Source organism: Vigna umbellata, chromosome 8 (genome assembly GCF_029865625.1).
Source record: "Vigna umbellata cultivar VRB3 chromosome 8, Vumbellata_1.0, whole genome shotgun sequence".
Taxonomy (NCBI): Eukaryota; Viridiplantae; Streptophyta; class Magnoliopsida; order Fabales; family Fabaceae; genus Vigna; species Vigna umbellata.
In genome coordinates, this window is record NC_142172.1 from 11,789,218 (window position 1) to 11,933,396 (window position 144,179).

Below are 144,179 nucleotides of genomic sequence, written 5' to 3' on the forward strand. Positions count from 1 at the left end.
TAAAAAAAATATTTTGTAAAAATCATCAACCTTATGATTTTTAATTAATTTTTATAACTAGAGAAATGAGATTAAATTAAAACTTAATATCATAACTACTATATTATGGTGTCTAATTATAATAATCTTTGAGCATTAATTGGTTTCTCGTTACTTAAAAATGGTAACTTGAAGCATAATCAATTGAATTGTGATTGTGATGTAAGAAAATTGAATTCCTTGAATGATACACGAAAACAACATTAATTGCGCCCCATCAAAATCAACCTTCTTATAAGAGAAGTAAAAACAAAAACCGATCAAAATATATATTTATACAATTGCGTCATTGCGAGGTATTTCAGCATTTCAGATAACCTTCTTATGTTTGTTTAATCATTTACGTGTACTGTCTCTATAGGAGAAAAAAGAGAGGGGAAATTAAAATCAAGGAAAATGAATTTTAACTATATAAAATTAAAGCGTAAAATATTACTTTATTTCTTAAAATTTAAATTTTAGTATGGAAGTAGTTTAAAAAGGTAATTCTACGTAGCCATATAAACGGTTATAACAGAAAATCGATATAATTAGTTATAGAAGTTAGTGTGATGATTAAATAAGTTTTTTTTCTTCTAATTTTTCACTTTTTTTTAGTATTGTGTTTTTTCCTATATTTCTTTCCTGGGTTTTAGCTCAACATTCATCCTTAAACCATTCGCTTTTCAATTATAAGTTAAAAAATTAATTTATTTTTTTTATAATTTAGAATGATTAAATATGTTTTTTGTTTTTTAAATTTTAGAAATTAAAATTTTTCTTTTGTCTTAAATTTTGATATTTAAACTTTGAAAATAAATAAATATAATTATTTTAATTTAAATGGATTAATTTTTTTTATATATGATATTTGAAGTGTTTACATTATTTTGACATATTTAAATTCAATTGTTGATCTCAAATATCATTTAAAAATTCAAAAATATTATAACAATTAGATTAAAAGATTATGTCTATTATTTTTAAATAGTTATATATGATATGAGATAACGGTTACCAAATATCAATGTTGTGCTTGGTTTGGTATTGAGTATTTTATGCATTAGAGAAAGAAGATATAGTACATGATTTATTAGTGTAATGAAAAAACCCTTGATACTTTATATGAGAGTAAAAAATGTAACAAATGTTCAGAAGTAAAGCGTTGAGGATGTATAATTTAAAGTATTATTTTAATATTATATTAATTTTAAGAATCAATTTGGCATACTATTAAACAAATTCTAAGTGAGCAATTTTTTTAGAGCTTTTTGTTAGTTATTAATCTTTTAAGAGCCAATTTTTGTGCTTAGTAATGATGAATTAAAAAAAGAGAATTCAAATTAAAATTCTAAAATATGTTTTATTCATGTGTGTGAAAACATTTTGGAAGATAGTTTCATTTTTGTAAAATTCTCTCCACTTTCTATCTAAGATTATGTTTCTCATATTTTCTATAATCAGATGCCACATTTTTAGAATATAACAAAGTTTAAGACAATTAGACGAATCAACTTGTGTTTTTGAGTAAATGTTTATTTTTCTCATATAAAGTTTTCACTTTTCTTTCATGGTTGATATGTATATGTTTTTATGCATTCAGGTGAGATTTTAGCTTAATAACTTAATCTCTACTAATATAAATGAACAGTGATATGTTTTACTCTTTATTAGGTTTCATGGAAGCTAGTTGTGACTTTTCCAACTTTGTCTGACCTTTTCATTTTTTTTTTCTTGAAGGAACATATAAGAAGAGCTAATAATTCTATTTCATTTACTAAATAGTTTGGATATAAAATTTGTAATGTCTTAAATTTCAATGATTTTGTTCGAATAAATTTTAATTTATCTTTTAAGATAAAATTTTATTTTAAAATATAATAATTTAGTTTTATTTTTCAGTTTAATTTAAATTAGTTTGATTTTATCTGGAATGACTTGTCACAATCTACAATTTGGACAGACTCGTTTTAGTTTAACATTTAATTTGAACAACTCATCTCAATTTTCAATATATGAACCAACTCATCTTAATCATTCAATCCAAACTGATTTGTCTCAACATTCGACCAAGACTGACTTAACTCTACCTTTAATTTATGATGAATAGTGTGTATTTTTTAATTGGTCAACTCGGCTCGATCATTGATCTCGACCTACTCATTTAGATAAATGATTTAGGACAACCTAATTCGATTTTAGGCTCGGGATAACTTAATTTAACCATCCACCCAAGTCAACTCGGCTAGATCATCAATCTAGGTAACTCGAATTGACCTTCGCCTTGGATTGACTCATCTTAATCATTAGTTTGGATTGAATCATCTCAACCTTTGACCTAGGCCGACTCGGCTTGATCATTGACCCAAGTCAACTCGATTGAACCCTCACTTTGGGCTGATTAGGCTCAACCCTCAATCTATGCTGAATCGACTTAGCCTTCGACCCAATTGAGCCATCTGAACCATTAATCCAAGCAGAATCGTCTCAAACCTTGGCTCTAGTCGACTCATCTCGACCTTCAACCCACTCGACCTTTAATCCAGATAAATCCAACTTGAACTTCGACCAAGGTCGACTCGACTTTCGCTTTGGACTTCCTTGTCTTAACCATCGACCTGGGCCAACCTTGTTAGACCATCGACCCAAGTTAACTCCACTCGACTCCATTTGACCTTTAGCCTGGCTAAATTGTCTCGAGCCTCGACCCTTGGCCTTGGTCGACTTGTAATAACATTCAAGTTAGGTCGACTTGTCTTGACCCTTAACACTAGTTGACTCGTCTCGACATTGGATTCGAACTTACTCGTCTCCCTGCTTGACCTTTGGTTTAGGTGAACTTGTCTTGACCTTGGTCTTGAGACGATTCATCTCAACCTCCAACATGAACAAACTCGACTTGATCTTAGGCTTGTGACTTGTCTTGACCTTTAGTCTGGTTAACATGTTTCAACTTTTGGCCTGAGTTGACCCCTCAACCTTTAGCTTGACTCCAACTTGTCTCAATCCTAAACTCGAATTGACTCATCTCAACCTTTAATTTAGTTCGATTCATCATGTCTCTAACTCTGAGTCAATCTGTCTCTACCTTTCACTCAAGTCAATTGATAAAATAATTTCTAGTTACTTCTGTAAATAGAATACTAGTACATTATAAAATTTTAAATTTTTATTTTTTCTACAATATTTAAAATTTGTTTAAAATACATTTCAAAATTACTTAAATTTCAAATTTTTTTATAATTATTTTATTCAATATTTTTTAATATGAAAAATTTAAAATTTTCAAATAAATAAATTACTTTCTAATTTATCTCATCCAAGCACTTTATTTAGTTATGTAAATTTTCATATGTATTCTTATTAGAATTTGGTTAGTTTCCATATTTTATATCATATTTAGTTAAAAGATAAGTATTATGTAGGCATTATGGATGAGGGGTTTGCAATCCCATTGGAGTGATGAAAGCCTTGAAAACATGAATTTTTGAGCAATAGATAAGGCAAATGAAATTAAAAAAAAAAGAATCATAAGAAATGAAAAGTGGGAGAAGACAAAGAAGAGTGAATTATTAAGTCACAATGATATTGTAGAGAAATTAAAAACCGTTTGAAGTTAGTTGGGCAGTGACTGGTGGATAAAGCGGGAAAAAAAAAGTAGAAAGTAAAAAGAGCGAAAGTGGTGCGTGGTGGTGATGTGAGATTTTAGATCTTAGTATTAGCGTTAGTATCAGTAATTAGTAACAGTACCATACCCTGCGACGGCATGTGACAGCTACTGCACCCACGTGCGAGAGAGAAAGAGAGAGAGTAAAAAAGTGACTGAGGTTAAACAAATAGAAGAAGGAGAAGAAGAAAATAAAGCAAAAGCTAAAAGCAACAATCAACAAACAACAGTCACACTGGTACTTTCTTCCATGACGCCGTCAGAGGGACGTCCAACACGCAAACAAGAAAAACGATCAGTTACTTAACGCCGTCATAAGGTTGGCGTTTCTCGTTTAGTGTCTATAAAAAACCGTTATGTTGGAACCTGTCCTTCTGAGTCCACTCCTTCCAATTCTCTCTCTCTCTCTCTCTCTCTCTCTTTTTTCTCTTCAACATTCTCATTCTCTCCAAAGCAACAAGAGCGAAGAGAATTCAACTTTCTGCAATGGCGGTGGTTTCTTCTTCTTCTTCTTCCATGCGGGTCTTCTTTTTTCTCCTTCTGGCGCTGTTCATTCACCTACAAGCAGCCATGGCCACCACCACTCCACAGATCTCTCACCTCAGGTCTCAACACAAACAAACACTCTGTTTCAGTGTCAGAAGCTTCTTTTCTATGTGTTCTGTGTTGGGTTGGTTTAGCTTTAGCTGCATTGTGTGGATTTCGAAACCGAAACATTCTTTCTTATTACTTTCTCACCCCCAAAAGAAACTTCCTGTGATTTGGGTTGCAACTCGTTTATATACACTCTCTGGGTTGTATTTTTAAGCAATGTGCGATCTCTGATGCGAAAACCATTGAAGTGTGATTTCCACTGCTATACAGCTTTTAACTACAAAACAGAGAAAGCTAAACACATTGCGACTTGTTTGGTTTTTGAAAAGGAAAATCCCAATTCCACTTCGTTTTTTGTGAAAACAGCGAGAAAACGAAGATCTTGCTCTGAGACATTTTTTTCTTTTCCTTTTTGTTTTGGCTATAGGAATGTTGAAGTGAAAAAACACAGGCTGCCGAGCTTGCAGAACTCGTCAATGGCGGAGAGGTTAGTGTTCTTTCTTTCCACTGTTAACTCTGGTCCTGGTTCCTTGATGAAACGCCGGTTAATCTGGACCTTGTGTTCTGAGTTATAACTTTAAGTCTCAGCCATTGGATCGAGCAAACGATCACAGCCGTTGAAAAATCGTTAATGCTTCGATCTGGATCGTTTATTCGGTTATGTTCGTTCTTCTCTGTCTGTTTGCTTTGGGGGTTCTGCAAAAGCAAAATAACTCCCCACACCACCTCATTAAAGAGTTGGTTAACCGTCAACAAACTTTTTTCCTCTTCCAAAACTACCCTCCCAAGGTGTTAAAATATTTTTTTCTCTTAAGAGTATTTTGGTCATTATCCGGAGGATAAGGTGAATAAATTTTTATCTTAACGGCTTTTATCAAGTTGTTGTTTTTCACTTTAACTTTTTACGGAGCAAATGTATTCACGGAACTCACTCAAATCTCTCACCGACAAGTGTCCCTGTTGCGTTTTTTATTCTCCTTTAATTTTATTTTAACATTGTGCTGTCAATTTGTTTTTCTAAAATAAGTGATTATTTGTTTTGAAGGAAAACAATTTGTTTCTCCTTTTGTATTTATTAAATATTTAATTTATTATAGTACACAAAGGACATTTGTTAACAGGTCACGGTTGCCGACCGCAATAAAGTATATATATATATATATATATATATATATATATATATATATTAATTTTCCTTACACCAAAAGGTGTAGTTTATTTATTGCTGCTATCTTTACATTTAGTGAATAAGTCAAAGTTTTGTTAGTAAAAGAAAAATTGATTCATTATATAAAGTTTAATGTTGTCATAAGGCTACTATAACTAACCCTACTTAGTTAAATAATATAATCATTGAATTAGTAGTTTGTTTGCTTATTTATTGTTTAAGATTGTGACTGTGTTTGTAACTGTTTCTTTCAGGGCACTGGAGGCTGAAAAATTAAATGAACAAGCTGCAGTGGCTAACCCAGAGGAAGTGGTTTCAATGGTTGAGATGTGGGTCTCTATTTCTTTCTCTCTCTCTTCATTTTCACTGTACACAGACCAACCTTGTTACAATGTCCCTTCGTAGCAAAGCACATAAGTTAAAGTAAAAGACAAAATTACATGAACCTATAATGATCTATAATGTTTTAATATGTTTTTATTAATTTATTCATTCACATGGGAGTAGGGACTATTGAGTGTAATGAGGGTAGGATAGTGGTGTGCCGTGGCATTTTGGTGGCACTCATAACTCCCCTCTTGAGAATTGAGACCTAACTATTTATCCAACTCACCCATTTTTTCAATCACTTTACTTTCCTGATTTTGCCACAGTTAAATGAATTTGAAACTTTGAAGACTAAACCTTTTCTTCTTTTTGACCCTTTTGTGGCATGTCAAGTTGGGAAATTACCTTGTCACTAACCAGAAACGTTTTCGGTCATGGTCTCTCTCTCTCTCTCTCTCTCTCTCTCTCTCTCTCTTTTTCATGGTTCAGTCACATGCACTTTCTCATGATATACCCTTCTTCACGCTCATGGTGCTTTTACATGCCATTATAAATCTAATCCCTTTGCCTACAAGCAAATTAATGAGTGTTTCCTCATAAATGTGTTGTACTTCCGGGTACAACTCTTTCTCTCCCATTAAAAACAGTTACTTCTAGCAGCTCTGACCAAAATTTTCGGTGCTTGATATTTGGATTGAGTTTTTTGCATAAAAATTTACCATGTGTTGGTTAGTGATTCCTTGCAACGTGGCCACAGTTGCATATTTGGGTAAGATCCATGTCAAGACAGAAAAGCATATTTACCATATCTTCTATTCCAGAAAAAAAAAAGACAAGAATTTTTAGCCGTTACAATTAGGAAAATTCCTTTTGTCTTCACTCGTCACATGGATAAATTATTTTTGACATCGTTGTTTCCTCCACTAGGCTCAAGGAGATTTACTAAAAGTTTGATCTTGGGTAGTGTCCAGTTGCTTTATTTTATTCCCGTTAGCTGACTCTACTCATTTAGATGAGGTCTAATTATTGTGGATCCAAAAGTCAGAGAACATTTTGTCTGCATTCACATACATGCCTCAGAGGAATTTAACACGAGCATATGCAAACAAATTGTGTTAAATTTTTAACCCATAGTCATGGTTTTAAACTGTTAATGTTTGAAGGAAACAAAATTGGAAATTACATGAGGACTGATTGCTTAGTCTAGATTGAAAGAACTTGTACAACACCTAACAAGGGTGTATGATTACAGTAATGGCATCGTGAAAGCAATGTTGTTCAATTTGTAACACCGAATGTCTTCAACTTGTATCAGATCTTGGCATTTTATTAAACTATTTATTTGTTAAGATAACATCAAATAAAGATAGTTGCTTGACAATGATGGCACTAAGAAAACAATGTTGTTGATATTACAGGAGCATCCAGAATAGTACACAGAGAAGGAATCTGGGGTTTTTCTCTTGTGGAACTGGTAACCCCATTGATGATTGCTGGCGTTGTGACCCCAACTGGCAGCGCAACAGGAAGCGTCTTGCAGATTGTGGCATTGGATTTGGCAGAAATGCCATTGGTGGTCGTGATGGAAAGTTCTATGTTGTGACTGACCCCAGGGATGATGATCCTGTGAACCCCAAACCTGGCACTCTTCGTCATGCTGTGATCCAGGACAGGCCCTTGTGGATTGTGTTCAAGAGGGACATGGTTATTCAGTTGAAGCAAGAGCTAATTATGAACAGCTTCAAGACCATTGATGGAAGAGGAGCCAATGTGCACATTGCTAATGGGGCATGTATCACAATTCAGTTTGTTACCAATGTCATCATCCATGGTCTGCATATTCATGATTGCGTACCTACCGGAAATGCCATGGTGAGGAGCTCCCCCACCCACTTTGGGTGGAGGACAATGGCTGATGGAGATGCCATCTCCATATTTAGCTCAAGCCACATTTGGGTTGACCACAACTCCTTGTCCCACTGTGCTGATGGCCTTGTGGATGCTGTCTTGGGCTCAACAGCCATTACTATTTCAAACAACCACTTCACTCACCACAATGAGGTACTTTCACTCTCGTTTCCTGTATCAAAGTGCACTTTTTCCATTGTTGAATCATGGATCAAGTTTGTATTTCTTTGCAAATTCAGGTGATTCTGCTGGGCCACAGTGACTCTTACACAAGAGACAAACTCATGCAAGTGACCATCGCATACAACCATTTCGGAGAGGGACTTATCCAGAGAATGCCACGGTAATATTTAATGTGACTTTTTGCATTGAAAACTCTTTGCTTGTTTTCCTCTTTGTGTGCTTTAAATGCAAATAAATGTAACCACAAGTTTGGTTGGTCTGGATGGGCAGACTCGCAGCGACCCTCTTTGGTGCATTAATTTTGTTTGTAAGCTTTCTTCTTCAGTTTAAGGAAATCACAATTTTTTTAGACGAATTAGTTGTGCGGGACCAGATGGTGTAGCCATTAATCAACAACTGGATAGGGCTATTTTGTCCCCTCCTGCAATGATGTATTTCAATCAGAGGTGGAATATTATATTATCTAATCTAACAAAAGACTGGTCATGAATATGCAGGTGTAGACATGGATATTTTCACGTGGTGAACAATGACTATACTCACTGGGAAATGTATGCCATTGGTGGAAGTGCTAACCCCACCATTAACAGCCAGGGAAACCGATACAATGCTCCTGTTAACCCTTTTGCAAAGGAGGTACAATAGGACAATCAATCCATGTGATGCTGTAAATTGATGACGTTTTAGTTAAGCCACTTTCACTAACTGATTGAGAAAAAAATTCTTGGTGTTGACAGGTGACTAAGAGAGTGGAAACAGCAGAAAGTCAGTGGAAGGGTTGGAATTGGAGGTCTGAGGGAGATTTGTTGCTGAATGGTGCCTTTTTCACACCATCAGGAGCCGGAGCCTCAGCCAGCTATGCCAGGGCCTCAAGCTTAGGTGCCAAATCTTCTTCCATGGTTGGTTCCATGACTTCCAATGCCGGTGCACTAGGTTGCAAAAGAGGCCGTCAGTGCTAGCATACATATCAACCACCAGCCATGTGAATGAAAGAGCAATTATTTTTCTTGTGTTTGATTCTAAGTTTTTACCATATTATAGTAGAACATCATCATATATCCATTGCTTTCCTCAGAACTCCGTCGTCATCCTGCATTCTTGGCAAGTGTACATTAATTACACATGTCAATATGGTTTATGTTACCTCATTGCCACATTGTGTGTTTTTGCTGTTGGTCAACCTTAGCTGCTCGACTTGCTCCAGCTGAAACAAACAATGCAATTGTAGGAGCAGGTGCAGAAGCGCCATCCATTGTTTCCCTTTCAATTTTTGCCTTTCCCTTTGGTCCTTCCCAGCTCATCTCATCTCGTCTCATCTCATCTCATCTCATCTCATCTCATCTCATCTCATCTCATCAAATCAACCTTACCCACCACCAATTATATGCATATTTTTCCAAATGTCAAATCATGTCTCCTTACATACTGTTCAGTCTTTTTCAGTTTTTTTTTATAGGATTTGAATGAGCCCAGATATATATATATATATGATTTTTCCTTTTTGTTATTTTTTTACTATTTGTTTTGCTGAGTTAATTATACAAGCAAAAGCATGATTGTCAAAGTTGAGTTATATGGAAACACTTTATCAATGACGATTATGGAATTGTAATAGCTGTGGTGTTGCTTTTTAACTTTTCTAGCCTTTTTTTTCCCTTGTCAATGGAAGTAATCTTTGCTTTTGTTATGCAATTATGGCTGTAAATCATTAAACATATCTTCCCGTGTTCGTTTCTCGATTCGTTCATGTGCACCCCATGATCCTCCCCTCCGTCATTATCTTTCTAATTAACATGATGACCCCCTTTACCTAAGTTGTCCCCCCTCCCCTTAATGTTAACTAGCAAATTCTAAAGATATTCCCTGCCTTTCTCATTATCATGGCTGAAATACTGAACAAGACATACCATCATTTTAAAGTATCGTTCTACATTTACCTTTGTCCTCAATTTTTCCTTTGTACACAAAGCAATGCTTGTGAAACAATTGAGGTCTCTTAAGGCCTCCAAGAAAGTAATGTTAATTGAAAAGCTAAACCTACTCTCCACAAAAGAAAAAAGGATCATCTTTTAGAATTCTCAGCAACAGTTAATTATGTGAATGATTACTTGTAATCAAATTCATTTAGCCTTAAAAATGATTAAATATTATATCAGATTTATTGAAATATCTAATGACAGTATCAAAGGTGGATAATTCTAGCAGGAGGGTAATCACTTCTCTTACAAAATGTCACTGAGAAAAGCAAGATAAACTAACTCCAAGTATTGACATGAGACTATGAACTCAAGCAATGTGAAAAGTAGTAATTTAAGAAATAGGAGGTGATTAGTGTTTGCACTAATGGGTTTGGAGAAATGTATGAGAGGAAGTTTGAGTAGAATTAAAAGGAGTATTGTTAAAATGTCTTAGTCTGTGTTGTGGGCTGTGAGAAGTGGTTGGAGGGAGGTAGTAAATGCCTGCGGAGAGAGCAATGGAGAGTGCTAAAGAGAGACAGTGATGAGTGATGAGTGGTGAATGCACATGGTTAGATTTGTAATAAAGACTATATCTCCCCTGCATGTGAGATAGGACCCATAGGCCATGTGGCTACTTCTTCCCCAAATTTAGGTTACAGGTCATATTGGTTTTCAGATACCAAACTTCTCCCTTCACTTTCCTATCCACTTTTTCTTTGCTAATCCCCCACCTATTCCACTCACAATTGCATAAACATCTATAAGGAATCAACAGTCCAATCACTAATATACAAAGAGAAACGCTTAAATTTCTTTTCTTTAATGTTTTTGAATTGAAAGTGATATTGGATATTTTATATATGGATCACTCATTTTTCAAGAAAAAGATGCACATATTTTAAGATTTTAAATTAAGGATGATATCAGATATTTTACATATAACTGATTCATGGTTTGAAACTTGTCAGACTTCTAATTATAGTATTTTGATTCTTCCAATACCACTCGAAGAACTTTACAATATGATTTTCTGTTTACACTATAAGATTTTTAATTAGATAACCCAATTGAGTTTATTAGTGGTAAAGTTTAGACTCTAAATGGAGATATTTTATGACGAATGAAGAAGATTATTTATTATAATATAGAAATTAATTTAGGTGAATTTTATTGTCATAAGGTTTTAAATTAAAAATGATGTCAAATATTTTATATATGAAACATTTGTGGTTTAAAAAAAATTTACAAATTCATTATTTTAAAGTTTTAAATTAAAGGTGATATAAGATATTTTATATATTGATTCATGGTTTGAAACTTGTCAAAATTTCAATTCTAAGTTTTTAATTCTTCTAATAACCACTTGAAGAACTTGAGACTATGATTTTCTATTTACACTGTAAGATTTTTAATTGAATGACCCCAATTGAGTTTATCAGTGATAATAAAATTTAGATTCTAAATGATGATATTTTGAGAAATGCAGAAGACTAAGACTATTTATTAGAATACATCAAATAGGAATTAACTTAGATGATTTTTATTGTCTAAAGAGTTAATACATGTAATTGTTGTGTGTGTTTTTTTGTGTTAGATGACTAGTGAATGAAATGTTATCTGATACAATGAATGGCATAGTATGATTTATATCTAAGTATTATTGGGTGTACATTTATTCATCAATAATCCCAAATTCAAATCTTCAATATTTTACTATTTTAAGAGATAGCTTTTGTTATTCATAAAGATGATGTTTTTATGGAAATATGTCGATTAGCTTCCAAAGTGAGTCACTCCAGAGTATTTAAATGTCTCATAGTTTTAAAGTTGAGAGTTATTTATAGGTATATCATTCTTCACCAACTTAACATTTTCTCATAACAAGGTAGTAAAAGGACAACTTAAATATAAATAATCCTGATCCGGTAACATAAAGAATGTTGTTTTATTAAAAATATAAGTTCGGTTTAAAATAGAAAAAGTCCATTTTATTTAATACTTTTTTACTATAAAAGTATTTTAAATTTTATTTTTTTATGGTGAGAGTTGTAGCTATGCATGTAAGTGGAGGGTGAATTTAATGGGTAGAAACATAGAAAGAAAAGTTGTCTGTTTAAAAATGTAATGGTATGTATTTAGTAAGAAAAAGTAATGTCATAAGACTTCATTTGACCCATGTTGCAAAGTTTCAATCCAATGGTAATTTTGAGGAGAAGGATAGAAAAAGGGAATAATGAATCTAAATTCGATGCACCGACAACGTTAAAGGATAGTCCTAGTCCTAGTCGTAGCCCTAATGGTCCCACAAAGAAAAAGCTTCAATCAATACTACCCTTAAGAAGGGCATTCAAAGTTCACAAGGTCAAACAAGTCACTCACGCATTCTCTAATAACCCTTTCATGTTAAGAATGTATCCCTCTCATTACTTTTTTTGTTGCCAAAACTTAGTTTTAAATTATTAACTTTTTTTAGTGTTTCTAATTTTGCTTTATTAATGTTAATATCATTATTTAAGTAATATCCTTAAAACTATATTTAATTTTTTAATGCTATTTTTGTTTCTTCAATATTCACTAGAATTGTATGGTAGTCAACTTTGAGTGAGAGTGAGGGGCTCAAGAAAATTTTACACACTTTTGAAACTATCGTAATTATTTCTTTAAGAACAAACAAAGGACCCCACCCTTTGAGATTTTATTTTACATTTCAAGAAAACAATTTTTTTTTCTACAAATGATAAGTTATGATTATTGTTGTTATTATTCCTAGAGATGGTGAATTTTTGGATCTCAAGATGTGAAAAATTGGATTTGTTAGGGTTAGTCTCTTGGCCCCAAAAGCATAATTGCAACTCTATTATGTTGCTTATCAAGCCATGATAATTACAACTTTAATTATTTTTTAAGAACCAAAACTACGTTTTTTGTTTTCAAAATTTAGAGATTGAAATGATTTTTTTTTCTCATATAAGAAACTAAACACGTATAAAAAAGGGTATCATATAGTTTAATGGTAGATTAAATGTAATAACTTTTCTTTAATGAGATTATTTTTGTTTACATAAAACAGAACTACCATACCTTCAAACTCTTTTGAATAGAATAATTATCATTAATTACTAAATCACATGAATATATAACTTTATTAATAAAAAGTCAATGTATTCATGGACAAATTTAAAATATTTCACAATAGATAATTTCATTATAAATTTTTTGTCAAAACACTAAAAAAAACCTTTGATTTTTTACTTATGTTATGTTAGGTTAGGTTTAAGTGTAACGTAATTGTGAAAACATAAATTTATGTCGATTATAAATATAAGTACATTACATATATAAATTTGCATTTATAATCTACGTTAAGTAAATTTACATTTATAACATATGTAAATTTACATATGTTACAAAAGCAACATATATGATAATTGATAATTTATCACCCTATTTATTATTTACGTATATTCAAAACAAATAAAGAAAATTAATTTGAAGGAGTGACAGTAAACAATATAAAGAAAGAAAAAGAAATTCTATGAAAATGTGTAATATTTTCATCACAGAAGAATTTGAAAAAGGCTAATAATTTCCAACGTTTCATGTCTCCACCTTTCAAGTCTTCACATTTCAAGCTTTCACCAAGAGACTGTCTTCAATCGTCAGAGAGATATTTTTACTTGTTTCTTGATAGAAATGTTAGAAATTCTTAAATGTTTGTTTTGTGTTTAGAAAACAATTTTAAAAATAAAACACAAAAAAACGATATTTTTTTCGCTTTAGAAAATTTGTTATATGAATTTATATTATTTTAATGAGTATAATTAATTATTCCAAATTTTAACATAAACGTGGTGGAATTAAGTATCATCAATTATACTTTAAAAAGTATCCTATTTTTAATTAGTAGAATTAATTATTTCAGATTTCAATATAAATATAATGGAATCAATGATTATTAATTATATTTTAATCAATGCCTTAAAACACTAGTTAACCTTCTCCTTATTATACTTAGTACCGTATTAGTAGATTATTTAGTTTTTGTAACTTCTATTGAGTTTTAGAATGTTTGATAGTATTGCTTAAGTAACTTCTTTATTTATTAATGAGAAACACTTTTGTATTTTTTTTTGTTTTTCGTTAATGTAAATGTATTTTACGGGGGCGAGTGGTAATGATATTATTTTTTTATAATATCTAAACTTAGTAAATTCTTTCATAGAGATATTTTGAAATTTATTATTAAACATGTTAATTTGTATGTGAGTCTTTTTTTATTTTTTAACTTATTATTTACCTTCAATTGAACTTGAGTATAATTAACAAATTATGATAGATTCATGAATATATTTTTTCATATATGTTTTCAAGTATTTAAATATTTGACAGTGAAATTGGAATTCATTTTTATGTTAAAATTGATATAATTTCGTTTTCAAATTCTAAAAATAAATGAATATAATATTTTTAATTTAGTTGTGTTAATTTTTTTATATGTAAAATCATGTTTGATGTTTGATGTTTGATGTTTGAGTTTCAAATTCAAATTTGTAGGAATGGACGTAATTAAGTGAAGTGCATTAATTATTAATAAATTATACTATGTCATAAACAATATATTGAACAGCTTACAATGATAATTGAATTTTATATTATTTTATAATTCAATTTTAAAAAATTGAATCTCTAAAGTTGTAGTTCACTTAAATATTTATTAACTTAAAACCAGTATGTTTCAAAACTTTTAGGTTTAATAGTCAATTTAGTCCTCACTTTGATTGAAAAATCTCAATTTAGTCCCTCGTTATAAAAGTGTTTTGAATTAGTCCTAACTTTTAAAATAGTGGGTCAGATTGGTCCTTTCTGTTAAATATAAGTTAACAAAATTAATGGATGATGATGTGACACAACTTAAAGCTAACGAGGGACCAATCTAACACATCAGCTTTAAGCTGTGTCACATCATCATCCATTAATTTCGTTAACTTATATTTAACGAAAGGGATCAATCTGACCCACTATTTTAAAAGTTAGGACTAATGTAAAACACTTTTATAACGAGGGACTAAATTGAGATTTTTCAACCAAAGTGGGGACTAAATTGGCTATTAAACCAAACTTTTACTTGTTTGAGAATCTCTAAAGTTGGAGTTTTGTTTAGCAACTACCAACTCGACTCAACTTTAGTTAGGGCTAACTTGGTTGTATTTGATTGACTCTTGGCAAGAACTGATTTGGCTAGATTCAATCGATTTTCGGTAGAGGTAAACTTGATCAGATTTGATAAGATCGATTTAAACGACTTTCTATCGTGGCCAACTCGATATAATTCAGCCAAGGTCGACTCAACCTAATTCGGCCAAGGTCGACGTTGCCTAATTAGGTTGAGATCGATTTGATTGAATTTGACCAATTTTTGTCTAGGGTTGATTAGGTCGAATTTTGGTCGATCGACTCAATCAAGTTTTGGTTGAGTTTGACAGACTTTCAATTGGCGTCGACTCGACCAAATTTCAATTGGGATTGACTTGATCGTGTTTCGATCATGGCTGTCCAGATTGAATTTCAGTCGGGTTTGTTTCAACATTTTGTCCAACTTGGCTCGTCTCAACCTTTATCTACTTGACTCGTTTCAAACTGTGGTTCATCTTGGCCCGTCTTGACCTTTAGTCCTTCCAAACCCATCTTGATCTTGAGCCTGACCTAATTCGTCTCAAGATTTGGCTGGACCTGATCCATCTTAACCTTTGGTCTGATTCATCTCTAATTTAAGTCAAGTTGACTTGTCTCAATCTTTGATTTAACTCGATCCTTCTCAACCTATTCTGGTCCAACTCATAGTTATGTTGTGTATCAAAATAAAAAACAAATTTTCATATAATTTAATGTTTGGTAGAAAAAATACAATTCAATTTAATTCTTTTAAATTAATTTTCATTTATAAAAACTAATTTTTTATTCAGTGTCTTTTAACACTAGAGTTCATTTTACCCACTTTTACAAAATATCGATTGTCATATAACAAAAAAATTAATCATCGTTATTAGTGTAAAAATCACTATATCTTTTTATTTAGAAAAAAAGCAAATATAAAAATATATCAAAATTAAAAAATATTTAATTTTGTATCTAAATTTAAAAACTATACACATATTTAATATATATTTTTTCTATTCACATTTAGCTAACTATGTTCCACTAATTTTTTTAACAGTGTTTAGATGTTGATCTCTACATTAGTGGTGGTAATGTAACTATACTTGCTCCACATTTCAGACATCATAGTAATGAAGAATGAAGAAGATCTAAGAATGTTGGTAAGAAAAAAACATTGGGAATGTGTGATGAAGCTTAAGAAACGTAACGAAAATGCAACGTAAGATCTTGAAAATAGCAATACCGACAAAACGAGCGTGTCTTTCTCGAGTTTTGCAAGGTTGGCAGTAATATCTCTGTGTCTGACTTTCGTTGTTCCATTTTTCTAAGTACACAGAGTCTGCATTCATTTTCATTGGACACTGCCCGAAACATTGATGGCTTGTTTTTGAATGAATTTGAGCGAGTATATTTTAAGAGATTTGATGATAATTTTTTTTATTGTTTATTTAAGTAAATTTAAAGATAAATGAAGTGAATTTAAAAATATTTTTTTTAATTTGTCACGTTAATATAATTTTATATTAATTTTTATAAATTTTATTTTTAAATTCATTCGCATTTATCTTCAAATTAACTCAAATAAACGACAAAAAAATTTATGTTCAAATCCTCCAAATCTCTTTAAATCTACTTCCTCAAATCCACTCAAAAGTAATTACGTATATGGACGAGTCATTTTCTTCGTAACTCTCAAGACTTTATATGGACGGAGGATATTTGCTTTTTAATCATGTTGCTCTTCGTTCAAAGTATTTCTGGATTTTACTTATAATTACTTTTCATAAAAAACTTTAAATATTTGCTTTTGTTTTGCATGCCCACATAACATATCATTTTAAAGTAAGGATTTTAAGAATAGAATAATATTTGTTGTCTTAAAATGGTTTAGTTAAGTGATAGTTAAATAAAAAATTATCCAAGTATGAGTTTTTTAAACATAATTGCATTCTATTTTTAAAAAACTCTTGTAAAAAATACCCTTTTTTTCATTTATATGTAATTTCTTAAGGTAACTTTAGTTATTATTTTCTCATTCATATCTTTATTTTTTATGACCTTTAATTAATTACGTATATGCAACTATTAGGGAAAAATGGTGGAATAAAAAATTCTACATTTATTTTACTAAAATCAATGAAATTTATTGAACTTTTTAGTTTTTCCAATAAAAGCCGTAAATAATATTTAAAGACAGAGAAAGTCTTCAAAATACAGAAAAGAAGCATGATACAAGCATTTCAGTAAGAAACAAAAGTGTAGTCAATTTGTCATGAAACACACAAGATTCAACAAAAGTGCAATTTATTCCTCAGATCTTGAACTCAATAAATGCCATGAAAACATGAGATGTATGTATTTTGCTACAGTTGATTCATGTCGGTGCCACCAAATAATTATCTTCTGATTCCACGTGCATAGTTTGACTGAAAATTTTAAAAAGTAAAAAAAAATAAAATAGCTTTAAGAATTAAAAGTTTTAAATTAAAATTTTGAGAAATAATATATATATATATATATATATATATATATATATATTTATATATATATATATATATTTAAAATATTTACAAACTATAATTTGAGTAAAACCCAAGAAAAGAAAATGGTATTTTAGAAGTGATGGTAGTTTAAAAATAGTGATACTCAATTATTTTAATATTAAATGGTTTATTTATAAATAATTTTGTTATAAACGAGTTTCATTATTTTAAAACGTATAATCTCTATAAATCATTTTTCTAGAGTTTTCTACTTTCGCTCTAAGAGTTTTAATTCTTGAGTCATTTCTTTGACGATTAGGAGGAGTCTAATCGATCACGACAATGAGGTCTACGTTTCTACCCAATCAGTTTCTTCAATATAGCAAGTAAGTTTCGGTTCCTTTTCTTCTTTTCGTTCTTAATTAAGATCACGCTTAATGATCTCTTGTCGCATGTGAGTTGTGGTGTCTTTTCCTAGTTTCCTGTCGATCAAAGGTCCTAAGGACTCTCTCTAATTTCTGTTCGGTATTTTGTAGACGTTTCTAGAGTTCCTTGAGCTCTAAGCAAGGGTTTGGTGTTTATAGAGTTTTGTTGCTTCGACGTAAGGTAAGAGAAGTTAATGTTTTATCTTAATTAAATTATGTTGTATGAATTGCTATCTAATGGTGTGTACAACTAAGGTATGTTGTTGGTTGTGTTAAAGATGATTGTTATTAAATAGTGAGTGTTTGAAAGGATAAAAGTTGGTTGAATGATGTAGTGTACCTTGCTGTTTTTGTTTGGAATTGATTAATTTCATGAATGCTTTTGTTGAAATGCTTGATGGTATCACTTTGGTTAGGAAGTTAAGGAGAAGTGATTTGGACTAAGTTATAAGTCATTTTTTTATAGTAAAAATGAAGGTTTGATAGGTGAATTTTAGAATTACCAGTCTAAGGTGAGAATTGGTAGTCAGGACATGTTATTTTGGTCATTTGAAACTTGTTAGACTTTTAATTGAGTAAAAATCTGATGTTGAATTAGTAAATCTGCAAACAGGTTATGTCCTAGTTGTTTTTGTCAATTTTAGAGGTTTTGAGTAGTGAGTTTTCAGAGTAAGTGAGTTGAGATCAAGTGGAGTGTTTGGGGTTTGCTATTGGGTCATTTGTGACTTGTTCATACCCTTAAGGTTCTTAATTATGAGCTAGAACTGGTGAAGTTTAATTTTGGTCTCTAAAGTGAGGTTTTGATAAATTTTAGATTGAAATCTTGTGGTCAATTATTTTAAAACGAGTTTAGGTTAGTTTAGATATGTTTGGGTAGGTCAATTTTAGTTTAAAATATAATCTAGGGATGTTAGAAGTTGGAAAAGATGAATAGGATAGGCCGTGAGGGGGTTGAGGGGTGCAAATTCTACAGATTTGATGTTGTAGAATTATGTAGTCTCGCTAAGCGAATGTGTGTCCGCTGAGCAAGCAAAACACTTCTAGTGGAGCAAGAGTTGTCGTTGAGTGAGAGGTGAGCAAGCAGAGCCCACTATTTCTGTTTTCGCTTGGGGCTAAGCTAGTGGGCTGACAAACACTTTTAGCTGAGTGAACAGATTTGGTAGCTGAATGAAAATATCAGATTTTCAACTAAGTTTTTATATATTTTCTTAAAGTGTGTTCAATGTATGTGATTGTATGAATGATTAGTTTATAATACTTATTGTGAAGTATGAATTGATTTATAGTATGAAATGGGAAACAAGAATGTGTGTACGATTTCAAATGGATTCAATGTAAAAGTGAAGTAATATCAATGGTTTCAAAGTTATGGAAGTTAGTTCCAAGGTGAAACTTCTTAGTGTTGTTCAAGTCTTATTAGAATGAATGCAGGTAGTTCAGTCTTGGGGGTTTATCCTGAAACTCTAATGGTCTTTCATTCTCAAGTAGAGAAGATTGACACATGTGGTGAGAGTAGTAGGAGGTTTTGGTCTTGGGTGCTTCTAGTATGATCCAAGGCGTGGAATAGACTAACCTTGTGAGTGTGGTAGGGTGAAATCCATTGGCAATGACTTTGCAAAGCAGTAGAGGTCACCATAAGTGCACAACCCGCCATAACTCATGTTAAGATGTTTGGGTTGATGTATGTTATATGTGATTCATGGTTGCTATGTTTTAAATATTATACGATTTGTTTTGTATCACTAGCTTATCCTTGCTTTTGTGTTGTTTGACTGTCTATTGTTTTCTCTTTGCAATGATGACCTTAATGGGGCGAGCTTAAAGATACCGTCTTTTCAGTTGTCTTAATGATGATAGATTTTTTTGTTCTCCAGATGAAAAATTTTTCTCATCACAAATATGTAGTTCTTGTTCTATCATCATATATGTAATGTTTATTTTAGTAGTTTTATATTATCAAAATGAGATATTAAATTTGTCTCCTTAAAAAAAAATCCATTAGTGTAATATATTATTACATGTTTTGTAGTGTAGTCATAACACAAAGAAGGAAAACAGTTATTCGTTTTTCACAATTGGAAAATTTTAGAATAAGTGTTTTTTGGACTAGTTTATTTCTGTTACACATTTTATTTTGATGTATTTATTTAATTCGTTTATTTTAATTAATTAATTCGTTTATTTTAAATTTTATACTTCAAAACTATTTATTGTAAATTTAAATAAATCATCGTATTAACTACTTACCAATTTCGTTCAACATTAATATCTAAAAAACTATTGATCATATTTACTATCATGTTTTTTTCTCAATTAAAATTAGTGTTTACCGTTAAAGTATTTTAATGAACAAAAAATGACATGGTTTAAAATAAATGTTAATTACTACACAGTTTTCAATAACATGTTAATTATTCTTTTTATTCTTAAAATTAAGCATGTTAATAGAACTGTTGTAACGATTTATTAACATCTTTATAACAGACAGTGTAAACATATGTATTTATAATAAAAATAACAAATTTATTATTATTATACTTATAAAAGTCAAAATATAATTTTTTACTATTTTATTGTAGATAGTTTCTAAATTTAAAAGAAAATCAAATTGAAAAAAAATTAATTTCAAAAACGTATGTGCAAAAACTAAAATTGATTATATATTTATTATAATTTAAAAAAATTAAATTGTTTAAAAAGTAGAATAGAAAATAAAATGAGTACAATCTAAATGATGATATTAATAACAAAACGGAGATTTTAATGGATTTTATTAATCTTTTAAATTTATAACCATACATTCAAGGAAACCATTCATAATCTAATCGATTTGGGAAGAATTCCTTAAATGAAACTCGATCTGCCATATTTAAAAATAAAGAAATTATTTAAATTGGAAAGTATCGAACATTTACTATTTATCAAACATTCTTAATTTAAATAAAAAAAATAATCTAGCCAATATTTCATCAATTGCACTTTTATTTTTTATGCTTCTTTTCACACAATCATTTATATTTTATTCTCTTCCAGCAATTTTGTTCGGATAAAAAACGTCTATAAACTTGAAAGATTGCTTTTTTGGTATACTTTTCTGTTTTTTGTGTGTGATTTTTGTCCTACGGGAGAAGTTGTACCAAAAAAAATCAAAATAGTGCCATAATTGGTACTATTAGAAAATCCCTTTGAAGTGTATAATAATCTACCAAATGATATTTCAGACGTTATTGATCTGAAAAGTATAACCAGCTTCTGCAAAATGAGATTTGACCAATGCAAGAGATTTGGAGCGGTGGGAAATTTTGTTCTTTTCTTCTTTGGGCATTTCTGCATAGCTACAAAGTGTAAATGGGAAGAATTAGGTTTTGCAAGAAACTATGAAACGTTTGAACGAAAAATGGCATGAAAGATTGAAATACGTTTGATCATAGCCTTCAGGTTCAAAAATAGGATCCCATCCAAAATCATTAGGCCCTCTCGGAGGAACAATCTTCCCCTAACCATGCACCAAAAAAGTAGTTACAGTCATACATCAACCATACTCAGATACCTAATTTGTACAATTTCTTCTCTCTCTTTCTTGCACATAATATGTCATAATAATCAAGGAAATAAACATAAAAAATGATGTATAAACTATAGTATATAGTGCATAGTGCATCAATTGTCTTGTGCCATAACTCACTTAATCAAGTCACAATTGAATTATAGCTTTTAAGTTGTTATGTTCTGAAGTATAAAAAGTTGTGTCCTAACTGTAGCTATAGCTTTTGTCCTAACGATAAGGATTTGATTCAATAATGAGACAATTGTTAAGGGAGAAATTGTTACAAGTTATATCAATTATCCTTTAATATAGGTCAGGTGAGAAAGTTACAATCGAATTATTCAATTCCTAAAACAACAATTGTTGAGGGTATACATATCATATCAACCACTTTCTATTGTTGAGTAAGTTACAGTCTAAGTGAATTGATCATCATAAGTGAAACTCGTTGAATAAGTAAGAACCATTCACTAAATAATGAAGAATGTATAGGAAAGGGGAAACCTGTGTTTTTATTCGTTGTAATGTTCATCAAACTTGGTTTTGGTAAATTATGTACTTTCAAATTGATGAATTAGTATTCAGACTCAACAAAATATGTATTTTAGTCAACTTTGTTCTAGTGGCAAAAAACATTAAATTTAAGCACCTTCAAAGGAATTAACTTCACATATTTTTAAGAGTTTGAAAGACTAATTCATCAATTTAAAAGTATATGGACTAAAATCAAGTTTAACAAAAATTATCAGATTAAAAATATATTTTTTCCTAAAGAAGTGTTGAAGAAAGTGGTGCTAGCATTTTTCAATTTGGAAAAGTAGATTATCCTAGAATTTGAATCACTTAGTAACCAGATGTAAATAAGAAGATTCATATTATTACAACCCCAATATTAAATTGGCAAAGAAAATATATGAATTTGTAATTATGTATAAAGGGATTCAAAGAGATACCGGAGTTTTTCCAGAAAATGTGATAGGTTCACTATCTGGACCTGCCGCAAAGGAAAATACACATAAGGCAAATGCTGATTTATCATCATATGCCATCAGCAAATTGTTGAGACCTGGAAAATGAACAAGAGGAATGAGTAAATCAAATTTTGTGGGATATCCTTATTCCTGAAAACATGTACTGAAAAATTGAAAACTTATCCAAAATTATGCAGTTTAGTTACAACCTTCATGGCCAATCTTCTGCAGAAACCATTTGCTGCATGATACATCAATGAAATTAGACAATATCATTATGAAGTACTGATCATGATCTAAAAAATCTCACTTGCTAAATGCTAATGACCCGAAATTGTGTAGACACTAAAGCGTAAAAGAATTCAGACGAATATTTTGTTAGGAGTATAAGAGGAGAGAAGTAAGGGCCGAACGGTAAGAGGAGAGAAGTAATGGCCGAACGGTAAGAGGAGAGAAGGGCCGAACGGTAAAAGGAGAGAAGTAAGGGCCGAACGGTAAGAGGAAAGAAGTAAGGGCCGAACGGTGATAGGAGAGAAGTAAGGGCCAAAGGGTAAGAGGAGAGAAGTAAGAGCCAAATAGTATAATATTACCGAACGGAGGCCGGAAGAGAGGAGGAGGCGAATGACCGAACGGTATTAGAGAAGTGAGTAGCCGAACAGTATAGAAAGTTGGTGGCCGAACGGTGTTAGGGAAAGTAGAAACCGAACGGTAGAATTTGAGGAGTGAGCAGAAACCGAACGGTAGAATTTGAGGAGTGAGCAGAAACCGAACGGTAGAGGCGGGAAAATATGTTAGGTTGTTAGAAGAGAGAGAGATAGTATAAATAATAAACAGAATGAGGGGAAAGGGAGGATGGAATATTTTGTTTTGGGATTAGACTGGACTTCTTGGCCAGTGGAGGAAAGAAGGCTTCCTTGGGAACATTTACTTGTATTTTCTTTTCTTCTTTCTTTACACTACAGATTGAATAAAAATACAGTATAGTTTGTGCTGTTGAGTGTGTGAGTGAGAAGAGAGTTTACGATTTAGGTTTCCTGAGTAAAGAAACCTAACATATTTCTATATTCAATATTCAATGACAATGACCTACATGGATGAGAATATTACATAAATATTAAAAGGAAATGCAAAATTGAATATTACATTCAATATTCAATGACAATGACCTACATTCTAAGGGAAGTCATTGAAGATGAGTACGAAGTTTCAACCCTATCAGATAGAAAATGCTCAAATCAAAATCCATAGAGAGGAAGCCAAGAAAATCAAAAGCAAGAACAACCCTGTTTGCCAGCAGTATCATTAATTTTGTTGACCAGAATAATGACACTGAAAACATCCAAGAGTACAATCACTTCCAATGAAAAGGATGCAAGTGCTGAACTTGACCCAGGAATTTGAGATGCAGAGAATGAAGGAATCAGAAACAATTAAGGAATAATCCAACAAGCTTCTCGGCATAGTCAATTGCAGGGGATTCATCAAGCATTACTGGCAGAATTGTTGAATGAACTACAGACACAAAAACTAAGGAGGCAACAAATATTTGTAAAAGGAGCTTGCTATGCCAACAACTACAAATGTTATGAATAGAACCAAAACAACAATACATGTGTCTTTTCACCTTGTCCACATTGCGAGAGAAATAGTCACCCATGCAACAAGTGTTATCTGAGGCCAAATATGAAATTCCACAAGTGTGGTCAAGTGGGAAATATGAAAAAGATATACAAGTCTCAACAATAACAAGAAGTTGTCAAGGTGAGAGGAACTGGGAATCTCACATCAAGTAGTATAATGTTTGGTTCTTCTCCCTTAATATTATCTTTTGAGGGTGGGTTCCCATGTACTTGGGTACTTATCAATTGGTATTATAGTAAGTTGTCAGTCTATGATCAGTGGAGGAAATGTGCGTTCGGGTAAGATGCTTTTGGGTGGGTCTAAGTGATATGTTGAAATTTAAGTTTGTGAACTAAGAAAGGATGCAAGCAATATTATTAGCTATTAATGAGGAGAAACAAACACTTAAATACTCCACCAATACTATTTGATGGGGGACTTGGGCATCCATAATACCAAAGTTCCTATAAAGCATTGGCCTTAAGAGCCAACGTCTTGACAACTTTCACACTATGACACTTTACTCGATAACACCTCACTCAAAACCCTCATGCATCAACACCCTCCACCAATCGTAGGAAGCTCTTTTCTAGACATTGATTACCAGCTCTAATACTAATTGATAAGTACCCAAGCACTTGAGGAACCCACCCTCAATAGCCAATATTAAGGAGGGAGAACTAAACACTTAAATACTCCACCAAGCATCCTATCACAAGGTTGCAAAGGATTAACTAGATTTGCAATATCATGCTTTACAACCAATAACTCCACAAAAAGGTTAACTTATAGGTAGTGGTTGTACAAACCGTGTGCTCATGATTAAGAGCTCTTCAAAGAGCTCAACACATATGTCATTTCGAAAGTAAGAATTGGAAATGGAGAACTTATTGCTATGAAAGTTATATGAACAGCTACAATTAACCGTCACCCAGGTTTGATTTTAATTTTTGATGTCCCATATGTTCATGAGATTATTCAAATTTTGTTGCTCAATTATTAGAGAAAGGTTATGTTAGATGGTAAGTTGTGTGTTTATGTTAATTGGGCTCAGCCCATTCTATATTTAGGGTTATAAATAAACTACCTTATGTGTATGCTAAACACATAGGGAGATTTCTCCTAATCTTCTCTACTATTTCATATGGTATCTAGAGCTTAGGTTTTGTTCCAGCCAGTTTCACAGTCTCCGGTACCAATCGTTGCCGCAATCGTCGCCGCCGCCGTCGGAGTTCCAGAATCGACCGACAACCATACCATTCGGATCTTCTCGGCCGGGCGACCACCGTGGTGCAAAGATCGCGGCGAACAGACCATCCACGCGCCTCCACGCGCCACCGCAACAGTCACCAGATCCGCCGCTTCCCGCAGCGCGTGCCGGCACGTCGCCGGCGAGATCCGCAGCCGACCAGGATCGTTGTGATTGCCTCCTCGTCCTCTTTCTGGATCTGTTGTCGTTGCGTCAATCGGAGCACTTTGGATTTTTATGGTTTCTTCCTCTCCATGGCTGCCCAACGTGATGATCGGAGTCGGTCTCGCCAGCCAGGTAAAGGACGTCCAAAATGTGACCACTGTGGCAAGCTAGGCCACAAAATTGATAGATGTTATGCGCTTCATGGACGTCCTCCTTGACCTATAGCAATGGCTAATTCTGATCCACCTCCCCGATCACCGTCTGCAGACTATCCTACTTCATCAAATACCATAAACAACCATGCACTCTTTCAAGAATTTCTCAGATGGTATGAGGACCGTCAGCACTCTAGTTCCACTACCCTATGTGTATGCTAAACACATAAGGGAGATTTCTCCTAATCTTCTCTACTATTTCATAGGTTATACCATTATTTGAACACAAACTTTGCATGGTTAAAGAAGTGAGCATATGTTAGGAAGTTAAAGGTATATGTAAGAAGAAATAAAAGAGGAGAGAATTAAATAGCAGGAAAAGTGGTTAGTTTGTTAGTGGAGAGAGAGAGTATAAATAAAGCTGAGTTGGCTGAGGAGGGGGATATGAGATATTACTTTTGGGTATAGACTGGATATTTGTCCAGTGGAGGAAGGGAGGCTTCCTTGGGGGTGCATACTTGTATTTTTCTATACTTTACAGGGTTAATAATACGTATACATATACATTCATTTCTGTTGATTGAGTGTTGAGGTAAGGAGAGTGTTATAGATCTGGTTTCTTGAATAAATAAACCTATCAGCATACCAGGACCTGGATCCTATGGAGGAAAAATTGCTTACGGTGGTGGTTTTGCAGTATAAAATGATAAAATATAGATGTGTTGAAAAAATGTGAGGATACAACAAACACCAATATCCCCCTTAATGAAGATTAAAGAAAAACCCTAAAAAAGAAGGTTCAAGACTATTAAAGAGGATATAGAGAAAATCAAGCTCCATATACCTAAAAATAAGGATCATGCACAATGGCAGACTAGAATCCCTAGAGTCAACACAATGAAATATACTTGGTACTTCATTAGAGAATAATGGTGGGGAGAAGTCACCAAATTACTGGACAGAAAACAGGGTTTAAGGATCTATGCTGCCCAAAGCCCAAAGGACCCAATTTCCCCCAAATCACAAGATCATTTTGTGTCACTAACGCTCTCTCAACCTACCTTCTTATTTCAAACTGTCTCACCACAAGAAGTACGGAACTATGCGCTTGATGCCCCCGTGGAAATTGGGTCCAAAAAAAGGGAGCAACGTAGTAAGTTCAGGCACCACATTCAAAAGCCCAAACCTGAACAAAGGCACGAGGACAACCATGAAGAAGAGCATGAGGAAAAACCATTCTTTCACTGGTGAAAAGAGAAGAGAGTGAGCATAACGTGGTGATTATTGAAGAGAATAATAATAATAATAAAATTAATAGTGAAGGTGTTGCGGAGCAAGAGATCAGTGGTATTGAAACAGTAAAGGTGGCGGATGTGGCCACCGAGAACCAAGGGGAGCAAAGGGGGCTTGCAGTTTGTGTTACACCTGCAGAGGGGAGAGAGCTGCTTGAAGCACTGAAAAATATTAAAGATCGCTTTCTTAGGGCCTACGATTTTGGAAAGGTGGTGACCAGAATGTTGGACATTAATAGAATCCAGGAAGAATGGAAGACATGGGAGGAGGATTTGCCACCACCCAAGCCTCCAAACCTGAAGTTGCAGGTAATAGCCAGCGGATTCCCTTCCTATGCTAAGACCATATCACAATGCCATGGGCTCAAGCTTCATTGTTCCAACCTTGAGGACAAGGTTGTTTTGGAGAGGGGTGTAATGATAGGATATAAGACAGGGGGACGTGGACCGAACGGTTAAGGGAATGGAGGGTGAAGGACCGAACAGTATGTTGGGTAGTTAGAAGGGGTTGCCTCTATAAGAAGGCCAAGGGGGTCTAGTAGAAAGTTAGTTAGTGATATTCTTTTGTATAAATAGGTCGTGGACCTTGTGAGGGGGATTAGGCCTCAGTTAGTGTTTTTTGTGTACATTGTTTTCGTATCAATACAGAAATCATTCTTTTTACGGTTGAGTTCTTGATTGTGTGTGTGTGAGAGATTGTCTGAGTTAGGTTCCATACCCAGAAACCTAACATTTTCCTACCATAGTTTCAACCTATTTTAAGAAACGATCTGCTTCTTGTACTTTTCTTCATCAGTTTCATGCTAAAAAGCTACAATATAAATGAATAAAAGTAATATGAGGGCTTGAACAAATTATGACAACAAAAGGGGGTGAAGTTCACTGAGTACAATGGTTAAGGGTGAAAATGAACTTACATGTAAGGCCCTGAAAAAGTGTAAAACAGTCAATCAAAATCAGTCAGGTTGTATAATAATGCCAGCTTTCGTTGCATAAAAAAAGCACAAAATAATATCCACCTGGAAGACCCTTCAAGGCATTGAAGCAGAGACAAGTGTCTTCAACTAACACAGGTCCATTCACCTAAGCATACACCGTAAAAAAAAAGTATAAAAACAATAAAAAGCAGAAAGACAACCTAAAATCACACAAGGCCAAGCATATTTGAGAAAAAATTATAACAAGGTACCTGAAGGGCAGCCATTCGAGCCTTCTCTTTAGAGATATCTTCAGGCTCTCCTTGCAACTCGGGCACTTGATATAAAAAGCATGGAAAAACAAACTCTAAGAAGAATTATCAGCAAGAAAGGCAACTGAACACAAAATAATTGTCCCTTTGATTCACTTCTCACGTATCAATTCTAAAAGTTGTTTTTCTAAAACAATTTCACACCACTGACCAATCAAATTCTTAGTAAAAAATGAATAATGTTTTGAAAATTGTTTTCAAAACAAGTGTTTCAAAACCAAAAAAGTAGAAGCAGTTAAAAGATGTTTTCTTTCTCATTTCTTTTTTTCTTCTCCCACTTGTATCTTGCTCTGTGTTTTCCGCACTCTGTTATACCCCTTGCTCCATCCAACACACTAGTGGTTCGAGAAACTTTCTTTAGTTGCATTTTTCAATCCTAAAAACAGCCTTTGAAATTAGAAATCAAAACACACCCTAAACGTCTCAACAAAATAGACAACATAGACAAGTAGAGGGAAAGAATAAACAACTCAAGATGAAAAAGTAATTTAAAAGGAAAAGGGGAAGAATGATTATTATTATTACAATCAATTTTGAACGACTGGAAAGGAATGGAATTCCCCAAGATGGCACGAACTTCTTCAAGCTTTTTGGCATTTCCAGTCACAAAAGTAACAGGACGTGACAGGACCAATCCTCTTGCAGCAGCCATTTCCCAAATCCCGTTTGATTTTTCTGGAATAAAATCACTAAACAGTGAGAAAATCAGAGAGACCCATTACAGAAAAAACATTTCTTTTCCAATTTTTCTAGATGGGCATGACAAAAGTGAAGTAGAACTCAAGCTTATCAATGGATACAAATGCAAAAACAATCACAAGAAAAGAAAAAAAAAACTTTTGGTAGCTTTTTGTTCTACTTTTGCAAAGCATATGGGTAATGAGTAGGCAAAGGAGGAAAAAAAAGGAGAAGTATAAGGTCAAAGAAATTGCATACTGTCGAGTCGACTTCCCACAACCGCGGCCGCACCGAAGACTGCTGCCTCAAGGCACAATTTATTTATATATATATATAAATCAAATTTATTCAATTGATTTAATTTCGTTTCTTTATTTTTTTTAGTTTTGTTGAAATAGCTTATAAATCTATGTAATCATTAAGTTTAAGTTTAAGCTAGGAAGTTGAGTACTAGATAACTTCTGATCCTACTTCTTTGTCAAAGTAGTTTAGGATAGAGCTCTTTACCTTTAGTCTTTTTATTGTATAAACATATGACACCCTCTTTAACGGTGTTATTATGAAACCAACTATAATGACTTAATTGTTTTAATTTTTAAAAAATAAAGACTCAATTGAGATAAAAAAAAAGTGGGAGACCTAATTGAGAAAAGTCACAAAAAATAAAAACTATCGGAATGATTTAACCTTTTTATTTTACTAACCCCAAGAACCTATGAGAAAATTGGGGACCTAAATTCTTACTCACTTGTTTTATGGGAACTATCAAAACCCAAAAAGTCTATATAACGGGTGACAAGATAAGGTTCATAAATTTTTAGAAAAAGAAGCAACTTATGGGGAAAACAACAAAAGAAAAATTATTGGGACTCAAGATATTAAAGGAGGAAACACTTTGACCATCATGAATGTTTTATATATAGAAAGGATTAGAGCACAACCTCTTAAGCATAAAGATTCATTTGAAATTGCATTAAAAGGAATTAAGCATAACAACATTTATTTGATTGACTTTGAGAGTGTATTTAGCCATAACATAACATGTTTAATCGCAAAGGATGAGAACCCTTGGTTATAGCAAAAAAGGGCTGCACACATTCATCATGGTTGGAGTACGTCGGATGATAATGGCAATGTTGATGTGAAAATAGTGTTGTGACTAGTATCGCGCAGCGGAAAGGGTTTATAAAGAGCATGTTACGGTAAAAAACCAAGAAGGGAGGGGTGAATTGGTTCTTTTAAAAATTGTGATTTTCTTTTAGAACTTTTATCAAACAGTTGATAAACTAAAAGTGTTCTATCACAAGAGATAGAGAAAATCACACAATGTATTTTATCCTGGTTCGAATCAAAAGATTTTACGTCCAATCGATAATCAATTATTTGCGCAAGCAACTCTTTTCTAAATTGGCTCGTGATAATCGATTATGATAATCGATTATCTGCCCAAAGATTCACTAAATACAATTAATCCTATACAATTGTTTCTACAAAATGCTTTTAATATAGATGCACCAAGAGTTTTCAATTCTTTAGCTTTTAACATCATCAAAACTTCATAGTAGCTTCAAGATAGATACCAATGCTCCTCATTGGTAACAATATCACTCTTTTTGATGATGATAAAAAATCTCTTATTTAAAAGCATTTCTAATTTCTTGCATGGATTCAGACTTACAAACACACAAACATGATAGTAATAACCGTACAAAAAGTTCAAAAATAAAGACTCCCCCTCAAATGGTTCTCCCTCTCAACAAAAGAATTGATTTAATTCAAAATAGAATAAAATTTGAAATTTCATAAAATGAAAGGCAAATACATCATGAAAGAAATAAATTCAACTCTAAACAAAGATTATAATAGAAAGGAGGGGTTGGACGATAACCAAGGGGTTGAAGGTTTAGACGATGTTGCCCAGCCTAGTGTCAAAATCCTCAAATCTCTCACATACATAGTCATGATGAGTTTAATGTTTGCCATGAGTTCATCAAACCTTGCTTGATGAGCTAAACGCATATCTTTCATTTGCTTTAAGAGGTTTGCAAAATACTCTTCCATGGAAAATGATGAAGACGAAAGAATAGTTGAGGGACCTGTTGCCAATGGAGCAGCTTCACATACAGGTTCTGCCATGTGAGGATCCATATCATCATCTTCATCTTCTTGATTTTTTTCGTCTTTATGAAGAAATACATTTCCACGTGCTACAAAGCTCATTTAGCGTAAAGTAGTTTCACCAATTTCTATATCGATAGACTGAATAGCTTGAGTATGCTCACATTCGACATTAACTCCTTTGAATTCAATGATGTGATAAATAAGGAGAGCATAAGGGAGATGATAGGCTGAAAATTTATGTGCCTTTAACATAATATCAGTGATGAAAGAAGGCCAATCAATGTGGATATGGTTCAAGAGACCATAGATGACCAGAAGATCTTGCTCAGAACATTGAGCATGATTGGTGGCACTAGAATCCAAACTATTAGGTAATGGATCATCCTTTCCTCTACTTTGAAACATTCCACCAATAGTTGTTGTCGGTTTGATTACTGTTGAGGATTTCTCAAAAAAGACTGGAAGGCAAGAAGACGATTGAACTCTGGAACTCCAAGATATACTTTCACTGCATCATCCTAGATGGTGAGCATAACTACATTGGTCCAAATGTCGTCATCAAGAATGATGACACGATATGCTCTAGTTTGTGGGTACTAGTAGTGTTTGTTAGAGCCAAACTCTTTTCCTTTTGGGGGAAGGCTGGAGGATGAGTGTTTTCAAGCAATGCGCACACACATATCTCAACAGAAATACTATCAGTTATTTAAAAAATTGACCAAAAATGTATGATAATAAATTACTCAAAATGTAATGATTTCCCTTTCTATGTTTTTTTTTGGTGAAATGAAAATGATAAAACTTTTTGAGAAATATTTTTTTTTATATTTTCCTCTTTTCGCATTAGTTTATTTTTTTTCCAAGAAATTGAATTTGAAGATGTTAGCAAAAATCAAAGATGAAGTTTTGATGATGAACAGATTTGCACAAGTCAAGATCTATAAAGACAAATTGAAGATCTTTGTATTTTATAAAGCTTTTATAATAATCAAAGTTGATGTAATAGTGCTCAAATATGTATTAGGGTTGATTCTTGTAATTTATATTTGATTTATTTAGTTAATCGATTATTCCTGAGAATAATCAATTAACACTAGCCGTTGGAGGTTTCAGATTTGAAAAACTAGCCGTTGGGGGTTTCAGATTTGAAAAACTAGCCGTTGTACTCATTATTAATCGATTAATATTTATGTTAATCGATTAAATGCGTTAGATGGCCCGTTTTCGAAGAATGGAAGGGTATTAGGCTGAGTCTATAAAATGGCTCACTCTTTATCTCAAAAATAACTCTTCCCTTGTGCTCTAGTACTCATAAATCATTGAGGCTTGTGTGCTCTTATTCGGCTTGTGAAACTCTTGTCTGTGGAGCTGGTGAAGTGCTGCTACGGTGACAAAGGAAATAGTCGGTTCATCCTTGGTGTGTCTAAGGAGGTGTTCGGAAGAGAATCATCCTTCGTGAAGTATTCGGAGGAGGTGTTCATCCTTTGTGAAGACTCAAAGGAGGTGTAGGTTCATCTCTTGTGGTATCAAGAGAGGTGGTTTCTAAACTTTTACAAATTGTGTTTCTTTGTGATTAAAATTTGTAATTGTTTTGTGTTAGTGAAAAAGGTTTATCTTGTTTGAGATAAGCGACTGGACGTAGGATTGGTAAGATCCGAACCAGGATAAAATCATCTGTGCAAATTTCTCTCAACCTTACTCTCTTTATTTGTCTTTATTATTTGCTTGGTAAGTTTAATTGAGTAGAAATTAAAAGGCACACGTTCGTATTAAAAACCCTCTTGGTTTGTTATTCCACGCTAACAATTCCGCTGCAGCGATTCTAACAGAAGACAACTATCAACTAGGTCCAATGGGCTTAAAAAAAGTTCTTGTTACAGTGAATGGAAATCTTCAAAAATTAAGTTTGTCATTTTCATTTTTCCTTGTGTTTGGAAATTTTGATTCTCTTTTTTTTTTTTCAAAAAACAATTCTTTCTTTTTCATACCCTAAAAAAATATAACATTATGTCAACCTGGCCTGTTCAAGGGAAATTGAAAGAATTTTTTTTTATTTTTTTAAGACTCAAAATAGGCTATAAAGAATGACAATTTTTTATGAAGAAACATGTCCACATATTAAATCACGATCGTTTTATTTTCGAAATTCTTAACTTACAAGAAAAACAAAGTTAAAATGCAATAAGTTGCCCTGGTTTTGTTTTGTTTTTTATTCATTTTCAAACTTTTTATTTTTGCTAAAAAGATTGTTTGCGATCACTCTAAAATAGTGCCCCTAGTAAATTGATTTTTTTTATGGATAAAATGGATGATGGAGAATGATGAAGAAGAAAACTATTTTCGCGATTTCATGTCATACATACTTAAAAAATGAAAGTTTAATTAATTCATTTGTTTATTTTGCCTTATTTATTTATTCATTAAAGCATGACATTTTTTTTCTTGTTTTTTTATTTAAATAAAAACATGACACATTTATTGTTATGTATAAAGAAAATGAAGGAAAAATGATAAAAATGTTGCTAATGCATAAGATGCATGAAATTGTCTATGCCAAATAATGATTAAAAGACAACATGTTTTATGTTTTTAAGGTAGGTCTAGTGTTTTAAGGTCTAAGCATTGTGTATGAATCTCACAAGAAAGGCTTCCTAAACCTAAAATCAAGGCCACCATAGCTATGGTCTTTTTCACAATATTTTCCACAACAGTTGAAATGCAACTAGGTGTGAAATTGCATGTGAAGAGAACAGACACTGGATGGGGTTCTCACGATAGTCAAACTAGAAATAGTTCAGACGTGACACCCCTACACAACCCCTCTAATTCTATATTACACTCAGACTCGGGTATAGGTCCCACTCATGATATGTACAATAATAATAATAATAAAAAATATAAATAAATTACCAAAATAAATAAAGACAAGCATATATAAATAAAGGGAAAATAAAATGAAATAAAATAAAATAAAGAAAAACCACATCAATTTTGCACATTTAATTAAGAAGGCCTGATTATCTAGCGTTACCGTCTATCGCAACCGAGATCGCGATGGGATGGCGAACCGTAAACAAACGGGTTTAAGAAAATATTTTGGGAGTCGCCACCATAATTTATTATAGAAAAACTATGGAAAACCATAAAATAAGACATGGTATACGAAAATTAGATTTTAGGTTCGGGAATCGGTTACGCGTAAGGAAGGTGTTAGCACCCTACCGCGCCTGCCCAAAGGCACCTTTAGTTAAATGTATAAAGTTGACGTGGTTTTCCCAAATATTTAATTTTCCCCAAAAATAAAAAAAATAAAGAAATTATTAAGAAAAAAAATATTTTTTGTTTTATGAACCCGACAAGGATTGACCTTGCTCCTACATATACCCATTTATAATGGACAATCAGGAATCAAATATTTCTTTATCTAGAAAAAGGTTTGTGAGTTTGTTTAACACTAATTAGGGATTGTTTGAGATTATTGAAAAGTGAACCCGACAAGGGTTGACCTTGCTCCTACGTATATCCATATATCATGGAGAATCAGGGATTACGTAGTTCTGGTAAAAAATGTTTGGTTTAACAAAAATTGACATTTTTTGGTTTTAAAGATTTCGTTTTTATTTATTTAGAGAATGGTGGGAAAAAGGAAAGAAATATGATTTAAAAAAACGTTATTTGTGTGTAGTAAAAAATAAAATCTTTAGAAGAAAAAAACCTTTCAAAGTACAATAAAAAGAGAAAAAGAAGGGTGCAGAGGTAACATACCTTCTAAGCTTTTAGTACTCTCCTAGTTCTTCTTTGGTAGTTTCTGATGGCAGAGTTCCTCTAGCGTGAAAACTTATTTTCCTCTATACTCTCTCTCAGTCTTTCTATTATTTCAGAGTATCTCTCTATTTTTCTTTTTTTTCCCTCCCTTTTTTCTATGACAGGGTGCATATTTATATACACATTGTAATATTATGGTAATCTTGCCTTAATTGACAATGAACAAAATAGGGAAAGAAAATGTCTTGGTTCCAAGAAAAAGAAATCAAATAATATTGAAGACATTGATTATAATTATTGTCAGAAAATTTGTACATTTTTAAAATCACTTTTTCCTCTTTAAAAGCAACTGACATAGCAAAATATACTATTTTAATTACTACTTATAATTATTGGCATAATGTCGATTCAAATTATTACCATATCAAACTAATATTTCAAAAATATTTTCCAGTGATGTGTCCTGCATTAAGGAAATTTATTTTATTATTTTCTTTTTTTCCTTTTTTTTTCTTACCTACCATTAATTATTATTCTTTTATTCTCTATTTTTATTTATTTACTTATCCGGCCGAAATTGGGTGTTGACAGTCATATTAATTAAATCCATATTTAGTATTTATTTATTTTGTATTGGACGTCGACTGCTTCCTTATTGACGTTATGTGATTACGACCATCACGTCCAACCTCAACTTGTTCGAAGTTCTATATTGTTTTAAACGTCGACCCCATAAAGTTTGGGACGTTATGTTTGGTTTATAAGAGAAAAAGAAATAAAGAATAAAAAAGGGATTTACACTTTGGCTTCATGGTGGCATATAAAACATCGAATAATTGACATGGTTGACGTTATGTGATTCTAAGGTCATTGTTTTACGTTGATGTTGGCCTTATTTGACGTTAATACATTTTAGATTACGTCGATATGTTTCTTGTTTGACGTTAATACATTTTAGACGACGCGCTATTTTAGTAACTGACGTGGAGTGAATCAATTTATTTACGAAAATGCCACCGATCATTTTTAACGTTGCATATTTAGGCTACGACATTGAACGCGTGACATTATACGTTGTTTTTGCACTAGTGGCCGCTACAGACTGTGTTACTTCCTTCTAGATCACAAACTGGACTCCTTAAGATCGTGATACATGTTAGTCATACTGAGATGTATGCTAAAACGACTCTTGTGTCCTTCTTCAAGGATTAGTCTCTTTATCTCTATATTGTCTGGTACACACACTCTACTTCTAAACCTTAATACACTATCAGATCCAAGCCTAAATTCTTTAGCCTATTCTCTTCCGATCATTTTTGTTATCTTTTTCATGCTAAGGTCCAACAACTGCTTCTCTTTAATTAAATTGAGAAAGTCATTAGATATAGTCAGACTACTACAGCTAATGAAATCTACATCATACTCCACCTGTAGTTGTAGATCTCTAAATTTCTCCACCAATTCTAATTCTTTGATCATCATGTGTGAAACATGTACTGTCTTCAAAGCATCAACTACCACATTTGCCTTCCTCGATGATACAGGAGTTCAAAGTCATAATCCTTCAAAAATTTCATCCACCGTCTTTGCCTTATATTCAACTCCTTTTGGTCAAATAAGTACTTCAAGCATTTGTGATCACTTAATACTTGAAATTGAGCATCATAAAGATAGTGCCGCCAAATTTCAAGGAAAACACCACCGCTGCCAGTTCCAGATCGTGAGTAGGATAGTTCTTCTCACGAACCTTTAGTTGTCTTGAAGCGTTTCCCACCGCCTTTCCTTCTTGCATATTCGGAGTATTAGTTGTTTGGGGAAGCAGTACACTGGTGGGATAACATGAAGCTAGTATTAAAGGAAAGTGGCGAGATTATTTCTTGGGAACTTTTTAAGAATAAATTTTACCTGACTACTTTTCGGCCAGCGTAAGACATGCAAAAGAAGTGGAGTTCTTGCAGCGGGTGCAAGGAAACAAGTCGATAGCTGAGTATGCAGACAAGTTGAAACATCAAAAAATAATCTAATGTTACGTGTACGGAGGACCTCATCTGAAGAATGTTTGTCCACAAGTTACTGTACGCAACAAATGTTTTCTTTGCGGAGCAGAAGAACATTTTGCTAGAGATTGTCCTTCTCTGTTGAGGCAGGTGTTGAGGTTGAGTTGTTTCTCTTCTACTAGAGGGACAATCTCTAGCAAAAAGTCCTTCTGCTCCATAAAGAAAACATTTATTGCATACAGTAACTTGTGGGCAAATGTTCTTCATATGCGGTCCTCCATAGACGTGACATTAGATTATTTTCTGATGGGGGCTGCTGCTGATGAGAATTCCTCTGAGGTTGCAGTCTTTCATAAGGCCGAATCCTTACATTTTGTCCAACTCGTGACCTAGATGGTCGTCCCACCCTTTGTAACTTCTCCTGAACTTCAATCTCACCTCTTAACCTTTCCACAACTTTGGAATGTTCCACTAAATCAGAAAACTCCTTAATAGATAAAGGATTCATAGCTGTCAACACCCAATTTCGTCCGGATGACTAAATAATATAGGTCTTTCTTTTTTTATTGCATCTTATTTTATTTTATGTTTTTTATGAATTTTATTATTTTATTTTGTTTTTTTATTTCATTTGATTTTTCATATAAGTATTTTAAAGAGAAAGCAAAAAGAAAAAAAAAGAAGAGAAAAGGAAAAAGCGGTTACTCCCTCACGCACACGGACACATGCACTGCCCTTTTGGCTCTCCACCACCCCTCTGCTCCACACACACCCGTAACCACCCCAACAACTTTTCCTTTTTCACTCCCAACTCCATTACCTCCAAGGGGGAGGCCATTCACTCCAGGGAGGGCTCTCCGCATCACACAACACTCAATCCTCCTCCATTCTCTGTCAATGATGGCAACTCATATACACCTATTACCATAGCCATAGGGACACCGGGGGATCAGAATCTACCATTTTTATCCATTTTCTCTTCATTTCCATCTAAAACACCATCTCCAACATCAATCCTGACTTCTAATACCAAAATCCCCCAAATACCTTTTTCCTGCAAAGAAAAGAGAATCAATCCAAGCATTCAGTCAATACACATAACAAATCCAGCCTCCCCACACTCATATGCGCACACCACGGGCTTACTGTTTCCCAGTAGACAAAATATCAAACGAAAAAAGATGATGAAGAGGGAAAGAGCTCCAGTGACGGCCGGTGATGGTCTTGACGGTGGGCAGCTGGGCTAGTGATGGTCTCGGCGGTGGACGGCTGCGCTCGCAACACCTTGGGCTACAACTTGCAGTGTTTGATTTCAGTGGAAGGGAAGAAGATAATCATCTCCTCGCGCGTAAAGGGGAGAAGCAGGGAGGAAGACCCAATACGGCGGCTAGCAATCCCTCCGGAAGGGAGCATCGGCGCTGACAATGGTGGCATCCTAGTTTGTTTAGTGGTGGAGCTGAGGCGGTTGCCGGTGTGGGTCGCGTGCACCGGTAGCGAATCTGGGCCGTGCGAGAATAAGACTGGTGGAAGGTGGTGGCGTGGGGGCCGGTTTGGCGGCACGCAGGGAAGACGCCCCTTCATCGGATTTCTGGGCCGGGAGAGGAGTCAAGAGGTGGCGCGGTGGCTGGTTCGGAGAAGCTTGGCGCGACAACCAGTGGGTCTGTGGCGGCGATCAGCGCACAGGTGGCGCCCCGGTTTGCGGCTGGCGACGGCCGGTCTGGTGGAGGCCGCAGTGTGCTTGCGGAGGTGACGCCCGTGAGCCTCTTTGGTCCTATGCGGAAGAGGAAAGCCCTAAGTGTGCAAGGTCTCTGAATGAAAAATGAGATGAAGTTGGGGAACCCCTAATGGGTTTCTGATTGGGGTCAAGAGGCCTTGGGCCTGGTGTGGTTTGCTTCCCTTTTCCTCCTACCACATGCACAATTCTATTCACACCCCCTTCCATTTGTGCTGAAACCCATTCTGTTTCTGCAAACAAAAATAAAAGAAGAATTGGGCCTGTGCACACTATTTCGGGATGCACCACCATTTTCATCTTTACACCTTGGCAGATTCAAAGTTGGAGAAAAAGAACTTTGACCCAAACCAAAAGAGCCTCAATTTCACTCCACACCTCTGGTTTTTATTTCTGTACCCCTATTCATGTTGGGCTTTTCTCTTGCTTTATTTTTATGCTTTTGTTTTCTTTTTATTAGTTAGTTTTTTATTGCATGTAACCCCTTTATGATAGTCCACGCGCTTTTGTTTTTATTTATATCGGTTAGACTTGTTTGTTTTATTCTCCATAAAAATTACAAAAAATATTTTGAAAAGGTTTAAGCACACGTGCGACCGCTCGCGTAGGCCTTGTGCTGAAAATCTTTTCCCTTTCTTTTACAAAAGTTAAAAATCAAATAAAAATATTTTGAAAAGGTTTAAGCACACGTGCGACCGCTCGCGTAGGCCTTGTGCTGAAAATCTTTTTCCTTTCTTTTACAAAAGTTAAAAATCAAATAAAAATATTTTGAAAACGGTTTTAAGCACACGTGCGACCGCTCGCGTAGGCCTTGTGCTAAAAACCTCTTCTTCTTCCTTAAATAAATTTACAAAAATATGTTTTAAAGGTTTAAGCACACGTGTGACCGCTCGCGTCGTCCTTGTGCTAAAAACCTTTTCTTCTTTTCTTAAATAAAATTTCAAAAATACATTTTAAAGGTTTAAGCACACGTGTGACCGCTCGCGTCGTCCTTGTGCTAAAAACCTTTTTCTTCTTTTCTTAAATAAAATTTCAAAAATACGTTTAAAGGTTGAACACTCGTGTGATCGTTCGCATCGTCCTAGTGTTCAATACTTTTCTCTCTTATTTACGTAATATTAAACGAGGGTATGAGTGCTCGTGCGATCGTCCGCATCAGCCTAGCACTCATTGCTCTCAACTCTTCCTAAATAAGCAGATAACAGTATGAGTGCTCGTGTGATCGTTCGCATCGTCCTAGTGCTTAATATCGTTATCTCTCTTTTCAAAAATAATTAAAAATATTTAAATATCATTTTAAAGGTATGAGTACTCGTGCGACCGTTCGCGTCAGCCTAGTACTCATTACCTTCTCGAAAATATTAAAAACATAAAAATCTCCAAAAATTAAAAACATATGCTTTTCCAAACAACAAACAATCTTTTAGCTAGAACTACGTAACCCTGATTTCTCATTTTGAATGAGAATACGTAGGAGCAAGGTCAATCCTTGTCGGGCCCAAAAAACTAAAAAATATGTTTTGTTTATTTAGAATTTTATTTTAGGGGATAATTAAACATTTTGAAAACCACATCATATTCGTGCATTTAGTTAAAGGTAGCCTTAGGGCAGGCGTTGTGGGGTGCTAACACCTTCCCCACGCGTAACCGACTCCCGAACCCAATCTTTGGTTTTCGTGGACCGTGCTTTATCATTTTATGGTTTTTCCATAGTTTTCCATAATAAACTATGGTGGCGACTCCAAATCTCTTTTCAAAACACGTTTCTTTTTGGATCGTCATCCCGTCGCGATTCCGGTTGCGACAGATGGCGACTCCACTGGGGATGTCTTCAGAGAGTCGAGCCATTTAATTAGATGCGCGAATTTGATGTGGTTTTGCTTTGTGTTTTTCTTTCCCTTTTCTCTATCTATGTGTGATATTCGGAATAACTGCAATAACTGTGGAATATTGAACCCTAGGGTAGACAATATGTTTATATCTGCCTGGGAATTTTTCTGGTTGTTTTGCAGGTGAGGGTTTGGGTGTGCATAATTTCCTCCCTTCACACACACACTTTTGGCATATCATGAGTGGGGCCCTATACCCGGGTCTGAGCGTAGCTTAGAATTAGAGGAGTTGTGTAGCGGTGTCACTCTGGGATGTACTTCCTGTTTGGCTATCGTGAGAACTCCAGCTAGAGTCTGTTCTCTTCATATGTGTTTTCACACCTAGTTGATTACTCGACTGTTGTGGAGATGCTATGAAGGGGGCCATAGCTCTAGTGACCATTGACCTCTAGGTTCAGGGGACCATCCTTGTGAAATTGCATATACTTGACCTTGAATCTTTAGCGTTGAACCTTATCTAGGGCACAAAGGGAGATATGTGCAGCTTTATAACCCTCATTTTGCTTAATAAAATCCAATAACTTGTACATATCACTACATCTTTTGATACATTTTGTTTTCTTTCCTTTCTTTTTCTCATGCATTTTTATGGTCTTATCACTGGTTCTAGTCGTGAAATTATAAGTTTGTGACTATGTCTTTGAGATAAAATGGAAATTAACATAAGATATGAAGTCAAGGGGGGTTCAAGTTCAGACAGTTTAAAGGAAAGGTTAGCCATTGAAGTAAAGGAGGGTAATATGGATGGCTTGAGAGAACAGTTGAAGAAAATGAAGACAACCCAAAAGGATGCATTCAGGAAGGAGTATGGGAATTTGTTGAGCCTGTTAGAGGTGGAAGTTCAAACACCGGCCATTACTCTTTTAGCCCAGTCTTATGAACCACCATTGAGATGTTTCACTTTCTGGGATTTCCAATCGGTGCCTATGGTAGAAGAATTCGAGCAAATCTTAGATATACCTCTTGAAGGAAAAATTCCCTACAACTACCTTGAGCAGTATATTCCTATCTTGCAGTTAACGAGGATCAGGAAAGTACACCCAATGAAGTTGGAAAGCAAGTTCACAATCAAGGGCAAAGTGAGGGGCCTTCCTCAAAGATACTTATGGGAATATCTACATCGTTTGGCTTAAGAGGAAAATTGGGAGATGTTTACGGATGTAATAGCTCTTCTCCTCTATGGTGTCATGCTTTCTCCTAAATGTCAAAAACCTCGTCAATTATGCCGCTACGAATGCATTTGTGGGATATAAAGAGCGCTGTGAGAATCCAGTCAGTGCCATCCTGGATGAAGTTTATGGGACCCTTAATCGTTGTTACGAACTTAAGGGGGGAAAGATGTTATGTTGTCTACCAGTGTTGTATATGTGGTTCATTTCCCGAAACGCCTTAAATTCCCCGTACCCCACGGACTAGTTATTGCAGAGTAAACAGAAATTCAAGGAGCAAATGAATGGGTGCGGCTTTGCGCAAGCTTATAAAGAGAACATTAATGGCGTGTCCCTTGGCAGCATAGATCGCAGATTATATATCATTGCAGGAGCTAAAAACGAGCTTGGAAGAGTCTCCAACAAATTATAGAGATGAATCAACCACAAGGCACGCAGAAACGCTCGTCACACATGCAGAAACGCTCGGCGCAAGAGTGACGCCAAGCGAACGTTCGTCCAGCTCTCTGAAGACGACGCTCGTCCTGGAGCAGAAGAGGACGCTCGTTTTGAAAACGACGCTCGTCCTGAAGCAGAAGAGGACGCTCGTTTTAAAGACGCTCGTCCAGATGACGTGAAAAGAGGACGTTCGTCCAGGACTCTTAGAGAGGACGATCGTCCAGGCAGAAATGGACGCTCGTCCTGGAGCAGAAGAGGACGCTCGTTTTGAAGACGACGCTCGTCCTGAAGCAGAAGAAGAGGACGCTCGTTTTGAAGACGCTCGTCCAGATGACGTGAGAAGAGGACGTTCGTCCAGGACTCTTAGAGAGGACGATCGTCCAGGCAGAAATGGACGCTCGTCCTGGAGCAGACGAGGACGCTCGTTTGAAGACGACGCTCGTCCTGAAGCAGAAGAGGACGCTCGTTTCGTAGACGCTCGTCCAGATGACGTGAGAAGAGGACGTTCGTCCAGGACTCTTAGAGAGGACGATCGTCCAAGCAGAAATGGACGCTCGTCCTGGAGCAGAAGAGGACGCTCGTTTGAAGACGACGCTTGTCCTGAAGCAGAAGAGGACGCTCGTTTTGAAGACGCTCGTCCAGATGACGTGCGAAGAGGACGTTCGTCCAAGAAGAAATGGACGCTCGTCCTGGAGCAGAAGAGGACGCTCGTTTGAAGACGACGCTCGTCCTGAAGCAGAAGAGGACGCTCGTTTTGAAGACGCTCGTCCAGATGACGTGAGAAGAGGACGTTCGTCCAGGACTCTTAGAGAGGACGATCGTCCAAGCAGAAATGGACGCTCGTCCTGGAGCAGAAGAGGACGCTCGTTTGAAGACGACGCTCGTCCTGAAGCAGAAGAGGACGCTCGTTTTGAAGACGCTGGTCCAGATGACATGAGAAGAGGACGTTCGTCCAGGACTCTTAGAGAGGACGATCGTCCAGGCAGAAATGGACGCTCGTCCTTCAGCAGAAGAGGACGCTCGTTTTGAAGACAACGCTCGTCCTGGAGCAGAAGAGGACGCTCGTTTTGAAGACGCTCGTCCAGATGACGTGAGAAGAGGACGTTCGTCCAGGACTCTTAGAATGGACGATCGGCCAGTAGAAGAGGACGTTCGTCCAGTGGGATAATAGGGCGCTCGTCCAAGATTTAGGACGTTCGTCCAAGCCAGAGAATAGGACGCTCGTCCAAATTTCAGTGAACGCTCGTCTGCTTTCGATTTTTCCACGGGCGCAACTTTTGCTGATGCGTCTATTTAATCCAGAAATACGAAGGGCTTACGGTCTTTGGTTCTTTGGAAATGCATCTCACTTAGAGGAGAGCTTGGAAGGCTGCTAGGACTCGTGGGAACACTCTCTTTTCCCTCTTGGTTTCTTCATCTTCTTTCATGGCCATTTTATGTTGTGAGAAATGAACTTTTGCTAAAATGCTTCATCGAGTTAAGAACGCTTACAAGAATGTTGTTCGTTTCAAGGGAGACCCAAGATAATGGACTTTTAATAAAGATTCCCTTAGCCAATGAATTGCAGAGAAGGTTAGGACAATCAAGTTACCATTCAAGTCAATCCCTGCTTACCGAAAAAAAAACTTCGTAGTGCTGAGCAGCAGATGAAAACAACATTTGAGAAACTAGAAAAAGAATGTTAGCATCAAGCTAAAAAGGAGACATCCATAAATAATGATTCAGATGAAAGAGTATGTCATTGAACAAGGACAAGTTACAAAGAATTGGAAGTGACGTCTCTCACAGCTAGCTTCCCTTGCCGATGAAGCCATTGAAAACGTCCCTAAGTTCTTAGCTGATGCTGAGTCTGTAATGTCAATCATCAACCCGCTTAAGGGGATTGAAACATTCCTCAATTGCTGCAGGGAACTTATCAGAGAAATGAAGAATGTTATGGCTAAAGCCCGAGATGGTTGACCAATACGTCCTATGTCTCACGTCTTGGGAACTTCTGAATGATGAACCACCTTATTGACTTTGTTTCATGTTAATTTCCAAATTACACCGGGGTAATATTTTCGCAACTTTATAATTTCCGACTAGAGTATTTGAACTACATTGTCTCTTCTTTTTCTTTTCATTTTTATTTTCTTTTTCTTAATTTGTTTCATCTAAAAAAAAAACTTAAAAAAAAAAATACATTTAAACATCCAAGGTACCCTAAAGGACTCGAACCAGTCACCAAATCTTAGAGAACCAAGGGAAAGTTCAAGAAAGGATGAAAATTGATATCAACCAATTGAAAGAACAAATGAGCTGAATCCCAGAGCTTCTGAATGTCTTACAAAGCCTTGTAGATTCGCGCGCATCATGAGCGCAACAAAGAGTTCCAAGAGCACAAACTTTCCCTCCTTATGGTCTCCCCTAGAATTACATTACACCCTTGGGAGTGGACTCGGGACAACTTTGCATTCAAAAGGCTGAAGAGAACGCAGTTGAAAGAGGAAAGAAGCTTGGGGCACTTTCATGGTCCCTACCGAGATGATTCAACCACGCCTTGTGAGTAAGACAATGACGAAGGAACCCGAGTTGAAATCTGCTCCTCGTGTCATTACGCCAATGGATGTTGAGGCTGACAGACATAAATTTGAAATGTTTTTGAAAAGTCGTGAGAGCCATAGAAGTTGGAGGAAGCCTTGAGTTTGAAAATGTTGTAAGGCTATGCTTAGTCCCAAATGTGGTGATACCTCCCAAGGATTAAATTACCCAGAGGGACCACTTGTCCAAGACCATCTCGTGACATATGGGAAGAAAATGGTTGTTCATGCATGTGATGGAAAGTTGCTAATTCATTTGTTCCGAGAATTTGGTTGGCATGGCATAAAACTGGGGCACTCACCTTGAACAGTCGTGCATCCGGTTTTGGGAGGATTTGGTGGATGCTTTCTTGAGGCAGTACAAATATATCAGGGATGGGGCACTTGATTGGTTACAACTGCAGACCTTAATGAAAGAATCTAAATTGTTCAAAGAATATGCCAAAGGTGGAAAGAGATTGTTGCTCAAATGAAGTTTCATCAGAGTGACAAGGAAATGGTTCCCATATTCCTCAATACTCTGTAATCACCCTTCTGTGAGACCGTGGTGAGCAGTGTCTCCATAAGCTTTACAAACTTGGTGATGATCAAATAAAGAATTAAAATTTGTGTGAAGATTGAAGAGATCATTCAAGGTCCTACCATGGCAGTAAATGTGAACAAGTCTGGTCTAAGCTTGGGATAAGGAGAGAAGAAAGAGCTCAATCATATCCCACCGCTCAAATACCGTTGGCCTACCCTTTGAAACTGCTTTGAGGAAAAATTGGAGACTAGACCCAAACTCAACTTCCTACCAAGCTGTCAGGTAGAAAAATGTTTGATCAAGAGAAAAGGCCTATGAGTTTCACTCCTATCCATATGACTTATGCAACATTTCTTCCAAGTCTCTGCATAAAAAGGCTTGGTCTCTACTTGTTACATGAAGCCTTTAAAGCCTCAATACCTCAAGACTCATGATACATCATACACAAAAGGTGATTACCATGGAGTGGCTATCGGTCATTCCACCAAAAATGCTGGTGGTTCAAGCGCAAAGGCAAACTTTGATTCATTCAAGATGATTAAATTGTGAAGAAAGTCAATTCAACATTGAGGCAAGGCTTGAGAATGCCTCTACAAATGCCATGAGGAAATGAAGTGGGCTTTAAGACCACACAAGAAATCATAAGTCATTGTACAAGTGAATTTGATGTTGTGGGGTGTCTTGCTACTGGGAAGTATGCTCATTGGTATCACGTCTTCATCCATGACTTTGGATGCGAGCATTCACTACAGGGTTTCTCCAAGTAGTGCTGGAAATCGAGTCCTGAGAGGGTATCGAAAAAAAAAGAAGGAAAACAAAATTGAAAAAAAAATGAAATAAAGTCAATCTTGAGTCACTTATCTTTCTTGCAAATCGTCAAACTTTTGTTTTTCGAAAATAGAAAAGAGCAAAAAAAAAAAAATGATGAATAATCAAAAGGAAAATTGGGATGTCAAGTTTTTCGAAGGTCAAGTGTTTAATCAAAAAATAACAATTTGACGCTTTCTCCCGAGACGTTTGTGCGCATTTTGCTTGAAAACCTTCACCCTTCACTGTTCCAAAATAAAGGATGTTCCCCAACAAACACTGTCACTGCCTTTAGTAATGATGTAAGCCTTTACACTGGGGCAGATTGGCCTGGCCAAAATTTTCCTTGCTTGCGCTAGTTGGGTGATCCCCGAATCCATTAAGACAAATAGAAGAACTTTCAAAAAGAGAATAAGTCCACTAGATTGAAAACCCGAAAGGGCAGTCTAGAAAGGAAAGGAAAGGGACAAATCACTCATGTTGAGGTCATCTAGTCGTAGAATTAATCTTTTGAAAAGAAAGCAATCAGAATTTGAGATGATGTGTGGCCATCTTTTCTTTACCAAAAAAAAAAAAAAAAAAAACAACAAAATATATCCATTGTCACCCAGTTTGAGCCAAAAATAAATTCTCTTTCAAAATTATTCCCAAGCGAGGGTTATCATCAATATGAGTCAACTCATGATGCAAATGAAGAGCACTCAATGATCAAACGAAGAAATTTCATCAAGAAGAGTGAACAAAGAAAAAACAAAAAGAACAAAAAATCACAAAGTGATGATAAAAAAAATGAAAAAATCGAAGTTCAAGAAAAAAAAAAGCAAAGGGCTTAAAAAGGTCAAAAAGTTGACACAATGTCAGATGATAACCCTTGTTTCAAAAAAAAAAAAAATAATAATAATAATAACCGACAAGCATTCATTTGGGCCTTTAACCCTTTCTTTCGATACCTTCTAGCCCTGGCCACATTACAAGCCTAATAAAGTCCACGCAGATTGAATAATGATTGCTCAAATTTTCATAAAGCTTAATTTTGCGATAAGGCGAAGTGATTTCAATGTGTAAAAAAAAAAAAATTTGAAAAATGAATGAAAAAAGAAAAAAAGAAAAAATAATGTCTCAGGAAGAAGGGATCTCTTTGCCAACCAGCCAGCAAAAGCATGCAAAAGAAAATCAAACCAATTGGGGTCATCCTTTTAACCGATCCTTTTCATACCCACTACCTTTTCCAAATGGAACCCTGTGCCAAAACAAATGGGGCAATTTTGTGGATCTCACCATGCATCTTCGCCCTGAAATTTATCAACCCATAATTTCAAGACTGGGTCAGCTTTGCGGATCTTACTTGAATTTTTTACCCGAATTTTCAAAGATCCATACCCCATGCTCATTTTCCCAAACACCAAACTGGGGCAGCTTTTGGGTGTCTCGTTTCCTTTAAGCAATGTATAAGGAATGATGTGCTTATGTGGCTGTCCCAGACTTCTCCAAACCATTCTAAATAGCTCTCATCCTTCACTTGCCAGTAAATTCAAGCATGTGTGCGTCGACGTCTCGAAAGAAAATTTCAAAATGTAATCATATCAAACATTACACCTCGAATGTATGACATTCCTCAATTTCACAAAACACTGAAAATAAAGATCAGTTTGATGATGATTGCAAGTAAGATGAATGACTTAAGCAAAAAAAAAAAAAAAAAAAAAAAAAAAAAAATTAGATGAAACACAAAACAAAGCAAATGTTTTCCATATGTGTACATACATCAAAAGAAATTCTTTCAGATCAAAACCCTCTTCATTCATATGAATGGTTGTCAAATCCTTCTTCAAAAATACAAAAAGAATAACATTATGGTCTTATCTTCAAGTCATGTTGTTTCTTGTTGATAATTTTTTCTCTCATTTGGGGTTTTAATACACATCTTTACACCCTGTTCAGTATTCTACAATGGTTTTTACGCCTTGTTTCCCATATCCTCATGTCAGGACATTCTCTTTAGCGAATGGTCACTGATGCCTTTTCAAGAATCAAATTTCTGTCAAAATTTCAAAAAAAAAAAAAAAAGGCATTTCACAAAATTACAAACTTCAAGAATTTCAAAATTTGAAAGCCCAGTTTCCATACTGGCCCCCAAGCCCAGTTTCCACACTGGCCCATCAAGCCCAGTTTTATCTAGCACCCTTAGTTTTCTTCTTCGATATCGGCCCTCTGCATGGCAATGGTCGGATTTAAATTTCTGTTCTGTGAGTTTGGCCCTCTGCGAGGCAATGGTCAAATCCAGGTTTTAATTTTCTGTTATCGACCCTCTGCATGGCAATGGTCGGGTTTAAATTTCTGTTCTGTGAGTTTGGCCCTCTGCGAGGCAATGGTCAAATCCAGGTTTTAATTTTCTGTTATCGGCCCTCTGCATGGCAATGGTCGGGTTTAAATTTCTGTTCTGCGAGTTTGGCCCTCTGCGAGGCAATGGTCAAATCCAGGTTTTAGTTTTCTGTTATCGGCCCTCTGCATGGCAATGGTCGGATTTAAATTTCTGTTCTGTGAGTTTGGCCCTCTGCGAGGCAATGGTCAAATCCAGGTTTTAGTTTTTTGTAACGGTCCTCTGCTTGGCAATGGTCGGATTTAAATTTCTGTTCTGTGAGTTTGGCCCTCTGCGAGGCAATGGTCAAATCCAGGTTTTAGTTTTTTGTAACGGCCCTCTGCTTGGCAATGGTCGAATCCAGGTTCGTTTCGTGTTGTTGGCCCTCTGCTACGCAATGGTCGATTTCTTTTGTTGCAATCTCATCTTTTTCATGAACTTGGTTATCATATATATTTGAATTAGTTTTTATTTTTCCTCTCTCTTTTGAAATCCAGACGAAATTAGTGTTTCTTTCTTTACTTAGCCTTTACTCAGATAATACGAAAATATCAAATTTTCATATTATCTAGTAAAATCTAAGTAAAGAGGGGCAGCTGTCAACACCCAATTTCGTCCGGATGACTAAATAATATAGGTCTTTCTTTTTTTATTGCATCTTATTTTATTTTATGTTTTTTATGAATTTTATTATTTTATTTTGTTTTTTTATTTCATTTGATTTTTCATATAAGTATTTTAAAGAGAAAGCAAAAAGAAAAAAAAAGAAGAGAAAAGGAAAAAGCGGTTACTCCCTCACGCACACGGACACATGCACTGCCCTTTTGGCTCTCCACCACCCCTCTGCTCCACACACACCCGTAACCACCCCAACAACTTTTCCTTTTTCACTCCCAACTCCATTACCTCCAAGGGGGAGGCCATTCACTCCAGGGAGGGCTCTCCGCATCACACAACACTCAATCCTCCTCCATTCTCTGTCAATGATGGCAACTCATATACACCTATTACCATAGCCATAGGGACACCGGGGGATCAGAATCTACCATTTTTATCCATTTTCTCTTCATTTCCATCTAAAACACCATCTCCAACATCAATCCTGACTTCTAATACCAAAATCCCCCAAATACCTTTTTCCTGCAAAGAAAAGAGAATCAATCCAAGCATTCAGTCAATACACATAACAAATCCAGCCTCCCCACACTCATATGCGCACACCACGGGCTTACTGTTTCCCAGTAGACAAAATATCAAACGAAAAAAGATGATGAAGAGGGAAAGAGCTCCAGTGACGGCCGGTGATGGTCTTGACGGTGGGCAGCTGGGCTAGTGATGGTCTCGGCGGTGGACGGCTGCGCTCGCAACACCTTGGGCTACAACTTGCAGTGTTTGATTTCAGTGGAAGGGAAGAAGATAATCATCTCCTCGCGCGTAAAGGGGAGAAGCAGGGAGGAAGACCCAATACGGCGGCTAGCAATCCCTCCGGAAGGGAGCATCGGCGCTGACAATGGTGGCATCCTAGTTTGTTTAGTGGTGGAGCTGAGGCGGTTGCCGGTGTGGGTCGCGTGCACCGGTAGCGAATCTGGGCCGTGCGAGAATAAGACTGGTGGAAGGTGGTGGCGTGGGGGCCGGTTTGGCGGCACGCAGGGAAGACGCCCCTTCATCGGATTTCTGGGCCGGGAGAGGAGTCAAGAGGTGGCGCGGTGGCTGGTTCGGAGAAGCTTGGCGCGACAACCAGTGGGTCTGTGGCGGCGATCAGCGCACAGGTGGCGCCCCGGTTTGCGGCTGGCGACGGCCGGTCTGGTGGAGGCCGCAGTGTGCTTGCGGAGGTGACGCCCGTGAGCCTCTTTGGTCCTATGCGGAAGAGGAAAGCCCTAAGTGTGCAAGGTCTCTGAATGAAAAATGAGATGAAGTTGGGGAACCCCTAATGGGTTTCTGATTGGGGTCAAGAGGCCTTGGGCCTGGTGTGGTTTGCTTCCCTTTTCCTCCTACCACATGCACAATTCTATTCACACCCCCTTCCATTTGGGCTGAAACCCATTCTGTTTCTGCAAACAAAAATAAAAGAAGAATTGGGCCTGTGCACACTATTTCGGGATGCACCACCATTTTCATCTTTACACCTTGGCAGATTCAAAGTTGGAGAAAAAGAACTTTGACCCAAACCAAAAGAGCCTCAATTTCACTCCACACCTCTGGTTTTTATTTCTGTACCCCTATTCATGTTGGGCTTTTCTCTTGCTTTATTTTTATGCTTTTGTTTTCTTTTTATTAGTTAGTTTTTTATTGCATGTAACCCCTTTATGATAGTCCACGCGCTTTTGTTTTTATTTATATCGGTTAGACTTGTTTGTTTTATTCTCCATAAAAATTACAAAAAATATTTTGAAAAGGTTTAAGCACACGTGCGACCGCTCGCGTAGGCCTTGTGCTGAAAATCTTTTCCCTTTCTTTTACAAAAGTTAAAAATCAAATAAAAATATTTTGAAAAGGTTTAAGCACACGTGCGACCGCTCGCGTAGGCCTTGTGCTGAAAATCTTTTTCCTTTCTTTTACAAAAGTTAAAAATCAAATAAAAATATTTTGAAAAAGGTTTTAAGCACACGTGCGACCGCTCGCGTAGGCCTTGTGCTAAAAACCTCTTCTTCTTCCTTAAATAAATTTACAAAAATATGTTTTAAAGGTTTAAGCACACGTGTGACCGCTCGCGTCGTCCTTGTGCTAAAAACCTTTTCTTCTTTTCTTAAATAAAATTTCAAAAATACATTTTAAAGGTTTAAGCACACGCGTGACCGCTCGCGTCGTCCTTGTGCTAAAAACCTTTTTCTTCTTTTCTTAAATAAAATTTCAAAAATACGTTTAAAGGTTGAACACTCGTGTGATCGTTCGCATCGTCCTAGTGTTCAATACTTTTCTCTCTTATTTACGTAATATTAAACGAGGGTATGAGTGCTCGTGCGATCGTCCGCATCAGCCTAGCACTCATTGCTCTCAAGTCTTCCTAAATAAGCAGATAACAGTATGAGTGCTCATGTGATCGTTCGCATCGTCCTAGTGCTTAATATCGTTATCTCTCTTTTCAAAAATAATTAAAAATATTTAAATATCATTTTAAAGGTATGAGTACTCGTGCGACCGTTCGCGTCAGCCTAGTACTCATTACCTTCTCGAAAATATTAAAAACATAAAAATCTCCAAAAATTAAAAACATATGCTTTTCCAAACAACAAACAATCTTTTAGCTAGAACTACGTAACCCTGATTTCTCATTTTGAATGAGAATACGTAGGAGCAAGGTCAATCCTTGTCGGGCCCAAAAAACTAAAAAATATGTTTTGTTTATTTAGAATTTTATTTTAGGGGATAATTAAACATTTTGAAAACCGCATCATATTCGTGCATTTAGTTAAAGGTACTGCCTTAGGGCAGGCGTTGTGGGGTGCTAACACCTTCCCCACGCGTAACCGACTCCCGAACCCAATCTTTGGTTTTCGTGGACCGTGCTTTATCATTTTATGGTTTTTCCATAGTTTTCCATAATAAACTATGGTGGCGACTCCAAATCTCTTTTCAAAACACGTTTCTTTTTGGATCGTCATCCCGTCGCGATTCCGGTTGCGACAATAGCTAATTGTATGTTTGCTCTCAATCCATTTTTGAATTTCCTACACCTCCATTCTTCATTCGCTGGTTGGGTGTAGAAACGTGCCAAATGTTTGAACTTGTCTGCATACTCAACTACCGACTTGTTGCCTTGCACCAATTGCAAGAACTCCACTTCTTTTGCATGTCTTACGCTGTCCGGAAAGTATTCAGCATAAAATTTATTCTTAAAAAATTTTGAAAGTAATAATCTCACCACTTTCCTCTAATACTAGCTTCATGCTGTCCCACTAGTGTACTGCTTCCAGACAACTGATACTCCGAGTATGCAAGAAATAAAGGCGGTGACATACAATTCAAGACAATTAAAGGTTCGTGAGAAGAACTATCCTACTCATGATCTAGAACTAGCAGTAGTGGTGTTTTCCTTGAAGATTTGGCGGCACTATCTTTATCATGCTCAATTTCAAGTATTCAACGATCACAAAAGCTTGAAGTACTTATTTGACCAAAAGGAGTTGAATATGATGCAAAGACGGTGGATGGAATTTTTGAAGGATTATGACTTTAAACTCTAGTATCATCCGCGGAAGACAAATGTGGTAGCTGATGCTTTGTGTAGGAAAACAGTACATGTTTCACACATGATGATAAAAGAATTAGAATTGATGGAGAAATTTAGAGATCTGCAGCTACGAGTGGAGTATGGAGTAGATTTCATTAGATGTAGTAGTTTTACTATATCTAGCGACTTTCTCAATTTAATTAAAGAGAAGCAATTGTTGTACCTTAACCTGAAAAAGATAACATAAATGATTGGAACAGAATAGGCTAAAGAATTTAGGCTAGGATCTGATAGTGTATTAAGATTTAGAAGTAGAGTATGTGTACCAGACAATGTAGAGATAAAGAGACTAATCCTTGAAGAAGGACATAAGAGTCGTTTTAGCATACATCCCGGTATGACTAAAATGTATCAAGATCTTAAGGAGTCCTTTTGGTGGAATGACTTGTTTAACTTGTCAGAAGGCATAAGTGGAACATCAAGATCTTAAGGCGTCGTTTTAGCATACAGTTTGTAACGGCTTGTTTAACTTGTCAGAAGGCAAAAGTGGAACATCAAAGACCCGGAGGAATGCTACGACAATTAGACATACGAGAATGGAAATGGGACAACATTGTTATGGATTTTGTTACCCATTTACCACGAACAATGAGAGGTAATGATGCTATGTGGGTCATCATTGATCGGTTGATTAAAAGTGCTCATTTCCTAGCAATAAATCTGAGAATGTCGATGGATAAGTTGGCACAACTGTACATAAAAGATGTCGAAAACAGAAGTAGGATGCTGGAATTAATAATTCTCTCATTCGTACTTTTGAAACAGTACATAGGTGTGTAAAAAGAAACAAACAATTGTCTAATTAAGGTAAAAAATCTCCTAAAATAAAGTCTCTAAATCAGGAGATATCTACCCAATAATACCTAATCTTAATAAAAGGAAATCTGCCCAATAATTACTAATCCTAATCCCTTAATTTTAGGGATCAAACATAATTGCGGATTACACATAATTGCTATATTAATTGTGTAATAAATTCACATATTCTGACATCGCCCTCAAGCTGAGGAATAAATATTGGTCATTCCCAGCTTGCTTATAAGATCTCGGAAGATAAGGTTCTTGAGACCTTTTGTTAACACATCAGCTACTTTTTGCCCGAATGGAACATATGTCATGCATATTAAACCTTCGTCTACTTTTTCTTTGAGGAAGTGTCTATCTATTTCTACGTGTTTTGTCCGGTCATGTTGAATTGGATTATGTGCAATTTCTATTGCTGATTTATTATCACAATACAGTTTCATGGGACCCTTCAAATCAACTTTCAAATCATCTAGAATAATTTTTATCCATAATAATTCACATATTCCTTGAGCAAATGCTCTAAACTCTCATTCGGTTGATGATCTATACACTACATTTTGTTTTTTGCTTCTCCATGTTACTAAATTTCTACCCAGGAAAGTACAATATCCAGTAGTCGATCCTCTATCAATTAGAGATCCTCCATAGTCTGCGTCGGTGTAGGCTTCAAGGTTCAATCTTTCATTCTTCTTGAATAGGATTCCCTTTCCGGGAGTGCCTTTTAAGTAATGTAGAATCCTGTAGGCAGCTTGAAGGTGAGACTCCTTTGGTTCATGCATAAACTGACTTATTACACTTACCGAATGAGCAATATTAGGTCGGGTATGCGCCAAATATATTAATTTTCCAACCAGCCTCTAGTACATCCTTTTTTCTACTTCTGGTTCATCTCCAAATTTACTCAATTTGTGATTGGGTTCCATTAGAGTGGTTGTGGGCCTGCATCCAATAGTCTTTGTCTCAGCCAACAAATTGGTTATGTATTTTTGTTGGGATATAAAGATTCCTTGGGTCGAGTATGATACTTCAATTCCTAAAAATTATTTCAGTTTTCCAAGCTCTTTGAGATCAAATTCTTGGACTAGTCTTTGTTTCAATTTTGCCTTTTCATTTTCATCATTCTCAGTTACTATAATATCATCCACATACACCAAAAGAATTGTTACCTTCCCCTTTTCTAAATGTATTTTTGTTGGGATATAAAGATTCCTTGGGTCGAGTATGCTACTTCAATTCCTAAAAATTATTTCAGTTTTCCAAGCTCTTTGAGATCAAATTCTTGGACTAGTCTTTGTTTCAATTTTGCCTTTTCTTTTTCATCATTCCCAGTTACTATAATATCATCGACATACACCAAAAGAATTGTTACCTTCTGATAATGCTAATTCTTACCATTATCTAAGCATCATTTTAGTAGCAAAATCAACTCTTCTTTAGCTTATTACTTGCTTAAATCCTCTCTTTTATTTAGTTTTAGTATTTATCTATATTTTGAGCTACATTACGTAAATAATACTCTAATCCCTTGTTTTTTGATCTATTTCGATGTTAGGAAGATCCTCCATTACATTGAAGAGCTTCAGTGATCCAGGAAGTCATTGATTTAAAAGTCATTTTCGCTTAAGCGAGAATAATTTAGCTTAAGCGAGAATGACTATCTTCTCCAAGAAGTTTATTCTCGCTTAAGCGAGAATAATTTAGCTTAAGCGAGAATTCGTGCAGTATATATACTCACGAGGCAGAAAGAAAAAGGGTCTTTGGTTCTTTGGAGGCGCGATTTCACGTCTGGAGCTCATGGAGGGCGCAAGGAGCTTGTGGGAACATCTCCTCCTCTTCCTTTGGGTCTCCTTTTTCTTCCATCTTCCATGTTTGTAAGCTTTAGGGTTCCAGATTCATCTTGTTAGGGTTAGATGTAGCCTATGAACTCTTGTGTAATGAATGATTGTTTCGTATTTATAAATGCCTTTTCTATCTATTACTAGTATTCTTGTTTCCGATCTTAAAGCTTGCATGTAATGGGGACGTTCATGACTTGATTTTGGGGTTTCATTGAGCCAAGGATGGGATATGAAATCTTGAACTGAAACAAGAGTCCTTGTGGGTCATTGAGCCAGGGATGGGATATGATTCACATGTTGTCTTAGATCCTAGTTCTTAATGCGGGTTTACTTGTTAAATTGTCCAAGGGATTGGAGTTTGATAAGGAAAACCTAGGCTCTTTCACCTAAGGGATTAGGGCTAGAGTGTTTTAGTGGATTGACTTTAGTAAATTGATGGAGAGGAGATGAAATTGGTTATACACAAGAGTGCATGGTGAAAACTAACCTTAACAATGTCATTTCAAACCATTTCTAGTCTTTTCCATTTCCAAGTGCCTTCAATACCAAAGTCCAACCTTGTAATTACTTGTGAATTTATCTTTTTGCACATATTCTTAAATGATGAGTTGTTCTTGAGTCTAGATGAGTTGTTAATCGCACAATTTTCTAGTATTACGAGTCTCTTGGGAAAACGATACCTGGTCTTACCATGGTTTATTACTTGAACGATTTGGTGCACTTGCCAAAGAGTTTAACACCTTTCCCTTTTCTGAATGTTTTATGAACAATTTGTGGTCTCCTTAGCTTTGTTTGTAGCCAAATTCCTTCATAACTTTTGAGAACCTCCTAAACCATGCTCTAGGAGATTGTTTTAGTCCATATAGCGCCTTCTTAAGTATGCACACCTTATTTTGTCTATCTCCTTCAACCCCTTGTGGGATATTCATGTAGATTTCTTCCTCTAGGTCTCCATGAAAAAAAGAATTTTTAACATCATACTATAGTAGTTTCCAATCAAAATGAGCAACTAAGGATAGAAGAATCCTTAGAGTATTCACTTTAGCAACAGGTGCAAATGTCTCTTCATCATCTATTCCATACGCTTCACTTGGCCACCAATCTTGCTTTGTATCGTTCAAGTGACCCATTAACATTATATTTTACTATGAATATCCACTTACAGTCAACAATATTCTTTTCTTTGGAAATACGAGGATATGGTTTGGTTGAAATAATCTCTAGCATATCGGTCCTAAACCTTTTAATATTAACTCCAAATTGAGTTCTAATCATTGAGTGAAATATGGGAATGATAGTGCTGACATCAGATTTTTGTTTAAGCAAATAGAGCCAAGTAACCCTAGTGCAATCATCAATAAATGTTGTTACCAATGAGGCACATTAGTATTTTCAAAGATAATGATTTTGATGATACTGCAAGAGAAGAACCCGAAGAATGAAGTTGTAATTTATTTAAAAGCACTTTTGTAGATTGGAAATGTATGAGGAATAACCTTGAACATGTAAACACTTAGAAATTTCCTGTCTTTAGGATATATGCTCATATAATCGATTATGTGATGTAATAATCGATTATCACGAGCCTTGCTGAAAAATCACTGTTCTCGCAGATAATCGATTATTGCTTGAAATAATCGATTATCGTGGTCTGGATGTGAATTGCCCAAGTCTCGCAAATAATTGATTATTCCTCAGAATAATCGATTATTACTTACAATAATCGATTATCACTTGCAGTTTTATTGTGTCTTTTTAAATCCAGACCTGTAGGCTATATATAGTTGTCTAAAACCCTTCGAGGGTTCATCTAAGTCATTTGAGAATACAGTGTGATCTCAGGAAGTTCTCAAGTGTTAGTTCATTGCTATTGTCAAGTCTTGTGAATAGGAGAAGCTTGCGCTTTGTGTGTCAAAGGTCGGAGCGGTTCTCTTCAAGTTGGCAGAATTGTTTTCTTCCGGTTTGTTAGTCGAAGGAAGATTTTCTGCTACAGTGTTTTGATTCGTCTGTCAAAGGAAAGTGTTTGTTGTTTGCTTCCGATTCGTTTGTCGAAGGAAGGTTTTATCTGTCTTATTTCATTCACTATTTTGTAATCTGTAAAACTACTTTTAGTGAAATCATTAATCACTCTTTATAGTGATTAACAACTGAACGTAGAATCTTTTGATTCGAATCAGGATAAAAATCCTCTGTGTGATTTTGTTTTACTCCCTATACTCTTTACATTTTCTGCACATCAACTGTTTGATAAAATGTTTAACAGAAAATTAAAGGAACCATTTTTTAAAAAATTTGACCAAACAAGCTCTTTGCTTTTAACAATCCGTATCGTACTTTGAATATTCTTATTTCCGCTGCGCAATATCGGTACCGATTGTTCCAACAATTGGTATCAGAGCTTGCTTTGATATTCTTTCAAATTTTTCGAAAATGACCGATCATCAAAATTAAGTATATGTCGAGAGTGCTTCCATCAACAGACCACCACTTTTTACTGGTGACAACTATGCCTTCTAGAAAGTCAGAATGAAAATTTTTATGGGGTCTATTGACAGAGGCATCTAGGAAGTTGTACTAAATGGTCCTTGTATTCCAAAAAGTACTCTTGATGGTGTAAAAGTAGAAAAACCATATTTTAACATGACTGCTGAGGAAAATAAAAGAGCCCAATTTGACATCAAGGCTCGTAATATTATTTCATCTGCTTTTGTACTTGACGAGTTCTATAGGATTTCTATTTGTAAGACAACACAAAAAATGTGGGAAGTCCTCAAAGTTACACATGAGGGTACTGATGATGTGAAACATGCAAGGAAGAACACGTTCTTCCAGGAGTATGAGATGTTCAAGATGCAGCCTGGAGAATCAATTTTTGATGTTTAGAAGCGCTTCACTCACATAGTGAATCATTTAACCGGTTTAGGTAAGACCTTTGATATTGATGAATTAAATGTAAAATTTTTGAAATCATTAGACAAGTCTTGGCAACCAAAGGTGACAACTATCTCAGTCACAAAACGTCACCCAAATGTCGATGACAATTCTCTTTGGAAAGCTTCGTGAGCACAAGCTTGAATTGCATAGATTAACTGCGGAACATGATCAAGGAAGGACGAAGACTCTTGCTTTCAAATATGAAATATCTAAGGGAAAGGGTTCAAGAAGAATCGAAGATGATGACTCCGAAGATGAAGAAAACATGAGCCTCATGATAAAGAAATTTTCAAAGTTCATGAGAGCAAAAGGAAAGGATAAATACCGTGGAGAAAGAAAAGAAAGTCAGGGATATCCATCAAGCGTCAAGTGATATGGATGTGGAGAAAGAGGACATATGAAGACTGACTGTACTAAGAACAAGAGAAGTGAAGAAAAGAAGGAAAGAAGAGAGTCTAATGCAAATGAACAGCCTGTTGAATGTTTATCTTGTAAGAGTCATATGTTTAATATTGACATTCTTGAAAATCTCTTGCAAAGGCATCCAAGCCTAAATCATATGCTAAAACTATCTTTAAAAGAAGTAATAATAGTAGTAAGAACATGCATCATCATAAAAAGTCTAAAGTTAAGAGAACTTGCAGAGTTTAGGTTGAAAAAGGGACTTTTGTGAAAAACAAGATGCATGACGTTTGTTGTTTTTATTGCATGAAGCATAGTCATACAGTAAACAAATGCAACATTAAACATTTTGGAATTCCAAATGGAAAATATGCATGGGTTAAAATTGTAAAATAATGTTTGCTAGCATGTACTAACCCCAAGACCCATAATGAGATTGGGGACCTAAATTCTTGCTTAATTTGTTTTGTAGGAACCTACTAAGTCAAAGAAGTAATTGTGGTATCTTGACAGTGGTTGTTCAAGACACATGACTGGTGACAAAAAGAGGTTCATCTCTTTTGAAAAGAAGAAGCAAGGCTTTGTAACATATGGGGATAACAACAAAAGGAGAATAACTGGAACCGGAGACATTGGAGGAGGAAATACCTTGACCATAAAATATGTATTATATGTTGAAGGTCTCAAACACAACCTCCTGAGCATAAGTCAACTTTGTGACAAAGGGTTCAAGATAACATTTGAAAGAGATAAATGTACTGTTTATTTTAAGAACTCTTCTGATATTGCTTTACAAGGTGTTAGGCATAATAATATTTATTTGATTGATATTGAAAGTGCATCTAGTCATAGCATAACATGTTTGGTTGCAAAAGAGGAAAATCCTTGGTTATGGCATAAAAGAGCTGCACACATTCATATGCAACATCTAAATAAACTGATTTCTAAAGATCTTGTAATTGGTTTGCCTAAACTAAAATTTGAAAAAGATAAATTATGTTCTGCTTGTCTAAAAGGAAAACAAACCAAATCTTCTTTTTCATCCAAAAGCACAATTTCTACATCAAAACCTTTGGAACTTTTGCATAATGACTTGTTTGGTCCATATCAAGCTAAATGGAATCCTTATCAGGCTTGTTCTTAAGTTAACTCCTTATGAACTGTTTAAAGGAAGAAAACCAAATGTGTCTCATTTAAGAATCTTTGGATGCAAATGCTTTGTTTTAAATAATGGTAAAGATAATCTAGGTAAGTTTGATGCTAAATCTGATGAAGCAATTTTCTTGGGCTATTCTTTGACTAGCAAAGCATATAGGGTGTTTAATAGAAGAACTTTGATAATTGAAGAATCAATGCATGTTGTCTTTGATGAAATTGTGGACCTAGAGATGAATCCTCTTGAGTCAAATAAACCAACTGCAGATGATGAGGATTATTTAAGGAAAGTTCTTGAAGAGATGTATCTAAATGAAAACAATCACAGAGAAACTCAAAATCAAGAATATAAAACATTCATATACAACATCATTGGAGACATTTCAAAAGGAATAACTACTAGACACAATGTAAACAACTTTTGCTTAACGATAGCTTTTGTGTCTCAGATAGAACCCAAGAATATAAAAGACGCTCTTCAAGATGATAAGTAGTGTGTTGCTATGCAAGAAGAGCTAAATCAATTTGAAAGGAATGACGTTTGAGAACTTATTCCTAGAAAAGAAAACTATCAAGTCATAGGGACAAAATGGGTTTTCAGAAACAAGCTTGATGAAGATGGAAACATCGCATAGAATAAAGCAAGGCTAGTTGCAAAGGGATACTATCAAGAGGAAGGTATAAATTATGATGAGACCTATGCCCCAGTAGCCAGGTTAGAAGCAATTAGACTTTTACTTGCTTATGCATCATTGATGAAATTTAAACTATATCAAATTGATGTAAAAAGTGCATTTTTGAATGGTTTTATAAGAGAGGAGGTATATGTTAGTCAACCTCCTGGATTTGAAGATTTCAAATTTCTTGATCATGTGTATAAACTGAAAAAGACATTGTATGGCCTTAAACAAGCACCCAGGTCTTGGTATGAAAGACTTAGTACTTTCTTAATTGAGAATGATTTTTCTAGAGGAAAGGTTGATTCAACCTTATTTATTAAGTAGGAAAACACATATTGATTGTTCAAGTGTATGTAGATGATATTATCTTTGGATCTACAGATGATTCATTGTGTGAGGGATTTGGAAATATAATGCAAGGTGAGTTTGAGACGTCTATGATGGGTGAGCTTAATTTCTTCTTAGGACTACAAATAAAGCAAATGGATGAGGGAACTTTTGTCTCCCAAACTAAATATTGTAGAGAAGTGTTTAAGAAGTTTGGAATGCATACTTGTAAGGAAGCCAATACCCCTATGGCAACTTCTTGCTACTTAGAAAAGGATGAATCTGGTGAAGAAGTAAATCAAACTATGATAGGATCTCTACTGTATCTAACTACTAGTAGACCTGACATTATGCAAAGTGTATGTGTGTGTGCTAGGTACCAAGCAAATCCTAAGGAATCTCATTTAACAGCTGTCAAAAGGATTCTGAAATACCTTAAAGGGACCACCTCATTTGGACTTTGGTATCCCTCCGATGCTACACCTAGCTTAATAGGATATTTTGATGCGGATTATGGTGGCTGTAAAATTGATAGGAAAAGTTCTAGTGGAACTTGTTACTTTCTGGGTTGTTCTTCAGTGTCATGGCACTCAAAGAAACAAGCGTGTGTAGCCTTGTCTACTACTGAAGCTGAATACATTGTTGCTGACAATTGTTGTGCCCAAATTCTCTGGATGAAACAACAATTGGAGGATTTTGATATCTTCCTTGATCACATTCCTCTGAAATGTGACAACACTAGTGTTATAAACCTAACCAAGAACCCCATAATACACTCAAGAACTAAGCATATTGAGATTAGACATCATTTCTTAAGAGACCATATTCAAAAGGGAGATTGCCAAATAGAATACATTAATACCTTGCATCAATTAGCAGACATATTTACAAAAGATTGCCTAAGGATAGATTCTATGAACTCAGAAGAGAGTTAGGAGTGTTAGACATGTCTTAGAATTAAGAATTCTGCAATTTTTGGATTTTTCGTAACTTCAGCGTATTTAATTGATTATCTGAACAGACAATCGATTATTCTTGGCTTTTGAGAAAAGCCTCATAATCGCAAATAATGGATTATCCTATAGAATAATCGATTATCCTGACTCAAACCCAAAACTGGGCATTTATGAACAAATAATCGATTATCTTCATCTATAATTGATTATCATGCAATTTTTGGAAATTAACTTATGAATAGATAATCGATTATCACTTACAATAATCGATTATCACGCGTGCAGAGCCCAAAATAGAGTCGTTACAACGATTATAAATGGCTATAAACGGCCATAAACGACTAGTTTTCGAATCCTTCCTATAAATAGCCCCTTATAATCGATTAGCAGTCACACTTTTGCACCCAAAACACTGCTCAACTCAAATCTGCACCAAATTTTCCCTCTCCTTTCATCTTTATTCACACATCCCAATCTCAATGGCTGATTCAAGAAGATCACACAAAAGGCCAGCTGATGCTTCCTCTTCCAGACCCCATGCCCCTCGACCAACAACCATTGACGGTTGGATCTCCGATCGAGAGAAACATGTCGAATACGTTCACCTCTGGCAAGAACGCCGGGTAATGGCGGTCAAATTCATCCAACTTGATTTCTACAGATTCTATGGGTTCCGATTTCCAGATTTATTTGGCGCTCAAGGTCTCACGCATCTCGTAGAACAAAAGGGATGCATATACCCTGATCTCATCTGTGTCTTCTATTTCAATTTGCGTTTACCACGATGAGATCTTCACAATAAAGGTAAATGGGGTGCCAATTATATTGGATGGTGATATTTGGACAAATGTTGCAAAACTATCTGGGATGATGCTGTCAAAGTTCATCTTGGAGTCCCAGATTTCAACCGCCTTCTTGCTTTTCAATCTTTTCTGAGACACCCTCAACAGCAAACAAATCGTCGTCAACTGTTAGTGGGCGGATTCAAGGTGGAAGAACGCCTAATTGATTATCTAATTGTATGGCTTTTATGCCCCCGTGCCACCAATCATGCTCAATGCTCTGAGCAGATTCTTCTTCTATTGTATTGGATTCTAAATCACATACACATTGATTAGCCTGTACTTATCTTCGACACTATGCTGAAGGCTAAGAAGTATCATGCTTATCATCTTCCATATGCACTTCTCATTTCTCGAATTCTTGAATACAAAGGAGTAAATGTGGAAGGTGAACTCACTCAAGCCATCCAAGCCATTGGAATTGAAATTGGGGAGACAACGTTTCGTCAAATGGGATTTGTTGCTCGTGGTCGCGTGATCATTCACAAGGATGATGATCACCAAGACGTTGACAATGACGATATGGACGCTCATATGGTTGAACCAGTACAAGTTGTAGCTCCTACTGATGTTGGTCCTTCCCAAATGCCTTCATCTTCCACCCTATCCATGGAGGAACATTTTGTCAGGTTGTCCAAACAACTAGAGGACACGAGTCTTGCTCAACAAGCTCATTTTGATCAAATCTTTGAGTGGCAGCAAACTCATGAAGAATATGTGATTGACCAGTTCAACGACTTTGACACTCGTCTTGGGAACATTGAAAATCGCCTCAATCTTCAACCTCCAGAAAGACCACCCAGTCCGGAGTTTTAGTATTAGGATTTTATGTTAGTTTGCTTGATTGATTATTTGTTTTGACTTCATATGATGTTTCTAAATGCTCATGTCTTTCTTTATGATGAAATTGTAATCCCTCTTTCCATGAATAAAATGTCTTCTTGTTCTATTGCATACATTCTTTTAATAAGAGGAAGAATAAACTCCTAGTGTCGTTGCTGCTAACCCGTTTTCGTTGTCTGTTAGTTTGTATTTTATGCAGATGGCAAAGTTGCTTTTAAACAAGTGAATTTTTTTATCATCATCAAGAAGGGGGAGATTGTTACCAATGAGGAGCATTGGTACTTTGAAGATAAATGATTTTGATGATGTTGCAAGAAATAAACTCGAAGAATAGAGTTATAATTATTTTGAAAGCACTTTTGTAGTTTGAAAATGTATTAGGAAAGATTTTAAGCATGTAAAGCTTAGAAATCTCGTATCTTTAAAATAGTTACACATATAATCAATTATGTGATGGAATAATCGATTATCATGAGCTTTCTTGAAAAACCATTTCTCTCTGAAATAATCGATTATTACTTCAAATAATCGATTATCACTAGTCCTGATAAGAACTGCCCAAGTCCCTGGAATAATCGATTGTTCCTCAGGATAATCGATTATCACTTTTTGAAAAACCCTGTAACGGACTTGAATAATCGATTATCACTAACAATAACCGATTATCACTGGTAGTTGTAATGTGTCTTTTCAATTTCATACCAGCTGGCTAAATATATAGTTGTTTTAAAACCCTTAGAGGGTTAACCTGAGCTTTTTGAGAGTACAGTGTAATATGAGGAAATTCCAAAAAGCTAGTTCATTGCATTGCCTGGTCTTGTGAATAGGAGAAGCTCGCGCTTTGTGTGTCAAAGGTCGGAACGATTCTCTTCAAGTTGGCAAAACTGTTATCTTCCAGTTCGTTGGTCGAAGGAAGATTGTTTCTGCACTATTCTGGTTCGTTGGTCGAAGGAAAGTGTAGGTTGTTCGCTTCCGGTTCGTTCGTCGAAGGAAAGTTTCATCTTTACATTCACTTTATTGTAACTGTTAAACTAATTTAGTGAAAACGTTAGTCACTTTTTATAGTGATTAACAACTAGACGTAGAATCTTTTGATTCGAACCAGGATAAAAATTCTGTGTGTGAATTTTTTTACTCCCTACACTCTTTATATTTTTCGCACATTAACTATTCGATAAAATATCTCTAAGAAAATAAATTTTATATAAACGGACTATCGTAACTTGATTTTTGACCGTAACACGCTTTACGCTTATTTTATTCCGCTGTGTGACTCTACGATACCGACAAAAGGCGTCAATACTACAAGCCGTCATCAATGCCTTCACCTATACCCCACCATCAAGACCACCACCGTGAGCAACCTTGCCGCCTACCGTAGCACCCATAGCCTCTTCTTCGCGCCGCAAGCAGCGTCATTCAAACCTCCCTCACGAGTTCTTCCCTCATCCAAAAACGCAATAGCGAACAACTGCACCTCCGCCACGACGCAAAAGCGATCTAGTGTCCCCATCATCTCGCGCAAATCATGTTTTCTCCTTGGCGGTTCTTAATCTGCAAACCCAGAAAATCATCCCAAAGTTAGAAACAAAACCCTAGAATCACGTAGCCCCAATTCGCGCCTTCACCTTCCTTTAATCGTGAACTCCAACACCTTCCACCTACATCAGAAAACAGAAACCACGAAGAACCCTAAACACAAAACCCCATTTGTTAAAATCTCAAATTGCAGAAACCCAGAACAATGTGCCTTCTCCTTGCACCTCTTCGAACCATCTTCATTTGTCGTCATCACAAAGCTCGCCTAGACAGTGCCGCGAAGGAGAAGGAGCGAACCTTATTCTCATAATAAATTTTGTCACGTCAAAAACTCTTATATTTAAAAAAAAATCCACCTAATAAAACACTTATACACTTTTAACACCGTCTGTGAAAACTTAATGGACAGGGCTTAATTGGCTTAATTTTTCAAATATTTGGACCCAATTGAGATAGTTGAAAAAACGAGGACCCACTCGAGATTGCCCAACAAATATGAGAACGATCCGAGGGTTTAAACCTTTTTTTCTTACATCTGTTTGGAAGGATAAGAAGATGTCTAACCAGCTATGCTAGATTCAACTTCTTCGTTCCCTAGAACATTTATATTATTAAGGTTATTTTTTTGATGGTAGGATAAATGAATCTTAAAAATTAGAGTTGGTACATCCTTGATCATAAAACAGACCTGGTCTGATCCAGTAAATTGTGACATATGTACTGACGTTTATGGTGAGTTTGATTCATCAAACATTTGATTCTTCTCTAGTGACCATTTATAATGATATTTTATTATTGTTAATTTAATTTGTATTTTGTATGATTTCTGTGATGATTTCTGTGATGAATGTATTTTATGATGTCAGATATAGTATGAGTCTCGGGGAGAGACTCTATAATGACATGATATTAGTGTATATGTTGATGGTCCTGTTGTTAGTGATTAATCTAATACTCTAATAATTATTCAGTCTCAAATAGAGAATGATGTGTTATGTGGTGAGAATGGTAAGAGGTCCTAATATATGTTCAATTATGATCATAGATGTTAACGAACTAACATTGTGGGTGATATGATAGATTGTATTTGGCCAAAATTATGTTGTGAGAGGAGTAGAGGTCATCACAGGTGTATGACCACACGAGACTTTCATCAACATTATATCCGAATAATAGAATCTAGTATAATAGTTGCATCTTACATGAATTTATGGTGAATGCATTATGCATAATAATAATGTTGTGCCTCCTTTTAGAATTTTGTATGATAGCTCAGTCTTACTTATTTGTTTGTACCGAAAAAATCATATTTTGTGATGATCATATAACGTACATGTTATATACGAAGCAATGAAGGAACAACGTTTGAACCAATACAAGTGAAGTAGAAGGTAGCAAATTAATAGAGAATAGTTTTAGAAAAGAAATTTTTTTATCTTAATAACAAAATTATTTTAGAACTTATTAACATTTTTGTTATAGTAAAAAAAGTTATATTTATACGGATATTTTTCACTAGTTAAAGATAACTAATTAAGTTCAAAAAGTATATTTATAAAAATTTAAAGATAATAAAATCTGATAAAGAATAAAATTGATTAAAAAATTGTGCATATACAATAAATTTTTATTAGAGAGAGAGTAAATTTAATAATTTTTAAATACAAAATTTATTAAAATATTATATTTATAATAAAATATGACAATTTTATTTTTTAAACACATTTCTTGAGATCGTCTTATCAAAATCACCATGTTTTTTATTCTTCAAAATCAGTCAAAATATTTTATAATATTGAGAAAATTGTCAACTAACTCTCACAGAAAATTGTGTACAGTATCAATCCTTTTTATCAAAATCACACCATATTGTTTTGATGAAAATCAGTCAAAATATTTTATAATATTGATTGAGAAAATTTTGCAAATAACTTTCACAGAATTTTGTGTACGGTTATCAATCTATCAAAAGAAATTTCTGAGCAACAATGACCATAAAATAATATACCACGAATGTTGAAAAGAATAATTTGTATGTATGTAAATTGAAATAATTATATGATAAGAAAATAATAATCTTATCCTACATCAATTATTGATGAACTTTTAAGTGAAAAATAATCTCAATCTTGAGAAGAAAATATAATTAACTAATATTTTAAATTATTAACTATTATTTAATATTAAATCAAAAATTTACAATTATTTTATGTCAATAAAACAATTCAAATTTAAAATAATTTTAGTTTAGTGTTTTTAATAAATTTTAGAAGAAAAACATAAACGATCACATTCCATAAACATAATTTTACTTTTTTATTATAATAAAAAATAAAAATGAGTTCTTTTAATTACTATTAAAATAAAAATATTAAATTTATAGAACTTATATTCCAAAAAAATAAAATAATTTATATTAATAAAAATAAAATAATAGTGAAATGTGTATATAATCAATTAAGAATATTAATTAATAGATATTCAAAATGCGTATGTCAGAAGGCAGGGGAAATTGGGTATGTCAGCAGGGTAAACAGAAACCTCTCTAACAATACTAGTTACCTCACTATAACAAGAATTCAAAACTCTAATCGTTAGAGTTTTACCATTCAAATAACTGGAACCCTAATTTAAATTTAAACTGTTCTAAAGAGAACTGCAAAGTCTGAATGGTTGAACATTAACCAGTTTAATAGACGAACAAGCAATGCAAAAGGATGGAATGGATGATTAAATCAACACAATCATTTGTCAAACCCTAAACAGAAGCAAGCTCTATATCACTTCAATGCAATAAGTTCGAAAGATGAGAAGACGAAACCCTAACAAATTCAAGAACCAAAATAGATTAAATAGATTCAATGTAATTTACACAGGCGCAAAAGAAGAACTAACCTTGAATGCACTAGCTGTTCCCAAACGCACTGGCTGAATCTTGAAGAGAAGAATGCAGAAGTTCTGAACTTTGGAATGAGCCTATATATAGCGTAGAAATCACCGTCCTGTGTTTTTGACCGTTATGGATCTGACGGCTCATGATGCTTGGGACTCTGTTTTCTTAAGGCCAAGAAGGCATTTGTTGGGAGTGAACACATGGCGAAGTCTAATTGCTTGCCTCATGTTGCTAATATAAAAGTTGGGTTGTTAAATGAAGTAACTTTTTTTAAAGGGTGTAAAAACAATTTTTTTTTAATTTGAAAATGATAAACCAGAAAAATAAAATTTAAGAAGAATTATCAAATAAGAAAAGTAGTTCAATAAAATATAAATGGTGTTTTTTTTTTTACTTCTAACGTTCAGAAACTTTAGCAATTAATTTTTTTAATAAAAAATAAATACATTCAAAACCAAATTTGAAGCCGTTGAAGATGTTTTGTCTGTTTGTTTTTTCTCGCCTTCTGTCTCCCTCGTTTCACCTAAAACATTTCCTCAACTAAAAAATTGAATTAAATCAAAATATGAATAAATATATTCTGTATTAAATTATAAAATTAAAATATGAATAAATTAAGAAAATAATTTGGAATACTTAATTATTAATGCAAACCCATCTTGACTTTTATGATTTTTATTTTTGTGAATTAAATCTTAAGAATTAGTTATTTATCGAAAAAGAAAAGAAAAATAATAATATAATAATAATAAAGAAAAGAAAGAAAGAAAAAAATCGAAATTTTAAAGAAACTAAAAGGAAAGATAATTTCTATCACTCAAAAACTAAATCAATGATTTTTGTTTATCTTATTAAAACATATTATAAAATGCAAACATGGGTTACTCTTATTACATTTATATTAATAAGTTGAATTATAAAAATTCAATTTAAAACAAGAAAAACAAATTTATATAACTTTCTTTATAAAATGTTAACAAATCAATCAACTTTTAAAAATTATAGAAAATAATATAAAAACTTTCATATCTTTAAAATAATATACCGACAAATATTAATATATATATATATATATATATATATATATAATATTTTTAAAATAAAAATTAAATAAAATTATAAAAAAGTATATAAAATATAAATTAAATTAAATTTAAATATAAATTTATTTTTAATTAAATTTAAGGCTTAAACCCTCCCTTGGTCCTAATTTTTGTATGAAAATCTTAGTTCGGTCCTCATTTTTTCAACTGTCTCAATTGTGTCTATGTAAAATATCTCAATTGAGTCCAAATATTTGTAAAATTGAACCAATTTTGTCCTAACTGTTAAGTTGTCACAAACAGCGTTAAAATGTGCTGAGGTGGATATGCTGATATGAATATTTTATTAAGATAAATATACTGGCAGTGATGACATGGAATTTAATAAATTAATACGTCAAAATATTTTATTACGTGTTGAACGTTCTTCTTCTTTCCCTCTTTTTTTGCTCGTTCTGTTTAAAAGTTGCAGGGAGGAGATGGTGCTACTTAGGGAGGTGATGACGCGACTCAGGGAGGCATCCTTTCTTTCGTTGGGCCTGGTAGAGTTCCTCCTTTCTCGTGGTGCGACGAGACGTTTTGGGTGGATGATTTTGATTTCCTGTTCTGCAGGTTTTGATTCAGGGCGTAATCCTCTTCCTCTTTTAAGATTGCGATTAGGGTTTCAGTTTCCTCTTCTAAGATTGCGATTAGGGTTTCAGTTGTTCTGAAGATTTGGGGGTTTTTTTGTTCGATCATCTAATTTCTTCTCAACTTTAGATGTAGGGTTTCATTCCATTTGAAATTGGGTTTCTCACGTTCTTGGGTTTTTATGCGTTTTAAGGTCCTGGTTCGGAGTGGATGTGGGTGGTTGCTGCAAACGGAGCAGCCATAGAGGTTGCGGTGATGGATGACCGTAGAGTTCTCAAGCTTGGGATGGACTGGCGGATTTCCTGGAACATAGACGAGTAAAACCGAACGTTGTTGATCCAATCCTTGCTAGCGTAGCGCTCGGGTGCCGTCGCAGTGACGGAGGCGGAGCGAACCTCCAAGGAGAAGAAGCAGAAGTCGTCGAGGGTGCAGGACTCTCCAGCGAGGGTGATGACGTAAGCAACCTTACGGTGACGATGAAAAGGTCGATGATGAGTAACTGTGTCAAAACATTTCTGAGTAGGGCCAGCTTCCCTGTGGCAGGCTCCATGGAAACAGATTGTACACTTTTCTTCAAGAAAATAATAATTACAAGAAAATAAATAAATTAAATGAAAATATGCTTTCAATATTTCTTTAGAGTGAAGGAGTGGTTAGCGTCGAAGGATAAAACAGAAAAAAAAATTAAATGAAAATATGCTTTCAATATAGCTATGGATTCCTACTTGAGTTCTATGAAATAGTGATGAAAAAGAAAAAGAAGAAGTGATAAAAATAAGAGGAACGCGGTGTGGAGGTTAGTGGTGATGGAGACAATAGGTTTTTTCTCGAGAAAGAGAGGAAGGTTTGCCTTTTCATCCACCCACAAGAAATAAAGAGCTTCCAAATGGTATAATTTTTCTAATGTTTTTTAATTTATTAAATTTCATGTCACTGGCAACATATTATTTTTAATAAAATATCCATCTCAGCATATCCACCTCAGCACATTTTAACGCCGTTTGTGACAACTTAACGGTTAGGGCAAAATTGGCTCAATTTTACAAATATTTGGACTCAATTGAGATATTTTACAAATATATAGACTCAATTGAGACAGTTGAAAAAATGAGGACTGAACTGAGATTTCCATACAAAAATTAGGACCAAGGGAGGGTTTAAGCCTAAATTTAACCTAATAAAATATAAAATTTTTATTTTAAATTTAATTTAATTTAATAAAATATAAATTAAATTTTTATTTTTACTTTTTACGGGTAGCAGGTACCCGCAGGTCGAATCGTATAATACTCATCCGACCTATTTACAAGCGATGAATATTAAAATACCCACTATCCGTAGATCATAAATATCTGCATGTACTAACTATCCGTAATAGATTTTATCCGCAGATACCCACGAGCTGTCAGTTTTTTTTCCAAACTTACACATGGTATTTCCAAATGTATGTAAAGATTATAACTAGTCTAAATACATCTTCATCTTTCAAGAGACATCTCATTTGCATAAACTAAGATTAGAAAGTTAACTTTATGTTAATCATAGGATTAATGGTACAGTGTAATAATTAGCTGAACATCATCATTAAGATTATGTTTCCTCTAAATAGTCATTTCTTTGTGTGTTCACACATACTTTTCCTTTTCATATGCTTACATTGCTTTTACTATTTTACTTAAAGCTTTGGTCAAAACCCTATCATATAAATAACGTCAAGCCTTTCCGGCAAACTTACACTGGAATATGAAAATCAAAGAATACTTGAGTGTCTCAAGAGTATGAAACTTTTTTATTTTGATTCTTATTTTGAAAAGTTTTCTTAAGTGGTGAAATTCTCTTGCACCTAACATTGGAATTACTTCTCAAGGTGGTCTATTCTTCTCTTTTATAGCCTTAATCAAATTTCTACTTTCTCTTGTAACGAAAACGAAGAGAAAAAAAAGGATGACCAACCAACACCAAAAAAAAAGGATGACCAACCAACACCAAAAAAGATACAAAAAAGAAAACGAAGAGAAAGTTTTATGCATGCCTTAGACGATCAAGAATATCTAATTGAAGAACTTAAAAGGAGGGTTGTTGGTCTGGAGGCACAGTTGGCTGAAGAGAAGGCTAGAAGAAGAAATAAAGATCATGGTGGACATAGTGCGCCTCGTGCAGAACCATCCATGAACAGTGGGTTTGTTTCCCCTAGTGGCATTGACACAAACCAACCTCCTTTGAAGACGTATGTGAGGGTTGGATCACGAAGGCATTACAAGGGCAGAGCACTTAGAACTCCACACACTGAAACTGTAGTGCTTAGAAGAATAAAAAATGAGTGATATGTGTATTGATAAGTTAAAAGAAAGTCAAACAACATTGTACATAGATGAACAACTTAGTGTAATGTGACCTATTTTATTCAATAATATAAAATATGCATATTTGCTTACGTTACATATTGCTTTTTTGAATTCAAATGTTATTTCCTTCACTGTTGTCATTGTGAAATGAGGTTTTGTTTGGAATGTTAATCAATAAATTGGCCAATTTGATTGAGTAGGAATGATGTTTGTGATGGATGAATGAAATTTTGTTTGTGAGATGATGAACTTAGCACAAGTTGGTGACAGTTCTGGTTCAAAGAACACTCTGGTAATCGTTTACAGGTGCCTGGTAAACGATTACGCGAGAGAATTCTCTATTTTGTACAGAAAGTTGAACTGCAGGAGCCAGTTGTGGTGACTTGGGTGACCATTGACAAAATTTGTTACTTTCTCACATAAGTCCAGTGCTCTTGAGTTGATTCTGGTGTTTAAGTGTCAGTAAAGGGTGGGAAGTCATGTTTGCTGATCCCATGATGTGGACAATTTCAAATTCATCAATCCAAAATGACTTACACATAATTTGTACAATCAAATATATGATATGATAACAAATTTTATTTACCGCGTATAATGAACTGAAATGAATCCTCTAAACAACACCAGACAACCTTTTTTCAAAGTACATAAAAATCGTACAAGCAAATAACACCACCTACGCAATCAAAATTGTAGAAATTATTAACATAACCACGAACATTAAACACAAAGCAATGTCACATAATACTTACCATGTTATCAACGTATTTGATTGGCGCTAAAGTGTAAAATGAAGTGGTGCTCAAGGTCTGCCCAATTATTTCACATACAACCCTAAACAAATAAATATTATTCAATCAGAAACAATCAACTTTCACCAATGACAAATACAATTCACATCAATTACCTGTGCACACTGGTGTCTCTTACGCTGATTGCATTGTACAATTGCTCAACATCGACAGTACTGGTTGGATCACCAACATAATTGCGCAATGGGGGATCGCCAATGGTACCACCTCCCCTTCATCATCATCATCATCACCATCATCATCAATTTCAATACAAATACTTGGATGATGACATGCTGAAACTTTCTCATCTTCATGCACAATTTTGTCATCCCCTCCTACTTCATTAAATGCACCTGCAGGGTCTTCAACAGCTCCGCCAGCAGCTTCTTCTTCAAATCCACAATCACCTTCTTCATCACCTCCACCTGCAGGTGCTTCATGACCTCCACCACCAACTTCTTCATCAGTACCACATGCAACTTCTTCATTAAAGATTGGCGTTTGACAAATTTCAATTAACTCCCTCGTAAGAACTTCAATCTTGGCATTCAATGCTATGATATCTCGATTGTTTTTCCTCATTATCTCCTCAGCACCTGCTTCCCAAGTGTCGTCATCAAAGCTTTCATCATCTGCTTCCTCAACCCTGGATCGTTTAGCCAACGATCCTTCACCCATCCCTCCGTCATCCATGTGGAAAGCAGCACAGATTTCGGGCAACTGACGATCTTGGTTACTTACATACCACTCCAGATTTAACTATACCAAACACAAACAACAAAATTTGTCAAATACAACCATCAATATTTACAAAAAACATATAACAAAGGTTGAAAGACTTACATCTCCGGTTTGAAAGATATGTTCAATTTTTTTGGTCCTTGAGTTATACGGGAACCATCATAATATGCGCGGGAACTTCTTGTGAGAAGCATGACCATGCAAAGAAAGTCTTTCAACCGCCTAAGCCTACAATATCAAAATATTATTTTATGAGCCATATTTTACAATGTTGTCCATTCCATTGAGATAAAAAATTATAAATCATGTTACCTGCAACATGGCCACATTGCCACTAAGACTTAGTGACTGGGCGATACCTCCAAACATTATTTTCTTCATACATTTATTTAAATCATGTACAATATGTTTATGTACATCGGTGCCCCAATCGTATAGACATAAACTGTCTAAGTCATCTAACACTACACAAGGCATCTTAGAAACATGTCTTTACTTCTTAGGAAAATAAAAAACAACCAAACACACTAATATATATAACCTACATACTACATCAACCTCGATCAGATCCTTCAAAGTAGTGGTTTTTGGATTAAACATTTGACCAACCAATCCAACTACTGATTCATCAAAAGGGATGTCTAAATCACCTATTTCTAAACCTGTGCTCATGAACACATCAAAAATAGAAAATGGGACCAATTATTGACTAACTCTAAAACTAACATCGTGCCCGACCCATCGGCACACCATCACCTTCAATAATTTCAAATTGACCTCCAAAGGGCTTAGAATATGCAAACACCACCTAAATGGAGTCATCCTAATGCGCTCTACATGACCCTTTCCTAGTAAGCGATTCATTTCAATAATGGTCGATGAGTCCATCGAAGTACGAAGGCGCCACTACACAAAATTAAGAAAGCTTTATTATGAACTAAAATTTTGAGGATAACACATCATCTATAAAAACAAAATTAAATTTCATATTACATTTTCTTTTTAGGCTTCCATTGGACCTACAGTTATAAGTTAAACAAAACAACAATCTACAATGAGAACATGGTTAGGGTTACCAAAATGCCAATGTTGGAAAACATGGTTAGGGTTCGCACAGTTTTACTTACCAAAAAACACTACCACAGCAACAAGGAAAAATACCAATGCTCGACAGCCACGTCGAAGACGGCTTCAATATTGCATAAGACGGAGGTCCAAAAGAGCGACAAGGCACAAGACGGAGGTCCACAACTGTGACGACACACAACATAGCACTAGGGTTCGAACGACAGAGATGAAAGAACGATAAATGAGAGAACGAGAGAGATGAAAGAAGGCCAGGGATGAGAGCGTAACGAATGAAAGAAGAATACGAAAAGCGCGAAACCAAATTTCATAAATTACCCTTCCTATTTTGCCCTCCCACTAATCATTTCTATCTATATTTTTTAAAAATAATTAGGCCAATCCACAACCGCCACTTGGCGTTGTCAAATTGTTGGCAAATATATGCTGTTAGAAAAACATTTTCGTATTTTGAAATGTGTTTGACATATACAAAAGTTTAATAAAATTAATTAAAAAAAATTATATTTTCAAATTTTAAGAATAAAATATATTAAAATATGAAACGTGAATTCTAATTTTACATAAAATTATAAACTAAACCTATGGTACTTTTATAAATGATATAAATATAATTTAGATAGATCCCATGATAAAAATAAAGCATTATTTATTATAACTAATACATAATGATTTTATCCAAATAATTTATTATTCAATATGTGTAAAAATCAACATATTTTATATATCAAATAATTCTAAAAAAAATCAATTACAATTATTTTTTATTCTTATTACTTTTATAAATTTCATTGTTATTCTAATTTAAATATAATTAATCAGGATTTTATATAACTTCAAATTTATTATTGCAATTAAATATTAAATAGTGAAATAATAAATCGCGTGCATTCCACAAGTCCAATATGGTGAAGATAAAAGGATTGATTGACTGCGTGTCTACTTCATCCATAATTTCTCTCCCGTTGCATTGTATACGTGGCAACCTTCAAGAACTCTCTTTCATGTACCAGCCTTAGCTCAACTTGATTCCTTCAAAGTTCGAGTTTGACAGAACCCACTCAACCCAGAAATGAAATTGTAGAACCTCTTTCACAGAAAACATGAGAGGGTTAGGACCTCATGCCCCTTTGGTTTCAAGGGGAAAGCCTCCTCCTTCCTTGGTAGTGGTGGATGCGTTGCCTTCCTCTTCTCATTTCACTAGAACCACCACGCTATACCCATGTAAGTTCTAACCAACATCTAAAATGTTTTCTTACACCCCATCAAAAGTTTTCATTTTTATGAATTATTCTCTTTTTTTCTGGTGGTACTTGTTGAATGGGTTTTCTTTATGTGACAATGAAAAAAATTTGCTTAGATGGGTCAAGTCCAATTTGGTGGGTCAGTTCCATGATTTTATCCCTTTGGGCGTTTGATAAGAAAACCATCTTTTTCCAAGTAATTATAATAACAAATTTAAGATTTTAACCTGAGGTTTTTACGTTGTGTTGTAGTTTGAAGTGATGTTGCTTTGTCTTCAATGCTATTACTTTTGGTAGTGAAATTGGTGAGATTATTGCTTAGTGAAAGTAGTTGTAGTTGTAGTTGTATACGTTTACCTTTATTCTGATCCTTGAAGTATGAATCAAATCTTATGAGTGGATTTTGTGCTCTCTAACTTTTATTAGACAACGATTAGCTACTTTGAGCTTTTCATGCAGATTATATTGTTTGTGCTTATGTTTTTTTGTTTAGTGAGTGACATTATGCCTGAATTATATGTAGTAAGACGCAGACAGAAATCAGGGTTGAGCTTTGCCCGTGGCACAATTCGAGCCCTAGCATCCAATATTAGTGGTGTTGAACCAGGAGATTATGGAAGCAGTAATGAGAAAGATGGTCACAATGTCTTTGAAAAGAATGCCATAGACGACAGTTCTTCTAAAGTGTGAGTTCCACAGTTCCACTTGATTGATTTCATTTGATATGCAACAGATGGCCATTTAGACCATCACACCATGAGATGAAAGGTAGCTCTAGGAACTTAGCACAATGTAATTTTAGTCTTAGAACTTTCAGTGGTGTAATGTTCATTTGCTTTTATGATTGTATTCTCCCTTGAAATCTCAGCTTCTATATGTGAAATTAGGTTCTAAACTTGCCATACAGAAATAAGTTTTGTTCGAAAAATCTTAGATGATCCTCTGCTTCATATTGCATCAAATTAAAAGCTTGGGTATGTGATACTATTTTTTTGAGGAAATTGCATTCCTTTGTGTAGTATAACACTTATCGAATGCTCATACCTACTTAGCCTGATGAATCTATTAAAGTATGAAATATATTCCTCTTGCAGATGAGATCTAAAAGATTTGTACTAAATTAGGTAAAAGTTTGAAGAGAAAATTGGCAGTATTCATATCATCATTTAAAAGATTAGTTATTTAAGTCAGGCATGTGGTTGCTTTCAAAGGGAAAAAATTCTCCAATTTTTTTAGCTGATTGACATTAGCGTCTACATCCACTGTTTAGTTTTGTTGAATGAATTAACATGTCACTGAAATATTTCCTGTTGGTCTTTTAAGTATACTATTTATGTGATTGTTCTTGTGACTGACAATTCTAATGTACATATATTTTATGGTTTGGCAGTGTGAAGCCTCCTAATCAGATCCCTTATCCTCTCTCTATAGCTTTTGTGCTGTTGGGATGTGCTTTTGTCTTTTCACTAATTGCCTTTGTCAAAGGAGGACCTTCATCAGTTTTAGCAGCAGTTGCAAAGTCAGGATTTACTGCTGCATTTACATTGATATTTGTTTCTGAGATTGGAGACAAGGTATTTAACTATTACTGTTATAAAATAACTGTAAATAATTTTTATAACTGTATTGTAGGTAGGTTTTATTTAGTTTGTAGGTATTTATTTTATTATAGGGAGTTATTCTAGTTTTAAAAAAATGGTTACTTTAATAATAAAATGGTAAGAATTTGTACTCATAGGAGAAAATCTTTATTAATGTTATAGATAAAAGCTATTTTTTTGAGATATTATTTTGTTTTAGATTTTATTAGTTTTAATATTACAATTTTCGTATAACTATTGAAAATGGCTTTTATTAATTAGGTGAAAATATTGAAGGTATTTTTTTTACATTTACGATATTTTTTTAATCTAAATTTTTTATTGATAAAAAAATGGAAAAAATATTAAGTGAATATGAAGCAAAAGGAATTGAAAAAGAGAATTGAAGTTAATTAATAGAGATGGTCAAACTTTTCAACTTTCAAAGATAAAATACTTATTTAAATGAATTAATATTTTTTGTTAAACAATTATTATCTTATTTATTCATATTTGTAATAACTAATATACTTTTTTAGAGTATAAAGCGAGAGAATATTATGATTTTGATAACAAATAAAAAAAATAATACTTTTGTAAGATAAACAATATACATTGTGTTGTTAGAAGTCTCACATCGATTAGAGATAAGAACAATTTAGAGTATATATATGGTTCTAGACCTCATCTTACAAACAGATTTTGTGGAGGAGTTGAGTTATGCTTAAAGTCCACTTAATTTAGAGTATATATCTAGATGCATATCTCACCTTACAACTTTATTTAGATTTTTTATTATTATTGCATTGCTTTTTACCCTATGGATTTCTATAATCATGACAAGTACAGGTTTAGTAGTGTTCTAGTCTTTTATTAAACATTCGTTATCCTTGTATGTATTCATGAACCTAAAGTTGGCATTTATTCTTTTGACCAGACATTCTTTATTGCTGCACTCTTGGCAATGCAATTTGAAAAGGGATTGGTGAGTCTTCTGACTTCTTTTCTTGATAATTTCTCTCCCCTCCCCCTCTCCAGCTTTTATTGCCATCAAATCCATCATTGATATAATATTATCTAGTTTTCTTTTTTGTTGGCTTATATACTCCTAATTTTTAGAATTGGAGTTATTCTTCTCTCTATGGTTTATTTCCTCTCTGTTCAACAAATTCTTCTGTTTCTGGTATATTATTACATGTCTTTACTCTGTTTTATTGTAAAAGGCTAGACAAACAATTTTACTCAAATACGAGTTCTTAACTTGTGTAGCAGTTTCTTCCTACACACACTAATTAATTGATTATCAAGCAGTGTAATTTACATTTTGAAACATTTTATATTTCAACTGAGATTTTATGTATTGATCAGGTCCTATTGGGTTCAATGGGTGCTCTTGGACTCATGTCAATCCTATCTGTTGTAATTGGCCGAATCTTTCAATCAGTGCCTGCTCAGTTTCAGACAAGTAAGTTGTAGCATATGGTATTTCTTGTACTTTTCAGATTTAGCACATTTTAGCATGTCTTTCTAGTAAAGGAATTTGACTCAGCATTTTAGGCAATGCATTCTGTTCTGAAGTACTGATTTATTGTAATTTGTTTGGTAAACACAGATTAAAGTTTCATAATGAATTGGTAGTGTGTATGAAGTGGAGTAAGAAAATTACTATATATTATATCTTATGCTTTTCTGAAAATTTTCATAAGTTTTATAGTTTAACTAGAACTAGGGAGTGGTTTTTGTTATTATTTTCTTTTTCACACTGTGGCTTGCTTTAACTTCTCCAATTATATCCACATATTTGTCTCTTGTTTTAAATCTGTTTTGATGTACAGCAGTCAGTACCAAATAGAATTAACTTCCTAAAATTAGGCTTCTCATGGAAAGAGTTCCATCTGGTTGTGCACACTACACATTGTTTATGACTTTGAATGCTCTTTCCAAACTGACATTATAATTCAAGGAGGTAAAGTTCAATTGGTCGAGCAGTGCGTGTGAGTTGTTGTAAAGCCTCTGGTACCTGTGTCAAGTCGAATGAATAAGTAAAAAATTGGCATTATAATATATTTTAAAGGAAAAGAAAATTGCTGCTGATACAGTACAGAACCACCTTTTTCACTGTTCTTATTTTCAATCAAAATATGATGCAATTTTCCATTTGCACCTACTTGGGCAAGTAAGAAAGCCTCTTGATTTGCATTGTTAAATTGAAAGCATTCCCTTGGCACATAATTATGCCATGTCCACATGCATGCTAACATCTGTCCCACTCTCCCTTCACAATTGAGATTGGATGGATCATGTTGGAAATGGAAATGATGGCAGTAGAAATTAGAGCGTTGGAAAACTGTTGAGATCTTCCACATTCTCTTAATATGGCCAGAGTATTCCCTATAAGACTTGGGTAATCCTCTGTTTTTGACTAGCTTTCAAGAATGAACTTGGCTCAGTTAATTTCTTTCAGAATCATTAGGAATGTATGTAGAATTAGCCATTGGGAACATTACGCTGATTGAAAATAATCAATTTTTTTGTTATTACAATATTAATAAGAAGTTGTTTTAAGTCTTCTGAGACTGGAATGCAAGTTACAATTACCTTCTTCAACATTGATATAAACAGACCTGCCAAGTTGGTCCTTCTGAAGTTCCACTATAAGAGAGCTTAAATTTTATTGATCTGCAATAAGTAGCTTTCGGGTTTTTGCAGTGTATCTCTCTGTTTTCATTATTAACTGCACTTTTTACATCAGATAGAAATATCTGAAGTTTGTTTTTCATAATTTTCTTTCGTCTTTGTCATACTTTAATTCATCACTTTTACTTTCAGGTAATCTCTGTTCTGTAGTATTTAATTCTCTTTTCACCCTGGGAGAGAGTTGATCTAGATCATTTGTTATGCTAGTAACTGATGTTTCTGCTTTATGTGGTCTACCTACAGCCGTGCCAATTGGAGAATATGCAGCAGTAACCCTTCTTTTGTTTTTCGGCCTAAAAGCAATAAAAGATGCATGGGATCTTCCATCTGATGTGGTTAAGAAGGGTGATAGCAGCAGTCCCGAACTTGATGAACTTGCTGAAGCAGAGGAGCTTGTGAAAGAGAAGGTTAGAATAGAAACGCATGGCTAACAGTCCTGAATATTTGTGCGCATGTAAACATTTTGGTTAAGTTTTTATGCTACACAGCTCAGTAACATATCCAAGGACGGCAACATTTGGTTACATTATTCTACCTTCAAATTTGCAATTCAACTGTGATTTATACCCTTTAACCATGTCTTTCTGAATTATCTTCAGGTATCAAAAAAGCTTTCAAATCCTCTAGAGATTATATGGAAGTCGTTCAGCCTCGTATTTTTTGCTGTAAGGCTCCTCTTTATCCTGTTTTATCGAGGAACAATTTAGCATAAATTTTTTATTGTAAAATCACCACTATAATGAAACAATTGTATCGGAAGTCTCACGTCGACTAGAGATAAGACCAATTCATAGTTTATAAGTGGGTGCAAACCTCACCCTACAAGCCGGTTTTGTGGGGTTGAGTTAGGCTTAAAGTCCACTTCTAACATGATATAGTACATTGTGAAAATCTTACTGTACGATGCATTTGCTCAAAATGTTCCCCCTGATTTCCATGAATGCAGACAACCTGAAATTACTTTTTTCGCCTGAATTCTGACTCTATATGTTATTGGCACTAGGTAATGATTAATCAACACTTAATTTATAGCCGGAAGCAATTGTGTTATCCAGCTTGAATTTAATTTAGTTACTGGGATTATGTAGGAATGGGGAGATCGCTCTATGCTTGCAACTATTGCACTAGGAGCTGCTCAGGTGCACTATTAAATTCTGTGATGACTCAACACTTTCTGCTTTATATATATATATATATGTATATGTGTGTGTATATTAAGTTCAATAATATCTTATTTGTTTCAGTCTCCTTGGGGTGTGGCAAGTGGAGCCATTGCTGGACACCTAGTCGCAACAACTATTGCCATTCTTGGAGGAGCCTTCCTTGCTAACTACATTTCTGAAAAACTGGTAAAAGTCATAACTTGATTGAACATTGAATGCTTGAATTTGTAGTTTGATATCTAATAATGTAACTTACTTTCATCAGGTTGGCTACGTGGGTGGAGGGCTGTTTCTAATTTTTGCTGTGGCCACCTTTTTTGGGGTTTTCTGATTCATTGCTTTTCGGTGTGTAATCTATCATTCATGGAGTTGGAAGGAATAAGACATACTCACAACACAGAAAGATTGCTGAGAGAACTGAGAAAAGCTCATATTTTAACTTTGTTAAATTTCTTTAGCAGACATTAGGAGCAAATTGCTGACATTGGTAGAGAATAAGAAGCATGAAATGTGCCATTAGAGTGAGGTACGAAGAGAAACTTGTGCAATTCTTTCTGGAGACTACCTTTTGTGGGGTTGTGCTTATTTGTTGTATTAATAAAAATAGTAGGAGTGTGCTGATTTGTTGTATTCATAAAACTACATCACATTTACTTTTATTTTTTTGAATTACATCCACCAAGGAAAGCATATTGGTGGTCGAAAGAGGAGTAAGATATTAATATTTAAGTTTACCATATGTTTTTTGTTTCCTCTTCTATAATCAAGAAGGATGAAGAGGGATTTTATAAGTCATAATTAATTATTACATGGTGAATCATGTGGTTAATTTGTTGCCACTTAATAAACGAAGCTTAGTTATTGAATTTTTACTTGTGTTAATTGTTAAATATTTTTATTTGTCGATGGATTTTCAAGCATTGTCAAAAGTAATAAATGATTATTGTCAAAAGTAATACAATGATTATTGTGCAATAAATGCATGACTTGATTTTGTGAGATGACGAACCACATGATAATAAAAAAATGGATAAGGTGGTAATAGATGACTTACAAGTATATAAGGTAGTCAAAAGTTGCGTTGTAATGAGAAATATTATAATACGAATAACTGAAAATAACAATTAAAAAATTATGAATGATATTCTTAATCATGGAATTTTATAATTTCTTTCACAATATATATTTTCCCTTTCGTGAGTTATCGCATTTACTTTCATTGCCATTTACACTTCTCTCATTTATATTTATCGTCATTTATTTTATTTTACTTTTTGTATTTTCAATTACTTCATTTACTTTCTTCACTCTTGATTTTACGGATAGATTCTATTGCTTGTTTATTTCAATGTTTTATGATTTATTATTTATTTGTTTTGAAAGCTTCTCGATTTTGGCATATTTTTCTTTTAATGACCCTTTTATTCAAAATAGCATTTGAAACTTACTTTGATCATAATCAATTTTATACATAAATGCAAGTTAATCAATTGAAAATTACTTATGTATAACAATGACTAAAATTTATTTTTTTCATATTCATAAAATAAACGAATTTATGCATTTAATTTAGTTTTACAAATATATGGTATCGACTTAGTGTATTTTTTAGATGAGAGTTCGGTTAATTTATAAAAAATTAATATATTTAGAAATATTTATGACACTGCTAGTTTAAATAAAAAATACTCCACAAAATCTTATTTATTTTTCTTTCAAAATTTAAATCAATTCTTAAAAATAAAAAGCACATAAATGCAATGTATGTCTCACAGAGCACAACATTTTCACTTAATGTTATACAATAGCACTTTGGCTATGATTTTTCTCCAATTAGGAATGCGAGTGATATGATTGCTATAATTCAGTGCATGGTACTGTATTTAGTAGTTAACGTGATAACGTGACATAGTTAGACCAAGTATAATTCAATCGTACAAAACTGACATAGTTAAATCAAATCTAACTCGATCCTACAAATCTATTATGTATGTAAGACGAGATTTAGTTGCAAGTAACTTGAATTTTGTGTATACTATATCCAGCAACCAAATCTGAAGGTACATGCTATATTGGCATCCGTGTTAAATCATAGGCAAAAATCTTAATCATGGCAAAAGAATCCATACCCTGACTATGGTACAAGAGTTTCAGAAGAGAAGGCACAGAAACCATTCTTACAGTGTTGAGATGTGAGGGTGGAGTCACGTTCATTCATATATGCACTGCCGTGATCGGAAAATGCCATTTGCCAGCAATTCAACGATGGCCTTTTCCAGCCGTTGAGAACCTGCACCTGGTCTCAAGATCTTGGCATCACCCCAAGTTAAACAAGTGTTGTTCCCAGGCTCACCCAAGCACCATCCACCGGGAACAACCGATCTAGGACTTCGACCCAGAAGATTTCGGTCGATGAGATCAAGCACTGGATCGTCTTTCTGGAACTTTTCACCAAAGATAGCTCCACTCTGAATCATGTCATCAAAATCTGTGGAGTTAAGTGGTCGAAGATCGTTTCTTTGGCTGTCTTGGACCGCATATAATAAGTTTTTATTTATCACTGTCCTGTTAAACTGCCGAGAATTGCAGAGAACTGTGGGGAAATAGTTGGACAAGGATGAAGGTGTGTTTGCAAAATACATCAGTAGAATCCTTGGGAGGTTGTCTTCTCCCAAGATGCAGAACTCCATGAAACGCCGACTTAAGATAGAAAAAGATGAACCTGCACAAAAAAGACCACAGAGGTTTTCACGACCTGGTTGGTAACAGTTCATTCTAACAGACATCCCACGACCTAGCACACATTTCAGATTTTCACCTCGACCAACTGAGGTTTATCAGTAGTATCAGATAAAAAGCCTTTTTTGTGTTAGACTGAGAGAGACAAATAAATATTCATCAGTAGAAATTACTACGAATGGTCCTAATTGAAACATTAAATCCGTGACTAACATGATTTTATAAAATAAAAGAAAAAAGTTAAGCCAGGAATTGTTTTTAAAAAAGTTGTCACTTTTTAAGTGTTCGTGAGACCTTAAGTTCGTTCTACTCTTGACCATCAAGGTAGGATTGTACAGATAAGAGTTGCTCCTCTCTTTCTCACATAAAATACTGTTTAAATAGATAATCTCCTCTACACAGCGCATGCATACGAAGTTCTCAATTTTTTTGAAATTTTTTAAAATATAAATAGCAAATCAACTAAATAATCTCTCCCAAGTACCATATATTAGAGAAAGTAACAACCAATGTACCTGTTCTTGTACCACAGTGCATTGCATTTGCATTATCAGGTAACAATATTTCAGGGGACTCACTTTAAGGATTTTCCCAAATGGAGGCTACGGACATATGGCCCTTGGATGCCAAAAGATCACCTTAGGGAAGGATGACAACTACTCAAGATTTTAACCAGGAGGGGGTTCATATCTACGTATTTGTGGGTACAAAATCTTAGTGGGAACACTTGAACCAACCTAGTTCCTATCTGAACTTACAGAGGCCTAAAGAATGATGTGCAAGCGTTGTTTGTGTTCTCCATACAGAAACAGAAAATTATAAAAATAGTTCTACAAAAACTACAATAAAATAATCAGTCCAAATGATAGTTTAATCCCTTATACTATGCATCATAGAATCAAACTGCAGGCAAGATCACTCAGGGATCCTAATTGTGAAGCTAGGCTTCATTTCCTTTTTATTTCATGGCTACCTTTTATCTTTGTTTGAGTTTATGCTCCTACCTACATGCATGGTTTGGACCAATGGCGTGATTTGTTCTTCAAATATTAATTTCTCATGTCTTCCTCCGCTTAATGTAATTGGATTATCTTTCATCTGATAAATTTTCTAATTGGAGCCTTTGCTGGTGTTTTACTCACATGTCCAACCCACCTTAGACAAATTTCTCATCTTCAGCTCAATACATATACAACCCAATTGACAAATTTTGTCCTAAAAGGTAAAAACATTTGATGTTCATGTTATCTTCTTCTTTTCTCAATGAATGTCAATCATTCATCAGTATATTACCACTACAGCTCCTTTCCACTATTGCTGTTATTGGCACACTAGCTAAATAAAATGAAAAGCCAAAAATATGCAGAGACTCAAATACATTGCTCTAAAACACATTAATACCTGTGAACACACGGTAAGCACTAGGAAGTTCTCTCTTCTGAGTAGCATAAAACATTTCAGTCCCTTCGGATAGATACAGTCCAGGATCAACAATAATAGGTTTCAATTTCCTTGCTCTACATCACCAAAACAAATAATTACAGTTCCAATGCAAAACAAATAATAACAACAGAAACAAAATCACACAAGAACACAAACTTACTCTTTCCATCCAATATAACTTGAATGATTCACAAAGTTCAAATCCTTAGGCAGAAACGACAAAATGTGGAGAAGATCTGACAAACCACAAAATTTCATAGTCAAAATACCAAACACATGGTTATAGGCAACATATAAGAACAGCAAAACAATGCTTTAGCTCCTTAAAGACAAAATCATCATTTTCATCCCTAAAAAATGAAAAATTCAACCATTATAGTCTGTATTTCAACATCAATTCTAACACTTAAAATTACTAAATTGATTCACATTCTAATCTTTTAGCAGGTTAAAATAGTGATTCCATCTTTCAAAGACTACAACAGACTATGAATCTTTCGTTACCAAAAAATATCAGTAATATCACATAAAGAGAGAAAAACCTCAGTTTAGTACCTAACACTAAAAGATTTTTCAACTTTAACTTTTAAGCCCGTCATTGCACCGTCAATCAATCAGAAACATTGTCAGTACGATCTGTACTATATAGTTATTATGAAAATGAACAAACTTCTCACATACACAACTTGTGATTGAATTAGACTGTACACTCACTGCTTACTCAAAGATATAATGGCAGTCACATTAGTCCAAAAGCTCCAAAATCTGAAAAACACCATTTTCACCCCTCAAGACTAAAAAAGGCAATCCATAATCCCCTATAGCTCTACATTCAAACACCAATTCAGTCCCTAAAAACAACTAAACCAATCCAACTCTATGTTTCCAGAAAAGAAGCTCTCAAAAGCACTTGTTCACCAATTCAATCACATTGTTCCAAAAGACTAATTTTCTCCCCTCAAAATTAAAAAATCCATCAATACAATACAATCATTTAATCTCAACATCTAAGTAGTCTCCAAAGACAACAAAATCCATACACATTTTCCTCTTTCAAAACTACCACCACCACCACTTTCAAATCTTTGGGACCAAAATGGCATTTCACCCGAATTCATTCACAACCCATACCATCTTGCGTAACAAGAGGATAAGCATCGGCGCTGAGGCTAACGAACCAGTCCCAGTCCCGCGAGAGGCGGAGCAAGACAGAGGCGGCATGGAGGCGCAGCGAGACAGGGGAGGACCCTTTGGGGTAGGAGAAATCGGGCTTCCCCACGACGTGAACGTTCTGCGCGGCCTTGAAGATGGGGTTGGACTGCACGGTGACGGCCACAAGCTCGCGCTCTGCATGAGGGGCGGAAGCGTCGAGGTGGAGGAGGTAGACATTGAGAGGGTGGTATACTGCGTCCAGGAGGCGAAGGATCCGTGCGGCGTCGCCCCGGGAACCGGAGATGAGGTAGGCGACGGCGGGCGGCGGAGGGGGAGAGGGTTTGTGGGGGTCAAAGACGAGGCGGTGGGCATGAGTCGGGTGGAGAAAGGGGTCGGGTCCTGAGTGGGTGTGGATGGTGGAATGGGAGAGGTAGAGGATGAGGGTGAGGGAGAGTAGAGAGAGGAAAAGGAAGGTGTAAAGGAGGATGAGAGTGGGTTTGGGCTTTGGATCTCTTAGGTTGAAGAAGGTGGAGGAAAATGATGACGATGACGGTGGTGGTGGTGGTGGCGGTGATGTCGGGTTTTGCATTTTTTGGTTCTTCAATGTGGGGTGTGTAAAAATGGTTGCTTTTTGGTTTCTTCACCTTTGATGTTATCAAAGGTTGGTTGGTTGATTCAAATGTTGTTGATTGATTCAGTTGTGTTTTTTTCAACACCTGTGTTTTTCTCATGTGATGAAATGGTTCAGTTGTTGTGTGTGATTTTTCTCAAATGTCTGTTTGCTTCTAAGTGTGGGTTTTGGATTGCTTCTTTGCTTTCTTTCCTAATTCTATTACTTTCTTTCTCTGCATTCTTACCTTTTTATTAAGGACATGATCTATTTGGATGAAAGAAATTCATAATAATACCTAAAAAAAATCATATAAGCTAATATTAGTACATAAGAAAAAAATTGTATAAATAATTAATTTTTATTTCAAAAGGTTCATTACATTTTCTTTAAGGGTGTCTTAATTTGAAACTACTTGTTTTGAGTATTTAGGGAGGAGAATTTCTCCATTTATGGGATTCTTATATGTTGTTTTTAATGGATCTTATATATTAGATTTAACAAAACTGATATTAATACGTTAGTACTTTCAAATTACAGAAAGAATAATACTTTATTACAATTTTTGTCAAGATATGATTTTAAAATTGTGAGGACAAGATTCAATTATTAATATTTTTAGTTTAAAAATGTATTTACTTGATAACAAAAAGGACAAGATTGTTTATATTTGTATTAGCGTAAAGATAGGTGTTGTATGTTTGTTTGTATTTTTCAAATATTTGTAAGTTATATAAGAGAAAAACAATAACAAATAAAAATGAGAAAAAGAAAAAAGAAAAATTATAATAGTTGTATACAAAATATTTTAAAATAGCGGTTATTTCTAACAAATAAATTAATAATGATATTTTAAAAAATTATAGAACAATTATATTATAAAAGGATAAAATAGAAATAAAAATTGTACACAAAATTAAGTATCTCTTTATATATAGGTATAAAATATAGGTATAAATTATATGTTTTAATTTTGAAAAAAAAAATTGTCATTAACACACAAAACGCATGGGTCACCGTATAACTTCAAGTGAGTAACACTAATGTTAAAAATGACCATTAACATTTTTATAATTTTTAACACAAAATTAACGTTGATCTCTTTCTCACAAGTTTTCCCAACAACTCTGGCAACAAGCTAGAAAGGTGATTTTTACTTTCTTTAACTTACATTCTAGTAGTTATCATGTATAAGAAATGTTTTTATTTCGATATGAACCAATGGTTTTCCTACTTAGTGGGTTTTCAGGCCTCCATTATCACTCTCCTTTCACAGCTCAACGAGGCTCTTAAGTCGAAGTTGTTTTCGCTATTCTTAGTATTGTGTTTTTGCTCAACACTCGGTTCTCAACTTTGGTTTTTGATATAAGGTTAGTTTTCCATAAAAAAATATTGGATTTTGGTTATATGTTGATTGCATGACATTCATTGGTTATATGTTAGATTGCATTTTGGATGAAAATACTTTCTATTAATAGATTTTAGCATATTAGAAACTTTTTAAATTGTTTTAGTAAAGTTTTTGGCATTTTGAGGTGTTTTTTAGTAGATAAAAAGTAATTTAGATGTTTGATTAATTATTAGGTTCATTAGTTTGTTTTAAGATTTAGGGAACTGATTAAATCATATTTTTAATTGTAATTATAATTTTATATTTTATAAATTTTAGATTTATTAGATTTTTTTATTATTAAAAATTCAAGTTAAATATTGAGTGAATCTTAGTTTCCGTTTGAGATTTAGTATGAATGACTAAACTTTTAATTATTTGTATTAAATCTTGAATTGTCTGATTAGACAATTTGAAAAAATTATTTTGTATAATTCGTTATAACGTGTACATTGAAGTTTATGCATAAATGTGATAAAATTTTGGTTGAAACCATTTTTGTGTTTTTCTCTAAAATGCATACTTGATAATGATGGAGTTTGTTACAAATGTAGTCTGAATCGAGGTTGGATTAATGAACATCGCATAAGTGAAGAGTATGAAAAGAAAGTTTTAGAGTTCTTGAAATATGCTCAAAAACACACAATATCGGTGAACGAGACATATTTTTGTCCATGTATTTGTTGTTTAAATCAAATACGTCAGAATTTGGACACAATGCGTGATCGTTTGTTCATCAGTAATATAGTCAAGAGTTATACAATTTAGCCTTAGTATGAAAAAGTATTACACAAGCCTACGACGTCACGGGCAACAGAATATGTAGACGAATGGATGAGTGATCATTTAGAAGACATGATACGTGATGTTGGTGAAGAAAATTTTGGAATAGCTCATTTATATGATTCGTTGAAGTCTGATTTCTAAGAAGAGTTGTACCCTAAATACACTAACTTTACACGATTGTCAGAAACTTTTAAGTTGTTCAATTTAAAAGCAAGAAATTGATGGCTGATAAAAATTTCACATAATTATTGCAGTTGTTGAAGGAGATGCTTCCATATAATAACATGTTACCTATTCGTAACTACAAGGCAAATAAAATTTTATGTTCAATGGGTTTAGAGTATAAAAAGATACATGCATACTCTAATGATTGTGTATTCAAAGACAAGTTTGTTTCACTGAAGGTGTGCCTAACATGTGGTTTATCCCAATTTAAAAATAAAAAATTATGGAAGTAATGTTGATGAAGACATAAATGGTCGTCTTTCTAAGGTGGTGTGGTACTTATCATAATACCATAGTTGAAACAATTGTTTACCATTAAGATGCCAAGAATCTAAAATGACACATCAATGGAAGAAATCCTTCGAAACTCTCCACAATAGTAGAAGATTAATGAACAATTTTTAGAATTTGATGTAGAGTCAAGAAACTTAAGACTTAGATTACTACAAATTACATGAATCCCTATGGGAAATTAAGTAGCAAACATAGTTCATGGCCAATTTTGTTGATGATTAACAACTTGACTCTTTCGTTGTGCACGAAGAGAAAATATATCATGTTGTTTATGATGATATGAGGACCTAGATAACTTGGAAATGACATTAATGTGTACTTGAATTCGATGATTTGAAATTGTTGTGAGAAGAAGGCGTCAGTGTGTTTGACTCATATTATCAAGAAATGTTTCGTATGCATGCAATGTTGTTTTGCACCATAAATGATTTCCTAACATATGGTAACTTGAGTCAATATATTGTTAAAAGGTCATTTTGCATGTCCCATTTTGTGAAAAAAAAAAACACAAGTTATATTCAATTGAAGCATAGTCAGAAAACTGTGTATACAAGACATTGAAAATTCCTTCCTTGAAATCACCCTTATCGTAGAATGAAAAAAGAATTTAATAGATCTCCTTAAGATGAAGTTGTATCAAGACCCGTAATGGTGAAGAAGTATACAACTAAGTGAAAAACATTGACATTGTGTTCAAAAAACACCAAAGAAGAAAACCACTGATAAAAACATTTGGAAGAAACAATCAATATTTTATAATCTTACATATTTGGGTAAACTTGATGTAAGACATTATATAAATGTGATGCACATTGGAAAAAATTTATGTGACAATGTAAGTGAGACTCTACTAAATGTAAAAGGAAAGACAAAAGATGGAGTAAAAATATAACAAGATTTGGCTTACATGGACATTCTTTCTAAGTTATATCCCCAATCAATTGGTAGACGCATTTACCCACTCCAACCTATCACACTTTTTCTAAGAAAGAAAAGCAAAGTTTTTGTTAGTGTTTAAGTACTGTGAAAGTTCCACACGGTTACTCTTCAAATAGTAGTAGTCTTGTTTCTATACAAGATTTAGAGTTAGTTTATTTAAGTCTCACAATTGTCATGTGCTATGCAACAATTTTTACCAATAGTTATTTGAGTCATGTACTTGTTAAAAGTGTTCTAACACATTTGAGTTTGTTCTTTAATGCCATATGTAATAAAGTTATCAACCTTCAAGTGTTACATGATTTGTAAAATGAGACAATCACATTTTGTGTCAATTGAAAATGTATTTTTTATCTCATTTTTTGATATTATGATTCATTTGATAGTTCATTTAGTAAAGAAAATTTGATAAAATTTTATTATGTAAACTAGTTTTTTTATATGGATATACTTAGAAAAATACATGAAGATCTTAAAAAGACATGTCAAAAATTAATATTAAATTAAAAAATTTAATTTAGTGTTAAAATTTATTAATTAAAAATACATTTAATCCTTGTTTCCAAATGTCAAAAAATAATTATAACAAATCTTATCATTATGGTTAAAAGGCATACTGGTCAGCCCACCGATCATGGGACGACCTGATTCAGCGCATGCGTTGTAGTTGTTCTTGGCGATCTCGGAGGACACGGTCAGCTTGGCTTTGGTGCAAGAGCAACCTGAGTTTAAACTCGTGTACTTCGTTAGCAGAACGTTGCAGCTCGCGGAAACAAGGTACAAGCGAGTCGAGAAGATCGCTTTGGCCCTAGTGATGGCAGCGCGGTGCCCAAGGTCGTACTTCCAAAGTCATCAGGTGATAGTGAGAACAGATCACCCGATCGCGAAAATCTTGTGCAAACCCAACCTGGCCGGGAGGATGGTAGGATGGTCCGTGGAGTTGTCTGAATTCGGGCTACAATTCGAACCACGAGGGTCAATCCGAGGACAACATTTGGCTGACTTTGCGGTCGAATTACCTTGGGAGGAAGAATGCCCCCGAGAGTGGACCCTTTACGTGGATGGCTCTTCCGAGCGGTCCGGGGGAGGCGCAGGAATTGTGTTGGAGGGACCGGATGGCTTTGTTGTTGAACAGGCAATCGTCTTTCGGTTCAAAATAAGTAATAATCAAGCCGAGTACGAAGCAGTAATAGCCGGGCTCGAGCTGGCCAAAGACTTAGGGGCGGCTTCGGTCAAATGCCGAACGGACTCCCAATTCGTGGTGGGTCAACTAACTGAGAGCTTCCAAACCAAAAATGATCAGCTGCTTCGATATTATCATAAGGTAAAGGAGTTAGTGAAGCAGTTCCGTATGGTGGAATTCAAGCATGTACCAAGAGAGCAAAATGTAAGGGCGGACGTTTTATCCAAACTCGCCAATTGTAGAGGAAAGGATCACTTATCGTCGGTTATAAGGCAAGTTATGATGAATCCTTCGGTGGAGTGCTTGGCGGTTCACGAGGTTTCCAGTGAACCTGATTGGAGGAAGGCCATAAGAGAAATTATTCAGAGGAAAGAGAGCGGTTCACACATCCGAGCGGTTGAAGCAAAGAAGGCCGCTCGGTTTTTAGTAATAGGAGAGGATCTGTATAAGAGAGGATTCTCCTCACCCTTGTTGAAATGTGTATCCGCGAAGGAAGCTGAGTATGTGATGAGGGAGCTACACGAAGGGGCGTGTGGAATGCACACAGGACAACAATCTTTGCGCGCTAAGGTGATAAGAGCGAGCTATTTCTGGCCGACGGTGGAAAAAGACTGCAGGATGTTTGTACAGAGGTGTTTGAAGTGTCAAGAGCACGGCAAAAACCTCAACCTACCACCGGTAGAGTTACACAGTTTGATGTCTCCGTGGCCGTTCGCGCAGTGGGGGATGGATATAGTGGGTCCCTTTCCAGTGGGTCGAGCTCAGAAGAAATTCTTGTTGGTAGCCATTGATTATTTCACCAAGTGGATAGAGGCGGAGCCGCTCGCAACGATCACGGCGGCGAGGGTTCAAAAGTTTGTATGGACGCTCATATGCCGATGGATTCCCCAAGACCATAATTACGGACAACGGGCGGCAATTCGTCGACAAACGATTAAGGGAGTTCTATGAAAAACTGGGAATTAAGCATGTCACGAGCTCGGTAGAGCACCCATAGACGAACAACCAAGTGGAAGCGGCCAACAAAGTCATTGTTGCGGAGTTGAAGAAAAGGTTGGGAGATGCCAAAGGAGCCTGGGTGGATGAACTGCAGGAAGTCCTTTGGGGATACCGCTGCACACCGCATGGTACAACGGGGGAAACCCCGTTCAACCTTACGTATGGAATAGACACAATGTTACCAGTAGAAGTAGGGGAACCTACCGTGCGGAGGGGAATTCAGAGTCTGCAAGATAACAATAATGTGCTTCGAGTAGAGCTGGACACCTTGGATGAGCGAAGAGAGGTGGCAACGATCCGAGCGGAGGCTCAAAAAAGGCTTCTTGCGACACGTTACAACACCAAGGTCAGACCTCGACAATTTGTTGAGGGAGACCTCGTGTGGAGAAAAACAGCCGAAGCCAAACGAAACCGATCGACGGGAAAATTAGCCGCGAATTGGGAAGGCCCCTTTAGGATGGTGGAAAACTTACAAAATGGAGCATATCGTCTGGAGCATCCGACGGGAAAGGCTATACCCAACACATGGAACGCATCCCACTTAAAATTTTATTTCAGCTTAAAGTTTTGTACTTATTTTTCCATATCAATAATATTATGTTTATCACGTGAAATCTTCATCATGTCTTAACAGCCGAGCAGGTGGGGCAGATTTCTTTTGTGAACTCTCACCTTGGTCTTAGGGCACGCTTCTAGAGAGCTCCTAAGACCTAAACCGAGCGGGTGAGGCAGATTTCTTTTGTGAACTCTCACCTTGGTCTTAAGGCACACTTCTAGAGAGCTCCTAAGACCTAAACCGAGCGGAAGAGGCAGATTTCTTTTGCGAACTCTCACCTTGGTCTTAGGGCACGCTTCTAAAGAGCTCCTAAGACCTAAACCGAGCGGGTGAGGCAGATTTCTTTTGTGAACTCTCACCTTGGTCTTAGGGCACGCTTCTAGAGAGCTCCTAAGACCTAAACCGAGTAGGTGAGACAGATTTCTCTCGTGAACTCTCACCTTGGTCTTAGGACACGCTTCTAGAGAGCTCCTAAGACCTAAACCGAGCGGGTGAGGCAGATTTCTTTTGTGAACTCTCACCTTGGTCTTAGGGCACGCTTCTAGAGAGCTCCTAAGACCTAAACTGAGTGGGTGAGGCAGATTTCTTTTGTGAACTCTCACCTTGGTCTTAGGGCACGCTTCTAGAGAGCTCCTAAGACCTAAACCGAGCGGGTGAGGCAGATTTCTTTTGTGAACTCTCACCTTTGTCTTAGGGCACGCTTCTAGAGAGCTCCTAAGACCTAAACCGAGCGGGTGAGACAGATTTCTTTTGTGAACTCTCACCTTGGTCTTAGGGCACGCTTCTAGAGAGCTCCTAAGACCTAAACCGAGCGGGTGAGGTAGATTTCTCTCGTGAACTCTCACTTTGGTCTTAGGGCACGCTTCTAGAGAGCTCCTAAGACCTAAACCGAGCAGCAAAAATGGACTATTCATAGACATGATCAAGTGTGAAAGAGGGAAAATGCGTTCAAAAGACATATATTCATTTCAAGAGAAAGTGCATTATAAGATAGAGAAAAAGCGGTAAAATCCTATGTCTAAGACCTAGGGCTGCACATTAGCCCCGTCGGTCTCTGGCACTACTTCAGCGGTAGCTTCAACGTTGGGGACGGCCGGAGATGAAGGTGGAGGAGCATGAATGGGAACCAGTTTATCTTCCATCACCATCATGCTTACGTCGAGACGGGGATCGTTGGTGGGAACTTGGAAGAGGAGGTTGCACTAGGCGAGTGCTTTGTCAAACCCGAGCAGATGCTCATTCACCACTTTGTCGCCCAGAAGTTTGTTATCCACCTCCAGTTTCGTCACCTGATCTTGTAGAGAATCCCGCTCGGCCGTCAGCTTGGTGTTGGCAGCAGCGGCTTTTTGGAGGTCTAGCTTGGTGTCGTCCAGGGACCGTTGCATGCGGCGCTAGGTAGCACGGGCCTCCGCCAACATAGTGCTGGCCTTCTTCTTGTCTTCCTCTGCTATCCGTTCGGTCTCGGCCAAACAAAGAGTCAAGTCTTGGTTGGCCTTGACAGCAGCGTCGAACCTCTCTTGAAGAGCTTGAAGCTCTGTGGAAGCCGAGGCTCTCTTCCGGGCGGCGTAGGCCAGGCACATGGCTGACCGAGCAGACAGCTCCATGGCCATGTCAGAGGCCTCCTCCTCGGTCATCCCGCTGACCAAGGCATGTTCTTCAGCAAGGAGATCGAAGTGGATGCGTTTCGCCAACCACGTGTTTGGGCTCAACGGCCCAGCAAGCGGAGGACCGTTGGGTAGGATCCTCTTGGCGCGTTGGGGTTCAGCGCAGGACTCCCGAGCGGCCTTTCGTTTGCCCTTCTTCTTGGGGAGGGACTCCGGTTCAAGAGTCTTGGCAATCGAGCGGCGAGGGGAGCTGGGCGGAGGAATGTCAACAGAAGATGGAGGTGGCGCCTTCTGGACAGGTAGGGATGCTGCGGGAATGGCGGCAGCGTTCAGAGCACCGGAGGAGCTTCCTCCTGTTTTCCTTACATCGCCTCCCCTCTGAGCGAACAGACGGGCGAAGGTGCTGCTTCTAGATGGATCCATTCTAGACAGATAATCTGCACGAAAAAAACAAATTTAGATAAGTACAAATGGTTGCTCAACGAAAGACGGTCGAAAATAGCTTACCGAACACGTTAGAGGGAAGGTTTTTGTGGCCCAGGAAAATAGCTGGCATAATTGATTTATCAAGTCCAGGTCTTCGGGTGTCATCCGGGGCCTAGGCCATGAGATGACCCTCTTCGGATCTCGGGTCCAGTAGAAGGGAAATTTAGCTTCTTGGTTCGGGAAGCAGAAGCTTTGGTACCCCGTTTCCAAAGGCACGACTTTAAAGAAATGCCCTTTAAAGTCCTTGTATGAGCTGTTGAAGAGTGTCAACAGGTGTCTGTTCCCGATGATGCGTAGGGAAACCCACGGTTTGGAGGGGTGAGGCTGTACATGAAAGAAGTAAAGGAAAGCTGCGGGCGTGGGGCGAAGTGCTAAGCCAGTACAAATAGCCGAGAACGCTTGCATGAAGGCCCAATCGTTCGGGTGCAGCTGCGTAGGAGCCACATTGAGCGTCCTCAGTATGCTCATTTGGAAGTCCAAGAACGGCAGAAGAACCTTCAGGTCCTTAAACATGGTAGCGTAAACGTAAAAGAAGTCGGTAGGGTAATTACCCCGACCGTGGCAGACCCGCTCGGTCATTTGGCAGACGGCCAGTTTAAAATGCGCGGCATCTTCAGCCGCCTTGACCAAAGAGATACTGCCCATTAAATCCTTAAATGGGCGGCGATGATGGAAGGAGGAAGAAATCTGTCTAACCTCGTGAGGAGCCCAATCGTAGCCAGGGACGACCGGCCAAACTCTGGGTTTCCCGTCCCAAGCGTCGGTAGAGTTTACGTTAATGGCGACCTCCTCCGGAGCGTCGCTATCCTTTAGAAGATCGGAGGAATTCCCAGAGGGAGAAGTCGTGGCACCTTGCCCCGGAATGGCACCCAAAGAAGAAGATGGACTGTTAACATCGTCGTCGGCATACCCCCTGCCCTCTTCGCCGGAGAGGTCGGAAGACATGGTTACCTGAGGATAAAGGTGAGAAGGATGGTAGCAAACTTAAGGCGGAAGACAGCAGTGATGGTGAGGGGAAGAGCGTAAAAAGCTAGGGTAAAGATGGCGCTATTTATAGAGGGTAAAAGGCTGTGTACCAATCGAATCTGAAGCGTCAAACGTCAAAAGATCTGACGGTCTGGACGACCTGACGGTTCATTCGCGGGGAGATCCAACGGTTTAGGCGACCTGACGATTCATTTTTCACTTTCCCGCTTAAAAATTTTACAATCGTGATTGCCAGGTTTTACTCTTGCCAGAATTGCCAGCATAAGGGAAGATGCAAACCGATCGGAGTCCATTTCAAAACCCTACGCAAAAATATTGCTAGGGCTTGGGGGACTTGTGTTACTACCGAGTATGGTCAGCCGATCGGGCACATGAGAGCACGCGGAGTTGACCGACCAATGGGACCGATCGGTCCCATGAAGGTGATAGAAACTTCCTAGCCGGTGGCTGGAGACAGCTTTTGAATAACCATGAATGCGTAATTAATGGTGTAACGGTTAGTGTCGGGCAGTTAAGGTGGGCATTGATCGTCATTAAGAGGTAAATTAATGAGTAAGATTCTTTGAAACCGTATAAATAACAAACGATAGAGAAGGTAATCTCTCTCTGATTCTGATTGATTTTCATTAGACTTGCCAGGATAATTTCTGACTTGAGCGTCGGAGTGTTTCATGCAGGTCACCCCACTTTGACATTGAGAAAGGATTCCGGAGTGAAGGAGAAGGATCGGTCGGCAGTAGAGGAGCATTTCCAAACGGGAGCAGCAGGAGTTTCCCTTGGTTCCTTTCAGCAGAAACACGAATCAACTAGTTTAGTTCTGATATGAGTAGGCTTCTATTATAATAGGGAATACTCTAACCCTAGGAACCGGGGCCTGCCCAAAGTCCAGGGTGGCTCAAAGTTCGATCAAGGAGATCCATGTCCTGTGCCCTATTCACTAAGATCTTCGAATTAACCCTTACCGAAAAGCACGGCTTACCTCACTTTCAAGCATCCATTGGATCAAAGATAGAGATCCTTCTTCCTTTAGCGGCTGAGAACAAAGAGTAATCCCAATCCCTAAACGTAGTCCAACCTTCGGTCCTTCTGAAGCCGAGAAGGAGACTCCTAAGCATTCGAGATGCGAAAAGAAAAAGGGACCTTTCTTTAGGCCATTTGAAGTAGACAGGGATAAGGACAAGAGGCTCGCTACCAAGCTCGATGCTTTGAATAGGACCCACGGGGCGGTAATCTCAGATGCAGCAAAGAAAGAGGAAATGCAGTGGAGGTTATTCCTGTCAAAGACCGTCTTTTTCCAAACATCATATTCTTGCAAAAACCGGAGAATCCAATCCGCATAAATCTGGTCAGAATAGCCCTTCCTCTGTCGTACCTCTGATCAGTTCTTTAGAAAGCATTCCGTAAATAAAAGGGTGAGAATAATACCCTCAGTACCAATGAGCGGGTTGAGATCAGGAAAGAAGATCGACCAGATATTCAACAAAGCATACTTATGGGAGATAATTCTATTGAATCGTTACACAATCTTCTGACTTACCTATGATGATATTCGTAGATTGCATAAGACAAAGATAGTCTGTTTTCACGTAGATAACAGTTTCAGAGTGAATTTGTCTTTACTAGACTTCAGGTTTAGATCGAGTTAGGGGGGAATACCGGGTATAACCAAAAATTCCTGTCATAAATGTTATTCATCAAGGCGACCGGAGGGAGGACAACACAACCTGAATGAAAGCCTTTCAAAACAAAAAAAAGAGGGTTAGCTAGATAAGAGGAAGAGAATGACATATGTGCTTACTTTACTTGCAGTTCCCCTCCTTGACTATGTCCCGGCTGATTGGTGGGAAAAAAAGAGGTTCAGGGAGAAAAACCTTGCCTCATATACGATTCCGCCTAACACATTGAACTCTGGGGGAAGAGGACCTTTTGTTTCTTAAATCCCGTATCAGTTGGATTTAAAAAAAAAGGGAGTCCAAGACTATTCATTTCAGTTATCCACCCTTAAACGCAGAAGGCGTCATAAGATTTGAGCCCTTTAGGACTGGAAATTGGATATTGAATCACACCAATATCCTTGCCACATCGTGTGAGATTACCAAAACCTCTTGACTACTGACAATCATTCCTCATATTCTTTGATTGAGATCCTTATCTTAATGGCAAGATGACTTCTCAACAGGATATTAACGCGCTTTCTCAACCTATCTCATCTCAGAGGATTCTATTTTTTTCGTTCCGTAAGGTCTTTTTTTGAATTGAAAGAAGAAGAAAGTATACAAATTTTTTTAATAACTAGAAGCGATTTTTTTATAGAATTATAATAATAAATTTGTATATTATAATTGTAATTATTTAATAGAAAATAAACTAAAAATAAAAAATCATAGATGAGAGAATTTCACCTACTAATAGACTGAAATTCATATAATATGAATTTCACCTACTAATAATATGAATGCTTTTTTCTATTCATATTTATATATTATGTTGAATATACCTTTATCACACTATCTAATAATAAAAACTCACTAGAAATATGCAGTGAAAAAGCAATAATACTGAGGAATAAGTCTAAGCCAAATTTTGTTTACAAAGAAAAAACAAAAAATAAAAAATTTTGTTTGCACAAGAAAAAAAAATAAGATAAGAACTGAGCATTAATTAATTTATAGTATTTTAGAGCATCTTTTATATTAGATGGTATACACTTTAAGATATTCTAATAAATTTATTTGAATAATAAAATATAGGTTTAATGTTTCAATATCTTATTTTCACCCAAAATTTCAAATAGGTTCCTTTCTTTTTCAGCATCTCAATTGAGTCCTTATTTTTGTAAAATTGAATCAAATAGAACCTTTCCGTCAAATTGAAATGACGCCGTTAAGACATTTCACTGCAGTGGAGGTTCAACGGCGTCATTTCAATTTGACGGAAAGGTCCTATTTGGTCCAATTTTACAAAAATAAAGACTGAATTGAGATGCCGAAAAAGAAAGGGACCTATTTGCAATTCCGGATGAAAATAGGGACCTATTGACACATTAATCTTAAAATCTAATAAAAATCATATTTTTTATAATTTCTCTACTTTTATTTTATTTTTTATAATTTAATTATATAATTAAATATATTTAAAACCTCGAGATGCGCTTAGTCTCTTTTCTACGTGAACATTGATTACTGAAGCATATCTTTTCATCCCAAATGGTTCTCCTCAAACTCCCTGACACTGTCTCCAGCTACGGCCACGGTTTGCCGGTATTTTTCCCTTTCATGTTCCGATGATGTGTGCCCTCCAATTCCCTTAGTTCTGACATTTCCAATTTCTGCGTGTTTGTCTCAATTAATTGACCACCTTTTTCTCTTTCATCAATGGATCTCTCAGATGAAACTGTCACCCCAGCGAGGTTATTTTTCATCCCTTTTTCTCTTTTCTGCTGTGACACTTGTTAATGTGTCATTATTTTCATTCTCCTTTGGAAAAAGATCATCTTTTTTATTTTGGGTTGCTTGCTCTTGTTTTTCTAACTGCTAAAGAATGTATGCAGTTATGAAATATGAAGAAGGTTGAATAGACTACTGATCAGAGAAGCCATGCATGGCTTTTTATTTATGTTATGTTTGGATATATGTCTTAGGATCACAAGCCGTTGTTAGAGAAGAGAATAAATGGTATGATTTAGACAAACTTCTGGAAGAAGAGAAAATCAGAAAAACAAAATGCATGTGATATGTTTATTTTTATTTTTTATCATCTGCATATTCATTTCATTTCTTATTTTTCTCTCTTGGGAGTACTTCTGTTAAACTTGTCCAAAAATGCCCAGAGAAAAATGGAAATGTTTGTTTCTTTTAACCTTGGAAGGAAGTTAAACATTTATTTTATAAAGCTTAAAACCAGCTTTTAGAAAGAAAGAAAAAAAAGCTAATATAAGAGACCCGGAGCTGCATGCAAATTAGAGAAGTCAAGAGATCTTTACTGAAAATATAGTTTTTATTTTTCTGACAGAAAATTCTCAAAAACTCTTCTTGACATGTTTCAGTAAAAGATGATTTCTAATTTATGTACAAACTTGTAAAGTTTATTCAAGCAAAACCTCAAAATAAACTAATTTCAGTCACATTTCTTCTTAGTTATTGATTATTTGTTGTTTTCCTTGTTGATTTCTCAGTTGTTGACAGTAATGTCAAGTTGTGTGATATGTAAATATTCAATGAAGGTCTTACCCTTACAATCTTTGTAACTCACAATAGTTTTGTGATCATCTTCACACTAGTTGACTTACATTTGCACAATGGAGTACTTCAGTAGTAAGATTAAGTTTTAGGGAATTTCATTATTCTACACGCACGAGTACATAAACATTTATACAGTGCTAATATACAGGAAAAAGTAAGCAGCTGTGTGTGTTTGTATGGACTCTTGAGCAGTTGAGATTGTCTTTTGTTATTGCAGTTTTAAGGATGAAAAAGAATCCTTGAAGAATGACTCTGCAATTGGCAGCAATGCTTATAAGGATGTGACAAATGATAAAACCTCTGATCTTCAACCTGTGCCATCTTACTCTTCTGGTAAAGGTTTGCCATATGCACCTGAAGGGTGGCCTAATGCTGGTGATGTATGGGGCTGGAGAGTGGCGGCAAGGACTGCCAAGGGTGGATATTTTACCGACAGATACCTTATCCCCCCAGCATCTCTTCGGAAGGGTTCTCGCAGGCTAGAGTTTTCAAGCAAGACTGCTGTCAGTAGATATCTTCACTCAAATTTTCCTGACATGAGAACTGAAGCATTCTTTGCTTTGTTTACCTGGCTGATTCCCTCAGCTGAGCAAACCCCCACAAAAGGTTAGCTCAAAACAGTTTTACAATTTTCTTTTTCAACCCTGTTCTGTTATTTTTTCATTCATCTTAGCCCGGTTTTTTTAATTGTTTTTATTTTGGTATTGTTTCCATTGGCTGTAGTCTAAGTATTTCAATTATTTTTTCCTGCATAAAAGCCCTTCTATTTGTCTCAGTTTACTTAGTCATAGTTGATACTTTTCCTCCATGAGTATCACGAGCCCCTACACCAAAATGGTTCACGACTTTTATTATTTGATGGTGGACTTTCTTCCTTCATGCTTCTCCTTGTGTGAGGGTAAGTACTACTAAGAGGCCAGTGATGGCTCATGTTTTGTATATTTCCTCTGTTTTTTCTTTTTGTGTGGTGGGTCAGTTGTTTTTCTAATTGATGAGATGAGTTGGGATCTTCTTATTTGCTAGAAAGGAGCAAAGCAAGAATCTTTTTGCTCTGAAGTTTGTGAAATAAGTCATTATCCTCTTATTTGCTACGTAGTAACTTGACTTCTAACTCGTACCTTTGCAACTTTTGTTGCCCCTCCATCTTATGCGTTTTTCTTATTCCGATGTATATGGCCTTCTAACCTTACAATCACCAGAGACAGTACAAGATGATGATACTGGCACCCTGAGAAAGTCAAAACGGAAAACTGAAAGTAGCGGTGGCCTGACTAAAAATAGTGGTGGCCCGACTAAAAGTAGCGGTCGCCAGTCTAAGAAACGGTTCGCCCTAGTTCCTGTCGGCTCCCTTGTAACACCTCTACAAGTTGCAAATTTCGATAGTTATCTTGATAACTTGGAGGACATGCTTGATATACCTCTTACTGAAACGACAGCATCGGATCACCCTACTAATGCAGATATTGAATCGATAGAGTCTTGCAAGAAGAAGCTTTCTTCCCTTCTTGCTCTAGATTTCCCTTCATTGGTCTCAAGCAATGATGTTGCAGAAGTTGCAATACTTGCATCGCAAATTCGTGAAGATCCCAATCTCACCGTTGATCAACTGTTCAAGTTAAAATTGGTGGAACAAGTTCCCTTGGCTGCTGAGGCCTTCCTTGAGGCCAAGGAGAGCATCGAAGAGGTAGACAAAGTCATGGCTGAGCTAATGGCAAAGAAACTCAGAATTCCCAGTCTCAAAAAAAAGTACAACGATTTGAAGGAAAAAATGTCTGAGAGAGAGGCTGAAATGGACATAAGTGCTTTATCTATCACAGAAATTGATGATCAAATTCGGCAACTTGAAGCAAAACGGAAAAGGATATCTGGTGCCCTTGAAACCATGCAGAAGGATAAAGATAAGATCAGTTCTGAGCTATCAAACGTTACCGACTCGATTTCAACCCTTGTTCATGAGATTCAGTATGGAATATCCCAGAAATCAAAATGGGATATGAGGAAAGCCAACAATGTCCGACGTGTAGCTGAGATACAAGAAAAGTTTCTGACTTTAAGAGGGTTAACGTTTTAGTCAAACACCTGTGGTGTTTTTGACTGTGTTAAGAACTCTTTAGCATGATAACTATCTATGCCAGTGATGTATGTAATGTATTAAGGTATGTTTCTAACTAATGGGTCTGCATCTTTCTGATATGTGGTAACTTCTGTATTCAAGTTAAAACTGCACATGGACCTCTTTTGCCGATCCGTTTATTTTAATTTCTATATATTTTTCATTTGTTTTTATGTAGATTTAATATTTTATCAATGATATATATATAAAATGAGTAAAAACCATTGTAGAAACTAAAGGAAAAGGAAAAGTTATTTTTCGGTAAACACTCTTCATGGTGTTAAGAGGGTGCATACTTTAATTTTTAAAATTTTGTAATTTATCTTACATATTAATACTTAAAATATCTTTCTATTAATTTTTTATTATTCAAAAGTATAATATCTCTTGAACAGTATATATCATGTTATGCTTCTGATAATAACAAAATCATTTGATTTAACTTCAATTTTTTTTTTCAGATACTATTTTTAAAAAGTTACTCAAATAAACTCATTGCCAAAATATTTACTTAAATAGGCCTAGTCATTGTGCCATTTTAGAAATAGGGCTCCAGGATCGGTTTCTCCCATCATTGTAGTACCGTTAACAAAAATCAATTGGAATATATTTTTTCAAAAATTGAATTTTCACCTAATTTATTCTTACTTTAATTTTGTAGGAAAAATAAATATAAAAATTAATTAATTTAGCTAATAACTAGAATTTAATATAGAATAAAGAATTATATATAAAATTTATAATTATTAAAAAATATTTTTAATATGTGATTATGATTACGATTATTAATATTTACTTGAGTTTAAGATAATATTAAAAATGATACAAAATATAATTAAGAGTAATACTAATAATGATTAATTATTTTAAAATTATGTTGTGGTAAAATTAATATAAATTTTTTTAAAATATTGCTAGATATTTTTAAACATTAAAATGTTGATTTAAATTATTTTATAATAAATTAAAAGTCTGTTGATTATTATTAATTTAAGTCAGATTTACATTTTCTTAAATATTAATAATAATATCAACAATGTAAGTGCATGTGAATATAAATTTAATTTAAATCATTAATTTCACATTAAGTTTTATTAATAAAAAATTTAACGGTCTATGTAATTTCTTATTGTAAAATTAGGATAATTCATTCTTAATAATAACTTTAATAAAAATGGATAGGCGTTGAGAAGAAGAAATATACAAGAATTGTGTAAAAGAAATGTGAATAAAGAAACTATTTTTTATGGACTGAATGTAAATGAACAAACTAATTTTGGAGAAACACACAACGTATGTTAGAGTTGCTATATTTTACAAATTTAAGTAATATGAGTTATCCAGGTTACTTCGTCGTTGGCCAATAAGAACTGTAGGTTATGGTCTCTCTTGTAATATTTCATTTTAATAACATTTAACTATTAAAATAAAATATTTTATTATGAATCTTAAGAAAACAAATAATTCAATGTATATAATATATTAATACAGTCTTATTAGAACTACAATAATATCATATATATATATATATATATATATATATATATATATATATATATATATATATATTCTTAAGCTACTATACTATAATTTTATTATAAGACTATACTTAACAATATCTAATATCGTTAATCGTCCAAACAACTGACTCCTCAACAATAAGAAGTGTTTCTACACTTACATCTTCTTCTCCTTATACCAATAAAGTAATCATTACAAAAAGAAAATCACAACATACAACATACAAACAAACAAAAAAGGTAAACTAATTTACAAAAAGAGTATCTACATAAAACATATAATTTAAGTTATAAAATTTTATCAATCATTCATCAATACAAAAATTTCACAAGAAAATACTATAAAAATCTCAATTATCCAAATACAGACATGGATGTTGAATCTTGTGGGGTCTTGTAGTTGTGATGGCCAATGAGTTTCACCTTACCATACACAATGTCAGTCTATTAACATCTTTATGGCCAAGATAAAACCCCTAAATTAGGACTTTCTACACCTCTCACCACATACTCAATTCTACTATACTTGAGCCTAAATGATTATTAGAGTGTCAGGACAATCTCCAACATTTGAACTCTCATGTTAATACATAATGAAACCAAATTTTAATTCTTTTATGGATGAGTATCAACCATCTTCACACATATCACATACAAATAATTCTTTTAACAACTTATAAGATTACATTAAATATACAAAACAATGAACATAGAAGATTGAATAATTCTATTAATCTCGGTTAATGAGATCATCCACTTGCATAACGAGTAGTGCTTGAAGGCCACTCGATTAGCGACACAAGCTCTGGAACTTAGAGATTAAATCACTCATAATTCTTCCAGCAAAAAGTTGTCATGTTCAGCACCCACAAAGTCAATGAACTCTATAACTTTAAAGTCACTTAGCGAGAATATTCTTGCTTAGCAACTATCAAGTCAGTGACTCCTGGCCTTGGCCTCACCAACGACACAATTCCTCGCCCAACAAATCTGCATAATTTTGTAGAACATAATTATGCAAATTTATGTTATTTCAACCCTATCAATACCACATACAGAGTCACCAAATTCGAATTACACAACATTCACAAACTAAATTCATCCCATTTGCTATACCATTTAGACAATATTCCCAAATTCCATCATACAAGTTTAATTAACTAAATTTATAAACTTAATCTCATTTAAACGGGTCATATTCATCACATAACTCAATCATTTAGGTAATTCATAGTACAATCATACAATTAGCAATTTTAACATATTTAGAGCTTAAAAATAGTGTAATTAGCTTTCTCCACCTGTGACTCGGCTCAAACGACTTTAAAACACATCTAACTCTACATAATGTTCTTTGTACACATAAAAACATTATAAGAACGATCAAGACATACCATTATGATCATTAGTCAACAAAGACTCGTATTGATGACTTAAACGACACATGCAACCAAAAGTATAATTAAATGCAAAGACAAAATAGATTGGATCGAGAGAAAAGGAGCAAAAATCTAACGAAGAAATATCATATCTTTAAACAAATGAACCGAAAATAAGAACTCTTAAAGAGAAATCATAAAACTTTAGAAAAGTGATTTCTAAAAATATTATGTTTTAAAATAATGGAACTTATTTATAAAAAATTATTTATACTAAAATATTTTAATATTAAAATAATCAAATATTATTATTTTTAATCATTATCAATTCTAAAACACCCTTTTATAAGTTTTTAAAGGCCTAAAAAAACTCCTGAACTAAAATATTCAATTTGTCTAGTGTATTTTCTTGCGGACTTCTGGATCAGCTCGTATGACTGCTTCACATTACTATCCCTAAAATTCTCTCAAAAACTTATGTAACCATTTGTAATTTATTGATTTAAATAAATATTAATATTTTATAAATTTAACTAAATTTTTGTTAAAAGTATTTTTGTTTAAAATACTTTTTGGTTTAACCCTATGTCAACTCACAATTTTCTCATGAAATAATGTTATGATTTGAAAAATGTTAACACATGTATAATTTATTGGCTAAAAATAATGTAAATATATTTTACGTTTAAAAAATAAAATAAATATATTTTTTATTTTGAGACGTTTTTTAAATAATTTATCTACTTCATCCTATAAAAACAAAATAAAATTAGAAATTATTTAAAAATGTTTACAGAACGAGTTTTTTAATCGAAATAGGGTTAAAAGAGTTAATTAAATATTTATTATTATTTTTTTATCATTTTTAATTTCTTTTAATATTAGACAAAAACGACTCTTGGACTTTTAGTTCATTCAAGAGAAAACCACCTATTCACATTTTGTATTGTGTAGTAATTTCTGCCTTTTCTTCAATTCTTCCACACACCTTCTCTATCTTTGTCAATGGACTCTAACCAAACCCAATGGGGTTCTAAGGCATGGCATCTTCTCTCTCTGGTTCGTGCTCAATCCCCTCTCATCCAATGCATCACCAACTTCGTCTCCATGGACATCGTCGCCAACACCCTCCTCTCCGCCGGCGCCTCCCCCGCCATGCTCCACGCCGTCGAGGAGCTCCCTGACTTCACTCCCCGCGCCGCCGCCCTCTACGTCAACGTCGGCACTCTCTCCCCCTCCTGGCTTCCCGCCATGACGACCGCCGCCCAAATCTGCAACACGGTCCACACGCCCTGGGTCCTGGACCCCGTCGCCGCCTCGGCCTCCGCCTTCCGCTTCGAAGCCTGCCGGGAACTGCTCCGTCTCAAGCCCACCGTCGTCAGAGGAAACGCCTCTGAGATCATCGCGCTCTCACTCGCTTCCGCGGAACCGAACGCCAGTGCTTCCAAGGTAATTAATCAATACAACAATTGAATTTCTTAAAATAATAATAAATAACAGTAAATTATTATTATTATTATTATTATTATTATTATTATTATTGAAGTAGATAGTAGAAAATTATGTGTCATTTTAGTTATTCAAACTTGAATATTTTTTTAGTCTTTTCAAATTTAAAATGTTAATTTCCTAAATCGAAAATATTTAAATCTAAAAGGAATCTTTGAAACACAATGTTTTAGTTGACGTAGATTCATTATTTAGAATTGACATAACTTAAATATTAGAGGTCGAATTTTTAATTTAAAAGAATTTATTTATAGCATGAATAGGTTTAGGTGGTTAATAACATTTTTTTTCTTCTAACAATTTTGGAGATATGGTTAATCATAATTTTAAATTTTCAAAAGTTAAATTATTAAATAACGTTTTAAGAGTAATTTTATTAAAACTTAAAAGCTAAAACGTAGGAAGGAAAACAAGAATTGTATTGTCATATGTTATAGCTCATCCATTATATTTTAATTTTAAAATAAAGGCTTAAATGAATTTTTTTAGTATAATGTAACCAAAAACAAGAAAGATGGAAGATAAAACGAAACTACATTGATGTGGTAGTATCAATACAAACTCAAGCCACAATAATTATAAGGAAAGGAGAAAAATGAGGAAAAAATAACAAATAGAAACATTTCAAACACTAACAAATTTTTAACTACGGTCAATTATTTTCAAATTGGAAGATTTAAAAGTCTTTTAAATTTGGAGACTAGGAAATATTTTTAAGCTTAAAATAACAAAAAATATTTTTAAAAATGAAGTACGATTTAAATACGTTTGTGACTTATCACGAGCGTACAAACGAGTCAACTTAATTTGAATAAGAAGTAAAAAAATGTTGTAACTTAATTGACACCATTATTTTGTGCCCTTATGAGTCGGTGAGTCAATTAATTTAAACATATTTTGTATATTTATAATAACATTTTAATTTTAAAAGAAAAAAATTAAAGTGTTAATGGAAATAATTATAATAAAAAAATAGTTTAATAGATCAGTTCGATATTTTATCTTATGTATATTAAAACAATTTAAAATGCTATTCATATAAGAAACCCACTTTTTATCATCGTATATTAAACCTTAACAATTTATCGACACTAACAGAGTGCCATATCATATTTGAGTAATCGATATATCGATATAATTTATGTAATTTGTTATTGGTAGATATGGTTAATTTTTACACTGCAGTACATGGAAACTAAACTCTATTTTTATATTTTCATTTTTTTTAATTTATAAAGACAACAATTGACAAATTTTGTTGGCTCAAAGTTTGTCATATGAATTAATAAACATATTAAACTTCATTATTTATAAAAATATTCAAAAGTAAGCATAAACAAAATATTCTATTCTTTATTTTTACAAATATTATGTATTATAATTGTTCTTTATTTTCAAATCGTCTAAATAATCACTTGATTTATGTAAAATGGAACTGGTGAAAGGGTTCGTGAGATTTGTTTTGAGGGTGATTGTTTCTTCTGGGTGATTATTTTTGGGATTTAGAAGCCGCGATTGAATCACGAGGGTAAGCTGTTGTTGTGCCTGAACGAGATAATTTACTAGTGCACTCTGCATTTCTAATAGACTGTTTCTCATAGATTATCTAATAACCTTTTTGTGGGAGTAAAACATCAATTTGGTCTCAAAAAACATTGGCACCATTGGTCAATTTTATTCCCTAATGGTATAAAAAAGAAAATATAGTACTTGAATTTTCACAACTCATATGGGTAAATTTGCTTTGTCCAATGTTAATACCAGATATTGTCAAGGGATTGATCGGTGGAACCAGATTCGTAGATTAAATTGATGTTTTACTTATTCTTCCAATGATTTTCTTGCAATAAACATTATTATAATGGTTGTAAATGAGTTATGACTAGTGGCCCAGTGTGTCTTCAAGAAAAAAAAAAGGGAAAAGAAAGAGATGCTTGAGTCTCACTAAAAATTCAACCAAACATTTTCGATTTTTTATCTCCCTTAAATCTGAAAATATTGTTATTACGCTATGTAATATAGCTCCATTGTCAAGGGTGTGGACAGTGTTCACGATTCAATGGATGCAGTTGAAGCAGCAAAGCTCTTAGCTCAGACAAGTGGTGCCGTAGTTGCAGTGTCAGGAGCCACTGACATTGTGACGGATGGAATTCGAGTTGTTGGTGCTCACAATGGGGTGGCCATGATGCAGAAAGTAACAGCAACTGGGTGTTCAGTCACTGCACTGATTGCTGCCTTTGTTGCTGTTGACAAGAGTCATGCTTTGGATGCGGCAGTGTCAGCATTAGCAGTATTTGGCGTCGCTGGTGAGCTAGGAATGAAGATGGCCAAAGGTCCAGCATCGTTGCGAATGCACTTGATTGATGCACTCTATGGACTTGATGAAGCTGCCTTGAATTCTCATGTTAATATCACCAGTCTGTGTTAAAAATATGAAGATCCTGCATGCGAAATGGTAATTATCATAAAATCCTTATGTGCCATAATTTTCTAGGAAAAAAATTTCACGTACATCTCTCGATTTCCTATCAATGGTATCCATTGATTGAACATGATGAATGTGGATTGTTAATTCGATGACATGGTGCAGCAGAGATCCCTATGACAACAATCACTGGTAGCTACTTAGTAACGATAGAATCTTCATATGGTTTAAAATAACTCACGATTTCAATCCTTTATCAGTAGTATGGTCATCATTTTGTATGTATAGGTTTTCCTGTTCAGATTTAACTAGTAATTTGTTTCGTGTATAGGATTTGATTTGGTGGAAGACGCTTATGAACTCCTGCTGCGTTGTTAATCATATTGTCAACTGGTAGACTAGTGTATGAATATGAACTAATAAGTGACATTTTCTTCCATTTCAAGATTCATATGCAGTAAACTCTCTTTCATTGTCTGAATTTTTCTTGATTATCTTTCATCATGCTTTGCTTTTTTTTCTTTTTTTTCTTTGCAGCTTATGTTGACACCATACAATGCTAATGCCTTTAGAACACAATGATAGCTTATTACTGATTTGCTTCATTTTTTAGTTTTACTTGTAAACTGCCATTGACTGAGTTTGAGGCATTTATTGCTACTGCTTGTATTAAAAAATAAAAATCCGACCACAAATACTTAAAGCGCCATAGTGTATCATTTTCTGTAAAAAAAAGAAGAAAAAGCAAATCAGCATATCTTTTCTTGGGAACACAACTAGGATTTCAAATACATTCTGCAAACGGTATCAAACTGACAATATACAAGACCAATCTCAGTCATCAGTGATCAAACAGCACCCAGTTTTAGTATTTCAAATAGACAGTGATCCTCAGCAGCGTCTCTGCACCATCAGTGGAAATCTGTCCCGGTGGGATAAGAGCTCTCAGTTCTGCAAAACCCCTTGCATTCTTGTACTTCCCTGTGCCCCCTAGCACAGATATTCTTGACATGGTGCTTCCTATCTTATACAGGCCATAAAAGTTCAAGCTATCACCATATTCCCCTCCTTCAAACAGGGCTGTAAAAACCATCATCTGTCTAGTCCCATCAGCTGAACTTGCCACATATACTCCTTGAGCCTTCCCAACTAGTTGGGACCCTCCTTCAGGTTGAGAGGTCAGCATATCATCAATGACAGTTATTGTACCAAAGCCTAGTCCCAGTCCATCAGGTCCTAACTGCAGCTGGGCAATGTTTTGGTTGTTGTTGTTGTTACCTGAGTTTGGTGCAAATGAAGTACCGGCCAATCCAGTTCCTAGTGGAATACCAAAAACTCCATTGACAGTGGGGTTAGCACCGTTGGCATTGGGGATGGGAATCGCACCTTGAGGTGTGTTGAATCCTACTGGCGTTGCAAACGGTACTTGACCACTGTATATGCTTCCCAGCAAGCCGGTCACTGGTCGAGCTGTTGGGTTACTACCCCCCAGAATGTCGTGCATGTATAGCTCAATAACAGGTTCTTTCCCGGTGGCTGCAATGGGGTCAACTGCTGCAACAGTTATTGCCAAATTTGCACAGGCAAGCAAAATTGCAAGGTAAGCTGCAGTTAGTGATCCCATAGGCATCTTATTTCCAAGTGTTTCGTAGGTAGATGCCATTTCTTCTATATGGTATTGAGTTTTATGAGAGGATGTGAAGTACAATGCATGTCTTAGTGTTATATAGGAGGGAACACACAATGTGTTGGAGTGGTTGAGACATAGATGATAATGAAGTTGTTGAGCTTAACAGGAAAGTAGATTAGTTGTGCCTTATACTCAACCAAATCAGTCAACATTTTCAATGGCATAGTTTAGATGTAAAGAAAGAAAGTGCCTGTGCTATGAGGTTCATTGTGTAGTTTTGCCATGGAAGAAAAATAATAGTGTGCTGTGTCATAATCACCCTTTAACATGTAATATTAAACATAAAAATGACAAACCATATATTTTAATTAGTTTAATGAAAATTAAAATATTAGGATAGCTTTCTGTTAAAAAAAAAACTCATTCTAAATATAAAGATTAAAAACATATTTAAGCCCAACTTATATCATCTCAGAGATAAAGAAAGAAATCAGAAATATGAAGAGTCAGATTTTTCCTGCTAATGCAAACTGTTAGAAATACCAGTAGCAGTGTACCTTTGACATTAAAAGAGCAAAGGAGCACCTGTAACAAACATATTACTGCAGATTATCTCTGATTTATAGTTATATTCCTCCCTTGAAAAAGAATAACATCAAATTGAACTAGATTTTATTATTCATAAGCTAAATTATTTATTCTTAGTTGGGAGCATATCTTTTAAAGTATTATGGCCAAGAACACTATTTTAAGAGATATCTGATAGTGTGATCTTACCAAGTAGCAGGACAATAACACAGCTTATAACAAAATGTCACCATAAAATGTTAAAACCTTGGTAACTTTTAAGCCTAAAAACAATTCAAACTTACCTATTTGTAGTAATGGGAAATAACGCAATCAGACCTAAGCCTCTTGGGAGGATGACATAAGAAATTGATTTACCAACATGTCAGGCAGGTAAGTGAATGTTCGGATGCAGTGCTTATTCAGAAATCAAGCTTCAAACACCAACACTACCATCCTCCCCTGAACTGGCCACTTTATCAACGAAGTTAACCTGTATACTCCACCTAAATGATTGTTGACCAATTAACAATAAAAACTACTCATAAGATAGTTTGGTTCAAACAAAAAAGATGAAATTATTTTCATTCAAATTAATCATGTTTATTGTTAGTTTAGGTAACAAAAGGACGTCATTGGCTGGTTTCTTTCAATATTTCAACTTCTGTGGAGTTAGTTTTCCTTATGTAAGGACCACCAAAACCTGTTTCAGATACTATTCTAGTTAAACCACATCTTCCCTCCATTAATAGCTTCCAAACTTGGAAATATCTACCTCTAGCAGTAGTAGCAGGAGTAATATGTTTTGTCTTTAGTGGGCAATATCTATAGCCTCCAATTTTAGATTGTATATAATAAATTAATTTAGTCTTTACATGGAAATAAACTAACTAGTCATTTTTATGGTAACAATATAATTATTAGGTTTAATCACAATAACAGATAGTAGATATTATATGCAGAATTCTTACATCAGTCTAGATAATGTACTGAAATATTTTGAAGTTTAATTTTAAAAAAGTGAATTAAAAAATAGTATAGTTCAATTTTTTTATTATTTAGTTTAGTATAGTTCAATTAGCTACTCTTTTTTTTTTAGTTCAGTTTAGTTTTTTTAACATCCCTAATTCACTTATCTCTATCAAAGTAATTAATTATTTTATCTTAAGTTTATAAACTTAAATATATGTTATTTGAAAATTGGTCGAACGATACATTTCTAGAAGAAGAAACTATTATTCACACTGTATAATTTTTCTATCATATTACATGGTTTAACAACACCAACATCTCAACCCATCTTCTAAGTAAAGGAGAAGGTAAAACATGCATCAAAGATATGCACCTCAATGAAGAATATGAAGTTAACTAAAATAACAAGAAGGAAATGATATGAACTACACATATACAAAGTAAACAAAGTTTTGATTATTATAGCCCAATTAAAATTTGATTAATTTTTTTGCATTTTAAATAATACACCTTGGTTTCAATTAATGTTATAGTCTGGTGACCACTGCCACTAGCTTTCAAGTTGTTTGCCATTCCAAAGCATTTTAATATATATATATATATATATATATATATATATATATATATATATATATATATATTACATTAATATTTTGCCTTATTGAAGATTAACTATGCTGAAGATTAAATTCATAGAAACCTTTCCTTCTAATTTTAAAAAATAACAGAGTAAGATTTAATATTGATCATTAAGTCATCCCATTAATCAATCATAATATGATCCATAGCCAACCAACCTAGAAGTTACAAATTCTCAAGGAACAACTCAATTACTACATCAAATACATTAACAAAAACACAAGACCAACACTAATCACAAATGCATCCACATCACCACCATAGTTCAGTAGTTCAATACAAATGAACAGTGATTCTGAGCAGTGTCTCAGCACCATCAGTGGAAACTTGCCCTGGTGGGATAAGAGATCTCAGTTCAGCAAACCCTCTTGCACTCTTGAACTTCCCTGTGCCTCCTATCACAGACAGTTTTGACATGGTGCTTCCTATCTTGTACAAGCCATAAAAGTTCAAGCTATCACCATACTCCCCTCCTTCAAAAAGTGCTGTGAATGCCATCATCTGTCTGCTCCCATCTGCTGAACTAGCCACATACACCCCTTGAGCCTTCCCAACCAGTTGTGATCCCAACTCAGGTTGAGAGGTCAACACATCATCAATCACAGTTACTGTGCCAAAACCAAGTCCTAATCCATCAGGTCCTAGTTCCAATTGTGCATTGTTTTGGTTGTTGTTGTTGTTTGGTGCAAAGAGGGTTCCAGCCAAGCCAGTGCCCAGTGGAATGCCAGTGACCCCATTCACTGTGGGAATGGCACCATTTGCATTGGGAATGGGAATTCCACCCTGTGGAGTGTTGAACCCTACTGGGGTGGCAAATGGCACTTGACCACTGTATATGCTGCCTAGCAACCCTGTCACAGGCCGTGCTGTAGGGTTACTGCCCCCAAGAATGTCATGCATGTACAACTCCATCACAGGTTCTGTGGCTGCCATGCAAATTGGCACTGCCATAAGTGCAAAGGCAGACAACATTGCAACACAAAAACCTGCTGTGGATGATCCCAAAGACATGTTTTGTGCTTAATTTGTTTGTTTTGGGAGAATAGAATGGTTATTTTGGATTGACTGAAATGGAATTCAACTCTTGGTCTTATATACTAAGGAATTAACGCATTGTGTCTGTTTGTGTTGGAGTAGTTCTGAGAAATAGTGGTAATGAAGTTGTTAATACTATAACAGATTAGTTGTGCCTTGAGCAAATTTGGATGAGCCAAATTTAGATTGGTTTCACTTTTGAGTGATTCTTCTACATTAGATAGGAATACAGGAATAAAACAGAGTTAAATATTATATAAGAAAAACAAAATTCATAAACTTAATGCTTTGAAATTTTAAATTAAAAGTGATGTCAATTCTTATACGAAGGTTAAGTTCATGTCACATTTATATAATTTTTGAAATTCTACACAAGGAAACTTCAATGTTTTAGGCTTTAAAAAATGTGTATGAGTTTGTGGTTAATTTATACGTTGTAATAGACTCATAAGCCATATTTTAAACTTTTTATGTTTATGCAAAATATATGTACATGATTCGCAACTTTAATCGCCAGATAAATTTAAACTTCACTTAAATGACTTTATTCTCAAGTTTTTGGTACTGTTTTTTTTTTTAAGTTGGATAATTAAGAAATTAAAAATTTTGGTTTTTAAATATATGATATTATCATTTCACGGGTTTATTAAATTAAAATAATTGTTAATTATCTGAAATACTGAAAAATTATATGTATTTAGTTTCTTCTGTTACTTATCTCATCAATTGTAATAGTGGTTATGATAAAAATGAAGTTCAGTAACCAAAACAAAAATTTTAAAATAGTTTATATCATTGGAAGAGCCAACAACAAAAACAAAATATAACTAAATATTTATTTTCAAGAATTTAAGTTAAAATTTTATAATTTATTACTAACCTGTGTATTAAAAAAAATATCACTTATACATTTTGATCCAAAAGTCATTTATGCTTTTAAATTTTAATAAACTTTTACTTTAAAGGAAAAAAAAGTTCCACACATATTGTTACCAAGTAAATAAATAACTTTTATTTATAATGTATATAAAAGCGTAATTGTTAGGAGAATTTATATCAGAAGAAGTTGTCAACAATTTATTTTAACATATTCCTGATGTAAATTTAAATAATGAAGTCAACAAACACTTAACACAAATTGCTGCCAACTAAACCATTAAATCTGTGGTCCACAACAGCAAATCCAATCACAACTTTTATAACATTACATCATATCATAACCTTAACCATTATTTGAATTTAAATACTGTGACAATTAACACAAACTGAGATATCAGAACCATGATTATATACTACATTTGAAAATATATTTCAGCCAGGTCTACCACGTAAAGCAAATATATTATCATTTTATTTCATTTTCCACTTTTTTTCCTTTCAACCATTAAAGAAAAAGTGAGTTAAAGAGTAAAATATACTAAGGAGCAGAAAAAAATTAAAGGGGAGAATTTCCCTTTTTCTTGTAAGAATGTTGATGATTTTTGTGATTGTTAATCATGGCATAACCGAGTCAACTGTCTCCTGCACAGTTCTACCATTATTCATGACTTTGTTCTCTCTCACAATTGGTGAAATCAGCATCCATACTGTTACAATCAAATAAAAAGAAAACAATTAATATATAAACATAACATTTGTTGTGTTGTTAATATGAATGAATCTAGTGAAAATTGGAAAACACTTTTTTTTTTTGTGCATGTGTACATAACATAGATTAACTTACTGTAAATTGTTGCAGCAAACCACTCATTGATAACTCTCACCCATGCACTCATCCAGCCAACATCAATGCTCCACCTGGTGGTTTGAAAAGAAGATATAATTAAGATGTCATAAATCATATCATGATCATACACAAAGCATAGAATGACTATAAGATGAATTAGGTTCCTCACTTTCTTGCTGAGTTATTCAGATCCCAACTGATGAATAACATTGCAAAGTACATTGCTCCTAAGGAGAATACCAAATGAAAAAATCCATAACTGTAAGGAATATCATCTTCCTCTTCAACTTTGTCTTCTGAAAACTGAAAGGGGCCAAAAAACACTACTTTTACGATTTTATCATCAATATCACACTTACCTTTTCTATCTGTAGTCATAATAAGGAACTGGCTTTGCTTTGATTCAACATTAATCCTTTTTTGGATATTGAAAAGGCCATGAAAAGATTATGGTCTAACTTTTTATAGAGGGATATTTTTCTCTTAACTTTGTTCATAAAATTTTATTCAACTTGCAGCATGCTTGAGTTGTCTTGTTAGATCAAACAGAACGTGAAAAGTCTTACATCGATTAAAAGTAAAACTAATTTAAAGTATATAAACAGAGACAAACCTCGTCTTGTAAACCAGTTTTATAAAATTAAGTTAATTAATCAAAATTTTTTAAAATATTAAGAAGTACTTAAAATATTTAAGAAGGTTGAAAATATGATTCACCTGAAAGGATTTGGAATCAATGCCTGTGGAAAAGGCTGCTATCACAATTGCAAATATGGCAATAAGGAAGCCCTGTTAAGAAAATAATATATGATGTAAATAACAGGGTGACTGAAACATTCATGTAAACAAACATCATAATAGGAGAAAATCTGCATTTTAATTTTAATAAAAAATAGAAAAACAAAATAAGTATGGCACAATAAACTAAACAAACATTATTAGAATATATTTTAATATCATAGTAAACATTCTACCAAATCTGCCAACACTGAAACAGAAAATCTACTTTTTCTAACCTCAATAATTACCTATAAAAGACTGAAGAAAGAATGAATGCTCAGGAGTTTTGGACTCCATGGAAATGAAGAGGAAGTAAACAAAGTTTTTGTTTTTTGAAATTTAACATGAAGATGCACTCAAAAACTTACAATTATAGTTATCCAATCACTGTTTCCTTTCTCTTGATTCTTTGTCTGACATCTTGCAGTTGCAGGCTCACTGAAACTCCATGATGGAGATCTATAAGTATACCATCTCTATAAGGAATTTCCAAATAAAACATGATTTGAAGTTCACACTGAATCAAGCTATCACATATATAATCAAATCGAACCCTCTTTAGTAAAATCAAAGTAATGATCATTATAGAAAAAATTTATGACTATATTTTATAGATTAATAAACTAATATTTGAGTTAAAGCGATATTATAGTGTGTTTGGTTGGACTTTTGAAATCTAAGGACAGTTATAGAGTATGTTTCAGAATCTTTACCTTCTCAATGCACACCAACAAAGAAAAACAATGTAAGAAGCCATAATCCCTGAAGATAAAAGACCTCTATTAACCTGTAATAATTAAACATATAGATTATAAACCATACTTTTTAATTATTTTGATGAAAATTAAGATATTAGGACAGCTTTCTGTCACACATAAATTCTCATTCTATATACAAACATTAAAAACATGTTTTAGTCCAACTAATATCCTCTCAGGAATAAAGAAAGAAATTAGAAACATGAAAAAGTCATACTTTTCCTGCTAATGCAGATTTTTAGAAATGAATTTGGAGTCCCTGCTGATTTTTTTGTTTCCAAAATACATTGATAGATAATGATTTTGATGTCAGCATCAGTGTATTTTTAACGTTCAAAAAAAGACAGTAAAAAACCAAATTGAGAATCTAGAGTGGTCAGAAATAACAGTAGCATTGTACCTTTGAATGTAAGGAAACAACCATAATTGCAGCAAGTAGAATTGCTGTCCAAGTGATGAAAAATAGATTGAGAGAACATGAAGCTCTTGGAGCATATGTTGTGTACAGATACACAATTCCACACATAGAGGCAACATAAAACAATGTTGACATCAAAAGTCCAAAGGACCACCTGTCACTAACACACTATTATATACATTATCTCTCATTTACCGTTAAAATACAATCCAAATAAAATTACATCATAAAAAGTTAGATTCTTTAGAAAACAAATTCATACAACGTTTTTATTTAATTCTATAACTAAATAAAAACATAACTTTATAATCATCTTAACAATTCTTAGAATAATTAACTTTTTCTTCCCTGATAACTTAACTTTGATGACTTTATCATCAAAAAGATATAAATAAATAAAAATCACTATCAAGTGGTGATAAGTAAGATTCACAAGTATGAGAGTATTAATACTCATTTAGTTAACAAGGGTAATTAATTAAGATACTCAGTTATTTTATAAATTGTAAATTGTATGTGCTGAGAAATTTAGATATGCAGATATCCAGTTAAGTCAACAATCTGTGAGTAGAAAGTGTTGAAAACATGTGAACATTGATTTTTCAAGTTTAGCTATGAAGTTTTGCAACAATAATGATGTGTAGCTACCTCTGCTTCCTTTCTTCATCTGGAATCCAGTACTTATTCCACCAAATGATAAATTGGATGACACTCACAAGTTGTAGAAGAAGAAAAACTCTGAACATGAACCACCCATTCATGTAAATAACAACCTTGTATTGGTAAAACGAAAAGGTGAAAGATTTGAAGCTTACCCTGCACCAATACGAGCAACCTCTCCTGCAAGATTAGAGAAAAATTATATAAACATGTGAAATGAGTTCAAACTAAATAAAAGATTGACACCACTTTTTTCTGATCATTAGAAAAAGATTATATATATGTAACTTGAATCTAATATACTCGAAACATTAAGTTTATTAGTCTTTTTTCTTACATGGTGTTTAACCTTGTCATTTTTATTTAATGTAAGACTTAGACTCACACGTATTATTCTCATTATCTAACTATATTCAAGGAAATGGCAAAGAAAGAAAGGAGTTATCTTTTCAAGGGAAAAAAAACAATATTCTACTCAAAGCTACTTGAATGATAACCCCAATTACTTTTAGTACTGTCTAATGGTTAAAACTATGAAAAAGAAAGAAACTTACCATATATTTGAACAAGTTCTGAAGGTAAAAAGAAAGGGAGTGCCATTGATACAAGCAGTATAATAAACTTCACTTCCCAGTGGCCAGAATGCCATAAATTCCAACTTTCATGTAATTTTCTTGTTTTGACTGTTGTGAGAAACATAACTGAGAAAAATATCTATTTCATTGTTAAGGAAGATAGTTCGTGTTATAAATCATCATTCTAGCATGTTCTGTTTGGAATCCAAATTAGAAAGTTATAAATTCTGTTGTCAGTTTAAGGATGTTGTTCGCAGAAGATACTAGATTACTACATAGTAAGTTAATGAATGAAAATTGGTTTGTTTAGAGGGTTATATCCAGAGATACAGTAGCAGTATATAATGATTCGTCAGGGAGCAGAAACTCTGATAACTGAAAGATACGTAGCATCCTAAACTCACGCGAAGAACTCCCAGTGCATGAAAACAGTCTTCTCCTTCTTTTCCACAAGCTTTGATATCTGTAGAAAGTAGAACAGTATCAACAAGAGTGAGTGACAAAATGGCCCTAACATCTTTCACTTTCAAGATATCCAGGTTCCTGAAAAATTATTAATGGATTATCTTTCCACTTTGAGAGCTTCATCATTAAGAAATTGGAGCATATAACTTTTTGCAACAATAAGTCTGTCTATTTTAAGATTTTTCTAGGAGATACATAATCATTTGCCATGACCCTCCTGATCAACTTTGAATTAACCATTTGATGAAACTTTCGAGGGAGGATTCATGGGAAATCATTCACAATCATAAATATCTTTTCGTATAATCGTTCATCTTAACTAGACACATACATGAATATCCTTTCGTATAATTGTTCATCTTAACGAGACACTCTGATACTACTCATGGTTCTATTGAAGTAAGAATTCACTAAGAAAACATATAAGACCTGAGCCTGCCTACATAAGTGATTGTTACAATTTTCAATTCAAAACCTTAAAGCAATGAGTCCATGAATCCTCACTCATTTTTCTCATTTCGACCAGTATAAGATTTAGACTCGCAATTGGAATCCATCGTTATTATTTACTGTAAAAAAATTCTGAAAGACTGGAGAATGGAAATGGATTGATAGAAAATTAACTTACGATGAATAAATGGTAGAACACCTTGTCCATAGTCACGGAAAAACCAGGCAATAAAATTCATTATCAGGAATAGAATGCCAAAATAATAGCGAGCTCTCAGTGATTTCTTTCTTCCCTCTGCATAATGAACCCTGTTTAACTCCAAAGAAGCAATCACTTGTACCTGAAGCACACTCAGTGAGTCCCTTAGATTAACATGTGCTGCTGTTGCTTCAGTTGTTACTTCAGAGGCACTCATTCTACAATCAAACCATACAATTTGATCAACCACCATCAACAGCACTTATCAAACAACAGCAGTGTCACATACCAACAGTGTTTCAAATATTACCAACTATCAAAATGTGTACTAATGTTGCACTAGAAACTAGATTTAAGTTAAAAGATAGTGAAGTGTGCTCAAAAGATGGAAACACCCCACAAAGATGTTCATCTTACAAACTACTAAAGGAGAACAAAGCCAACTTAATGATGCTCATACAAGAAACATTCAATAAATAAAAAACCTCTGATTTCAAGTAGATCATGGAGTAAAAGTTATAAACTCAATGCAGGAAATGCCTGTTATTGCATGAACCAACTATGAAGTTCTCACCTTATTTTGGTAAGAGTGCAGTCTCAGAAGCAAGACGCAGCAGAAATGGAGAAATAGATAATGGGTGTCTTGTTAAAAGAAAATGGCAAGTCTGAGCTACAGAAGCAGCAGGTTGAGAAGTGTATTTGAAGACAGAAGAGTAGTATCTTGAAACTTGTGTTCACACCCGTTGGAATGGATTCATAGGAGCAATGTTGTTGGTGTCCACATTTGACATGTTGTGATACTTTTACACATCAACTATATCTTTTGTCTTTTCTTTTTGACTTGTGCATCATTTCAGTAAATCTTCACATTTTCTGCTATCCATAATATTATTCTAAGTTACAGAGAAAACAGCAAATAGATATATTGTTAAGAAATCTAATTACCTTCTACGAGTAGAAAAAGACAGCTGTTTGATGAAATTGTCACAAGTTCTTATGCTATTTCAAACTCCTATTGTAAGACTCACTCAATTGCTGTGTTTTAAACTTGATAGCAGCTAAAACAATAAAGTATTGGGTGGTTTAGAACCAATACATCTATTTGGTTTATGATAAAAGTTAATAACATTCAATTATATGTCACGTAGTGATAGCAAGAAATTGTATGTGACATGTATTTAAATTTTTTATTTATGATTAAAGTTAATAATAACATTCAATTATGTGTCATGTACATATTATTAGGGATCATGATAGTATATGATCATCTAATCATTTTTGCACTAAATAGATTTTAGGAATCTTTATTTAATATCCCAATAATTTGGATATACACCTTATTTGTGTAGTTGTTAAATTGCAACCCAAGTTTATATGACTTACATACTAAGATAATTAATGTATGAACAAAACTATATCATCATTTTCTTTTAGTACTTTCAATTTAAAGAGTTTGGACGTTTATCCAACCTTGTACATATAATTACTTTTCCCGTGTACTTTATTTCATTCAAAAAATTATCATTAAATTTGTCTAAAATTTCCTTTTAACCCTTTAATTCAAAAGAAGGGTAATAATTATTTTATTTTTGTTGAAGAACATACTAGTGAATATAGGACAGATTTTCATAATATAAATAGATATAAATTTTATTTTCTAAGTTGATTCTATAAAATTAAATTAGATTTAAAATCTATTCTTTAATATGATATCAAAATCATCATAAATTTATTTTAATGAAATTGATTGAGTTTAGACTTATTTTTTAAGAACTTGAAAAAAAATTAACTTATTTCTATAACATCAATTTGATAAGGAGATTATTATATTTATTTATACTATAATTTTTTTGTCTTTAGTAATTGTAAAATGTCTAACAAATTAATTTATATATTTTTATATGAATTAAATTAATTTTTTTATTAATTATCATTATTTATGTTAGATATATTAATATCTTTATTTTTTATCTTAGTTAATTTGTTATTATTTTTTATTTGTATTTTGAATTTAATTCATTTTTTTCTGTTATAAATAAATTATCTATGTAAATTCAACAGAAAGAAAATTAGTTTTATATATAATTGTTACTATATTTAACAAATTTAAATACTAAATTATTGATTTATTTGAAAGTTTGAAGTTATCTAGATGAAATGTGGCACATGGGTGATTGATTGATTAGGGTTTTGTTAAAAACGTTGGAGAAAAAATGAGATGGGAAAAAGTTAGTTTGAATTAAAAGAGTTTTGGGTGATTAAAAATAGAAATTGGAATATAGACAAAGAAGGTGAAGACAAGAATGGGTAGCCACATGAAGACCTTTTTCCAGCATTCCCTATATGATTGACTAAAATAGATGGACCCAATCCAAACACGCCCTAACGCGTTTTCAATAGGGATTAGTAACCGTTGAGTGTATCTTTCGCGTGTCAACTTTCATTTATATTTTTTTTAAGTTCTTAAGCAAAATGAAAAATTAATTAACTTTTATGTAATTTTTAACATGATCACAAAACTTTTAAAACAATTTAAAGGTTTAACTTTTAATTGGGTATCAAAATTTATAAGGTATTAAAATCTTAATTAAGTTAAAAATGAAAATTATATTAAAAGTGTAAAAGAAAAGTGATAAAATTTTAAGTGATGAATAATGATGCATTATTTCATAAACTTGGCTAATTAGAGAAAATAAAAGTACTTGTAGGAATGCATAATAAACATTCTGTACCATAGGATACCCAATCCTCCAATGGTCGACCGGTGACTCGGGCGACCTGGTAACAGTTGAACCAATACGAGGCCTTCTTAAAGATGATGTGTTGTCGATCACTTGGTCCTCGACAACCAAATAGTAATGTCGCGACATAACGTTCGCACCGCGCACACGACAAGTCACCTATTCTAGTCGACGCACAGGACGGTCGACATACAAGCGCTATATCGTAGCGTGCAGTTACAGATAAACAGTTACGCACAATCAGCTAACCAACGCCGCGAATCACGGAAGTAATTGACTCAGTATCAGCACACGATCTAGCAGTTACAACTTCTACACAGTCAAACTTCGATAACTGACCGGATTGCCAGGTAACGGTTTATTTTACTGTTTTAAATACACCCTTCACACCAGAAAAAAGGTACGTTTTTCCCCTGAGAGAAATTATTCTTATTCTTGATCACTTTGAACCAAAAGATTCAGGTGACTCCTTTTCTGACTTGAGCGTCGGAGTGCCTTTGCAGGTACCCAGCCCACCTTTTCCTAAGGAACAGAACATAAAGAGAGGAAGGAAGCATCGTGAAGGTGAGCATAAAGAGAAGCAGTTCAGTTTTGTTAGGTTTGTATCTCGGCCTCCACACCCCTACTGAAACACATTCTAACATATAAAATGAAAAGATCCATTTCCATCTTTCTCTACTTATTGTTAAGATTTCCCTAAAATAAAAATGATAGGGATGAAAGAAAAATGAAATAAGTAACAAAATATTTTCTTAATATCTTTTGTTTAGATTATAGTGTATAGGAAATATTTTACTTTTAAAATTAGTTTTACATGAAAATAATAAGTACATCTAATTATTATTAGGGATGACAAAAAAATCCGCGGGTACGGGTATCCGCGAATAAAATCTACAACGGTAGTTACTATCTACGGATATTTATTACTTGCGAGTAATAAGTAGCGGGTATCTTAATACCTGCTTTTAAATGGGTTAGATGCGAGTATTAAACTATTCGTCCCGCGGGTATCCGATACCCGCAAAAAATAATAAAAAATATTAATTTTTATTTTTCAAATTAAATATAATTAAAAAAAATTAATTTATATTTTATTAGGTTAAATTTAATTAAAATTAAATTTTAATTTATTTTAATTTACTTTATATTATACTATATATATTTTTTGTAATTTTATTTAAATTTTATTTAAAAAATATATAAAATATATTTTTTTTAATTTTTTGCGGGTATCCGTGGGTACCCGTGGATTTTAAAATATCCGCGGGTATTTTCTAAGAGAGTACCCGTGTGTGGGTAGCGGGCGGATTGCAAGTCAAATTGTTTTGCGGATCGGGTGGCGGATAGGCCAACTCGACTCGTTACAATCCCTAGACTGGAAAACATAATATTATATTACTTTTTTCTTTGTATATAAATAGGGTTAAATATGTTTTTAGTCCCTAAACTATTGGTCGTTTCTGGTTTTCGTCCCTCTTTCAAAATAAGGTATAATTTGGTCCTCATTCTTTTTGAAACTTTAGTTTTAGTCCTTGAAACTTTGGTTTTAGTCCTCGAAAATTAACCTCGAAAACTACCACATTTTTAACGGTGTTAGTTTTCGAGGACTAAAACCAAAATTTTGAAAAGAATGAGGATCAAATTGTACCTTATTTTGAAAGAGGGACGAAAACCAAAAACGACCAATAGTTTAGGGACTAAAAACATATTTAACCCTAAATCATAAACTACATCATGTAGTACTAGCCTAGGCAAAATGTTAAATATCTACCGATTATTTAAATTTTAAAAGTAATAATTAAAATGATAAAATTAAAAACAAAACAAAAGGTGTATATAGTTATATATAAAATAAATTTTAGTTATTGAAATAAAAATATTATAAATAATATTGTATAACTAATTTTTTTTATTATGAGTAACTATTTAAATTTTAAAAAATGGTTGATAAAAGAATAAGTAATTATTTTATAATGATTATTTATTTGAATTCAAAAAAGTAGTTACTAAAACAATAAAATTGAAAAATAGTTTTTTATTATAAATTATTATTTAAATTTAGAAAACAGTAATTAAGGGAGTAAAATTGGAAAAACAAAAGAGAAGTCAAGAGAGACGTATCCTCTTTATATATTGTTACCGATATTGAGATGAAAAATGTTATAAATAATAGTGTAAATAAATTAGAGTAATTATTTAAATTTGAAAAAGTGATTGATCAAAGAATAAATAATTCTTTTATAATGAGTAGTTATTTGAATTAAAAAAGTAGTTACTAAAATGATAAAACTGGAAAAATGGTTTTTTATTATAAATTATTTTGGGTTAAATATGTTTTTAGTCTCTCAATTATCAAATGTTTTTGGGTTTAGTCCATCTTTCAAAGTTTGCTTCACTTTCATCGTTCTCTTTAATGAAATTGTAATTTTTGGTCCTCCATGACCAACGAAGTTAATTTTTTTTCTGACATGGCTATCGGTGTACCACCAATTCTAATTTTGTTTATGACTATAATTAAAATTAAAAGAAAAATCATTAAATTATAGGATTAAAACTGGAATCCATTTTCTTCTTCGTTCATGGGTTCATCTTCTAGAGGCACTATTTTCTTCTCCATCTTCAATCAGCCATGGCCAATTAACGTTCCGAACCAATTTCAAATTACCACCCAAAACCCTATTCCAACATTTTCCATTACTATGCATCAGAAAACTATCATACCAAAACATTCCAGACCAAACCATCAATACTAGTCAAACATACACCTATTATAATCTTCTATAATACCTCATTGTGAACAAAAATTTCCAGTTTTAAATGTATAAATCCAATACAGGAACATGTATCATATCATTCTCATCTTTTTCCTAACCTCTATACAATTATCGAAGTACTCACTATTTTAATTTTATAAAAACTCATTTATAAAACCATCAATCTGTTCACAGTTAGAACAAAGGACACATAAGAGACTATTATCCAATCAATTAACCCATCAAGATAAAATAACTCCCCAAACCTGGACACTTTGCTCTTCCTCATTACTTTACCCTTTCCACCAGTTTTCGCAGCTTCACACGTTTCGCATTCCATTCGAATAATTTTTGAACCCTAGAACTAGTTGTAACACCCCAAATAATTTAAAGGGTATTACTGGTAGTAAAGACTAAATTAATTTGATATCTGACATAAACAATCAAACTTTATTTCAATTCTTCCAAAGTATAGTTCCAAACTTACAAACTTTAAACAATATAGTCTTTACCACTTAACATAAATTCGAAATTAAACTTATAAGTCTTACACAACATATTTTTCCAATGCAAATTTATTCTTTTTACAAAAAAATCCCTAAAAGTTTTTTCCCGCATCTCTCTCATCATCTCTAAGTTTTTTCAACCGCATCTGCAATATTATCTGCTCACATATAACATGAGTTATATGATCATAGCACAAACAAATATGGGTAAGCCAACTATATCATACAATCATTAAACTTACTTATAATATAAATGTTTCAATCATGTATTTCTGCAATTTATAAATACCATTATCCCGATGTCATTAATTCATCATCTTTCTCATTTTTATAAACCTTCCAAGTATACCATGCTTACTCACGAAGCCTTATGGTCAGACCGCTCTCTGCCTGCTTCCTTAAGCCTTACCTGTATACTATGTCTTACTTTTGAAAGTCTTATGGTCAGACCTCTCTATGCCTGCTTCTATAAAACTTACGAATCATATGTTTATGTCAAAGCCTTATGGTCATACCACTTTCTGCCTGCTTTCATAAAACTTACGAATCATATGTTTATGTCAAAGCCTTATGGTCAGACCATTTTCTGCCTGCTTTCATAAACCTTACGAATCATATGTTTATGTCAAAGCCTTATGGTCATACCACTTTCTGCCTACTTTCATAAAACTTACGAATCATATGTTTATGTCAAAGCCTTATGGTCAGACCACTTTCTGCCTGCTTTCATAAACCTCGGGTGTTACTTTGCTCATATCAAGCTCTCATGGTATAAACCGAACATATTACTCCCAGTAGTAAACATCATTTCATAAGTAATGATTTCTTATATCCACTCCAACATTTCATAAAATCAACAATTCATACCCTCTTATCCACCTAACTCAATCATGTTCATTCTTTAATCATAAATTGACAATAACCCGTTTTGGTGTCAATAAATTAAACATATTGCCAGATATCATACTTCATATTATAAACTCATTTTTCCCATAACGAGTATAACTCAACATATTTTCACCAATCAAAGGTCATAGATCAGCCATAATACATCAACATATCTTAGGAACTACATTTAAAGTTTGGGCTCAACGTAACGGTAAATGAAATATATATGAAGTTTTTACCATGATAACTTAAGAACAAAAATATAGTGTTCATCATACTTTTCAAAATTTCGAAATTTATTTCTCAGCACATAGACTTCTAATTACAAATCCGAACGGTCAAATTATAGTAATATATCTTAGGAATCATATATCAAATTTTCAGGTTGATCTAACGGTCAAATAGAACAGAATCTATATTTTACCGAGAGGACTCAGTAACACAATAATAGGGGTAATTAATTTACTCAAACATGCAGAACTTATTTCTCCAAGTACAGACTCTTAATTAATGATCTGAACGGTCAAAGTGAAGAAATAGGTCTTAGGATTCATATATTAAAATTTTAGCTAAATCCAACGGTAAAAACAATTAAAAGGAATGTTTTACCACAATAACTGGAAAATAAGAAAAATTATAATCATGAAAACTAAATTTACACAAGTGAATAGATAACTACCATTACCAAAATTTTAACATGTTCATAACTCATATTCATGATCATAATATGTATAAATATCATATGTAAGAAAGGATTAGCTCCCCTACCATCAAAATAATCTTAATATAAAAATTCAGGGGAAATGAGAAGTTGAATCTGGCGGAACCGGTTAGACAACTTCCCATCCTTCCAGAAAGATGCAATAAAAAAATAGATAATACAATAAAATTTATGGGGAAACAAGAAGTTGAATCTGGCAGAGCTGGTTAGACAACTTCTCATCCTTCCAAAAATACAATAAAAATAAGAAATAAAAGGTCTGGGGAAACAAGAGGTTGAATCTGACAGAGCCGGTTAGACAACTTCTCATCCTTCCAAAATTGCAAAAGAAATAACTAAATGTTCTAAGTAATAATAACGTACAATTAGCATAACAGAATCAATATCACGTTTTACAACCATCAAACTTGGGTCTCATCACAGAAGCATGTTCTCATTCAAAATTCAAGATCAAATTAGCATAACAGAATCAATATCACGTTTTACAACCATCAAACTTCGGTCTCATCACAGAAGCATGTTCTCATTCAAAATTCAAGATCATCCAGAAACAAAATACTCCATATTCAAGATTTAGGATTAGACAAAAGCAAAGTATTGTATACTCAAGATTCAAGACTAGCTTCCCTTACCTCCATTACAGACTTAATATTCTCGTTCCCCAAAAACTTCTAGGATGTCCCCTTTGCAACTAGAAATTCTTCCAACTCTCTTCTCTAAAATTTTTCTAAGTTTTTTGGTGTAAATTTTCAGCCTTCCCCCCTTGGCTATTTATAGGAAAAAAAAAATTACTATTCATTTTACTATTCACTATAGCAGTACTGTAGCTGTACTACAATTACTATAGTAGTACTGTAGCTGTACTACTATTCACTGTAGCGGTATTGTAGCTTGTACTACATTTTCCTGTAGCAGTACTGTAGCAACACATGATTCACGAGGTATTTTTACTGTAGCATTGTACATATTTTACTGTAGCACTATACGTATTTTACTGTAGCATTTATACATAAAATTATTTTTTATTTCAAAAAAATCTAGTATCTTAATTACAACAAATTTCAAGGGTCTTACACTAGTTCCTCAATCTTGGATTCTTCTTCTCCTTTACTCCTTTGAAACCCCACCTTTCTTTCCTTTAATTCCCCTTTCCGTTACTCTTCAGAACAATCAATTGTCGATCTCCCTCGCACAAGTGATTCCCTTACTCTAGGGTTTTGCTAGTCTTCTCTAGAGGCACAGCCTTCAACGACGTCATCGAAGAGCTCAAGAATTTCTCTAACCGTGTTGCTCACGTTCTTCCTGTTTTCGACGATGATGAAAGTACTGTAGAGATTGTTCGTGTTCTCGGTACGGGGTTTTGTTAATTAATAATTAGAATTGGAGAAGGGGGAAGAAATGTGGAATGCCCTCCACCCCAATTTTTGGGGGAATACGTTTAGGGAAGGGAGGAAGGAAAGAAAAAGTAAGAGACAATGGAAAATATATGATAAATACTGCGATTTGAGTTGAAAATAGACTAAAGGAAAAATGAGGTCAAAAGGAGATGGAATCATGGTTAGAAGAAAATGAGTGCAATAGTTTGAGATGAACTGGTGTTGGCCATGACTGGTTGAAGATGAAGAAGAAAAGAGTGTCGGCAAAAGATGAACCCTTGAACGAAGAAGAAAAGGGATTCCAGTTTTGACCATACATTTTAATGTTTTTTTCTTTTAATGTTAATTAAAGTCATAAACAAAATTAGAATGGGCCTGTGGCACACCGTTAGTCACATCAGAAAAAAATTAACGTCGTTGGCCATGGAGGACTAAAAATTACAGTTTTATTAAGGAGAATGATGAAAACGAAGCAAACTTTGAAAGATGGACTAAACTCAAAAACTCTTGATAGTTGAGGGACGAAAAATATATTTAACTCATTATTATTTAAACTTAAAAAGTATTAATTAAGATGGTTAAATTTGAAAAACAAAATAAGAAACAAAGATATGTATATCTTTATATATAATTATAGATGTCTCTTATATTTTTATAATATGTTTTCAAAATTTAAAATTTCAACAGTGGTATTAACGTAATTGAAATTATATGACTTGTAAAATACAAGGAGGAGGATTTCTCACCTCTAATCCACCTCGAGACGTTGAAAGTTATGATATATTTATGGTAAAGAATGTAAACTTTATGATATATTATATTGTAAAGAATGTAAACTTATTTAAATGACCTAGATTTATGGAAAGTTGTGGAAGAGAATTACATTATTGATATTTTGTTTAAAAATCCATTATGTTCCAAATAAAAAAAAAATAATGAATGTAAAGACAAAGTCATATTCATCGGTTAATGTTTTACAAATAATCATCATCATATGATCACAAAGTCAAAATTTTGAAAGCAAAATATGAAGAAAACATGAAAAATCGAGACAAGAAATGTTAAATTTGATCATTTTAGTTGAAAAGGATGAAAGAATTTGGAAAGTTTGAGTTGGAGAGGATAAAGGGTTTACTCAAACAAATTGTTAGATATTAATAACAAGATAAAATTATTACGTAAAAAGTTTTCTTTTTCCAAAATAATTAAATTTTTTTTATAACAATGTTGCAGAGATACAAAGCCTATATTACTTCATTAAAAAAAAACACAAAAGATTTGCTTACAATTAATTTAACAAAATTAATACATGTCCTGCAAGAAAAAAAGCAAGAGAGATTAATGAGAGAAGATTGGGCTCTTAAAGTTATTTTACTTTGTACTATTAAAGCTGATTTTGAAGTTAAAATTTGTAAAAGGAGTAAATATAATAAAAACTAAACTACAAGCACACGTGTTTTTCCATTTGGTCTCTATTGCAGGAAAAAAATAAATCACTGAGTGTTGGTAGAGATAAGATGGAAAATACTAAAAATATGGTCAGTTAGAAAAAGTATAAAGATATGCAAATCTCTAACATCTCAAAAAAAAATCTATCAAAATTGTAAAGGACGAATCAAAAGAGAATTTGTTTCTTATAACATCAAATCTTCAAAAGATCTATTATATTAGTTGTACAAACCACATTACTCATAATTAAAAACTTTTCAAAAGAGTTCAATGAATTCAATAATTCTAAAGTAAGAAATAAGAATGGAGAACAACTTCTACTAAGAACAATTGTAATTAAAACTCATTTAATTGTAAAATTAATTTTTTATGTTGTGTATGTTTTTCATATTTGTTAAGTGTTTCTCAATTGTTAGAGAAAGATTATCGGGTATATTTTGAAGAAAAAAATGTATGATTAAATATACAAACTTAGAACTATTCAAAATTCATAAGAAAAAGATAAACGATTTACATTAGATTTGATGAAAGAATAATTATTTACAAATGAGGAATATATAAAAGAAATGTCAAAATAAAATAAGATGGTAGGAAAAGTAGATGAAAAAGCACCTTGTAACATTCATCGAGGTTAAATATCCTACCATAAAATTTAATATGACATAAAATTAAGGTTTCATTAGTAATTTTGTCATATATTTAGTCATTTGATTTGTTTTGGTTATTGTATTTGATTTTGCTGAGTCTTTATTTTTGTAAAAAGATTAAATGTGACCACTTTGGTTAAATTAGTGATAACACCATTTAGAAGTGTTCCATGTCAAAATTTATGTCTGTCACATGTTAAAACTTGAGTCATCTTCTATCTTAGAACCCCTTTGATTTTGACATATGACACTTCCAAGTAGAAGATAATCCAAATTTTGACACGTAACGAACTCGAATTTTGACACGTGACACATCTAAATGACTTTAACATCAATTTAATAGAAGATATCATATTGAGTCTTTTTTTGTTATGAAAGTAGAGACTGTAATTAAGTTCTTTTAAAAAAAAACAAGGATTCAATTGAGTTAAAAAAAAATATAAGAACGAATCAAAGACTTAAATATATGAATCAAATTACCAATATACATATATGGTCCAACAAATACTCTAAGTAATATGGTCCAACCAAGCCCATTAAGCTTTACTTATCTTAAGTGGTTAGAGAATATTCTAAGATATATTTATTGGTGCAAATATTCATATATTAAGAGTATATGTCACCTAGTTTAATTACATCATAATATTTCTTAATATCATATATTTGCAAAATATTTAATATATTAGGTAAAATATCACATTATTGTGATGATTTTACTAGTTATCATATATGTGGTAAGTTGTTATTTTATTGATATTATTTATTTTCATCACGAGTTAAAACCCTATAAATACACATTGTACATGAAATACACATTCTCTTATATTCACTCTTTTATTCAAAAGGTTCAAACTCTCTTACTGATTTAAGTGTGAGAAAATCTTTTGCAAATGAATCTTTTCTTGTGCTCTAGCCTTGAGGAACATATGTCAGAATTTTTTATTCCACTTAGATCTTGTTACCTGTGTAAAGAGGTCTACACTATGAATCCATCAATCCACTCTGATCTTATCATAAGTAGGAAAGTTCACGCTCTAGATCTCGATAAAAATATTCATTAAACTTATAATTAAAATTAATAAGTTGAATAAACATGTAACCTTCAATAAGTAATAAAAAATAATTATAGACAAAAAAAATAAACATTAAAATATGAATACAAATTTAAATTTCGAATAAATAGATATTAAGACAAGAAAAACATTAAATATCTTTTATTTAAATTATTTTAAAAAAAATCTTTCAATTTATATAAAATATTTTTTACACAAAAAATTAAAATGTTTAAAAATTAAATTAAAATATTATCGATCTTTCTATTTTATTATATTTTTTATTTACTTAAAATATATGAATAAAATCAATAACAAATGTTGCAATATAATATACTTCTTATATTTTCGAAACCCAAAGTCTAAACTCAAACTAAAGAAACTAGTCAAACAACTTGTAATTTATGAAATAAAATCTCTTAAAATAAATACTTTGAAATTGTTTATCCCAAACTTTCTGTTTTGTTAACTTCTTGATATCACAAAACACATTTTTTCTCTATATAATGTTACACTATCCAACATATATGGCTAACATATTATTAAGTAAAATCTAAAAAAAAAAATTAAGTGAAATTCTTCACTACGAATACGAGATTCATTAATTTTTTAATTTTTTTTTCATATAACAAAAACAATATATTAAAAAAATGTGCTGGTAATATTTTTAACGAAATCCATTATATCTTACTTAGATAACGATTTTATTAAATAAAAATTCAGTTATAGTTTAGTTGATGCAATGAGTCAATTATAGGATATAAAAACACTATTAAGAGGTAATTAAATTATTATACGAAAGTGCACATATAATATATAGTTTATGACATAATGTAGAGTCTTAAGTAAAGGTATCAAGTAGTATCTCAAAAGAAAAGAAAGGAGTACATCACACTATTATCTATACTTATACTAAACTATTTATATATACAATTTCCATCATCAGTTTCAAAGTTATTAATCTCTAGAACCAACGTTATCCTCTCCTCAAATACACTATCATAGTAGGTTGATAACAACATTAAAAAAGGCACAAAAGATAATTTGGAGTTAATTTAAAACTTATAAATTTTAAATAAAAAGATAATATACTGGCAATACAGAAAATAACTACATAGTTTTCACAAATTATTCAATATGCATCCAAACATAAAGGCCCTCATAGTTCATTCATATATAAAGAGTAACAACTTCTAGAGAACTGAAGTATTGATTAGCACCATGAGACCATGCATCTTCCATTGCTCAAACTCTCATGCCTCTAAGAATTATAGCTATATAACATGTACAGGCTGCTCCCCAATCCATAAAGCATGGCAAGATAAATTGTATACCTCACGAGTTCGACAACAATTGACACTCTGGATATGAACCTCTCTCGACTCTCATAACTAGTTATTTTTATCTATGTGAATCTAATTACTAGTAGAATCGGGATGGTTTCATTTCAGTCCATGTTATCAATACACTACATGATACAACCATGGTAGTATTCTCACCCTAGGAGTCACTACTTCGTCATTCCATTCCATTCATATCAATCATAACAAAAACTATCATATTTAAACTATTATATAATTCCATATTAGTAAATTCTAGCTTAGTGAAGGCATGTCTTGCTTAACCAGTGTCTCCTGGAAGGGGACTCGCCCAATGACCACATTGCTCGCCCAACGAGAAGGCTACTCTGATGCTCTCTAACTTTGCTTAAAACCTTCTCGTTTAGTGACATACATGCTTGCCCAACGAGAGAACATTAGGACTAAATTACTTAAATGTTCATTCAATGAGACTCTCTCGCTCAACGAGGCAAGTGCACATCTTGCTCTTAGGTTTTCAGCAATTTCAAACTCACCCAATCAGGCTTTGACTTGCTTAGCGAGTATACCCAATAGGACTACTTTTGTTAAGCTCACCTAGCAAAGAATAACTTGCCTAGCAAATCAAAATGCTAGAGCTCTATGACTACCAAATTGTGCATTCTCGCTCTACGAGCATCGAATCATATGATCGTCCAACAAGTTTGCATAATTATGTAGGATAGTTCTACTAACAATGTATTATTGACCAATTTGTCAAAGCGTTCCAATCATTTCTACTTGAAACATGAATAATTTTACTTATCAAAGAGTCAAACAAATTCAATTAGGTCACACAACCAACTAACATATACCATCAAGACACAACTCAAAACCACAAACCAATCAATCAATTCAGCAAGGCACTTCTTACACATAATTTATCGTTCTAAAACAGATTTCACACACAATTCATCACATATCATCAATCGTCAGTATAATTTAATTTAAAAATAGTTTTTCTTGTTTATTGTAGAAACTTTCTCTATAGATGCTTTTAAAGCTTTAAATCACATATATCCTCTAACTACCTACACATACATCAAATAAAAAACCAAGCATATCATTATAATCAAAATTCAACAAAGATTCACTTTGATCCATAATCATTCTAGATAGATATACCTCAAAACCTTAAAATGTCTCTAAAAATAGAATAAAAATGAATTTATCATGCTTTTAATTCTGATCAGACAGATATGAAAAACTCTATCCAGATGATTCCTAATCGTTAATTATTTTATACTTTTTCGTAAGCGTGAATTTAGTTTGCAATGACATGAAACATACCTGAGTTGTTCTCATGGTTATAAAACTCTTACTTATTGAAAACGAAAAAGATAATCAAAATAATAATCATAGAAACCTGAATACGAAAAATTAAGATTGTATTAATTTTATTTGCATAAAAACTTATAAGTTTCCTTGCTGTATACTTTGCCCTAATCCTTCAATTACAATTAACTTATTTGTAAAGAATTTGAATATATGTTGAGGTTAGGTATGAGTCAGAAAACTTGTAACTGAGGGGTTTATTTGTGAAACCATGCACGCAGAGTATGTTTGGTGAAGGTTGATAAGAATTAATTTGAAAATATATGTTTCTGATAGAGAACAAGTGTTTTGATTAATTAAAATAAACGAAGAAGGTGAAGATGAAATCATTAATTTTTATCTATTTTTACTTAAATTATAACTTTAATTCTTTTTATTTTTCTTTACTTAAATTATAACTTTAACTCGTATTTGACTATAATAAAAAAAATCAATATAAATCTTAATATTTTAATGAAAGATAGTTAGTTATATATAACACTTTCTAAATAAATTTAAATAATTTATTATTATTATTATTATTTATTATTATTATTATTATTCAATTCCATCATGCTTTTCCTTTGTTAAATCGAGTTAATATAATTTTTCTCGTTAAATTAATGATAATAATTTTTTTTATAACAATTTAATAGATAATATGTTAGACTAACAAAAATGATACATGTGTGTACTATATTATTATTATTTTTTTTCAAAACAATTAATTGAAATATGAGACAAATTTGATATATATATATATATATATATATATATATATATATATATATATATATATATATTATAAAATAAAAATAAATAATTTACTCAAAATATAATTATAAAAGTAAATTAAACATAACTTTGACCCACTAACTTTTATACATTTATAAGAATAGAGAAGGTTTATTGGAAGCTACCAAATACTAATCATCATGTCAAAATCTACTACCTAAATAGAAAATCAATTATAAAAGATACTCACTCTTTCACTTTTAATAAAAAATAGAAAACATAAACATTGTATCAAATTTATTTTTCACTAAAACATATATAAAAATTAATTTAATTTTAAGAATTTTTTTTTAAAAAGTGTAGTATTTAGTATATTTTGATCTGATATAAATCATCTAAATTATATAACTTTATATTCAATCCCTGAGAAATATTTTTTTGTCCATAACATTTTGTTATCTTTTTATGATAAAAAAACTAGTATTCAAAATACTGACTAAACTAAAAAAAAAATAGTACGGTGAATATTTAAAAAATATAGAGAAATATAATAATTTAGCAATAACCATAACCATATTTGAATCAAAATTATATTATAGTATTTTCTATTCTTGTTATCTATTTTTAATAAAATTATTTACTTAGGATCACCAAAAACATTATTGTCTTTATTAAATCACGAATCATTATCATTTATATCCTCATAAAAGGAAATTATAGCATTGACTAAATCATACTTCATAGTTACTAATTAATCAATTTTTTTAAATAACTTCTATATAATTTTTAATACAATTTTTATAAAATTACATATATTTTTTTAAATTAGATTATTTTCATGTTTTAATTAATTAATTATCAAAATAGTAAAAAGTATATATGTAACATACTAATTTTAGTAGTTTACTACTCACAAAAAATAAGACATTATAGAATTAATAAAATAAAACAGATTTCTCTCAATTGATCTAGTATTAATACACTTATCTAAAAGAAAATAACTATAATAATAAATATATTTAAAAGAGTTAAATGTAACCATTAGACAACCAAAAAGACGTTATGCATCATGAGTGTCCTCCGGGTGTTGCTCCCTCCACCCCCACACATCTCTTCCTCCACCTCCCCTTTACTATTTTGCCCCTTCCTCCACCTTTCCTTTACTATTTTGCCCCTCAGTAAAATTTTATTTTTAAAATTATTGTTTTTTAATTTTTTTCATTTATAACATATTTCACTGATAACCTACGTAGTTTCTTGTATGAGTAAAATATTTTTCTACAAAGCTTGGTGATCGTGAAAAGAATTATCAAACAATCTTCTTCTTGTTCTCGGTGCAGTACGTGGTGCAGTGCGTTTATGGTGTAGTGTCCTTGTCGTGGTTCCTCTCCAGGTACGTAGTCATAATCCTTCCAATAATCCTAAACCCTAAACCCTAAACCCTAAACCCTAAACCCTAAACGTAAAAGGAACACTGCCTATGGACGGATGACATCCTTCAACGGATGTCAACATCCGTTTAAGGCAAAACGGATGTCGACATCCGTTGAAGGCAAAACGGATGTCGACATCCGCTTTGCCTTCAACGGATGTTGACATCCGTTGAAGGATGTCATCCGTCCAGAGGCAGTGTTCCTTTTACGTTTCGTTTTTATTTTATTTGTTTATTTTATTTACAGTAATTTATATTTAAATTTATAATTTTAAATGTTATATATGGTTAGTTTTTAAACGTAATAATTTTGTTAAAATATGAATTTGTTAAAATATGAATTTGTTATAGGTGGAGAAGAAGCTTAACGGAAGAGAGAAAGGTAAACGAAAATGGAAGAGAGGAAGAGGTGCAGAGGGAAGTAAATCAGAAGTTTTAAATAAATTAAAATATTAAAATAATAAAAATAAAAAATTTTAACTTTTGAGGATATAATTGTCATTTTAGAAGGATATAATTGGCATTTTAGAAAATTGGGGAGGTGGAGGAAGAGACGTGTGGGGGTGGAGGGAGTAACACCCGTGTCCTCCACCAGAGATGATTCAACACCTATCCATCAAATGCTCACACCAATAAGGTAATTATCACAAAAGAAACAAATAACACATCAAAGACAACAAAAGAGATAGTAGGATAAGCTAGTGTTCAAATGAAAACTTCATAAACAATTTAACACATCACATATTAGTTCAACATTTATAACATTCTATAACTCATAAATATATAATCATTTGACTCTAGACTCAATTATCTGGGTACATGTTTTGACATATGTATTTAATATAGGTGTGCACCCATAGTAGTATTTATACTTTGCAGAGTCATAAACACAAGAGTTATCACCTTACTATTCACGAGGTTAATCTTTCACACCTGAGATCAAAAGTCCATATTAAAGACCTCATGTCATTCTTTCTCTCACCACATTCATCTTTATATGAGTTAAATGGTTTGTAGTATATCAAGATACCTATTTTCAGAACTCTCATATGTCAAAGCACACACTAAACAACATCACCATCAATTCCTCCTTAGATTGGTTCCAACCACTCTCAAATAGACATCACAAACTAGTCATCATATTCTCATTCATAAATCAACCTTTAACACAACATAACTACATAAAACACATATGAAAATTAGTGTTAGACCTTGTTAATCTCGTCCAGAAAGACTACTCTGTTCGCTTAGCGATTAGTACTTAAAAGTATACCCACCTAGCGATTAGATGGCTCGTTCAACCATTGTCGAGTTAGAGAGTTTTATGACTTTCGTGGCGCTTAGCGAGAATATTCTCGTCCAACGACCACTAGGTCAGCAACCCTCTGACTTTTAGCTCGCCTAGCGACCATATTATCACTCAACGAAAGTCGAGTAATGAATCCCCTGACTTTGGTTTTACTCAACGAGAATATCTCGCCCAGCGACAACTCAGTGGCTTCCTGATTCTAATCTCACCCAATTAGAATATACTAGTGTTACCAATAAGATGGATTAAAGCTTTGAAAGATTTTGATGATGATGCACTTAAAGACTTGAAGAACAATTTACATGATTGGAAGAATTTATGTTAAAACTTTTTGTTGAAGATTTTATTGTAATAGCTTTAGATTTTCAAATGTAACTTAAAGAAGTCTTGTATCTACTTTTTAGTTTAGAAGCTTTACGACAATAATCGATTATCACAAGAAAATTAAGAAAACACCTTGATTCGGCAATAATTGATTATCACTTAGGATAATCGATTATCCCCAAAAGCATGAATTACCAAGATTCGCAGATAATCGATTATCACTTGGGATAATCAATTATCTCTAGTAGTTGGGAGCTGTCTGTTCAGCTTCTGACCTAGCTCGAACCTTGGATTATAAATATTGTGTTTCAAAGTTCTTTAGAGGTTACTTAGCATAAAGATTAGTCTGAAATACTTTGTGTTTAAGTTAGCTTGATTGTTTCGGTGCTTAAAGAATGAGAAGTTGTTACTTAGTGTGTCGAAGTTGGTGGTGCTTTTCTACTAACCAGAATCAAGTTGTTCATTCTTTTATGGGTCAAAAGAAGGTGTTGTTCATTCTTGTCTGTTAAGGGAGGTGTTTTCTAATCTTATTCTTATTATTCTTTTGTAAAGTGTTTTACATTTAGTGAAAAAGTGAATCCCTCTTTTAGAGAGATTAACAATTGGACGTAAAATCTTTTTATTCGAACCAGTATAAAATTACTTGTGTAATTCTTCTTCTCCGTTATCTACATTAATTATTTGCTTTTGAACAACACGAGTTTTTAGTTTTATCGAAGAAAATTTTAAAATAAAAAAATTGTTCAAAGTAAAGCGATTTTTAACTTAAAACAATTCACCCTGCCCCCTCTTGGTTTATCCTACGCTTAAATATTCCACTGCACGTTTTCTAAGAATATATTAATCGAGCGAGTCTGCATAATTTTACAGAACATGAATTTTGCAGATTTATTCCTCACAAGCCTCTTCAATTCAGCCTAACACTAACCATATATAGCAAAACAACCAAGAATCATATCAATGCAATTCAACAATACAATTGACCTCAATTACAATCTCAAACATAAATCATAGCAAGAATTCAAACACCTCATCACTAAAGATGACTCTACTACACAATCTCAACACAACAGGTCAAAATTCACCACTCAACTTAATTATGCAAATTAACTCTCACACAATCATGTAATCATCAATCAAAACTTGTTTATTACTTAAGTAACTAGCTCTTTTTACCGACAAATAACCAAAAATCTCTAGGAATCATAAAACAGCTCCTAAAGCTCACAAAGTTCTATCGACTCCTACGAACAACAGAAACCAGACTAAGGTACATCATTAGAACCACTAATCAGCAAAGACTTAAATTGGTGACTCAAAAGACACATGCAAACTGATTATGTGTTTTAAAATAATGAAACTCATTTATAACGAAACTATTTATATTAAAACTAATTAATATTAAAATAATCGAGTCTCACTATTTTTAAATCGCTATCACTTTTAAAATGTAAATTTGTAGACCTTTGTAATATAAATAATAAAATAATAAAATTATATTATTTTAACATATATATATATTATATTATATTATTTTAATATATATATATATATATAATCATTTGGTAACTTATTTTCATATTCCTTTAATTGGATAATTTTATTCTCTAATGAATAAAAATAATTTATTTTCATTTTATAAAATAATAATTGAATAACTTTTTTAATTTAAGATAAATAAAACATTTTTATTTTAAAAAATAATGATTAAATATTTTTTTAAATGCTGTTTTTTATAACATTATATATGTACGCATTAAATTATATTATCTATTTTTTAATTAATTACTCATAGAAATAATAAAATTATATATTTTTTAAAGTAATAAAAAATGTGAATACAATATTTTTTTACCAAGTATAATAAAAATATAAATATGGGTCCATTATAGGTGTATATGTAAGACCAGGAAAAATGGGTCTTAGAAATAAAGTAATTTTCAGAGTGTTTTAGTTTGGTAACGAGTGTTCTTGAGTGTATACCTTTATTAGAACATAATTGTTATGTTATTTTATTTATATTTTGGCCTAACGACAAAATGGTTTTTACACTTTATTAATTAAGTGAAGAAATTAAAATAAGAGAGTGTAGAAAGGAAAAACATGCAAATTAAATAATCTCAAAATTTAATAAAAATATATTATGTAAATCTTTTAGAAGATTTACTTGTTGTTATTTTAAAAAAGTAGTTGAAAGAAAATAGGAGATATAATTTTGGTGGGTTTAGATATTAAAAGAGATATTATTATTATTAGATATTGGAGATATTTTAAATGATATATTAAGATATTATTATATATAATTAGATATTATGGCTAAATAACAATAATATATATTATTGATAGACTCATTATAATAAATTAGAATAAAATGTATTATTATAAGTGAGAAAATATTACAAATAGAGTTGGGTGGATTTATAAATATTAAGATATAGAGAAAGGGGTGGTTTTGTGTTTAGAAACTCTAAATCAAAGAGAGAAAACAATAAAGGAGATTGGTGTTTTGGGAGAAGAAGAGAGAGAGAGCGACGAGAAACTCTTAGTGTAAAGGAAGATTGGTGATATTTTAGGGTTGTAGATAAAGCCTTAAGGTATGAGAATTTTACCTTTGTTTGTTTTTGGTTGTATGTTATATGTGTTCTTAATTATCTTGATTGGTAATCCTTGTTTTGATACATGTGTATACGATTATAATTATCTGTGGTTATTGTTAGGTAAGAGTTTGTGTATGAATGAACATAGGGTTTATGTAATATTTGTGATGAGTTTTCCGTATGAATGTATTATATATGTTTTGTTGTTTGATGCTAAGGGAGAACAAAATTATGACGTTTGAGGGTTTCCAATCAAATATATGTTGTAAGTGTTGGGTTATTGGGCTCCCTTCCTATGTGGAGAATAGGCCTAATAATGTGGATCATTATGTCTCACTTTGTTTTAGTGGAGATGGGTCAGATTAGTAAGACACGTTAGAATTATTTGAAGAGAAGGAAAAGTCAAGTGAGAGAAAGGAAGAGAAAAAGTCATTCCTGCATAACATAAAACCTACACTGGTGTTTTCGTCGTTGTAAAGTCGTTCACTATTGGATCGGGCTGATTTTTGGACAGTGACTTCCAGACTTATGTTTCTTCATTCTAACCATTCAGATCATTAGTAGGTGTCTAGTTTGGGAGAAAATAGTCTTACACCAGCAGTTCTTCAAAAGAGAAACAAAAAGATGAAAATTCTCCAAAACATAACTACTGATGCGAGACTTTTTTTCTCCCAAACTAGACCTTAGATTTCCGATCTGAACGGTCAGAATGAAGAACCATATGTCTGGAACCCACTATGCAAAAATCAACCCGATCCAACGGTGAACGACTTCACAACGATGAAAACACCAGTGCAGGTTTTATGTTATGCGGGAATGACTTCTTCTCTTCCTTTCTCTCACTCGACTTTTCCCTCTCTTCAAATGACTTTAATGTGGCCTATTAATCTAACTCATCTCCACTAAAACAAAGTGAGACATAATGGTCAGCATTATTTGGCTTATTCTCCACATAGGAAGGGAGCTCAATAACCAACACTTACAACATATATTTGCATGGAAACTCTCAAGCATCGTAACTTTGTTCTTCCTTAGCATCAAACCCTTTGTTGGAATAACCAAAAAAACATACATAATACATTCATAGGGAAAACTCATCACAAACATTACATAAACCCTATGTTCATTCATACACAAACTCTTATCCTACAATAGTCACAAATAATTATAATCATATACACATGTATCAAAATAAGGATTACCAATCAAGATAATTAAGAACACATATAACATACAACCATAAGTAAACCAAGGTAAGTTTGGCCATATCTGGGCCAATCATAAAGTTTTATGTCTCTCTCTCTCTCTCTCTCATTCTCCTAAAACACCAATCTCCTCTCTTCCTCTATTTTCTCTCTTTCTTTTAGAGTTTTTAGAGTTTCTAAACATAAAATCATATATTTTTCTATATCTTAATATTTATAAATCCACCCAGCTCTATTGGTAATATTTTCTTACTTATAATAATACATTTTATTCTAATTTATTATAATGAGTCTATAATAATATATATTATTATTATTATTATTTAGCCCTAATATCTAATTATATATAATAATATCTCAATATATCATTTAAAGTATCTACAATATTTAATAATAATAATAATATCTCTTTTAATATCTAAACCGATCAAAATTATATTTTTTTCAACTACTTTTTTAAAATAACAAGTAAATCTTCTAAAAGATTTACATAATATCTTTTTGTTAAATTTGTATAAATCCATGTTTTTCCTTTCTATACTCTCCTATTTTAATTTCTAACAAAGATTTACGCTCAAGAATATTACTTATTAAACAAAAACATCAAAATCTCAATACTACTTTATTTCTAAGAATTTATTTTCCTAGGTCTTGCTTTGGTTAGTTATGTACATTTGATCAATTTTCTTTTCATGTACATAGTAATTTTTTTTATTAGTTTCACTAATTTTAAAAAAAAATTTAATCACTCATTTTAAATTAAAATAACTGTTTTTCTAATTTAAGAAGTTGAAATAATTATTTACGGTAAAAACGTTATCTATAAATAAATAAAAGTTTCCTATAATAAAATTATAAAAATTATTTATGTTTCTACTTTTATAATTCTAATAATATATATATGGGGTTTGCTAACGCGCGTACGTCTGTTTTTCAGTTGGTACATTTTAGCAATGTGTACCGGGTTTTAGTAGACAAAAATATTCTTATGTATCATGGATTCTATGTTTTAAGGTTAAGGGTATTTTAATAATTTTCATTCTCAAAACTAAAAAAAAAAAAGAAACCCCCCAAACCCTTACTCACCTCTGTCATTCCTCTCAATCATTTCTCTTTCATCTCTCTCACTTCAACATTTTCTCTGTCATCCCTACTGTAGCTCCAATTGAAAAAATCAGAAACACTTGCCTTTAAACAATTTACCTTTGTAAAGAGTTGAGTCATTGACATATTCACCTTCAGGCAAAGGTTCATCCAAGATCTCTTCAATTTCACCATTTTTACTAATCTCTCTCATTTCATCATCTGCATATGTTGAATCAACTTCTCTAAAAAAACCCTCGAGGCAAATTACC

The 144,179-nt window shown here is 33.7% G+C and overlaps 9 protein-coding genes and 1 pseudogene across 12 annotated transcripts; 5 read left to right on the top strand and 5 right to left on the bottom strand.

Moving 5' to 3' along the window:
- Positions 1–4,054: 4,054 nt before the first annotated feature.
- Positions 4,055–9,557, top strand: LOC124838732 (Pectin lyase-like superfamily protein). Its single transcript, XM_047314411.2, has 7 exons — positions 4,055–4,290; positions 4,707–4,766; positions 5,702–5,776; positions 7,193–7,835; positions 7,922–8,025; positions 8,363–8,501; positions 8,603–9,557. The coding sequence occupies exons 1-7, from the start codon at positions 4,172–4,174 to the stop codon at positions 8,822–8,824; spliced, it is 1,362 nt and encodes a 453-aa protein (XP_047170367.1). The 5' UTR covers positions 4,055–4,171; the 3' UTR covers positions 8,825–9,557.
- Positions 9,558–20,852: 11,295 nt separating this feature from the next.
- LOC124838735 (Inosine triphosphate pyrophosphatase family protein) lies at positions 20,853–67,782 on the bottom strand. 2 transcript variants are annotated; one of them, XM_088096673.1, is made up of 9 exons: positions 67,643–67,782; positions 28,662–28,811; positions 28,077–28,141; positions 27,907–27,970; positions 27,805–27,814; positions 22,616–22,647; positions 22,389–22,501; positions 21,308–21,384; positions 20,853–21,223 (listed from the first exon to the last, which is right to left on the bottom strand). In XM_088096673.1, the coding sequence occupies exons 2-9, from the start codon at positions 28,786–28,788 to the stop codon at positions 21,106–21,108; spliced, it is 606 nt and encodes a 201-aa protein (XP_087952799.1). In that variant the 5' UTR covers positions 28,789–28,811; positions 67,643–67,782; the 3' UTR covers positions 20,853–21,105. The 2 variants fall into 2 exon arrangements, with proteins under 2 accessions (XP_087952799.1, XP_047170372.1); XM_047314416.2 differs by lacking the exon at positions 67,643–67,782 and adding an exon at positions 29,073–29,203.
- A 7,451-nt stretch (positions 67,783–75,233) lies between these two features.
- LOC124845473 (protein PAM71-homolog, chloroplastic) lies at positions 75,234–81,697 on the top strand. The gene is made up of 10 exons (XM_047322572.2): positions 75,234–75,503; positions 76,047–76,209; positions 76,914–77,097; positions 78,041–78,088; positions 78,472–78,568; positions 80,044–80,207; positions 80,400–80,465; positions 80,889–80,939; positions 81,045–81,149; positions 81,229–81,697. Exons 1-10 carry the CDS (start codon positions 75,383–75,385, stop codon positions 81,292–81,294), a joined length of 1,065 nt encoding a protein of 354 aa, XP_047178528.1. The 5' UTR covers positions 75,234–75,382; the 3' UTR covers positions 81,295–81,697.
- A 1,281-nt stretch (positions 81,698–82,978) lies between these two features.
- LOC124845472 (Core-2/I-branching beta-1,6-N-acetylglucosaminyltransferase family protein) lies at positions 82,979–87,123 on the bottom strand. Its single transcript, XM_047322571.2, has 4 exons — positions 86,277–87,123; positions 85,306–85,381; positions 85,104–85,219; positions 82,979–83,685 (listed from the first exon to the last, which is right to left on the bottom strand). The coding sequence occupies exons 1-4, from the start codon at positions 86,884–86,886 to the stop codon at positions 83,174–83,176; spliced, it is 1,314 nt and encodes a 437-aa protein (XP_047178527.1). The 5' UTR covers positions 86,887–87,123; the 3' UTR covers positions 82,979–83,173.
- A 4,232-nt stretch (positions 87,124–91,355) lies between these two features.
- LOC124845470 (uncharacterized) lies at positions 91,356–92,675 on the top strand. The gene has a single exon (XM_047322570.1). It carries the CDS (start codon positions 91,356–91,358, stop codon positions 92,673–92,675), a length of 1,320 nt encoding a protein of 439 aa, XP_047178526.1.
- A 6,856-nt stretch (positions 92,676–99,531) lies between these two features.
- Positions 99,532–102,881, top strand: LOC124845480 (uncharacterized). Of its 2 annotated transcripts, none has more exons than XM_047322583.2 (3): positions 99,532–99,765; positions 100,815–101,203; positions 101,797–102,881. In XM_047322583.2, exons 1-3 carry the CDS (start codon positions 99,731–99,733, stop codon positions 102,666–102,668), a joined length of 1,296 nt encoding a protein of 431 aa, XP_047178539.1. In that variant the 5' UTR covers positions 99,532–99,730; the 3' UTR covers positions 102,669–102,881. The 2 variants fall into 2 exon arrangements, with proteins under 2 accessions (XP_047178539.1, XP_087952110.1); XM_088095984.1 differs by having other exon boundaries at positions 101,803–102,881.
- Positions 102,882–106,532: 3,651 nt separating this feature from the next.
- Positions 106,533–110,026, top strand: LOC124845478 (hydroxyethylthiazole kinase family protein). 2 transcript variants are annotated; one of them, XM_047322581.2, is made up of 3 exons: positions 106,533–107,058; positions 109,154–109,573; positions 109,875–110,026. In XM_047322581.2, exons 1-2 carry the CDS (start codon positions 106,615–106,617, stop codon positions 109,544–109,546), a joined length of 837 nt encoding a protein of 278 aa, XP_047178537.1. In that variant the 5' UTR covers positions 106,533–106,614; the 3' UTR covers positions 109,547–109,573; positions 109,875–110,026. The 2 variants fall into 2 exon arrangements, with proteins under 2 accessions (XP_047178537.1, XP_047178536.1); XM_047322580.2 differs by having other exon boundaries at positions 106,534–107,058; positions 109,154–110,026.
- Positions 110,027–110,141: 115 nt separating this feature from the next.
- LOC124845479 (dirigent protein 16 pseudogene) lies at positions 110,142–111,392 on the bottom strand (annotated as a pseudogene).
- Positions 111,393–113,446: 2,054 nt separating this feature from the next.
- Positions 113,447–114,432, bottom strand: LOC124845476 (dirigent protein 16-like). Its single transcript, XM_047322578.2, has one exon. It carries the CDS (start codon positions 114,360–114,362, stop codon positions 113,625–113,627), a length of 738 nt encoding a protein of 245 aa, XP_047178534.1. The 5' UTR covers positions 114,363–114,432; the 3' UTR covers positions 113,447–113,624.
- A 1,143-nt stretch (positions 114,433–115,575) lies between these two features.
- Positions 115,576–121,154, bottom strand: LOC124845475 (Serinc-domain containing serine and sphingolipid biosynthesis protein). Its single transcript, XM_047322577.2, has 13 exons — positions 120,992–121,154; positions 120,397–120,635; positions 119,690–119,766; positions 119,283–119,442; positions 118,884–118,908; positions 118,717–118,806; positions 118,051–118,222; positions 117,606–117,679; positions 117,261–117,330; positions 116,830–116,901; positions 116,282–116,415; positions 116,110–116,183; positions 115,576–115,972 (listed from the first exon to the last, which is right to left on the bottom strand). The coding sequence occupies exons 2-13, from the start codon at positions 120,632–120,634 to the stop codon at positions 115,881–115,883; spliced, it is 1,278 nt and encodes a 425-aa protein (XP_047178533.1). The 5' UTR covers position 120,635; positions 120,992–121,154; the 3' UTR covers positions 115,576–115,880.
- Positions 121,155–144,179: the final 23,025 nt, after the last annotated feature.

Bases quoted from the DNA above. Each gene is read 5' to 3' on its own strand.
- LOC124838732 (XM_047314411.2), top strand. From the start codon at position 4,172: ATGGCGGTGGTTTCTTCTTCTTCTTCTTCCATGCGGGTCTTCTTTTTT. The intron at 4,291-4,706 runs GTCTCAACACAA...TTTTGGCTATAG, and splicing joins CCACAGATCTCTCACCTCAG to GAATGTTGAAGTGAAAAAAC. The intron at 4,767-5,701 runs GTTAGTGTTCTT...TGTTTCTTTCAG, and splicing joins AACTCGTCAATGGCGGAGAG to GGCACTGGAGGCTGAAAAAT.
- LOC124838735 (XM_088096673.1), bottom strand. From the start codon at position 28,788: ATGGCTGCTGCAAGAGGATTGGTCCTGTCACGTCCTGTTACTTTTGTG. The intron at 22,502-22,615 runs GTTGTAACTAAA...TTCATTTTCCAG, and splicing joins GCAGAAGATTGGCCATGAAG to GTCTCAACAATTTGCTGATG. The intron at 21,385-22,388 runs GTATCTCTTTGA...GTGCATGGTTAG, and splicing joins CATTTTCTGGAAAAACTCCG to GGGAAGATTGTTCCTCCGAG.
- LOC124845473 (XM_047322572.2), top strand. From the start codon at position 75,383: ATGAGAGGGTTAGGACCTCATGCCCCTTTGGTTTCAAGGGGAAAGCCT. The intron at 76,210-76,913 runs GTGAGTTCCACA...ATGGTTTGGCAG, and splicing joins GACGACAGTTCTTCTAAAGT to TGTGAAGCCTCCTAATCAGA. The intron at 80,940-81,044 runs GTGCACTATTAA...TATTTGTTTCAG, and splicing joins TTGCACTAGGAGCTGCTCAG to TCTCCTTGGGGTGTGGCAAG.
- LOC124845472 (XM_047322571.2), bottom strand. From the start codon at position 86,886: ATGCAAAACCCGACATCACCGCCACCACCACCACCACCGTCATCGTCA. The intron at 85,220-85,305 runs GTAAGTTTGTGT...TTGGTGATGTAG, and splicing joins AGTTATATTGGATGGAAAGA to AGCAAGGAAATTGAAACCTA. The intron at 83,686-85,103 runs GTATTAATGTGT...TTTTTTGTGCAG, and splicing joins TGCTTACCGTGTGTTCACAG to GTTCATCTTTTTCTATCTTA.
- LOC124845470 (XM_047322570.1), top strand. From the start codon at position 91,356: ATGGCAGCGCGGTGCCCAAGGTCGTACTTCCAAAGTCATCAGGTGATA.
- LOC124845480 (XM_047322583.2), top strand. From the start codon at position 99,731: ATGGATCTCTCAGATGAAACTGTCACCCCAGCGAG. The intron at 99,766-100,814 runs GTTATTTTTCAT...TTGTTATTGCAG, and splicing joins GAAACTGTCACCCCAGCGAG to TTTTAAGGATGAAAAAGAAT. The intron at 101,204-101,796 runs GTTAGCTCAAAA...TACAATCACCAG, and splicing joins TGAGCAAACCCCCACAAAAG to AGACAGTACAAGATGATGAT.
- LOC124845478 (XM_047322581.2), top strand. From the start codon at position 106,615: ATGGACTCTAACCAAACCCAATGGGGTTCTAAGGCATGGCATCTTCTC. The intron at 107,059-109,153 runs GTAATTAATCAA...TCCATTGTCAAG, and splicing joins CGAACGCCAGTGCTTCCAAG to GGTGTGGACAGTGTTCACGA.
- LOC124845476 (XM_047322578.2), bottom strand. From the start codon at position 114,362: ATGTCTTTGGGATCATCCACAGCAGGTTTTTGTGTTGCAATGTTGTCT.
- LOC124845475 (XM_047322577.2), bottom strand. From the start codon at position 120,634: ATGAGTGCCTCTGAAGTAACAACTGAAGCAACAGCAGCACATGTTAAT. The intron at 118,909-119,282 runs GTAAGTTTCTTT...CTAATCTTGCAG, and splicing joins AGAACTTGTTCAAATATATG to GAGAGGTTGCTCGTATTGGT. The intron at 115,973-116,109 runs GTAAGTTAATCT...TGATTGTAACAG, and splicing joins GTTTGCTGCAACAATTTACA to TATGGATGCTGATTTCACCA.